The sequence below is a fragment of the Dendrobates tinctorius genome, unplaced genomic scaffold, assembly GCF_039654945.1.
Source record: "Dendrobates tinctorius isolate UK_male_01 unplaced genomic scaffold, ASM3965494v1 ptg000257l, whole genome shotgun sequence".
Taxonomy (NCBI): domain Eukaryota; kingdom Metazoa; phylum Chordata; class Amphibia; order Anura; family Dendrobatidae; genus Dendrobates; species Dendrobates tinctorius.
Window position 1 is genome coordinate 5915310 of NW_027361924.1, and position 124691 is coordinate 6040000.

Sequence of the window (124691 nt, forward strand, 5' to 3'; positions counted from 1 at the left end):
ATTTCTTGGATTAACAATTACAACTTTTTATTAAGTCATATCTCTTAGATTTGGCAAGACTTCTTGGAGAAATGTAGACTTCTTGGACTAGGGAAGATCATGTGGACCAGGCAATATCTCCTTGTCTAAGAAAGATTTTATAGACCTAAGCACTAGCAGAACACCTCTCTTGGAATAATAAAGATTACCTTGTCCAAAAGATATCTTTTAGCTGAGGGACCATTTTAGACTATGGAAGATCACATGGACCAGGGAAAGCCACTTAGACCAGAGATGTGTCCTAAACTCCTAGTCTCCTAAACTCCTAGACTCCTACTGTTGTTTTTGACAAGCAAATGTCTTAGATTAGTATCATAATCAGTGTATATTATCATGATATTCTAAAATTATGCCAGAAATGTTGACCTGTAGGGTAAAAGTATATATTTGATCTGCACCCTAGTTGCCTTTCTCTCTAATCTGCTAATAAAGTAACTGCCCTTGAAGGGGGATAACCAGTGTGTTTTTTTCCCAAAAGGCTTAGAAATGGTTGAAAAAAAATAAAAAAAATAATAAATAACCTATTTATTTCCCAGTGTTTCGTTTAGATAATAATACTTCCTTGGTCCCATCTTAACACAAATTGAAGCAGATAATTACATATAATTAAATGCTGGATGCTTGCATATGAGCCATTATGGCATCTGTTTCTGTTTGTATTGTATCTGGACATTGAGATGCATGTTAGAACTTTCGGCACATGTTGGATATAGTGCTTTACAAAAGGGACAGTAATGGGGTCAAAATCCACTCCATGGCAGTTCAGCAGTATAGCATTGCCCTGGTTATAGTAAAATACATTATTATAAAATACAGTGCCAAACACAAAGCTGTGGCACTAGCAATAAAGTTCCCTATGTGATTCACTATCCCTTATGTCAAATTTATGTCTAGTTGTTTATTATGTTTTTATCATCATTCGACACTATAGTAATGATCTACTCCTATAAATCTTTTTGTCTTATGTTACTATGGAAAGTCAGACTTGTCATAAGTACTTTTCTTATAGTGGGTTCAGCTCTCCTATTTATTATGTTGTGATCATATGTCATAATTGTTCAAAAAGAAAGAAGCACATTTGTTCCAAATACAGTATATCACCATTGTACAGTTGACGGCTCAGAGGTTGTTTTCACATTTCAGCAGAAATATCTATTTGACATTTGTTTAGGTTTAGTATAGCAGGTGTCAGTCCTTGGTGTTTTCATCCCTCATAGGTGTCATAATTAGGTGTGTCAACCTCTCTCAGCTATGTGAGCAAGACTGTATCATCAGAGATATCATGCCTTATCATCCATAAAGATCAAAGTTATAGCCTCTGCCTCAGTATGGTATTAGTAGCACTCAATGGGTGGAGACCTTTACATTTCTAGGATCAGATTGGAGAACATATGGCCATATGTTTGTAGAGAAAGTTTTCGCCTATAGACACACACAACCCTATTAGTGGGCACCCCTGCTCCAAGCCCAGCCTCCACCCCTCCATGCTCAGTTCACTTATCCTTGAATGTGTGATTAGACATTGAAGCTTCATCTGAGGAAGGAACATCTAAACATCATGTGCAACAATCCTGTAGTAAAATGTGTAGTAAAATAAATGGTGTCATTTAAAACTCTAACTTGTCCCGCCATAAACAAGAACTCATATGGCTTCATCCTATCTGTCATCATGTTAGGTTTAGGTTCCCAACAAAGAGGTACACCTTGTCGCTGGCTGTTGGGCTCACACAAATTGGCCAATTTGTGAGCTAAGTACCTTCATTTTTAACATGTTTTCTACATCAATTCGTATTTCATATATTCAGTGTTTACATTCTATAGCTTTTCAGAGTGCAGCTTTAGTTTTCAAAGTTTTAGTACCTGCGAAAAAACTTTAACAAGGAAGTAGTAATGTCAGTATTGCAATGTGTCTTATCTCAATATTCCACAGAAATTGCAGCTACAAAGCCATAAATACTCAGTAATCAGTAGCAAAGAACATCTGCGTATTCTTTATGAATTAAAAGTGTATGATTAACCCTTTCCCACTTAGAAGTAGATGACTTATGATAGTTGAATCTTTGCCCATTATCTGTAAACAACCCCCCACTACTCCTTCTCTTTGGATTCGCCATCATTGATCCTTTTTTACCTGGATTATCAGTTTCCATTACTTCCCCCAGTCATGTCCTTCTTTTATCCTACTTAATGCTATAGGTAAACTTAAAAAAGATATATAAATCTGTGTTTTATGGCTGCACCGTATAAGGTGGGATCAGAGGTGTCGTTCTCACCTTCTTCTCTACAGGGAGGTGTTTTGGCAATAAAAAGGGTGATGTTCCCATCACGAGGCTCATATCAGCATTAAGTGGTGTCTGAGGCCGTCCATCAGTAGGAACGGATGACACCTGAAGGCTCAAGGATCAAAAAATGAAGTTTCCATCATCCATGACATACTCCCGAAAAGCACGGAAGTTCTATGCCACCGGCCAAGTGAAAGACACCATCCGGATGTTGTAATCTGCTCAAGATGTTATCATCCTATAGAAAGACATTCAGTAAATGTAACCCCTTTTCCAAGACCCTGCTTCCTTTTATGCCAGTAAAGAGAACCATGTGAACCTACCCAGTGCACTGCACAACTTTACACTACGCGCTCCTGAGCCCGTAGGGTTTACTCCGCCTGTATAAGTATCATGAACTTAAAAGCGCAGGATGACCAAGGCCTATGCCAGTGTATTTTAATAGAGGTTGTTTTATCAGAAACATGTTGAACTAGTGGGCAACTCGCTGACATCATAGTCTGAAGGTCCATGGTTGTCCTCAGTTAGTCCTTAAAGAACTGGTGGCTACCACAATCTTTAGGAGCCTTGTCAGCCATTCCCATATGTCCCTCATATAACCCAAAGCAATGCTCATTGCCATATGGTAGGAGTATTGTCAACTCTCTCAAAACTTCTAGAAAAAGGGAAGACCTTCCTGATACATGGAACATATCTCCTTGGCACCCCTGAAACCCCTAGAAACCAGAGCTTCCACAAGGATTGTTGCACATGATGTTTAGATGTTCCTTCCTCAGATGAAGCTTCAATGTCTAATCACACATTCAAGGATAAGTGAACTGAGCATGGAGGGGTGGAGGCTGGGCTTGGAGCAGGGGTGCCCACTAATAGGGTTGTGTGTGTCTATAGGCGAAAACTGTCTCTACAAACATATGGCCATATGTTCTCCAATCTGATCCTAGAAATGTAAAGGTCTCCACCCATTGAGTGCTACTAATACCATACTGAGGCAGAGGCTATAACTTTGATCTTTATGGATGATAAGGCATGATATCTCTGATGATACAGTCTTGCTCACATAGCTGAGAGAGGTTGACACACGTAATTATGACACCTATGAGGGATGAAAACACCAAGGACTGACACCTGCTATACTAAACCTAAACAAATGTCAAATAGATATTTCTGCTGAAATGTGAAAACAACCTCTGAGCCGTCAACTGTACAATGGTGATATATTTGGAACAAATGTGCTTCTTTCTTTTTGAACAATTATGACATATGATCACAACATAATAAATAGGAGAGCTGAACCCCCTATAAGAAAAGTACTTATGACAAGTCTGACTTTCCATAGTAACATAAGACAAAAAGATTTATAGGAGTATCCACCAGACTTCTGCACAACACAACTGATGGTCCCAACCCCATTTATAAGGCAAGAAATCCCACTTATTAGACCTGACAGGGCACACCTGTGAAGTGAAAACCATTTCCGGTGACTACCTCTTTAAGCTCATCAAGAGAATGCCAAGAGTGTGCAAAGCAGTAATCAAAGCAAAAGGTGGCTACTTTGAAGAACCTGGAATATAAGACATATATCTTCAGTTGTTTCACACTTTTTTGTTAATTATATAATTCCACATGTGGTAATTCATAGTTTTGATGCCTTCAGAGTGAATCTACAATTTTCATAGTCATGAAAATAAAGAAAACTCTTTGAATGAGAAGGTCTGTACTGTATATATTGTGTATATATATATATATATAATTATTGTATTATAATTTTTTCTTTATTTTTTTCTCAACTTTTAGCATTCCTTTAACACAAAAATAGCACCACCTGCACTCAATAAAGTACAATTAGTAGCTTTCATTCAGACCCACATAGAAGACTAAAGGTACTGTCACACTTAGCGATGTACCAGCGATCCTGACCAGAGATATGACGCGGTCAGGATCGCTGGTACATCGCTAAGTGGTCGCTAGTGAGCTGCCACACAGGCAGATCTCACCAGCGACATCGCTGGGGACGGGGATCGCTACTTACCTGTCACACCAGGCGATCCTGCGTCCTCCCGCCCGCGTCCACGCGTCGCTCGTAGTCACAGCAGGAAGCGCCGCAGGAAGCTGACGACAAGAAACAGTCCAGAACGTTCTCGCGCGATCAGCGATAACCAGCGGGTAAGTATCAGACACAGAGATATTGCTATAACGTCACTAGTTATAGCGATATTGCTAGCGATATCTCTTAGTGTGACAGGCCCTTTAGTAAATGGACTTTGGAGACTTCACACTGAAGAATGACACATTTCATTCCGAGGAAAAGGCAGAGAATATATTGGGTACAAAGTTAAACCTTCACAAATGAATGTATGTCCGTGCGGCTTCATCGCTCCACCCTGTGAGTCAGAAGGCATCTTGTTAATCACAGCGGTAGTGAATGGGGGCACTGACAATCCAGGTAAGAAAAGGGTTAAAGAAAGTGAATATAAAGGGGGCGGGGGTGACAGATAATGAATGATGATTGAACAGATTATATGTCATTTAATTCTGAGCAGGAAAAGGTTAACTGATTCATTTCCAGCAGAACGTAATGAATTCTACCCAATATGGAGCTTTACTTAAAGGGGAAGTCCACTCTTACAAAATGTGGCTTTTCGGACTGAGCACTTTAATATTGTAAGGTCTTATCATTTGGGTCCTGTGAGATCAGGGGGCACAGTTATTACTTAGATGTGTGTCGTCCGGATCTCTCTATAGAGCTGAATGTATGGGAATAACACTATGTAACCAAACGGCGCAGAGGTGGCCCCTGGGATCCCCTTTATGCTGGTGAATTTGTAAGGCGAGGTCCATGAAGCGTCCTTCCCCTTTAACACTTAATTCTCCTGATCACTGGGCAGATGCAGGAGCTGCTCTATACAGAATACAGAGGGGCTGTTCGTTACTGCTTGTTGAGTATTTATGGTTTTGTAGTTGTAATTTCTATGGAATATTCAGATTAGATCCATCGTAACGATGACATCGCCTCCCGGTAATTTACCATTGCTGGTAGACTCTTGAACTCTGACATTTGCCATTTGTCTTTCTTGCCCAGGTTTTCTTACTAGTCACATTTGTAAACCCTTATTCGGAATAACACCAAAAAGGTATCCGAAAATTAAGAGATCCAGCAATATTACAAAAAATATTGGTTTTATTATTACAATATTTTAATACATGATAAACAGCAATGCCCAGTGGAAGACACAACAAAGCACTGATATCGCCACTCTAATCTATAGCATATAAATATACCAATTTATGCAAGATAGAAGTTTTATAACTTATATAAATATAATTATTAGAGAACAATGTCTGTAAAAAACTTTATTCATATGCCACATGTTCCCCAATGTAAGATGAAAAATATATCACTACCAAGGCAATGCCCATTATAATAAAAAAGCAATCACTATACCCATAGCAATATATAACGAAAAATCACGGCCATGAAGTTGAAAAGCGCTAGTAAAAATAGCCTGGGTAATTCCAATGTAAGTATTAGACATGGGACAATTGTAAAGTTACCTTAAAGTAGGTGGAACATTGGTGGCGCAGTGTGGCGTGTCCTCCCTCACCCCTACGCGCGTTTCGCATGGGCTTCTTCCGGGGGCGTGCCTTTTTGGTGTTATTCCGAATAAGGATTTGATTTATGTATTTAAGTGCCAGCTCTTGGGTTAGCATTTATAAGGACACCTTCTATTTAATATTAGTCACATTTGTAATCAGCAAAAGTCTGATTTTTGGGATCCCCCGACTCTCAGCAGAACTAACAAATATATGAAAATCGAGTACTTCATCTGTTCTCATCGATGGAACACATTTCTAGTGATAGAAATCAATCACATCCGGTATATTCCTGTAAATTATTCTATGATGATTGCTTTTTCCAGTCTTGTTGTTTTTTCACGTTCTGGAATCTAACATCTAACCAAGCTTTTGTGGAGTGGTGTCAGAGGAACCACCTTAGGATTAATTCTGGGAAGACCAAGGAATTGGTGGTAGACTTTCGCAAGGGAAAAAATCCACCAGTAGTGGTGAACATTCAGGGAAATGACATTGAGATAGTCGACACCTATAAGTACCTTGGGGTGATCCTCAGTAATAAGCTTGACTGGGCCCATCACTTGGATGCAGTGTACAGGAAGGGCCACAGTAGGCTTTATCTGCTCAGAAGGCTGAGAGCCTTCGGAGTTAGAGGGGCACTCCTTGCATCCTTCTTCAACTCTGTTGTGGCATCAGTCATCTTCTTTGGTGTGGGGTGCTGGGGTAGTGGCATATCAACCAGGGGCAGGAATAGGCTGGACAAACTGATTAGAAGGGCCAGCTCTGTCCTGGGATGCCCCCTTGATCCAGTTCAGGAAGTAGGCGACAGGAGGATACTGGCCAAGGTGAGCTACATGGTGCAGAATGATTCCCATCCCATGCATGAGACCGTGACAAAGATGTGCAGTACTGTCAGTGACCGGCTACTTCATCCTAAATGTGAGAGGGAGCGCTATCGGAAGTCCTTCCTTCCTGCTGCAGTTAGGCTGTATAACCAGCACTGTCCAAAACGGAGAACGACCCAAACAGTGAACTGATAGATCCAAAGTTGTGATAGTCTGGTTACATCTTTTTTTTTCCGTATATGTACCTACCTACTGTCAATGTAATGCCTTTATGCATCTGTATCTGTACTTGTTCCTGCCTTGCTGCTGTAATGCTCTGAATTTCCCCATGGTGGGACGATTAAAGGATTATCTTATCTTATCTAAAATAATAAAATTAGGCTTTTATTACATCCATTCGTGTTTTACTTTTTTAATTAGTGTGTTAATTCAGTAATTTATTTATGCATTATATCTTGCTTTATATGTTCATTAGTTAATTAATTAATTCATTCGTTGTTTCATCTATTTATTCATAAATTTGCACATGCCTTGACTCTCATCAATCCTTACGCTTCTGATTATTTTATGTATTTCTTTATTATTTCATGTATTTGTTTCCCTTTGATCCCTATTGATTCATACGTTCATTCATTCAATCATCAAGAAATTTCTTCCCACGTTAATTATTTTATAACTTAATTTATTCAATTTTTAAGTATTTCTTCTTTTGTTCTTTCTCATCTATTCATTTTTTTCTTTCATTCCATCCCAGTTTATTTTTTTGTAATTCTTTTTAAATCATTCAGTTTTTCATTGATTCTCTTAAATTCACACATTCTCTCGTTCATTCATTTATGGTTTCGTTTATTCACTCATTCATTTTTTTTATTGTTAATTCACCGTTTAATCCATCAATTAATTCATATTTTTCTATCCGTAGATCTATTTCTTTATTTATTCATTTGTTTGTGCGATCATTTTTATCTTTATATATTCATTAATTGTTTCATTCATTCTTATTTATTATTTATGAATCAATAATTTTTTCATCTATTTATTAAATAATTTGTTTATACATTCATTCCCACGGCCGCCGCTAAGCTCCGCCCTCGGCCGCGCCTCCTCCGGTCAGCTCCTCCTTTGATCGCATGACGCTGCATGTGATCCACGTACCCTATATTTAGCGATGGGTACGCTGGTCGCGCGCTGGCATGATTTTGCCGGCCCAAGCGCCGGCAAAATCATGCCAGCGCATGACCAGCGTACCCAATGCTAAATATAGGGTACACTGATCGCATGCAGCGTCATGCGATCAGAGGAGGAACTGACCGGAGGGGGCGCAGCCGGGGGTGGAGCTTAGCGGCGGTCGTGTGCTGCGCCTGAGAACGCTAGTCTGAAAGTAGCCTAACAAGGATAAATTTTCAAAAAGAGACTTCAAATTTGTTTTTTTTATTCCATAACATCTCATTTCCTTAAGATCCTCCAATATTTTCTAAGCTTTACCATATATATTTGGAGCAGAACTTGATCAGGGTCAGGACCAGCAGCTCGATGATCTCAGAGTGAACCTACCACCATGCGTTACCCATTGATCCCAATACTTCTCCTTGCCATAATATTTCTAAGCTTTGGTTGGTACCAGAACAATTTCCAGGTGAGACTTGTCTACCCACCTTCAAATTTTTGACTCAATTGTCTTTCTATAGTAACTTCTTCTTAGCCACAAAATCCGATTTTATTCCTTTGTGTGATGCAAATTTTCTGAATTTCAGAATTCTTTGAGACATTTTCTTCATACCTGCCTGACACCCAACACCAACCAAAGAAGACAACCTTTGCCGAAAGAGTCGACCCTTCCACCAAAAACTGAGCTCCAAGTAGAAGTAGACGCCATATTTGACAAAATAGAGAAGTTGATTCCCAATGTGTCATTTACTTTCTTTAACCAGACAACAAATGGAAAGAACAGTAAGATTTCCATTTCCAATCCCCGGGAGACGTACTGTGTGGGAGACGACTTTGTTGTCCAGGTCGATATGTTCGATCACTTGGGCAACAGAAAGAGGTATGGCGGAGACTTCTTAAGACCAAGACTAGTTTCTGCAGCTCTTGGAGCTTCTGTTTCAGGAACCGTGGAGGACTTCAACAATGGGTCCTACCATGTTCACTTTCCATTGTACTGGGCCGGTAAAGTCAATGTCAACATCCTGTTGTTCTACCCAAGTGAAGGAGTGGCCGCTCTCTGGAGGTCAAGACATTCCAGTCAAGGAGTTGTTGGCTTCGAAGGGAAATATGAAAAGTTTGGTGCAGAAGCCGTAACTAAATGTGCCTTTAGGCTCTCTGAGGAAGATGGGAAGGAGATCTGCGAATACAAGGACCCTCTATACGAGGAGGTCTTCCACTGCTACAAAGTTCCCAATTTTACTTGTGAAAGTCTGAACGAAATGAGAGGTTATGATCTTCAGATCTCATATCTTACCCTGGTGGAAAAGCAAATATTTCAGAGGTACAATTTTCATCATGGTTTTAACATTTCGTCATTGCAATTCTTATTTCATAAATTAGTAGTACGTATGAAAATAAGCAATTTTCTATTGTATCCTATCCGAGAAATCTGTTTTTTTCTCCTCCTGGATTGATCTTTTACTCTTGACTCAAGGGTAGAAGATGACAGTTGGTGCTTATAGATCTGCACTGGAGCTGTATACACAAAACGTAATGAAGTGGGTTAGGAAACTTACTTTCAAATCCTCCGTCAATGTACAGTAAGAGGGTCTCGTTGCACCACTCTAATTTTAGGATAGAGTGCTGAATGAGAGTAGAGTAGAGAGAGGCTATAATGAGCGTCTCTCACTCTAGAGGACCGAGCACATCTAAGTAGAGGACAATTATAAAGAGTCTAACTTGCTCTGGAGTACCCATCCGGTCCTGCAATACACAGGCAGGTCATTGATTTTAATGCACACAGTGTAATACCTCACTTCACCTTTAGGGGCACTGCAGGGAAACTACACACTTGTCGCCAGGTTCCTCTATAGATCACAGTGATAGTTGCAAGCAAAAAACATGCTGCCCACATTTATTTCAATATTCTATATTTTTGTAGACTTATTAGAAAAATATCATAATTATTTTTATCATTCCTGTTTTAAAGGTCAAATATTGGTGTACAACTCCCACAAATTTCGCCTATCATGGTGACCCAATGCTACAGTAAGTTTTTCGTAGGAGCGAAAAAAATTGATTTAAATTTTTTTTTTAAATCTACCATATATAATTTCTTGGATCTTTTCCAGCCACAGTAAATGACCCAAAGCCAAAGTGTCAGCCAGGAATGATCTCCCCTGTCCCGAGCGGTTACTACTACAATCAGATCTGGAATCCACTTTACTGTAACATGACGGTTTACACGACGGCCGACAACTTTACCAAATGTCTGCAGGGGAAGAAACTCTTTCTGATCGGAGACTCCACGTTACGTCAGTTCATCATGCACTTCACCGAGGGAATCCAGAGTAAGGATCACACCTGTTTTCTTTTGTATTTTTCTCTTGTATTTATCTATTGACAGCAACAGGAGCACTAAGGATCCAGCAGTATGAGGACCTTCAGAACAGCGCCCTCAAGCTCCAGAAAGAGCTTGTAAGTGCTACGCTTCTTGCCTAGAAGACTGGCCACCACTTATAGACTGCAGAGGTGGCTGATAACTGTGCTGAGGAGCAGTAAATAATAGAATTAAAAATACCCTCTGTTCTTGAAAATGGAGAAAAAAATTGCAAAGTTAATTATTTTTTTTCCAGCACTTTGCAATTTAAGCAAAGCCCCTCTAATATTGTTATTTCCATAAATTGCTCTCATTTTCCCTAAGTCACGTCTGCTCTAGGAATGAGCCACAAAAAGTGTCTAAACCATAGAATAAATAAGTCTAGAACTGCAAAGTTATGAGCCAAAATGCACCAAAATTTGCCTAATTTTTCACATAGATCTAGGCTTAACAATGTAAATCAAAAATCTCCTCCAAATTAGTTTTCTCATGATGATAGCCCATCTATAAGAGCAATGGGTCCAGGTTTTGGAATCCCCCAAGGATGTTCCTTTCAGCCACACATTTTCCCTCTGATGTTTCCAAATGCAGAAGAATTGTAGAATAACATGGTGGCTTTAAGATGACTGACCAAGCTTGTAGTACATGGATGGACTGGGACCACCAGAGAGGGAGACAGTCTAACTTAGAGGTCCTCTCTTGTTCACTGAGGGGGTTCTGTGGAACAGCCCTCCTTCTATGATGGCCATTTGTCCTAGTTGGATTTTTAGACAGTGGTCGTCTTCATTTATATCATACTTTTGTATGATCATCTTCCCTTACTGATATGTTTGTTTCCTTTAGTTGTGAAATATTTCCGATACCATAAAAAAGGATGGGCAGGTTGGTCTCTGACGCTGGAAGCCATGAATATGGAGAAGGATATATATGTTTCCTATAAAAGGCATGGCTTCCCACTGGAACACTCTGGCTTCTACTACATCAAGGAGGACCTCTACACCAGTTGTCAAATTGACCAGCGTGGAGGGGGGAAAGATACCATTTTTATGATCACGATGGGACAACATTTTAGACAGTTCCCTCTAAAAATTTTCATTCAGCGAGCTGTCAACATCCGCAGAGCTCTGCAGCGACTGTTCCTCAGGAGTCCTGCCACTAAGGTCATCATAAAAACTGAAAATACAAGAGAGACCTTTGCCCCGCCGGAAAGGCGAGGGGACTTCCATGGCTACACTCAGTATCTGGTCCTCAAGGAGGTTTTTCAGGGGATCAATGTTGGTTTTGTGGATGCATGGGACATGACGGTGGCATCGGCTACATCGTCTGTGCATCCTCCTGGGTATACATTTGCAAATATATTGAGCCTGTCATTCACCTTTGTCTGCTAATGAAGCAAAATAGGAAACAACTATTTTTTTTAGTAAGTTATTTGGACCACAAGGGTGTTTTATATCATGGGAAGGGTAATTCTCTTCTGTCAGGAAAAGTCTTGGAACAACATTAAGGTCCCAGTCTACAGAAGGCTTCTTGGACCAGATTGTCTTTTTTGGATTACTATTATTTTTTGGGGCACGTTATATGGACCAAGAGGGTATTTTAGATTGGGGGAAGGTCCTATCGACCAGGGCATTTCTATTCCATCAGATTCAGTCTGTTGGGGCAGCAACTACAGAGGGCTTCTTGGACAAGATTGTCTTTCTTGGTGATTGAAGGACACTTAGGCTAGGGCAGAACTGTTGGACTAGGGTGTAAATCCTAAATATGGGAAGATTTTTTGGCCAAAATAGATTCTAGGATTGGGGAAGATCATTTGAACCAGGACAGGTCTCTTACACTAATGAAGGCTTCATAGATATAAATACAATCAGGAGGTTTTTTGGGGCTACCAAAGATTACTTCAAAGATTACTTTGACAGAGGGGTATCTTTTCAAACAGGCTACTTGGATAACAGTAAGTTTTTTGGATTAGGGAAGACCACATAGACCAGGGAATGTCTCCTAGAGAAGGGAAAGCTTTGTAGACCTAAATATGATCAGAATATGTTTTTTGGAATACCAAAGATTAATTTGATCAAGGAATATCATTTAGATGAGGGAAGGCTTCTTGGTGCACAGAAGGTTTTTTTATGGATTAGAGAAGACCACGTGGACCAGGGAATGTCTCCTAGACTAGGGACAGCATCTTATCAGAGTAGGATTAACCATAGGATGTCTCCGGACTATGGGATGTCTCCTAGACTCGGTAAGATGTTTTGGACTAGGGAATGTCTCTTAAGCTAATATTATGGAAATTCTTTTTACAAAAAGATGATAGGATGTTGTGAGCCTGAGACGATGATTTCTTGAACCATGGATAGAAAGGTGCCTTCAAGATATGTCTCTTGAACCAGTTTTGGAGACCTCCTAGATTACAGTAGAGAACAATTCTAGCTCAATTAATAGAGGGATGGTAATTTGCATAATGTTATAATTTGTGCACTTATGAAATAATTTATTTGCATAGTATTATGAATTTAGTGTCAGTAAACCAGTGATTTTAGATATTTCTTATCCAATAAAGTTGAGTGCAAGATGATACATTCTCCAGACTTTCTACTGGTTATCAGATAGATCCCAGTAATTAGTCAACGTATTACCAGTGACCCCATATGTTATGCTCCAAATCTTCCTAAATGGCCCCTTAAAGTCTTTCTTATTTTCTTTAATATTATTTTATAGTGCAGCATAGGGCAGTGGACATAAGGAAAAATACCTTTTACAGATCCATCCGCTGCACTGTTGCACCAGAATTAATGTTTTACTGGTATGAAAATTAGGTCCAGAAGTCCATTGTTTAGTCCTCTCAGTGCACTTGCAGTCTATGGCTCCACATCAATTCTCCCTCCTAGTGCCGCCCCTACTTTTTGATTGACAAGAAGAAGAAAGGCGACATTGTGCAGCAGAGACTGTATCTCTGTACTCAATCAAAGTGGGCAGTGGTACGGGTGGAGAGAAAAAAAGAGGAGCCATAGACTACAAGTGCATTGTTACACAAACCAGGAGGTGAATATCCATTGTTTTTATTTTAAAGGGAACCTGTCACCAGTTTTTCCCATATAAAGTAAGGCCACTACCATTAGGGTCTTTATTACAGCATCCTGGTAGGCTGTAGAAAAGTCCCCAATCCCCTTCCCACAGCTTTAATTATACTCACCTGCGGCACAGTCCAGTCTAATGGGCGTCTCTGGTCTTGATCCTTTTTCCTTAGGATCGCCGTCCTCCCTTCCTGCTTAGTTTGGATGATCCATCCTACGTCATCCACACTGTTCCCATCGCGCTTCTGGGCAGACAAACGTCTCTCTGGCGTTCCCACAAAGCAAAGTGCTAAAGTACGCATGCGCATGAAAAGTCCAAAGAGCACTGATGACCTGACCTGGAAGTAAAGCCAGTGTATGTGCACTACATTCTTTTACTCTGCCCTCAGCAGGGCAGAGAGAAGTGCGCCAGTGCAGGAACGCGTTGGGAACACTGTGTGGATGACGTAGGACGCGTTTTCCACACAAAGCAAAGAAGACAGCGATTGCAAGAAGAGAGGAGATACCGGATCAAGACCAAAGTGTCACAAGGGTGTCAAGTCCCCCTGGAAGACTTGGAGCTGGACAGTCACGTTGGATAATGAATCACAGTCCTCTTTAGAGACGTGTGATTCATGTCCTAATGTAAATGGATTTCCCTTTCCTTCAGCATTGAGAGATTTAAGGACTCTTTCCATGCTGGTTGAGATTATACAGCCTGGTTGTTCTCAACTGCTTACCCTTTACTCCCTCTATATATACAGGCTCTGGGTGTTTAGTCCCTGCCGGTGAAAGATTCGTCTTCCTGTGCTGTGTGCTAAAGCTAAGTAGTTGAAGTTTGTAGTTGGAGTTGTTGTGTTCTGTAGTTTGCTGTAGTACATGTGTGTTTATCTCCTGGTACTTTTCCCATTTAGTTTATTTCTCCCAGTCCCTATCCTCCTCCCTATTGTTGGTTAGTGTTTTTGTATAATAGAGGTTTTCTGTTATCCCTGATTTGTTTTTGTGTCTGTTTTACCTTTCATTTCTGTCACATGCTTCATGTGGTGGTGGAGGGGACAGATTAGGGTTTTTACAGGATCATAGTAAGGTTGGAGACTCTGGCCTCTCCACCTTTAAGAGTAACCCCGGGGCAGTGAAAGCTAGGGTCCCAGCTCCAGGGCCAGTTTGAGACCCCTCATCCTTACTGAAGACTGTCACAGTGGGACACAAAGACACCTATCGTATCGGACTGCCCCATTTGTGATAATAAACCATAACTCCCAACAATAAACCATTCAGAAGGGATGAAGAGGCATGAACAGTAAAACATACCTCTTTATCCCTTCTGAATGGTATATTGTTGAGATTTATAGTCTATTATCGACAGTGGAGGCTACAGTAAACCAATTAGGATTTTGGATTTATAACTATGCCCCATTTGTGAGTATAATAAAAGTTCTTTTCTGGGATCTGTAGAGAGGATTGGGGACTTTTTACAACATTCCAGTATGATGTAAAAAAAAGGCCCTAATAGTGGTGGCTATACATTGTATGGGGAAAACCTGGTGACAGGTTAAGCAAGGCCTTCCAGTGTTTTTTTTTTTTTGCAGGGGTAATCCCATAGTGGACAACCCCTTTAAGTGAAATATAAGAAAATTTATGTGTTCCTTCTTCACACCTTTAATCTAATAAAGTAATTGCCTTTAAAAGAGCTGTCCATTGAGTAATCCCTCCAAATGGCTTAGAATTGAATTAAAAAAGTAGTATTCACCTCATCGATCCCAATGCTGCATCTGTTCTATATCTTCTTATGAGTCCCTTGTGTAGCCAGTGTGTTAGGGTTGGTGGATCACACTTTATTAGATACTTTATTTAGTGCGATCGCAACCCGGGGTCCACTGTGCAGAGATGATAACCTGCTGCTAGTGAGTAATGGCGGAGCAGTGTGGCGAGCAATCACCAAGAACACACGGGGTTAAACATCACCCTGTGTGGACTGACTGCAGATTACCCTACTCTGATAACTTCTCAGAGGGGTGATCACTGGCTGAGGAATACCAGCTCAGCTAGACGCCGAGTAGCAACGAAAATAAAACTATTTTAGCTCCACTGAGTGGCGCAAAAATAAGAGTACCAAGCTCAGCTAACGGCTGAGAGGTACCAAAAGAGGTGTGTGCTATTCCCCAAAACAAAAGGGTTAAAGCAAGTGGGTTTGACTGTGCTCTGTAAACAGCCCGTGCTAACAGCACATGCGGCCGAGAGGCGCTAGGCCAAGCCACGGAAAAACCTGCCTCTCTAAGGAAAACTGGACGTTCACACACGCCGACAGAGAGGCAGAGTCTCCACCCACACACACATGACCGCAAATGATCTTAGAGCACCTACAGGCGCCTCAAGGTTCCTTTTATAGACTGTACTTAAGTCCAGTCAGACAGGACCTTAGTCGTGGACCAATCCAGGACTGCCACATCACAGGAGCAGCTGATGACTGAACACCAATGAGAGGTCGCCACCTCTCACGTACATGCTCAGTATTGTAATTCCCGGACTTAGCCTCAGGAACGTCTAATTGCCACTGCCTATTGCTAGTTACTATAGCTGCAGCTGGAGAGCCAGCAGTAGCAAAGCGCACAGCACAAGTCTGAGCAAGATGCTGACTGATGTCTCTGCTGAGCAGGCTCCACTGCAGTCGAAGCAGAATGGGGCACCGCAGAGGGAGATAAGGCTTGGATCTACCTTGTACAGAGAGAGAATCCCGGTGCCTATCATTATTCACCCGGTGAGCCTCGCTCTGCTCAAAAGTCACAATAATCTGTGGGGCACGAATGTGCTCAACAGGCTCCCAGGTCCTATCTTCCGGTCCATGACCCTTCCAGTTGACAGCAAAAAAATTTTTGCCATGCACTACCTTGGACCCGACAATCGCGTTCACCTCAAACTTGTCCGAAGATGTACCAGTAGTCCCAGCAGAAGACTCAAGAAACCGAAACATGTGAACGAGTTTCAAGAGGGAGACGTGAAAGGTGTTGGTAATATTTAGGTGCGGTGGAAAGAGCAGGCGATACACTACAGAATTTGCCTGCTCAAGGACTTAAAAAGGACCTAAATAGCGAGGAGCAAATTTAGTGGAATCTACGTGAAGCTTGATACTATGAGCTGAGAGCCACACTAAATCCCCGGGTGCAAAGACAGGAGCGGAACAGTGATGCACATCAGCAGAGACCCTCATTCTCTCCTTAGAGGGCTTGATGGCATCCTACGTGCAGTCCCAGATGTCGCGAGCCTTCACAGCCCAATCCACCACACTCAGAAGACGAACGGGCAGGGGCACAGGAAAACGTGGATGCTGACCATAATTGAGGAGGAACGGTGTCTGCCCTGTCTATTGCTAGTTACTATAGCTGTAGCTGGAGAGTCAGCAGTAACAAAGCGCACAGCATGAGTCTGAGCAAGGTGCTGATACTGACATCTTTGCTGAGCAGCAGTTGAAGCCAAATGGGGGACCGCAGAGGGAGATAAGCCTTGGCATCTACTTTGTGCAGAGGGAGAATCCTGGTGCCTAACAATGATTGGCTGAGATGGCATTTCCAATATTAAAATGGAAATTGACAAGGTGGAAATTCTGTGCAATGAGAGAACAGGAGTAGCAGCAAATTGAGGAGGTGATCAATCCATTTTAATTTATTTTTTTTCACCCACTCTGAGCATTGGCAAATCCTGCAGACAACACATTATTGCTGGGGTGTGAGATTGTAAGCTTTGTTGGGGTTTTAACTGATTTGAATGGTTCAACCCTATGTATATCACTACGCAATATACTGGTGCTATAATATAAGTAAATAATTAATAATTAATAAAATGCTGGATGATTTGAATATAAGGCATCACGGTATCTGTATTGATTTGTATTGTCAATTATATAATTGTACTTGCTGTTCTTGTTTTATAAGGGCAGCAAGCTGCATGGTACATTTCCCCCCTTGCATGTTCACATATGAAGGGGACTGTAATGGGGTTAAAAAACACCCCTTGCAAGTTAATCAGTATCATGTTGTTCTGCCCATATTAGCATTTATTATGGTCTTGCCAAAGACGTGGCTGCAGCACGACCAATGAAGCTTTTTCTGTTATTCCTTATGACTTAGGTCAAAAGTACTTTTAGCTTAAAATGCTTTCTCATAGTTGGATACTATGGTAATCAGTGAAGTATGAAGCTTTTGTTCCACATTGAAAAATCTTCCTATATTGTGTTATTATGAAAATTCAGACTTGTCATAAGGACTTTGCATACATGCTAACCAATATTTATATCAGTTTCTACAAAAAATACCCATGACAAAAGTGACCTGAAACCGTTGCAACTCCAGTCCTGTAAAATTCAGGGGCCTTCAAAATTCCAAGTGTATATAAGAAATTTTGTAATATATCTTTATCAGAGAAATATTTTTTTTTATTAACTTCAGCTCTTCCCCCTTACTGCTGACCTCATCATTTATTCTGAAAAACATCTACAGTATAATAAATCATGGTCAAAAGAAGAACAACTTCCAGCTCATTGAGGGATCAAATTCTGCTGCTAGGCGTATGGAGAGTGGGAAAGGAGAAACAAAGTGAGAGTGAGATGGAGACACACCTAGATCCTGCTGTTGCTTTCTAATTAGTGTTTTATATCAGTGGTTCACGATTAGATCCTGTCACTATCACTGACAGGTGCAATACACTGAAATTCTGCAATTAAGGTGAGTGATCGTACAAGTGGGATTATAAAAAAAAAATAAAAGGTGAAAAAAAAAAAATTCAAAAATGATATTGCTACAAAAAAAGAAAAATGTTCCACTATATAAACTGCAATAAAAAGCGATTAAACCATTAACTATACCGCTAACTTGTACCAATAAAAACTGTAGCTCATCACTCAAAAGAAACAAGTCCTCAGACAGCTCCATCCATGAAAAAACAAAAACCGTTAATATGAAAAAATGTGTAATGCTCCAGCTCAGTACAGTAGATTCTGTTACCAGATCATTCTTTCCAGCACAATGAATGCCATAAAAATGAAACCCATAGCAGAATTAAATTTTTTTTTCATATTTGTTTTTTTTTTTAATCTTCCTATTAATTATATGGTAAAATAAATGGTGTGATCCCAAACAAGAGCTTGTCCAGCAAGAAAAAAAAAGCCACCCGCATTGATATCGGGATGGAAAAATGAGAGAAGTTATCGCTCTTGGGAAAAAGGGGGAAAAAATAAAATTTGAATTCAGTTTTTGTCGCCTTGCTGGTGAGCATAGCCGGTAACCTGAAGAATGTGACTGTATGTGTGTGACACATCCCTGGCCGGCGCCTACACATCTCCTACACGTCTCCTGGACTACCAATGAAAGAATACCTGAGAAAATCTAATAATAGACAGAGATGCTCTGATGGGGGTCACAGTGACACATTACTTGGCGAGTAAACCTTGCTATAAGGTGAGCAGTCTTATTAACTATTTGAAGACAATACATGGAGGCAGATGCCGAAGTTTTTATCAGTTGGGTCTGGAGGACTTTCTTCAGTTTTCTTCATGGCTGGTGACAGCCTGTACAGGGTTCCCCATCTCCAAACACACTGCAAGCAAGGAGTTCAATCAAACACCAGGTCCTCCTTAGGGTTTAGTAATGCAAGAAGGGCAGTCCCCACCATTATTTAATTTTTTTTAGTGTTCAAGATGTGATTTTTCCATTTTAGGATCAATTTTTTTCATCGGTGCATTCCACTGTAAGGAGGTAGACCGGACCTGCATGTCTGGTCCGGAACTGAAAGGGCTGCATCCTCTGTTTACGGGGGGGGGGAAGCCTGAGTGAGGCGGACCTTCCCCTGCGGCAGGAGGGAAGGAGGAGAGAGACGGGGATTCCTGTTGACAGGAGGGGGCGGGGAGAGCTTAGGGAGAGCACGCTGACACAGGGGTATAAGAAGGAAAAGTGCGCGCTGCAGCAGGAGTTGGCGCCAAGTAAGTGCAGCGCGCAGAGCAGAGAAGAGCGTGCTCTGCCCCCCCCTCCAGAGAGTGCTGGCCCTGTGACAGGCCATGCTGCTGCTGTCTAGAATAGGAGCTGTGGTGCTGGGGGGGGATTAGCTGTGCCAGCAGAACGTAGCCGTATCAGCAGAGCGGAGTGTGCGGAGCCGTGTGAAGCTAAGCCAGGTGCCGAACACTATGAGACAGTGAGTGCCACACCCGCTCTGCCCAAGAGTGACCGCATACTCGAAAGACCCCTCCGGCTGAGGACTGAGACAGACACAGTACGCGGTGAACGCCCTTTGTGTGAACATGTACCCACCAGCCTCCATGACCGGGGTAGACTCCCCTGACAAGCCTGAGACAGTCACTACTGCGTGCAGGTCTGGCGTGCGCAGAGACAGACCTAAGCTCCTGAGAGTAGTATCTGGACTGACCGAGGAGCGCTGCATCGATCCTGCGGTGACACATTCTGAGTGTGGACTTGTGACTATGAGGGGTGAGAGCAGGACCCCCTCTCACTGCCCAGCATCCTGTTGTTTTCCCCTGGAGGCCGTTTATTCATCGTGGTCAGAGACTTGAGAGACTGCATGTGCCGCTGTTGTTGGTGTCACCGTTGTATCCCCACCTATCAGAGACTGCGTCAAGACGACCAAGCCGCTGTTGCCGGTGCCAACGTTGGAACCCTGTACTTCCTCACAACAGAAGACTACAGTCTGATAAGTTTAACCTCTTTATTACTGAACTCTCGTTCATCCCTCACCTACCCTGCCAACCTTCCAGTTCTGCCCCATTCCTCTCCGTCACCCTGCAATCCCTCACTCCCTGCATGTCGCACATCCCCCTGTAAATAAACCTGTTTAACCCTTGCTCTGCCTCCCCGTGCGTGACTGCATCCCACATTCCTGCAGGTTATCACACCATCACTGATGACGTCTCATTGTCTATTGTCCCTCTTGTTTGTCAATGCTCAAGTTCTCGCCGCCCAGTTATCCCTACCCCACCTTGACATGACAGCTTGTTGTGATTCAGATAACTGCAAAGGGACAGAAAATATAACTAAACTCTTCTGCTCTTTGTGGGCAACAACTGATCCAAATCAAGAAGGGAAAGCACAGAGGATAAGGAAAGAGACGTAAAATCAAAACGGGACCCCAGGTAAGGGCCAGTGATGGGGGTGATGGGGGGAAGGAGAAGAGGGGACATCGTTAGCTGTAGCTAAATGTTTATATTTTTGAATTTTTCAAATATGTTTTTAGTGAAGTTGTTACAGAAAGTTACATGACGGAAAATAATGACAAAGGGCAGAAAAGAAGCAATTCCTGTATTTCTCTGTAATTTCTGCCATTATGTAATCTGGGAGCTGTGTAGATCGGGGATAAAAGTGAATTAAAGTACAAATCTGATATGAAAAGTCTTGATAAGGGGTCCTTGACGTTCAGGACCAAGTGCCCTATCATCTCATCTTTGTATTTGTGGTAGTTCTGAGTGTCTGTGTGTGTTTGGAAAAAGACCTACAACAATCAGAAAGTGAAGACCTAAAGGATACTAAAATCCAAGCCCCCTATAGCATATTTTCTGGTCAGCACCGGCCCACCCTGGAACTGTGCAGAAAAATGGCATTTCAGCTCTTTTCAGTAATCTAATTTGATCACATTTCAGACCCATGTACGGCAAAAAAGGACATTTTGTTTCCATTGTAATGTTAGATCAATGTACAAAAAATCCATAAAGTTCACTCCTTCATTCATCATATTTTCCTTTCTCATGGCTCCATTCACCGTACCACCATTACTTTATACCTCCATTCATATTTCAGCTCATCATGCCGGTATTATACCTTTCTTCATCATGCCACCATTTTTCAGAACGATATTCGCCGTCGAAAAAGCACCTCCACCGATCCGCCCAAGAATCGATGTCTCCATTAAGAAGCACATGTGAAACCTAAGAAACCTAATCAAATGCAACCAAATGTTAAGACCCCGAGCAAAATGCTTGGATGCCGCCGAGCTTTTATGTAGTGTCTTATTAACGACATCTCAGAGATGCCTTCTTCTATAATCTTTCAAGGGACGTCTCGGCAGCATCCAAGCATTCTGCTCAGACACATAATGGCAATGTTCAGAAATGTGTCTTAATGGGGACATCAATCCTAGTGCGGATTGGTGGAGGTGGATTTAGATCGGCCCACAGGAAATGCCGAGGAAACTTTTTCATTATCTATGCAATGAATAAGATCGTCTGATCGCGTCTGCCCTGGTTTTAATTTTTTATGAAGCCGCAACTTCTTTATTTCTCATGAATTTGTTACAATAAAAACGGACATTTAACAGAAGATTTGGATGCAGGACCTTTACTTATTTACTGCCTTTTGCCTTGCTGCACAGCAAGTGTCCATGCAATCAAATCCTAGAAGTGAGAGCTGACGTTCATTCTTTCATACAATCATCATACATTTACCTATCATACCTCCCTTCCTCGTGCCTCTATCTGTAATACCTTCCTTCTCTATTCCTTCCTTTAATATTCATTCATTCATTACACCTTTATCATCTTACCTCTATCTATCATACCTCCATATATCATACCTCCATCTATCATACCTCCATATATCATACCTCCATCTGTCATACCTCCATATATCATACCTCCATCTATCATAGCTCCATCTATCATAGCTCCATCTATCATAGCTTCATCTATCATAGCTCCATCCATCATACCTCCATCTATCATAGCGCCAGCTACCATAGCTTCATCTATCATAGCTCCATCTATCATAGCTCCATCTATCATAGCTCCATCTATCACAGCTCTATCTATCATAGCTCCATCATACCTCCATCCATCATACCTCCATCTATCATACCTTCAGCTATCATAGCTCCATCTATCATAGCTCCATCTATTATAGCTTCATCTATCATAGCTCCATCTATCATAGCTCCATCCATCATACCTCCATCTATCAAAGCGCCATTGACCATAGCTTCATCTTTCATAGCCCCATCTATCATAGCTCCATCTATCATACCTCCATCTATCATAGCTCCATCTATCACAGCTCCATCTATCATAGCTCCATCATACCTCCATCCATCATACCTCCATCTATCATACCTCCATCTATCATAGCTCTATCTATCATAGCTCCATCTATCACAGCTCCATCTATCACAGCTCCATTTATCATAGCTCCATCTATCATAGCTCCATCTATCATAGCTCCATCTATCATAGCTTCATCTATCATAGCTCCATCCATCATACCTCCATCTATCATAGTGCCATCGACCATAGCTTCATCTATCATAGCCCCATCTGTTATAAATGAATCACCTAGGAGGAAAAACAAAAACAAGCTAAGCCACAGAAAACCAGAGATGTTGGTAACTAAGTGGATTGCAGACCCCTGATCCTATCCACACAACTAGCAGTAGCCGTGGAGCGTCCTATGATGATCCTAGACACTTCGTCACAGCCGAAGAACTAAATAAGCCTAAAGCAAGAAAAGGGGAAATCTAAACTGCCCCGGAGCAGACCCCAAAGCAATAGACAGCCCCCAAAGATGTATTGACGGTGAGACAACATGAAAACACAAACACAGATAGAAAAATAGGCTGAGCAAACGATGGGGCCCACACTGACTAGAAAGGACAGGAAAGGAAAGACGCTGTCTGCAATCATGCACAAAACCCTGCCAAAAAAATGTCCAACACTTTCTGATAACAAAAACCCTGAAGTCGCTAGACTTCAATTCCCTATATCAGCACTCTGGTATATTCTGAAGACAGAGCAAAAAGAGACCAATCTGATCAGGGACAAAAAGCAAACTGGCATAAACAGAGACATAAGAATGGAAATTCAACACAGTCCCAGCAGGGGCTGGCTGACCACAAAAACTGAGTAAACTAGACCAAATCTCATGTGAAAAAATAGCAGAGCACACTTAGCTTGAGAAGGCAGGAACAGAACTGGAAACCAGAACCTCAGGGCAGGAAAAACTCACCAGCACAAAATTAGGGAGTCGGCTGTCTTAAATCCAGTCAGAGACTCCTGATGTCCACTCACAGTCCTCCTCCTCAGGTGACAGGTCTCTGCCATTTAGATCAGCTTCATTACCTACTGTCACCACTAGAGGGAGCCCGGATGAAGAACTCACGACTCCTTTGTCAATACAGCCAGCTCCAGCATCCTCACCAGAAGCCAGAGGTAAACCAGAAAATGAGTTCACAACACCCATCTATCATAGCTCCATCTATCATACCTCCATCTATCATAGCTCCATCATACCTCCATCCATCATACCTCCATCTATCATACCTTCAGCTATCTTTCCTCCATCTATCATAGCTCCAACTATCATAGCTCCATCTATTATAGCTTCATCTACCATAGCTCCATCTATCACAGCTCCATCTATCATACCTCCAGCTATCATAGCTCCATCTATGATAGCTCCATCTTACCTCTAGCTATCATACCTCCATCTATCATGGCTCCATCTATCATAGCTCCATCTATCACAGCTCCATCTATCATACCTCCATATATCATACCTCCATCTATCATAGCTCCATTTATCATACCTCCATCTATCATAGCTCCATCTATCATAGCTCCATTTATCATACCTCCATCTATCATAGCTCCATCTATCATAGCTCCATCTTACCTCTATCTATCATACCTCCATCTATCATGCCTCCATCTATCATAGCTCCATCTATCATAGCTCCATCTATCATAGCTCGATCTATCATAGCTCCATCTATCACAGCTCCATCTATCATACCTCCATATATCATACCTCCATCTATCATAGCTCCATTTATCATACCTCCATCTATCATAGCTCCATCAATCATAGCTTCATCTATCATAGCTCCATCTATCATAGCTCCATTTATCATACCTCCATCTATCATAGCTCCATCTATCATAGCTCAATCTATCATACCTCCATATATCATACCTCCATCTATCATAGCTCCATCTATCATAGCTCCATTTATCATACCTCCATCTATCACAGCTCCATCTATCATAGCTCCATCATACCTCCATCCATCATACCTTCAGCTATCATACCTCCATCTATCATACCTCCATCTATCATAGCTCCATCTATCATACCTCCATCTATCATAGCTCCATCTATCATACCTCCATCTATCATACCTACATCTATCACAGCTCCATTTATCATAGCTCCATCTATCAGACCTCCATCTATCATACCTCCATCTATCATACCTCCATCCACCATACCTCCATCTATTATAGCTCCATCATACCTCCATCCATCATACCTCCATCCATCGTACCTCCATCTATCATACCTCCACCTATCATACCTCCACCTATCATAGCTCCACCTATCATAGCTCCATCTATCATAGCTCTATCTATCAAACCTCCATCTATCATACCTCCATCTATCATAGCTCCATTTATCATACCTCCATCTATCATACCTCCATCATACCTCTATCCATCATACCGCCATCTATCATAGCTCCAGCTATCATACCTCCATTTATCATAACTCCATTTATCATACCTCATCTATCATGCCTCCATCATACCTCCATCCATCATACCTCCATCTATCATAGCTCCATCATACCTCCATCCATCATACCTCCATCCATCATACCTCCATCTCATACCTTCAGCTATCATGCCTCCATAATAATAATAATAATAATAATAATAATAATAATCTTTATTTATATAGCGCCATCATATTCCGCAGCGCTTTACAGTTTCAAAACACAAGTCATAAGTAACAACGTTAATAATACAATAATTAAGGCAAAATAAGACGAAATAAGACGACCCTGCTCGTGAGAGCTTACAATCTACCATGAGGTGAGGGAGATACAAAGTACAGGTGTGTATTTACAATTGTATATTTACAATGAAGGTCCAGCCATCTTGAGGGAGTGAAGGATGGATGGAGATAGTGAATGGGCTACACACGCACACTTACACATAGAATGACTTTGATTAGTGAATGTGATAGGCCGCTCTGAACAAATGTGTTTTGAGGGAGCGCCTAAAACTATGCAAATTGTGGTTAGTCCTAATTTCTTGGGGTAGAGCATTCCAGAGGATAGGAGCAGCACGGCAAAGTCTTGGAGTCGGGAGTTGGAGGTACGGATTAGTGCAGAGGTTAGTCGAAAGTTGTTTGCAGAGCGCAGCGATCGGCTAGGCCGATAGACAGAAATGAGGGAGGAGATGTAGGGGGTGCCGCACTGTGGAGAGCTTTGTGGGTGAGAACAAGTACTTTGAATTGGATCCTATAATGAATGGGCAGCCAATGTAAGGACTGACGAAGAGCGGACACGTTCGAGTACCGATTAGCCAGATGGACGACTCTGGCTGCTGCATTAAGTATGGACAGTTGAGGGGATAGTCGAGTGAGGGGGAGGCCAATTAATAGAGCGTTGCAGTAATCCAGGCGGGAGTGGATCAATGCTACAGTGAGGGTTTTTGTTGTTTCCATGGTGAGAAAAGGGCGGATTCTAGAGATGTTCTTTAGGTGTAAGCGGCTAGAGCGGGCAAGAGATTGTATATGGGATGTGAAGGAGAGATTGGTGTCAGACATAACACCCAGACAGCGCGCCTGCTGCCGGGGAGTTATTGTGGTACCACCCACAGAGAGGGAAATGTCAGATTTAGGGAGGTTAGTAGATGGTGGGAGCAGAAGATGTTCAGTTTTGGAGAGGTTGAGTTTCAGATAGAGAGTGGACATGATATTGGAGACTGCGAACAGACAGTCACTGGCGTTCTGTAGTACAGAGGGGGTAAGGTCGGGGGATGACGTATATAGTTGTGTGTCATCAGCATAAAGATGGTACCGAAAGCCAAATCTGCTGATGGTCTGTCCAATTGGGGCTGTGTAGAGAGAGAAGAGAAGGGGGCCAAGGACTGAGCCCTGAGGTACCCCGACAGCATGAGGAAGAGGAGATTACGTGGAGCCAGAGAACAAAACACTGAAGGAGCGGTCAGAGAGATAGGAAGAGAACCAGGAGAGTGCAGTGTCCTTAATGCCTAGTGACTGGAGCCTATGGAGTAGGAGATGGTGGTCAACAGTATCAAAAGCTGCAGGTAGGTCAGAAGAATGAGCAGAGAGTGGTCACCGTTACATTTTGCTGTCAGAAGGTCATTGGTCACTTTGATGAGTGCAGTTTTAGTCGAATGTAGGGGGCGGAAGCCGGACTGTGAAGGGTCTAGAAGGGAGTGAGTGGAGAGGTAACGGGTAAGGCGGGAGTAAACTAGGCGCTCCAAAAGTTTAGAGATGAAGGGGAGATTGGAGACTGGTCTGTAGTTGTTTGTGCAGGATGGGTCGAGAGCAGGTCTCTTTAGTAATGGAGTAACGATGGCGTGTTTGAAGGAGGATGGGAAAATGCCCGAGGAGAGGGAGAGATTAAAGATTGTAGTTAGGTGGGTTGTGACGACTGGAGACTGGAGGAGATGTGAGGGAATGGGGTCGGTAGTGCATGTAGTCGGACGAGAAGAAGAGAGGAGTCTGGAGACTTCTTCTTCTGTGATGGGATCAAATGTGGAAAGTGAGCCAGGGGAGATGCAGGAAGGGATGGGAGTCACAGCACTTGGTGGTTGGGAGCAGATTTCCTGACGGATATTTTCTATTTTTTCTGTAAAGTGGGAGGCCAGGTCATCAGCACAAATGTCTGTGATAGGGGCTTGTGCTTTTGGCCTGAGGAGGGAGTGAAAAGTGTCAAAAAGTTTCTTGGGGTTGTTGGCTAGTGAGGAGATCAGGGTGGTGATCCATCTATCATACCTCCTTCAATCATAGCTCCATCATACCTGCATCTATCATACCTCCATCTATCATACCTCCATCATATCTCCATCCATCATTAGTGTTGAGCATTCCGATACCGCAAGTATCGGGTATCGGCCGATACTTGCTGTATCGGAATTCCGATACCGACTTCCGATATTTTTTCAATATCGGAATTCGGCATCGGAATCGGAAGTTCAAAGTTGATTGACAGACTGACGTCATCATGATGCGCGGTGTGTGCGCATCATGATGCGCCGTCATTTCGGGCCTTCCGGGGGTCTCTGCCGGCCTGCCGGGGGGCTGTGCCGGCCTGCCGGGGGGCTGTGTGGACTGCCCGGGGTCTGTACCGGCCTGCCGGGGGGCTGTGCCGGCCTGCCGGTGGTCTGTGCACCCTGTGGGGGTCTGTACCGGCCTGCCAGGGGGCTGTGCCGGCCTGCCGGTGGTCTGTGCACCCTGTGGGGGTCTGTACCGGCCTGCCGGGGGGCTGTGCCGGCCTGCCGGGGGGCTGTGCTGATGTCCGGGGGTCTGTGCAAGCATCGTCCGATGGGACTACAAGTCCCATCGGGCGATGCCTGCTACCATGACAGTGATTGACACATTAGCCAATGATGGGACAGTAGTAGTCCCATCATCCGGCTAATGTGTTAAATGTTAAAAAAAAAAAAAAAAAATACTACATACATACTACATGCATGCTACATACATACTACATGCTACATACATACTACATACATACTACATATATACTACATACATACTACATACATGCTACATACATACTACATGCATGCTACATACATACTACATGCATGCTACATACATACTACATGCTACATACATACTACATGCTACATACATACTACATATATACTACATACATACTACATATATACTACATACATACTACATATATACTACATACATGCTACATACATGCTACATACATACTGCATGCTACATACATACTACATACATACTACATACATACTACATGCATGCTACATACATACTACATGCATGCTACATGCATGCTACATACTACATGCTACATACATACCACATACATACTACATACATACTACATACTACATATATACTACATGCATGCTACATACATACTACATGCTACATACATACCACATACATACTACATACATGCTACATACTACATACATACTACATGCATGCTACATACATACTACATGCATGCTACATACATACTACATGCCACATACATACTACATACATACTACATGCTACATACATACTACATATATACTACATGCATGCTACATACATACTACATGCTACATACATACCACATACATACTACATACATGCTACATACATACTACATATATACTACATGCATGCTACATACATACTACATATATACTACATGCATGCTACATACATACTACATGCTACATGCATGCTACATACATACTACATACATACTACATGCTACATACATACCACATATATACTACATACATACAATACATTCATACAATACATACATAGACATACAGTACATATAACATAGAGTAACATACTTACCAATACTTGTCACATTGTTCCCCGAAGCCATTGTCTTTTCCGGAATAAATATTAGAAATTCCCACACAGCAATGGCATAAAGTGAGACTAGGGACTTTTTTTTTTTTTAAGTGGCGGAGGAATACAGTGCGGAAGGATACCTACCTTCCGTCATTGGATTCCTGCAGCCCGTAGAGAACGGCAGCATCAGCTGATGCTGCAGTTCTCTACCCAAGATCGTCATGGGACACACTCGTGGACTGCTTCGGATCGTGGGTGAGTATTTTTGTGGTTTGTTATGTTAATATTTATTCCGGAAAAGACAATGGCTTCGGGGAACAATGTGACAAGTATTGGTAAGTATGTTACTCTATGTTATATGTACTGTATGTCTATGTATGTATTGTATGAATGTATTGTATGTATGTAGTATATATGTGGTATGTATGTAGCATGTAGTATGTATGTAGTATGTATGTAGCATGCATGTAGCATGCAGTATGTATGTAGCATGCATGTAGTATATATGTAGTATGCATGTGGTATGTATGTAGCATGTAGTATGTATGTAGCATGCATGTAGTATGTATGTAGCATGCATGTAGTATATATGTAGTATGTATGTAGCATGTAGTATGTAGCATGCATGTAGTATATATGTAGTATGTATGTAGCATGTAGTATGTATGTAGCATGCATGTAGTATATATGTAGTATGTATGTAGCATGTAGTATGTATGTAGCATGCATGTAGTATGTATGTAGCATGCATGTAGTATGTATATGGTATGTATGTAGCATGTAGTATGTATGTAGCATGCATGTAGTATATATGTGTTATGTATGTGGTATGTATGTAGCATGCATGTAGCATGCATGTAGTATGTATGTAGTATGTATGTAGTATATATGTAGTATGTATGTAGCATGTAGTATGTATGTAGCATGCATGTAGTATATATGTAGTATGTAGCATGTAGTATGTATGTAGCATGCATGTAGTATATATGTAGTATGTAGCATGTAGTATGTATGTAGCATGCATGTAGTATATATGTGTTATGTATGTAGCATGTAGCATGCATGTAGTATGTATGTAGTATATATGTGGTATGTATGTAGCATGCAGTATGTATGTAGCATGCATGTAGTATATATGTAGTATGTATGTTGCATGTAGTATTTATGTAGGTTGAATGTAGCATGTATGTAGTATGTAGTATGAATGTAGCATGTATGTAGTATGCATGTAGTATGTATGTAGTATTTTTTTTTTTTTTTTTTTACATTTAACACATTAGCCGGATGATGGGACTACTACTGTCCCATCATTGGCTAATGTGTCAATCACTGTCATGGTAGCAGGCATCGCCCGATGGGACTTGTAGTCCCATCGGACGATGCCTGCACAGACCCCCGGAGCCTGCACAGACCACCGGCAGGCCGGCACAGACCACCGGCAGGCCGGCACAGCCCCCCGGCAGGCCGGCACAGCCCCCCGGAGCCTGCACAGCCCCCCGGCAGGCCGGCACAGCCCCCCGGAGCCTGCACAGCCCCCCGGCAGGCCGGCACAGCCCCCCGGCAGGCCGGCACAGCCCCCCGGAGCCTGCACAGACCACCGGCAGGCCGGCACAGACCACCGGAGCCTGCACAGACCCCCTGGCAGGCCGGCACAGCCCCCCGAAAGGCCCGTACAGACCCCAGAGAGGCTGTACAAGGGCAGGAAAGGGTTTTTCTTATTCCGATACCGGAAGTCCCATAGACTTGAATGGGACTTCCGGTATCGGAATCGGCGATACCGATACTTTTTTTAAAGATCGGCCGATACCATCCGATACGATACTTTGAAGTATCGGACGGTATCGCTCAACTCTATCCATCATACTTCCATTTATAATTGCTCCATCTACCATACCTCCATTTAACATACCTCCATCTATCATAACGCCATCTATCATGCCTCCATCATACCTCCATCCATCATACCTCCATATATCACAGCTCCATCTATCATAGCTCCATCATACCTCCATCCATCATACATCCATTCATCATACCTCCATCTATCATACCTCCATCGATCATACCTCCATCGATCATACCTCCATCTATCATACCTCCATCATACCTCCATCTTTATAGCTCCATCTATCATACCTCCATTTATCATACCTCCATCTACCATACCTCCATCTATCATGCCTCCATCATACCTCCATCCATCATACCTCCATCTATCACAGCTCCATCTATCATAGCTCCATCATACCTCCATCCATCATACCTCCATCCATCATACCTTCAGCTATCATACCTCCATCTATCATACCTCCATCATACCTCCATCTTTATAGCTCCATCTATCATACCTCCATTTATCATACCTCCATCTATCATACCTCCATCTATCATGCCTCCATCATACCTCCATCCATCATACCTCCATCTATCACAGCTCCATCTATCATAGCTCCATCATACCTCCATCCATCATACCTCCATCCATCATACCTCATCTATCATACCTCCATCTATCATACCTCCATCTATCATACCTCATCTATCATGCCTCCATCATACCTCCATCCATCATACCTCCATCTATCACAGCTCCATCTATCATAGCTCCATCATACCTCCATCTATCATAGCTCCATCTATCAAAGCTCTATCTGTCATAGCTCCATCTATCATACCTCCATCTATCATACCTCTATCTATCATACCTCCATATATCATACCTCCATCTATCTTAGCTCCATCTATCATAGCTCCATCTATCATAGCTCCATCATACCTCCATCCATCATACCTCCATCTATCATAGCTCCATCTATCATACCTCCATTTATCATACCTCCATCTATCACAGCTCCATCTATCATAGCACCATCATACCTCCATCCATCATACCTCCATCCATCATACCTCCTTCTATCATACCTTCAGCTATCATACCTCCATCTATCATAATTCCATCTATCATGCCTCCATCTATCATACCTCCATCTATCATAGCTCCATCATACCTCCATCTATCATAGCTCCATCTATCATACCTCCTTCTATCATACCTCCATCTGTCATACCTCCATCTATCATACCTCTGTCTATCATACCTCTATCTATCATACCACCATCTATCATACCTCCATATATCATACCTCCATCTATCATACCTCCATCTATCATAGCTCCATCTATCATACCTCCATTTATCATACCTCCATCTATCATACCTCCATATATCATACCTCCATCCATCATAACGCCATCTATCATAGCTCAATCTATCATACCTCCATTTATCATACCTCCATCTATCATACCTCCATCTATCATACCTCCATCTATCATGCCTCCATCATACCTCCATCCATCATACCTCCATCTATCACATCTCCATCTATCATAGCTCCATCATACGTCCATCCATCATGCCTCCATTTATCGTACCTTCAGCTATCATACCTCCATCTATCATACCTCCATCTATCATAGCTCCATCTATCATACCTCCATCTATCATACCTCCACCTATCAAAGCTCCATCTATCATACCTCCATCTATCATAGCTCCATCTATCATACCTCCATCTATCACAGCTCCATTTATCATACCTCCATCTATCATACCTCCATGTATCATGCCTCCATCATACCTCCATCCATCATACCTCCATCTATCACAGCTCCATCTATCATAGCTCCATCATACCTCCATCCATCATACCTCCATCTATCATACCTCCATCTATCATAGCTCCATCTATCATACCTCCACCTATCATAGCTCCATCTATTATACCTCCATCTATCATTCCTCCATCTATCATACCTCCATCTATCATACCTCCATCTATCTTAGCTCCATCATACCTCCATCCATCATACCTCCATCATACCTCCATCCATCATACCTTCAGCTATCATACCTCCACCTATCATAGCTCCATGTATCATACCTCCATCTATCATAGCTCCATCTATCATACCTCCATCTATCAAAGCTCCATTTATCATACCTCCATCTATCATACCTCCTTTTATCATATCTCCATCTATCATACCTCCATTTATCATACCTCCATCTATCATACCTCCATCTATCATACCTCCATCTATCATACCTCTATCTATCATAGCTCCATCTGTCATACCTCCATCTATCATAGCTCCATCTATCATCCTTCCATCTATCATACCTCCATCTATCATAGCTCCATCATACCTCCATCTATCATACCTCCATCTATCATAGCTCCATCATACCTCCATCTATCATACCTCCATCTATCATATCTCTATCTATCATACCTCCATCTATCATATCTCCATCTATCATATCTCCATCTATCATAGCTCCATCTATCATCCCTCCATTCTTATCTCAATCTATCATAACTCCATCTATTTTACCTTTCTTTTCCATAACTCCCATCATCATATCTCCATTATAACCTCCTTTTTTCATACCTCCTTCATCATGTATCCCTATATCTTACCTCTATCTTTCATACCTCCCTCTATTATACCTTCCTTCTGCATACCTTGCTTCATCATCACCTCCATTCTTCATACCTCCCTCCATCATCATCTATATTCTTTATACCTCCTTCATCATACCTCATCATCACCTCCATTCTTCATACCTCCTTCATCATACCTGCCATCATCTTACCTCCATCTATCATACCAACCTTTATTATAGCTCCGTCCATCACTCCTCAACTCATCCATTCATAGCCAATATTTGCTGACATGTGGTGGATGCCTAATAGACTGACACATCCATCATACGCCATACGTTTGGACATGCATCATATGCCAACAGTAACACGTACTGTAAGGAATACGAGGTGACACCATCAAAGATATCCAAAATCTGCTCCCACCATCCAGGGTGTGACATGTGCATGGCAGGATCTGGGGTGAGAGGTGGGGTCCCTCCTGCCATAATCTGCACATGGAAAGGACTTCTCCAGTGTCAGAGTAACGTAACACTGTATGTGCCTGAAGCCTTATATGTAGATACAATATAGATTATCACACAGTCATTAATGCAGCTTCCTTGGCAAATATTTGGGAAAATTCTATTAAATCTTCACTTGCAATAAGTTGCTTGCATTAGTGCCAGGGTTGTCAGTTAATGGCGCCACCTGTACTAAATCTATCACCTCATTGTTCACAACCACCCGCCACTTATCAGATCCTGGAACACAAGGATATACATCTTACTGCGACACCGACCAGCATGGTGATGGGAAATATCAGGTAAGACCGAACCGTACAGGAGATTATATACATGAGAAAATGTGTAATAGCCTACCTGTATGTAAGTAGTCATATATAGAAGAAGCCCAGGTTATACCAGCTGTACATATATAATTATATACAGGAGATGCCCAGGTTATACCAGCTGTACATATATCATTATATACAGGAGATGCCCAGGTTATACCAGCTGTACATATATAATTATATACAGGAGATGCCCAGGTTATAACAGCTGTACATATATAATTATATACAGGAGATGCCCAGGTTATACCAGCTGTACATATATAATTATATATAGGAGATGCCCAGGTTATACCAGCTGTACCTATATAATTATATACAGGAGATGCCCAGGTTATACCAGCTGTACCTATATAATTATATACAGGAGAGGCCCAGGTTATAACAGCTGTACATATATAATTATATACAGGAGATGCCCAGGTTATAACAGCTGTACATATATAATTATATACAGGAGATGCCCAGGTTATACCAGCTGTACATATATAATTATATACAGGAGATGCCCAGGTTATACCAGCTGTACATATATCATTATATACAGGAGATGCCCAGGTTATACCAGCTGTACATATATAATTATATACAGGAGATGCCCAGGTTATACCAGCTGTACATATATAATTATATATAGGAGATGCCCAGGTTATACCAGCTGTACATATATAATTATATACAGGAGATGCCCAGGTTATACCAGCTGTACATATATAATTATATATAGGAGATGCCCAGGTTATACCAGCTGTACCTATATAATTATATACAGGAGATGCCCAGGTTATACCAGCTGTACATATATAATTATATACAGGAGAGGCCCAGGTTATAACAGCTGTACATATATAATTATATACAGGAGATGCCCAGGTTATACCAGCTGTACATATATAATTATATACAGGAGATGCCCAGGTTATACCAGCTGTACATATATAATTATATACAGGAGAGGCCCAGGTTATAACAGCTGTACATATATAATTATATACAGGAGATGCCCAGGTTATACCAGCTGTACCTATATAATTATATACAGGAGATGCCCAGGTTATACCAGCTGTACATATATAATTATACACAGGAGATGCCCAGGTTATACCAGCTGTGCATATATAATTATATACAGGAGATGCCCAGGTTATACCAGCTCTACATATATAATTATATACAGGAGATGCCCAGGTTATACCAGCTGTACATATATAATTATATACAGGAGATGCCCAGGTTATACCAGCTGTACATATATCTATAATATAACGCTGGGAGCGTCACTCTGTCCAAAGCTTTTATAGACAGCGCAAGCGCGACGCGCCTGCGCAGTCTGGTTCCAGACAGAATAAGGCACCGAAGCGTATGGCGTCGGAGATGGCATTACGCGTAGACACTGAATGCATACTGCTATCTACAGCGCCATACTTACTTACCTGACCGGGAGGAGCGTTGCCGCTGCACTTCTCTTCAGCCGGAGACTGGAGCAGGAGTTCGTTGTCGGTATCGCGCATGCGCATATCGCTATCCGATGCCATTTTAATGAAGACACATTTGCAGTGTGTCTTCAGCAATAAGGCGCCGGACAGCGCGGTATGGGCATGAGCGTACTCGGGCGCCACACTCCTCCCCCTGCTTATGGGAGAATGGGACTGCGCTGGAACACAGGAAAGAAGGGTAAGTATAAATGTTTTTTTGTATGTGTGCAGTTTAATAGGGGTGAGGAGGACCATACGTATCAGGATTGGGGGGTAAGGGGACAATACATATCAGGATAGGGGGGTAAGGGGACAATACATATCAGGATAGGGGGGTAAGGGGACCATACATATCAGGATAGGGGGGTAAGAGGACCATACATATCAGGATAGGGGGGTAAGGGGACCATACATATCAGGATAGGGGGGTGGGAGGACCATACTTATCAGGATAGGGGGGTGAGAGGACCATGCATACCAGGATAGTGGGGTGACGGGTAGCATGCATACCAGGATTGGGGGTGAGAGGACCATGCATATCAGGATAGGGGGGGTGAGAGGACCATGCATACCAGGATGAGGGGGTGAGAGGACCATGCATACCAGGATAGGGGGGTGAGAGGACCATGCATATCAGGATAGGGGGGTGAGAGGACCATGCATACCAGTATAGGGGGGTGAGAGGACCATGCATACCAGGATAGGGGGGTGAGAGGACCATGCATATCAGGATAGGGGGGTGAGAGGACCATGCATACCAGGATAGGGGGGTGAGAGGACCATGCATACCAGGATGAGGGGGTGAGAGGACCATGCATACCAGGATGAGGGGGTGAGAGGACCATGCATACCAGGATAGGGGGGTGAGAGGACCATGCATACCAGGATAGGGGGGTGAGAGGACCATGCATATCAGGATAGGGGGGTGAGAGGACCATGCATACCAGTATAGGGGGGTGAGAGGACCATGCATACCAGGATAGGGGGGTGAGAGGACCATGCATATCAGGATAGGGGGGTGAGAGGACCATGCATACCAGTATAGGGGGGTGAGAGGACCATGCATACCAGAATAGGGGGGTGAGAGAACCATGCATACCAGGATAGAGGGGTGAGGGGACCATGCATACCAGAATAGGGGGTGAGAGGACCATGTGTCAAGGGGCAGTAAGGGGAAAACAGGTGATGAGGAACCTGGGCGCCTGAACTGCCCCTCAGACTAAGGGGTTCCTGACTTTCCTTAACTTGGGGGTACACTTAATGGTAGTGAGGCCCAAGTCTCCGACCTGTCCCTGTCTCCTGTTTAGCCCTGAGCTAAACCCCCAACCCCCTCCCCTGGAGGTGAGACAGGGAATAAAGTGTACTGCACAAAAACCCAAAAGGAAAGGATTAAACAGAATACGGATTAACAAAACAACACTTAGCTTGCTCTGCAGCAATGCTCCAAGACAGCAGAGTTAGCCACTTGAAAACTGAAGCACCACAGAACTCTGTCAGCTCCTGAACGCCAGCTTGGTTGGTCTCCAAAGAGGAACAATATCACCAACAGTTAGCTGGTGCACCTGATGAGCTTATATAGCAAGGTGGGAGTGGTTTCCACCTGCCTGAACAGACAGACTGCCATGCAATAACACCAGCGGCCACCGGGGGCAAAACCCCACCAGCAGACTAACTAAACTTGTAGTAACACCAGCGGCCACCAGGGGCGAAAACTAATATTAACCCCCTATGGCCTGAAAGTAAAAAAGGTTATTTATGAGAGAATCTAGAATCTGACACAGATCCAAAAATGGATCGTGACAGTACCCCCGTTTAATGAGGGGCCTCTGGACCCTCAACACTGCACCTCACCAGAAATCCACCTAAGATGAGGATGCCTATATCCACCAGAGTTCACCTCGGCAATCATCTGACTCTCAGGCTTATGGCAAACATGGACTGATGGAGGTGACAACGTACTGTATGTTCCGAGTTGCCACAAATCTCCAGAGCGCCGACCTGGGGAATGAGTTGAGTATGGGCATTACTGGGGGCAGCTCCAGCTGGTAAGTCCCCGGGCCGATGATGGCCGACACCCGATGCGGCCCGATCACCCGAGGACTCCAGACCCCTGCAGCACACTTCCACTGGATGTTTTTGGTGGACACCCATACATACTCGTTCACACACAGGCCTGGACCTGAACGTTTATTGTCACTCACACGTTTGCCACAAAATGGTGAACTCTTAGTAGGACTGACATCAGAGGTATCCCCCTGTGTCACCACACTCACACCCCCCAAGATTTTCAGAGGAAACCACCACCCTCCGCTGATCCTTCCTCCTAAGAGGACTCCGATTAACAGGGTTGGCAAATGGTGAGGGTTGAGACTCCCTGGCAGCACCTCTGCTGCCCCCACTGGAGAAGAAGGGGATGGTTGTAGAATGACGGCAGAGACAGTAGCCCCCCGGGCAGCAGCCCTCACACGACTGACCCCAGCGGACTACTTCCCTGGACTGCCAATCTATCACTAGGTTGTGTTTTTCCAACTAAGAGAGGCCTAAAACGATAGGTGATGGCCTACACCCCAAGATGTAGCATGACAGGGACTCTTCATGCTGAGTCCCTATATGCAGATGTATCTTTTCTACGACTTGGGTCAATCTCCCCTGGCTCAGTAGGACAGAGTCAATGGCCTGGACGCTTAGGGGTTTGGATAGCGTCCTACACTTCAGGCCATGAGTCTGGACAAAGTGAGCGTCCACCAAATTGACTCCCGCTCCACTGTCCACAAACACGGGTATGCCTTCCGGTACTCCGTCAACCACCACTTCAGCTGCTAAAGTACACTGAGAGGGCAAAGTGGAGGAAATATACACTCCCTGGTCGCCTCCCACCACACGACCAGGGGGACCAGGCTTCTTAGTTTCTACCAAAGATTTGGCGCATGCTGGGCAGACTCCTATAAAATGGCCAGTCTTCCCACAGTAAAAACATGCCCCAGCCACGACGAATCGCAAGCAACCCCTCTTTGGAATCAACTACTCCGATCTGCATGGTTTCCTCCGACTGTTCAGGTGTGTCCTCCTCCCTAGCAAGGACTATAGGGGGCACATATGGTGTATGTCTCTCCCTGAGGCGTCTATCCACCCGGATGGCAAGGGACATGGCGGCCTCCATCGACCTGGGGGCGGCGTACTGCACAAGAGAATACTGCAACCTTGGGGACAGGCCCTGTACAAAATGGCTCTTAAGGGCAGGGTCATTCCACTGAGTATCCGTGGCCCCCCTCCTAAACTCATAGCAGTACTCCTCAACTGGCCGGCTCCCCTGCTTGATTTTACGGAGCCTGGTTTCCGCTAGAGAGGCACCATCTAGATCGCCATAGACAAGCGCCAGAGCAGCAAAAAACCCGTCTACTGACCATATGGAGGGTGAACCGGTCAGCAGGGAAAAAGCCCAGGCCTGAGAATCACCCCTGAGTAGGGAAAAAATAATCCCCACAAGCTGTTCCTCACTCCCAGAAGAACGGGGGTAGAGCCTGAAATATAATTCACAGGCTTCCTGAAACACTATGAATTTGTCTCTCCCTCCAGAACACTTGTCAGGGAGCGATATCTTAGGTTCTGGTTGAGCCTGAGCAGAGGCCCAGGTCCCCACCAACTGCTGCACCATCTCACCCAGCAGCACCCTGAGCTCATTGGTGAGAGACTGAAGCAGTTGGGTGAAGGACAGCATCTCAGCCATGGCTCACCAGGGGAAAAAAAGTGATGGATTGGTGATAATGTCACGGGCAGTAAGGGGAAAACAGATGACGAGGAACCAGGGCCCCTGAACTGCCCCTCAGACTAAGGGGGTCCTGACTTTCCTTAACTTGGGGGTACACTTAATGGTAGTGAGGCCCAAGTCTCCGACCTGTCCCTGTCTCCTGTTTAGCCCTGAGCTAAACCCCCAACCCTCTCCCCAGGAGGTGAGACAGGGAATAAAGTGTACTGCACAAAAACCCAAAAGGAAAGGATTAAACAGAATACGGATTAACAAAACAACACTTAGCTTGCTCTGCAGCAATGCTCCAAGACAGCAGAGTTAGCCACTTGAAAACTGAAGCACCACAGAACTCTGTCAGCTCCTGAACTCCAGCTTGGTTGGTCTATAAAGAGGAACAATATCACCAACAGTTAGCTGGTGCACCTGATGAGCTTATATAGCAAGGTGAGAGTGGTTTCCACCTGCCTGAACAGACAGACTGCCATGCACTAACACCAGCGGCCACCAGGGGCAAAACCCCACCAGCAGACTAACTAAACTTGTAGCAACACCAGCGGCCACTGGGGGCGAAAACTAATATTAACCCCCGATGGCCTGAAAGGAAAAAAGGTTATATATGAGAGAATCCAGAATCTGACACAGATCCAAAAATGGATCGTGACACCATGCATATCAGGATAGGGGGGGTGAGGGGACCATGCATACCAGGAAAGGGGGGGTGAGAGGACCATGCATACCAGGAAAGGGGGGTGAGAGGACCATGCATATCAGGAAAGGGGGGTGAGGGGATCATGCATATCAGGATTGGGGGTGAGAGGACCATGCATACCAGGAAAGGGGGGTGAGTGGACCATGCATATCAAGATAGGGGGGTGAAAGGTACCATGTATACCAGGATTGGGGGGTGAGGGGACCATGCATACCAGGATTGGGGTGTTGAGGGGACCATGCATTTCAGGATTGGGGGTGAGGGGACCATACATACCAGGATAGGGATGAGGGGACTGTGCATACCATGATGAGTAATGGGGTGCCATGCATACCAGGATTGGGGGGTGAGGGGACCATTCATACCATTATAGGAATAAGGGGGCCATGCATACCAGGTTAGGGATGAGGGGACCATGCATAGCAGGATAGGAGGGAGGCAGCACATACCAGGATGGGAGACCATATACCAATAAAATGCTCGCCACCCGGGCGTAGAACGGGTTCATAGCTAGTAATTATATACAGGAGATACCCAGGTTATTCCTGCTGTACATATATAATTATATACAGGAGATTCCCAGGTTATACCAGCTGTACATATATAATTATATACAGAAGATACCCAGGTTATACCAGCTGTACATATATAATTATATACAGGAGATACCCAGGTTATACTAGCTGTACACATATAGTTATATACAGGAGATGCCCAGGTTGTATCAGCTGTACATATATAATTGTATACAGGAGATTCCCAGGTTATACCAGCTGTACATATATAATTATATACAGAAGATACCCAGGTTATACCAGCTGTACATATATAATTATATACAGGAGATACCCAGGTTATACCAGCTGTACATATATAATTATATACAGAAGATACCCAGGTTATACCAGCTGTACATATATAATTATATACAGGAGATACCCAGGTTATACTAGCTGTACACATATAGTTATATACAGGAGATGCCCAGGTTGTATCAGCTGTACATATATAATTGTATACAGGAGATTCCCAGGTTATACCAGCTGTACATATATAATTATATACAGAAGATACCCAGGTTATACCAGCTGTACATATATAATTATATACAGGAGATACCCAGGTTATACTAGCTGTACACATATAGTTATATACAGGAGATGCTCAGGTTATACCAGCTGTACATATATAATTATATACAGGAAATGCCCAGGTTATACCAGCTGTACATATATAATTGTATACAGGAGATCCCCAGGTTATACCAGCTGTACATATATAATTATATACAGGAGATACTCAGGTTATACCAGCTGTACATATATAATTATATACAGGAGATACCCAGGTTATACCAGCTGTACATATATAATTATATACAGGAGATACTCAGGTTATACTAGCTGTACACATATAGTTATATACAGGAGATGCCCAGGTTGTATCAGCTGTACATATATAATTATATACAGGAAATACCCAGGTTATACCAGCTGTACATATATAATTATATACAGGAGATGCCCAGGTTATACCATCTGTACATATATAATTTTATGCAGGAGATGCCCAGGTTATACCACCTACACATACATAATTATAAACAGGAGATACCCAGGTCATACCAGCTGTACATATATAATTATACACAAGCAATGCCCAGGTTATACCAGCTGTACATATATAATTATATGCAGGAGATGCCCAGGTTATACCAGCTGTACATATATAATTATGTACAGGAGATACCCAGGTTATACAGTGGGGCAAAAAAAGTATTTAGTCAGTCAGCAATAGTGCAAGTTCCACCACTTAAAAAGATGAGAGGCGTCTGTAATTTACATCATAGGTAGACCTCAACTATGGGAGACAAACTGAGAAAAAAAAATCCAGAAAATCACATTGTCTGTTTTGTTTTCATTTTATTTGCATATTATGGTGGAAAATAAGTATTTGGTCAGAAACAAAATTTCATCTCAATACTTTGTGATATATCCTTTGTTGGCAATGACAGAGGTCAAACGTTTTCTGTAAATCTTCACAAGGTTGCCACACACTGTTGTTGGTATGTTGGCCCATTTCTCCATGCAGATCTCCTCTAGAGCAGTGATGTTTTTGGCTTTTCGCTTGGCAACACGGACTTTCAACTCCCTCCAAAGGTTTTCTATAGGGTTGAGATCTGGAGACTGGCTAGGCCACTCCAGGACCTTGAAATGCTTCTTACGAAGCCACTCCTTCGTTGCCCTGGCGGTGTGCTTTGGATCATTGTCATGTTGAAAGACCCAGCCACGTTTCATCTTCAATGCCCTTGCTGATGGAAGGAGGTTTGCACTCAAAATCTCACGATACATGGCCCCATTCATTCTTTCATGTACCCGGATCAGTCGTCCTGGCCCCTTTGCAGAGAAACAGCCCCAAAGCATGATGTTTCCACCACCATGCTTTACAGTAGGTATGGTGTTTGATGGATGCAACTCAGTATTCTTTTTCCTCCAAACACGACAAGTTGTGTTTCTACCAAACAGTTCCAGTTTGGTTTCATCAGACCATAGGACATTCTCCCAAAACTCCTCTGGATCATCCAAATGCTCTCTAGCAAACTTCAGACGGGCCCGGACATGTACAGGCTTAAGCATTGGGACACGTCTGGCACTGCAGGATCTGAGTCCATGGTGGCGTAGTGTGTTACTTATGGTAGGCCTTTTTACATTGGTCCCAGCTCTCTGCAGTTCATTCACTAGGTCCCCCCGCGTGGTTCTGGGATTTTTGCTCACCGTTCTTGTGATCATTCTGACCCCACGGGGTGGGATTTTGCGTGGAGCACCAGATCGAGGGAGATTATCAGTGGTCTTGTATGTCTTCCATTTTCTAATTATTGCTCCCACAGTTGATTTCTTCACTCCAAGCTGGTTGGCTATTGCAGATTCAGTCTTCCCAGCCTGGTGCAGGGCTACAATTTTGTTTCTGGTGTCCTTTGACAGCTCTTTGGTCTTCACCATAGTGGAGTTTGGAGTCAGACTGTTTGAGGGTGTGCACAGGTGTCTTTTTATACTGATAACAAGTTTAAACAGGTGCCATTACTACAGGTAATGAGTGGAGGAAAGAGGAGACTCTTAAAGAAGAAGTTACAGGTCTGTGAGAGCCAGAAATCTTGATTGCTTGTTTCTGACCAAATACTTATTTTCCACCATAATATGCAAATAAAATGAAAAAAAAACAGACAATGTGATTTTCTGGATTTTTTTTTCTCAGTTTGTCTCCCATAGTTGAGGTCTACCTATGATGTAAATTACAGACGCCTCTCATCTTTTTAAGTGGTGGAACTTGCACTATTGCTGACTGACTAAATACTTTTTTGCCCCACTGTACCAGCTGTACATATATAATTATATACAGGAGATGCCCAGGTTGTACCAGCTGTACATATATAATTATATGCAGGAGATGCCCATGTTATACCACCTACACATACATAATTATATACAGGAGATACCCAGGTCATACCAGCTGTACATATACAGTCATATGTTAAAGTTTGGGCACCCCTATTAATGTTAACCTTTTTTCTTTATAACAATTTTGGTTTTTGCAACAGCTATTTCAGTTTCATAGATCTAATAACTGATGGACTCAGTTATATTTCTGGATTCAAATGAGGTTTATTGTAATAACAGAAAATGTGCAATCTGCATTTAAACAAAATTTGACCGGCGCAAAAGTATGGGCACCTCAACATAAAAGTGACATTAATATTTCGTAGATCCTCCTTTTGCAAAAATAACAGCCTCTAGTCGCTTCCTGTAGCTATTAATGAGTTCCTGGATCCTGGATGAAGGTATTTGTGACCATTCCTGTTTACAAAACAATTCCAGTTCAGTTAAGTTTGATGGTCACCGAGCATGGACAGCCCGCTTCAAATCATCCCACAGATGTTCAATGATATTCAGGTCTGGGGACTGGGATGGCCATTCCAGAACATTGTAATTGTTCCTCTGCATGAATGCCTGAGTAGATTTGGAGCAGTGTTTTGGATCATTGTCTTGCTGAAATATCCATCCCCTGCGTAACTTCAACTTCGTCACTGATTCTTGCACATTATTGTCAAGAATCTGCTGATACTGAGTTGAATCCATGCGACCCTCAACTTTAACAAGATTCCCGGTGCCGGCATTGGCCACACAGCCCCAAAGCATGATGGAACCTCCACCAAATTTTACTGTGGGTAGCAAGTGTTTTTCTTGGAATGCTGTGTTTTTTAGCCTCCATGCATAACACCTTTTTGTATGACCAAACAACTCAATCTTTGTTTCATCAGTCCACAGGACCTTCTTCCAAAATGTAACTGGCTTGTCCAAATGTGCTTTTACATACCTCAGGTGACTCTGTTTGTGGCGTGCTTGCAGAAGCGGCTTGTTTCGCATCACTCTCCCATACAGCTTCTCCTTGTGCAAAGTGCGCTGTATTGTTGACCGATGCACAGTGACACCATCTGCAGCAAGATGATGCTGCAGGTCTTTGGAGGTGGTCTGTGGATTGTCCTTGACTGTTCTCACCATTCTTCTTCTCTGCCTCTCTGATATTTTTCTTGGCCTGCCACTTCTGGGCTTAACAAGAACTGTACCTATGTTCTTCCATTTCCTTACTATGTTCCTCACAGTGGAAACTGACAGGTTAAATCTCTGAGACAACTTTTCGTATCCTTCCCCTGAAAAGCTATGTTGAATAATCTTTGTTTTCAGATCATTTGAGAGTTGTTTTGAGGAGCCCATGATGCCACTCTTCATAGGAGAATCAAATAGGAGAACTACTTGCAAGTGGCCACCTTAAATACCTTTTCTCATGATTTGATACACCTGGCTATGAAGTTCAAAGCTCAATGAGGTTACAAAACCAATTTAGTGCTTCAGGAAGTCAGTAAAAAGTAGTTAGGAGTGTTCAAATCAAGAAAATGATAAGGGTGCCCATACTTTTGCACCAGTCAAATTTTGTTTAAATGCAGATTGCACATTTTCTGTTAGTACAATAAACCTCATTTGAATCCAGAAATATAACTGAGTCCATCAGTTATTAGATATATGAAACTGAAACAGCTCTTGCAAAAACCAAAATTGTTATAAAGAAAAAAGGTTAACATTAATAGGGGTGCCCAAACTTTAACATATGACTGTATAATTATACACAAGAGATGCCCAGGTTATACCAGCTGTACATATATAATTATATACAGGAGATGCCCAGGTTATACCAGCTGTACATATATAATTATATACAGGAGATGCCCAGGTTATACCAGCTGTACATATATAATTATATACAGGAGATACCCAGGTAATACCAGCTGTACATATATAATTATATACAGGAGATACCTAGGTTATACCAGCTGTACATATATAATTATATACAGGAGATGCCCAGGTTATACCAGCTGTACATATATAATTATATACAGGAGATGCCCAGGTTATACCAGCTGTACATATATAATTATATACAGGAGATACCCAGGTTATACCAGCTGTACATATATAATTATATACAGGAGATGCCCAGGTTATACCAGCTGTACATATATAATTATATACCGGAGATGCCCAGGTTATACCAGCTGTACATATATAATTATATACCGGAGATGCCCAGGTTATACCGGCTGTACATATATAATTATATACCGGAGATGCCCAGGTTATAACAGCTGTACATATACTGTATAATTATATACCGGAGATGCCCAGGTTATAACAGCTGTACATATATAATTATATACCGGAGATGCCCAGGTTATAACAGCTGTACATATATAATTAGTTATGGCAGGTTATGTAATGGCCGTGAACATGCTGCTCTGTACACTTGGAATGTGTTTGGTACATCCGTAAATCCAGGTATGGAACTGTGGGATTCCATAGCGGCTCCCAGTTAGAATGGTTCACACCTCAGCAGGAGGTGCAGATGGCCATCAAGTGGTGCCAAGCTGATATGCAGTTGGCTTGTGAAGATTAAGTAGGGATGGGGCTTGAACATTGGAAAGCCTTGGTCAAGTAAAGACACCAAGGGGGTTGGTTCGCTAAGGTGGACCTATATGGTGGGGTGGTGAATTGGTGGTTACAAGCAGTAGGTTGAAAACCGGCAAGTTTGATAAAGTGCATCTCCTGTACCAAGTCAAGAGCTGACATTCCAATTCTGCCAAACTGGTCATAGAGAGCCATGAGCAGACCTGGAAGAAGTCGTTACTGCTTTGCAGCAGAAGAGTGAGGCTTTCGGCATAGCTGAGAGCTTTAGTCAGTTCACAAGTGGCCAATAGTTCTGAGAAACATGAGTCTGAAAGGTGGCCAGAGCTGGATGAGTAGTGCTAGACTTAACCTTGGGAGCAGCTATAGCTGAAGTTGCAGAGGGAAGGTGTGGAGACAATGACCTGGGAAGGACCACTGACAACTTGTAATGGGCAGTTCCCGTGGCCAGTGGTGGTGTGGCCTGACTGGTTAAGTCTGGTGAAGTGGGCTGACCAGGGTGGGATAGATGGGGAAGTCAGCCCTGTCCAAGAAACACTAACATAAAGACCTATAGAAAATCTACAGCGGTCGAAAAGAGTTCTAAATATCTGTTAGAACGTTCATGGTGTAAGGTGGACTGCAACCATGAAGGTTCTTTGCCTCTTTTGAGGACTGTAACCATCAAGACAAAATATAAATTTATTGTTTTAACCAAAATGGATGGTGAATGTTTTTCCAAGCGAGAACCACTTGAGCCCCGGAGGCTTCTAAGTGTCATGTCTAGACAATCTAAAGCTTTATGCACAGCACTAAAACCCATCTAACTAATCACCTAAATCCAAAATGATGAGTTTCCGCCTTCCTAATTCTTAGATATTCATTCTTTATGTGAGAGACTTGGGCGGAGGGCTTATCACAGCCTTTGCTACAGGGAACTCCTGGATACTTTAGGGACCGTAAAGAAACCCTTTTAAGACCCACCTAACGTATCTTCGGCACACTGTTCTTGTGTTTAAGCCCATGAACTTTGTGCAACACAAAAACAAGAAAAAAATAAATAGACGGTATATAATATTCCGATCTGACACTGAATTGACGTCGTCTTGTTGTGGAATCCTCTCGTTCTGTGAGAATAGCCTCTCTGTAACCCTAAGAAGCACATACTCATGATTTCACGCCATTCATGTTTTCCACAGGGGGATGTTTAAATATAAAGCTATGACCCTGTGTAGAAAGTACCTTCTTTTCGTCAGTATGGTCTTATTTGTTGTCAGCTTCTTCTGGTACCGCAACTTATATCAGGTAAGAAATGATGCTTTGCATTTATCATTTTAATGGGTATAGAATGAATTAATTTCTTACTATATTTTTATTGTGGTTCTAGTCTCATTTTTGTAATTCAGAACTCTAAATCCTCTGCTGTGGACATAGCATGAATTATTTAAATATCTGCTTCCAGCAGCCACCACTAGGTGGAGCTCACTACAGTCCTGTATGCAGCAAACACAGTAATAATGCGGTATGGACCCAAGTTCCCACTAGTGGCTTTTGGAGCAGGCTTATGCTGTGGAGGGACTATATTGATTGCGTTGTGTTATTTGTTATAGTTTGGTTAAGTGCATGCTGTTCCTCTCTGTATTATATGACCTCTCTGCTTTGTTTCATGCTTTCTGTATTCCTCCTCCATATTGTTATCAGGAAGATAACAATTGCTGTATAGCTGTAATAATACTATTAATTTTCCCATAGTATTGTTTGGCTCCTTCTGATTCTGCTGAAAGCTGAAAATCTGCAACAGGTTATGGGCCCAGATACCCTGATGATAAGCACAGGGCAGCTTGGTGCACAGACTGACACAAGGACATTTTCAGAGGTTCTTATCTTATGTGTTCAAAAAAGAAAATCAGTATATACATCACAGGAGAGAAAGAAAACGGCCAACGGCCAAGAGCTTACATGTAGAGTATAGAGGCCAAACTGAATAATCACAATTGGCAAGAAAAACAGATGAGCAAGTGCCACCAATAGATTCTTTGTGGTGGATTTCCAAATGATCCACTTAAAGGGGTTGTCCGGTCCAAATTGATAAGTCTGCAGTTATTCCGTGGACTTATGAATCAATGGTTTCTAAGACAGGACCGGAAGGTATGTATACGTTACTCCCAGCCTTGCACCACACACACGGTTGTACACTGGGCGTGGCCTCGCTTCAGACAAGTGTATGGAGTGAGGCCACGCCCACTCTATGGGTTCTAGTCGAGAGTATGTATAATGCATACGTACCCGCTGGTCCTGGCTCAGAATCGCCGCAGTGCAGTGTGTGCACTGGGGAGGATTCATAAGTCTGCAGTTGTGGCACCCCAGGAGTTTGGTTGCCACAATGGCCTTGCTTCCCTCCAGGGGGGAGCGATATCATGCCTGGAAGCAAAGAAGGAATTCCCTTATCAGGTAGTTCCAGCATACTACACAGTTACAGCTCCAGGCCAGCATGGGGAGCTCCAAAACTGACTTCAGGGGAGCTGCTCTCTCTGGTCAGGAGGAGGAAGTTAGAGAGAGTTAGTGCTTGAACAGGGTAGAGACAGGATGTGTGGAAAGGAGCTGGGGACAGGAGCTATAGCTGAGATCACCCCCAGGCTTGAGCGCCAGAGACTGGACCCCGGAGTCCGAGGCTGTGTGGGTACTAAAACCCCAGCAGCAGAATCCGGAGGACAGAAGACTGCAGATCCTTTGTCCCCAACTGATACTTGATGACTGTGTGAGCCGGAGACGCCAGATAGGAGCGATCCCTGAAGTAGGCTACGCCTGCCTGTCATGCGAGTGGAGTTCTACCTAAGTAGCAGACAGAGAGAAGAACTTGAATAGAGTTTACAGCAGCAAGTACCTCAGAGAATAGTGCTAGAAAGGAGGTCTCACAACCCACCTGAATAAGGAGATTCTCAAATTGCTTTCAGGCTGTCCGACTCGAGAACCATCTGTAACCTGAACCCTGAACTGTACCTGCACAGCTCAGTAAAAGGTAGAGGAAACTTCACTCTGTTGTGTCCTCTAATTATTCCTGCATCACCTATCCAACTCTGCTACATCTATCATCATCAAATGCAACATCTTCTCTATCACAACTGCCCTAGGACAAAGCTCTGCCTGTGGAGAGCTGTACCAACTCTGCTGCTGACGTATTGTTTTGTAATTTACCTGACACGTACAGTGCACTGATTTACGCACTACAGACAAGGCATCAAAGAGACCTGAGTGTAGAATTTGTAAAGACCGGGATAGTAGATGAATACCAGAGAGAAAAAAAAGGAAATCATACAGGACCCAAAGAAGGTGACTGTGGAATAGTCCTTACGTTACTGTGCATGAAGTTCCTCTCTGTATTATATGATCTCTTTGGTTTGTTTGCATTATTTTCTTCCTGTAATTCTTCATCCATGCTGTGATGATGTCCAGAATAAAACAGTTCATTCATTATTCTGCTGAAAGCTGAAATCCGCAACATGGGTGCCTGCAAGAAGCCAAACTTTTAATATTCAGAGAAACAAAGCTCTGACTTCTGAAGAGATTAGAGAGAAGTGAGTCTAATTTACCAACTATGAAGAAATTTGCCAGGAAATTAATTTCGGGGCTAATCGATTTTCCACCACACATCAAAAGTACTTCAGCTGAGGTGTTCTGGGACTGTATCCAACCTCTCCCCAGCTCTTTAGTGCAAATTACTGACTTAGTAATGTCAAAGTGACCTCAACATATATGGCAGTGGATAAATTGATGGTAACTTATTGTAACCAGATGAATTTTCTCCGCACACTATTCCTCTTCACTGCTGTGCTGTCACACACTATCTCTACAGTTTCTTCAGTGGTTCTATCATTCTCTCCCTATATCTATGTATTGCTACATTTTGTATTATGATGTTCTATCACTATCCAGATTCATCACAAATTGGCTGCTACATTCCCTGCCTCTGCTTTTATACTGCCTATGATCACTCTTTATTGGCTGTGCTGAACAAAGTGATGATATGATAGCTACAAGGCTTTATTGGGAAACCCACCCTCCCACCTTTGCCCGAGTTCATGTGATTCTTCTCTGGTGGATGCAATCTTTTACAATATGAGAAATTATAGCATAATTAGAAGTGATGAGTGAATGTACTCAGATTAGGTGTAATCCGCGCGTGCTCATGTGCTAGCCGAGTGTCTTTGGCATGCTCGAAAAATATGTTAGAGTCCTCGCAGCTGCAGGTTTCACACCTGTTCAACAGTAGGAACTCATGCAGGGATAACCTAGCAAATAGGCAATCCCTGCAGGTGCTGAGGATGTCGAACAGGTGCGAAACATGCAGCTGTGGGATCTGGGACATATTTTTTGAGCACGCCGAAGACACTCGGTTAGCACATGAGGATGCAAGATTATTCTTCTCTCTCACTTTGGCTTGCAGGCCGTTATATTTGCCACTCATTGCAGATGCATTGTCATAACTTTGACCACAGCAATTTCCGAGGTCTAGGTCATGTCTCTTCAAAATTTCCAACAAGGCATTGAACATGTCTTGAACGCCATGGCCTTTGTTTGCCATGAATGTTACAAAGTATTCCACAGGGCCATCTTTCTCCATATACCTCAATACAAGGGTTAGTTGGTCAACGTGAGCTGCATCGGGTGTGGAGTCCAAAGAGATGGAGTAGTATTTTGATTTGTTAACTTGAGAAATAATTTCTCTGAGGACTTGTTTGCCCATTACAGTGATAATTTCTTCCATAATTGTAGATGACAGGTAACTTGCCGCGATTGGCTTGAGTTTTGATATGTTGCGCAAGAAAGTTGTCGTACTGGGTGATGAGTTCAAGAATGTCCATAAAGTTTCCATTTCTAGGTGATCCATCCAATTCGTTATCTCCTATAAATGCTAAGCCACGCTCGGCAATAAACTGAATAACATTTACTACTTGTTTCAATACAGACCTCCAGTAATGCTCCATAGCCTCGACCTATTGTGTTAGCTCCGTATCAATTTGCCCAATCGCTTTTAACCTCATATTGAAAGCAAATGAAGAGTTCACATGTTCCGCTGACTGCTCATGACTTTTTATACGTTCTTGTGAATGTTTCCAATCACAGAATCCATTAAATGAAAGCTGAGAAGACTCAGATGCTGTAATAAAGCACATCAGTCTGCACGTGAAGCAATAAATGCATCCTTTAGACGGAGAGAAGCATAACCAATTCCTCGTTATGACTTCTCCATTATGATTTAGACAATGGAAAAGCCCAAGTGTGCACATTCTTGGAATATTGCGGTCCTTTCTAGGTTGCTGAGCCGAGTGTGCAATGAACAAACTTTCATCACAGTGCTGGATTGTTGATACACCCCTTTTCAGCCAGTAATCTTGCATCTGTTCCAAAATAATGGATGGCCAAAGTCCAATGTCATCGCCTCCTGGTGGGCCCTCAATTTCACCTTCTTCATAAGATGTGCCACTATCAGTCTCCTTTTCTTTGTGTTCTTCAGTTGTACATGTTACTACCTCAGCCTTTTCTTTGCCAGGATCAACAACCATTTCCACTGAAGCATTGTCAAGTTGATCAGATTCTACAAGGTCATTGCTGCTTTCCGACACTTGCCTTGAATTAACAGTGAAGAACTCGTCCAATTGTCTTGTCTTTGCTATCTCTTCTGTTGATTTCATTGTTGCTTTTTTGCCTTACATCTTTTAGAAGCCCCAGACTCCCAAATTCTTGTACGATGTCTGTGCCTATCTCCTTCACGATTGTCCATGATGGTAATCTAAAAGTAACAAAATGACCTTGTCAACCCTAGAAGTCCTGAAAGGGAATTAAAGATTAAAATATGTACATATGTATGTATGTACAGTTAGGTCCATATATATTTGGACAGAGACTACGTTTTTCTAATTTTGGTTCTAGACATTACCACAATAATAATAATAATAATAATTTTTATTTATATAGCGCCAACATATTCCGCAGCACTTTACAATTAAGCGGGGACATGTACAGACAATAAATTCAATACAAGTTAAGACAATTCAAACAATGACATTAGGAGTGAGGTCCCTGCTCGCAAGCTCACAATGAATTTTAAACAAAACAATTCAGATGCAGTTGAAGTTCAGACGTTCATCTTTCATTTGAGGGAATCAACATTAAAATTGGATGAAGGGTTTAGGAGTTTCAGCTCCTTAACATGTGCCACCCTGGTTTTAAAGGGACCAAAAGTAATTGGACAATTGACTCCAAGGCTATTTCATGGACAGGTGTGGGCAATCCCTTCGTTATGTCATTCTCAATTAAGCAGATAAAAGGCCTGGAGTTGATTTGAGGTGTGGTGCTTGCATTTGGAAGGTTTTGCTGTGAAGGAAACATGCGGTCAAAGGAGCTCTCCATGCAGGTGAAATAAGCCATCCTTAAGGTGCAAAAACAGAAAAAACCCATCCGAGAAATTGCTACAACATTAGGAGTGGCAAAATCTACAGTTTGGTACATCCTGAGAAAGAAAGAAAGCACTGGTGAACTCATCAATGCAAAAAGACCTGGGCGCCCACGGAAGACAACAGTGGTGGATGATCGCAGAATAATCTCCATGGTGAAGAGAAACCCCTTCACAACAGCCAACCAAGTGACCAACACTCTCCAGGAGGTCGGCGTATCAATATCCAAATCTACCATAAAGAGAAGACTGCATGAAGGTAAATACAGAGGGGTCACTGCACGGTGCAAGCCACTCATAAGCATCAAGAATCAAAAGGCTAGACTGGACTTTGCTAAAAAACATCTAAAAAAGCCAGCACAGTTCTGGAAGAACATTCTTTGGACAGAAGAAACCAAGATCAACCTCTACCAGAATGATGGAAAGAGAAAAGTATGGCGAAGGCTTGGTACAGCGCATGATCCAAAGCATACCACATCATCTGTAAAATACGGCGGAGGCAGTGTGATGGCTTGGGCATGCATGGCTGCCAGTGGCACTGGGTCACTAGTGTTTATTGATGATGTGACACAGGACAGAAGCAGCCGAATGAATTCTGAGGTATTCAGAGCCATACTGTGTGCTCAGATCCAGCCAAATGCCGCCAAACTGATTGGTCGTCGTTTCCTACTACAGATGGACAATGACCCAAAACATAAAGCCAAAGCGACCCAGGAGTTTATTAAAGCAAAGAAGTGGAATATTCTTGAATGGCCAAGTCAGTCACCTGATCTCAACCCAAGTGAGCAGGCATTTCACTTGTTAGAGACTAAACTTCAGACAGAAAGGCCCACAAACAAACAGCAACTGAAAACCACCGCAGTGAAGGCCTGGCAGAGCATCAAAAAGGAGGAAACAGCGTCTGGTGATGTCCATGAGTTCAAGACTTCAGGCAGTCATTGCCAACAAAGGGTTTTCAACCAAGTACTAGAAATGAACATTTTAGTTACAATTATTTAATCTGTCCAATTACTTTTGGTCCCTTTAAAACCAGGTTGGCCCATGTTAAGGAGCTGAAACTCCTAAACCCTTCATCCAATTTTAATGTGGAGACCCTCAAATGAAAGCTGAAAGTCTGAACTTCAACTGCATCTGAATTGTTTTGTTTAAAATTAATTGTGGTAATGTCTAGAACCAAAATTAGAAAAATGATGTCTCTATCCAAATACATATGGACCTAACTGTATATTGTAGAAATTTGGGCAGTCTATATCAAAGACTGCTGCTGGGCTTTATATGTCAGAGGCTGCTGCTGGGCTGTATATGTATGAGAGGCTTCTGCTGGGCTGTATATGTATGAGAGGCTTCTGCTGGGCTGTATATGTATGAGAGGCTTCTGCTGGGCTGTATATGTATGAGAGGCTTCTGCTGGGCTGTATATGTATGAGGGGCTTCTGCTGGGCTGTATATGTATGAGAGGCTTCTGCTGGACTGTATATATATGAGGGGCTGCTGCTGGGCTGTATATGTATGAGAGGCTTCTGCTGGACTGTATATATATGAGGGGCTGCTGCTGGGCTGTATATGTATGAGAGGCTTCTGCTGGGCTGTATATGTATGAGAGGCTTCTGCTGGGCTGTATATGTATGAGAGGCTTCTGCTGGGCTGTATATGTATGAGGGGCTTCTGCTGGACTGTATATATATGAGGGGCTTCTGCTGGGCTGTATATGTATGAGAGGCTTCTGCTGGACTGTATATATGTAGGGTTCGAGCAGGCTCACAGGATGCAGTGACGAGACACGAGACTGAATGTGGGGTGAAATAAACTTTTATAAGTTTAAAGCCGCAAGGGCTAAACTGCTTCAATCAAATAAAGAAGAAACACCTATTTGTCCTCGCAGGGACTCGTAAAACAACATTCAAACAGAAAGGGTCCTTATTTTTCTATAGTGCACTTAGCCTTCTGGGCGTCGCTCGAGTTCACGACCACTCATGGGTTGCAGATGTAGCTGTCTTGCAATCCACGATTTCCCGGAAGGACTCGTGCTCGTCCGGCCCTGAAGAAACCGGAACGGTGGGGTGCAGCAGGCCCTGAAGGAACCAGAACGATGGGGCGCAGCAGGCCCTGAAGAGACTGGAATGATGGGGCGCAACAGGCCCTGAAGAAATGGAGCCGGTGGGGCACAACGGGCCCTGAAGAAGCTGGAACGGTGGGGCACAACAGGCCCTGAAGAAACTGGAACGGTGTGGCGCAACAGGCCCTGAAGAAATGGGGTCGGTGGGACACAACGGGCCCTGGAGAAGCTGGAACGGTGGGGCACAACAGGCCCTGAAGAAATGGGAACGGTGGGGCACAACAGGCCCTGAAGAGACTGTTCGGGGGGGTAAATCTCCCAGGTGTCCGTTTAGAGGCGCTCGTTCCCCAGCCAGGTCATGACGCAGTTCCAAAAATATAAACGTTAACAAACTCTGCTCAGTGTCCCCTCAGTAACCGGGATGGGGCTCTGCGGCCGCCTATAGCGAGGTGGCGTCCCCTGAGGTCGGTGATGACGGGGCCGTAGCTGTGGGAGAAGACAGGGGGGCAGTGTCCTGACCACTGTACCGGATTTCTGTCTCGTCGCAGCGGTCACCTGAGATCCCGGTCCTGTCACACCACGGAGGGAATCAGCGGCCGTCACTTTATCTGAATGTTTGCGGGGAGGGACTCCCGGGGAGAGTCTCTTACGCGTCACTCTTCGGTCAGTCTCAAATTTTCCTTTTACAGTCTCCTGCCTGTCTCACTTTCCCACACCGTCAGTTGCCACAGACCTCCCTCTGCCGCACGGCTCTCTCTCTCCTGTCAGGCTCTCTTCCAACTGCCACCTTAGCGCGCCCCCTGCTCCTTTTACCCTCGCCCCGCCCCCTGTTGCCCTGACAACTTCAATCGCATGTCTCCCTTTGTAATCCCCCTGATGTGGTTTCTTCAATAACCCTGATGGCGGTCCCCCTGGTTCCGGCCCAATCACTATATAGGGGTCCTCCTCCCCACATTCCCCCACCCTGTAAGCTCGCCAGTCCTCGGGCGAGGGTGTTAGTCTATTGAGATTGGTCTGTAAAGGTGTCAATATTTGTTGCCATACGAACTGGTCTTGTTCATACCGTTCGGGGGGTTTGCCGGCTGTTGTCCGCTCGGAGCGTCTAAGTTCGACTGGGGTGGAATCTTCTGGGGTGGTGGACGTCGGTGTGCTGCAAGATGCCGGTGGGTTAATTGTGTCAACTGGCTCATTATTGGGTGGAGGGCCCTTGGGAACTGGAGGGAAATCCTCGTCGTCTGAGTCCCAGTGTTACGGTTCTAAGTAGGAACCGGAGAGTGGACCCTCTGGGTCGTGGCTCCAGAGCCCCCGAGGGCGAGCGGCCCAGGTGATGACCACCCCCTATACAGGGAGTGTTAGGGGCAGGCCCAAGGGGGGTGAGACCACGACAGCCGGAACCAAAGGGACGACCCAGGGAGTGCACTGAGGGAAAGGCCAAAGGATACTGACTAGAGTAGAACCGGAGCAGGGGGAACAGAACGTAGGGAACCAGGACCGATCAGGATGGAGCCAGGACAGGAACGCTGGAAGAAAGAAGGGAGAAAGGTTAGGGGGAACTGACCTAGGGGAAAGGGCGGAACCCTAGCTAAGGATCAGCCGATGACAGCAGCAGGGAAGGACCAGGCGAGGTACAGGCACGGAGGCAGCAGAGGAAACAGAGCGGGGGTCTAGTCGGAGCTATGGAGCGGAGAGCAGAGCGCAGACCAGAGAGAGGGGGGACCTGAGAGTCGGGGCGACGCTGCGCAGGAACGCTAGCGCCACAGAGGAAGACAAACAGGCGTCTTACCTTTCGAGACGCCAGACAGAAATACCCGGTGGGCGCCGCCATGTTGGGGGCGGAGCCACCGGGTCACGTGCTCCCAGGATGCCCCGCGGTGAGAAACGAGCGAGTGCGCATGTGCGTGCCTCTGACGCGGCGTGACCCTGCAAAGCCAGACAGGGCACGGCGCGAGGATGAAGGAGGGACGCACCGGGAGGAGGAGGACCCCAGGTGAGCATCGGGGCACGTAATAGTACCCCCTCTCTTACTCCCCTCCTTCTTCAGGCGGGATAGAAACTTTCTCATGATATGAGGAGCATTGATGTTCTCCCGGGGCTCCCATGACCTTTCCTCAGGACCGAATCCCTCCCAATCTACCAGAAAGAAGGTTTTACCTCGGACGGTCTTCTTTGCCAGGATGTCCCTGACATCAAAGACGTCCCCAGCGGAGCTAGGTTGCGGAGCGTGGGACGAGGCTGGCTGAAAGCGATTAAACACTGTGGGTTTGAGAAGCGAGACATGGAAAGTGTTGGGGATCCGCAGGGAGGCAGGCAATTTTAGTTTATAGGTTACATCATTGATGCGAGTCAAAACCTCAAAGGGGCCAACGTAACGTGGACCTAACTTATAAGAGGGGATTTTTAGTCGAAGGAAGCGTGAGGACAGCCAGACCCTATCGCCTGGATGATAAGGAGGGGTGTCCAGGCGCCTCCTGTCGGCGTATCTTTTCATCCGATCGCTAGCTCTCTCAAGGGACGTTTTAGTCTCCTCCCAAATTTTAGAGAATTCTGAGGACAAGGAGTCCGCCGCCGGCACGCCCGAGGTGGGGGACACGGGGAGAGGAATGCCCGGATGCTGCCCAAAAACTACAAAAAAGGGAGACTTGGAAGAGGACTCGTTGGGGTGATTGTTGTGAGCAAATTCCGCCCAGGGTAGCAGTGAGACCCAGTTACTTTGGTGTGCATTAGAAAAATGTCGAAGATAAGTGGTTAACACCTGATTGATCCGCTCCACTTGGCCGTTGGATTGTGGATGATAGGCGGAGGAGAAGTCCAGGACTACTCCCATTGAGCTAGAGAGAGCTCTCCAGAAACGAGAGGTGAATTGAACACCACGGTCAGACACGATGTGCTGGGGAAAACCATGAAGTCGGAAAACATGGTGCACGAAGATCTTCGCCAACTCGGGCGCAGAAGGCAGACCAGGTAGCGGGATGAAATGAGCCATTTTGGAAAAACGGTCTACCACCACCAAAATGACAGAGCAGCCGGAAGATGGAGGTAGATCCGTGACGAAATCCATGGCGATGTGGCTCCAGGGAACCGATGGAACCGGCAAAGGATGTAAGAGACCAGAGGGTAGCCGTCGTGGAATCTTATTCCGGGCGCAGGATGAGCAAGAAGCGGTAAATTCCAGGACATCCTGGCGGAGTGAAGGCCACCAATAATGGCGGGAGATGAGGGATAGAGTCCTCTTGGCTCCAACATGCCCGGCGATCTTAGAAGAGTGTCCCCAGTGCAGAACCCTTACTCTGTCATGGTCCAATACCAAGGTCTTGCCTGGTGGTGGGTTGACCAAACTTAGAGGGGCTAGGGTGACGATCTTTGCTGGATCGATGATGTGAGCGGGGCTCTCCTCTTCATCGGTCGGGAGAAATGATCTTGATAAGGCATCAGCTCTGATGTTCTTATTACCTGGACGAAAGCGGAGCTCGAAATCAAAGCGTCCAAAAAATAGGGACCATCGGGCTTGCCGGGGATTGAGCCTTTGGGCAGACTGAACATAGGCCAAATTCTTGTGGTCGGTAAATATCGTAAAGGGATGGACAGCTCCTTCGAGAAGGTAACGCCATTCCTCTAAAGCCAGTTTGATTGCTAGTAGTTCTTTGTCCCCAATGGAGTAGTTGCGTTCGGGGGGAGAAAAGGCTTTAGAAAAGAACCCACAGGTGACAGTCCGGCCAGAGGAGGTTCTTTGCAGGAGAACCGCCCCCGCTCCCACGGAGGATGCGTCGACCTCGAGAATGAAGGGTCTCTCGGCATCAGGACGGTGGAGAACGGGCGCTGTAGCGAATTCTCTCTTCAGAGCTTGAAAGGCGTCTTCTGCCTCGGGAGGCCAGAGGCGGGGATTAGCTCCTTTGCGCACAAGAGCAGAGATGGGCTTGGTTATGGTGGAAAAATGAGGAACGAATTGCCTATAATAGTTTGCGAAGCCGAGAAAGCGTTGAATGGCTTTGAGACCAAGGGGACGGGGCCAGGCCAGGATCGTGGACACTTTCTCGGGATCCATCCTCAATCCAGACTTCGAAACGATATACCCAAGGAACGGCAGGGACGGTTGTTCGAAGGCGCATTTCTCCAACTTGGCAAATAGGTGGTTCTCCCTTAGACGCTGCAACACTTGCCGTACATCTCGTCGATGGGTGGAGAGATCTGGAGAGAAGACAAGAATGTCGTCGAGATAAACCACGACACAGGAGTAAAGGAGATCCCGAAAAATATCATTAACGAGCTCCTGGAATACCGCTGGTGCGTTACAGAGGCCAAACGGCATCACCAGGTATTCATAGTGACCGTCACGGGTGTTGAATGCGGTCTTCCACTCATCCCCAGCGCGAATTCGGACCAAGTTATAGGCTCCTCGAAGATCAAGTTTGGTAAATATTTGCGCCCCTCTCAGGCGATCAAAGAGTTCGGGGATGAGGGGTAACGGGTACTTGTTCTTAATCGTGATGCTGTTCAGACCTCTGTAATCAATGCACGGGCGGAGCGACCCGTCCTTCTTCTTGACAAAAAAGAAGCCTGCGCCCGCAGGAGAGGAAGACTTCCGTATGAAACCCTTGGCTAAGTTCTCTTGAACGTATTCCGACATGGCTTGCGTCTCTGCCGGCGAGAGCGGATAAATCCTACCCCGCGGAGGGGTGGCTCCAGGGACGAGCTCGATGGGGCAATCATAGGGTCGGTGAGGCGGAAGGTTCTCGGCCTCCCTCTTGTCAAAAACATCCGAAAAAGAGCTGTAAGCAATGGGCAACCCGGGGGGTAAGAAAGGGGAAGGAGAACCACCCACGGGACGCACCGGCAGCAGACACCCAGACCCACAGGACTCCCCCCAGCGCAGGATATTACCCTTATGCCAGTCTAAGGTAGGGCTGTGGGCTCGTAACCAGGGAAGGCCTAGAAGGATAGGGTGAGAGATGCTCGCTAGGACATAAAAAGCGATCCTCTCCTTGTGTAGGGCCCCTACCTGGAGTTCTACCTCATGGGTGACCAAGGTAATGGTCTCTTGGAGAGGTTTACCATCCACGGAAGCAAGGATCCGTGGAGTTTCTAAGGTCTTGACCGGGACCGAAAATTTAAGAACCTCTTTGAGCCTAATAAAATTTCCCGCTGCGCCGGAATCCACATAGGCTGCCAGAGAAAAACGTTTTCCACCAGCGTGCAACAAGACAGACAGAGTGAGGGGTAGAGAGGTATCATACACACCTAGGGAGGCCTCTCTTACCTGACCTAGGCGGAGGAGTTTTCCGGACGTTCCGGGCAGGTACGGACCAGATGGGAGTCACTACCACAGTAGAAGCAGAGACCGTGAGTGCGTCTTTCCTCCCGGCGTTGTGCAGATACCTTAAGCCGGTCTACTTGCATGGGTTCAGGCATGGAAGCAGAAGCGGATATTCCGGGTCGAAGACAGGGTAGAGCGCGGATAGTTGGGGAAGCACGGGGAAGTCTCCTCTCGCGAGCACGTTCCTGGAACCGAAGGTCGATACGTGTGGCTAGCGAAATGAGATCTTCTAAGGCAGTGGGAGTATCCCGCCCAGCTAACTCATCCTTAATTCGACCCGCGAGGCCTCGCCAAAAGGCCCCTACCAAGGCCTCGTTATTCCATCCCAAATCAGAAGATAAGGTTCGGAATCGGATGGCATACTGACCCACGGTTTGGGACCCTTGGTGGAGGTTAAATAGAGATTCCGTAGTAGAGGCCAGGCGACCCGGCTCGTCGAACACTCGACGAAACGTCTCGAAGAAGGTACCTAGCTGGGAGACTACCGGATCATCACGTTCCCAGAGGGGGTTAACCCACGCTAAAGCGTCTCCCTCAAGATGGGAGACAATAAAAGCCACCTTAGCGCGCTCAGTGGGATATTGCAGGGGCAGGAGTTCGAAATGGAGGCGGCATTGATTCAGGAAACCTCGGCACAGCTTGGGATCCCCATTATAGCGGGGCGGCTTAGCTAAACGGGGTGGCGGGTGAGGCGCCTGGGCTGGAACGGGAGCTGCCGCAGCCGACTGTAAGGAGAGTAAGCGGTCATCTATGGAGGCCATATAACTGAGGATATGGGTCTGGGTATCCCTTTGCTGGGCCAGTTCCTGCTGCAGTCCAGCCAGTTGTGAGGCATTCCCAGGGTCAGAGGACTGGAGCCCGGAAAGACGAGAATCCATGGATTTCATGAAAGCCATGATACGAGTTTGATTCTCTCGCAAAAACAGCAACTCCTTTTGAGCCGCAGCGGCTCCAGCGGGGTCCATGGCCTGTTTGTTCTGTTACGGTTCTAAGTAGGAACCGGAGAGTGGACCCTCTGGGTCGTGGCTCCAGAGCCCCCGAGGGCGAGCGGCCCAGGTGATGACCACCCCCTATACAGGGAGTGTTAGGGGCAGGCCCAAGGGGGGTGAGACCACGACAGCCGGAACCAAAGGGACGACCCAGGGAGTGCACTGAGGGAAAGGCCAAAGGATACTGACTAGAGTAGAACCGGAGCAGGGGGAACAGAACGTAGGGAACCAGGACCGATCAGGATGGAGCCAGGACAGGAACGCTGGAAGAAAGAAGGGAGAAAGGTTAGGGGGAACTGACCTAGGGGAAAGGGCGGAACCCTAGCTAAGGATCAGCCGATGACAGCAGCAGGGAAGGACCAGGCGAGGTACAGGCACGGAGGCAGCAGAGGAAACAGAGCGGGGGTCTAGTCGGAGCTATGGAGCGGAGAGCAGAGCGCAGACCAGAGAGAGGGGGGACCTGAGAGTCGGGGCGACGCTGCGCAGGAACGCTAGCGCCACAGAGGAAGACAAACAGGCGTCTTACCTTTCGAGACGCCAGACAGAAATACCCGGTGGGCGCCGCCATGTTGGGGGCGGAGCCACCGGGTCACGTGCTCCCAGGATGCCCCGCGGTGAGAAACGAGCGAGTGCGCATGTGCGTGCCTCTGACGCGGCGTGACCCTGCAAAGCCAGACAGGGCACGGCGCGAGGATGAAGGAGGGACGCACCGGGAGGAGGAGGACCCCAAGTGAGCATCGGGGCACGTAATACCCAGCATATGGACTCCGGTTCGGATGTCTTCGGGACGGGTTCCAGTTGCTTCGGGTAGGTAGAAATACACAGGCGTAACATATTACGATGCACAATGCGAGTGGGCAGTGTTTCATCCTGCTCGGGCCGTATTTCGTACACAGGTCCTTCTGAATGGATACGGCGTAGTACCCGATAAGGACTCTCTTCCCAACGTGACTCCAGTTTATTCTGGGGGCGTTGATCTAGTACAAGCACACGGTCCCCGCTTTGGAGATGGGGAGGGGAGGTTGTATTCTTCCCTGGGTGTTCCCAGTCTTGAAGTTTGGTATGTACAATTCGGTGAAGAGTTTGCAACCTGTGGCGATGATTTCGGACCCAAGACGACACTCCGGGCCAGGGCCGAGGCTCTTCGGGGTCCAACTCTACCTCCGTGATCCCTTTACCCTCTCGTCCGAACAGCAGGAAATAAGGAGTATAGCCCGTTACTCGATGTACCCGATTATTATAAACCCACACTAATTCAGAAACATATTCAGGCCAACGAGCTTTCTTGTCACTCTCCAGAGTGCGTAGCATTTGAATCAATGTCCGATTAAATCGCTCACAAGCCCCATTCCCTTGCGGGTGATATGGTGTGGTCCGGGATTTATCAATCCCATAAAGATGATGTAGTTCCTCTATAACTTTCCCCAAAAAACATGCTCCCTGGTCGGAATGTATGCGTTGAGGACAGCCGTACACTTGTATAAAGTTTCTGCAAATTGCGGAGGCGGCTGACTCCGCGGTCTGGTCTCGAGTAGGGGTGACCACAGCGAATTTGGTGAAATGATCCACCATGACGAGGCAGTGTTCGTATCCCTGGAATACGGGACCAATGTGCAGATAATCCACCGTCAGGAGCTCAAAGGGTTCTGAAGTCACAATCGTCCGTGTTGCGGCCCTCTGAGCAGGCGGTTTGGCCAATTCACATAAGCGGCAGGTACGGCAAACTTCGTCCACAACAGCCGACAAGCGTGGGTGATAAACTTTCTGTTGTAACCATTGCAAAGTCTTTTTGACTCCAAAGTGGGCCCCTTTTTCGTGAGCCTCTCGAGCCAGTTCGTGTAGTTGTGCTCCGGGCGTAACCACCTGCCAAACAGTCGTTGAGGTTGTTTGCGAAGTGATTTTACGGTACAGTAGTCCCTTTCGGATAATCAGTCTCTGCCATTGTCGCAGCATCAGCGACAGGTCTTGGGTCAAAGCTTGTCGTTGAGTATCAGTGGGTAATTGACCAGCGGCGACCCATGTCCGGAGAAGTCCAACTTCTTCATCTTCTTGTTGCTGTTGTATCCACTTATCACAAGATTGTTCCAGGATGCCCCTATGGGCCTCTGGGGAAGATACTTTTGCATCAACGTTGGTGAGCACGGCAGCGGTAAGAGCAAACGGTATTTCCTCTCCTTCTAATTCTTCGTCTCGATTCTTTCCGGGAGTTGTATGTCGAATCCTAGAGAGAGCATCTGCATGAACATTTTCGGCCCCCCTTTTGTAAATAATCTTGTAATTGTACTTCGCCATTCGGGCCACCCATCGCTGCTCCAAAGCCCCCAACTTGGCGTTTTCCAAATGAGCCAGTGGGTTGTTGTCAGTTCGCACTACCACCTCGGAGCCCGCTAGGTACTCTGCGAATCTCTCCGTCATAGCCCACACCACTGCGAGGAGCTCGAGCTTAAAAGAGCTGTAATTGTCAGGGTTACGCTCGGAGTCATGGAGTGAACGGCTTCCATATGCGATCACCCTCCCCCGGCAATCTTGAACCTGTGACAATACAGCTCCTAGCCCGTGAAGACTCCCGTCAGTGTGCAGGATGAACGGCTGAGAGAAATCCGCATAAGCCAACACTGGGGCACCCGAGAGTGCAGCCTTGAGATCTTGGAAGGCCTCTTCCTGAGGGTGTTGCCACTGGATTTTTCACCCATTGGCCCCAGCGGGAGCCCCCTTCAGCAGGTCATGCAGGGCTTGAGCTCGACATGCAAAATTCTTTACGAAACGACGGTAATATCCAGCTAACCCCAGAAAAGCCCGCACGTCTTTCACCGTCTCGGGGGTAGGCCATTCTTGGATAGCAGCAATCTTCTCCCGGGATGGCCTCACACCCTCTGCCGAAACGACATGACCCAGATACTCAATCTGAAAGCGAAATAGGTGGCATTTCTGAGGCTTCACCTTCAACCCGTACTTTTGCAGCCGGCTGAGTACCTGTCCCAACCGCTTCAGGTGGTCCTCGAAGGAGGCGGCATAGACAATGATGTCGTCCAGGTAGATCAACGTGGCCTCAAAATTGAGATCCCCTAGACATCGCTCCATCAATCGCTGAAATGTCCCGGGGGCATTGGCCAGCCCGAATGGCATTCGATTAAACTCAAACAGTCCCATGGGCATTATGAACGCCGTCTTAGCTCTGTCCTCTTCTGACATGGGCACCTGCCAGTACCCACTGGCCAAGTCCAGGGTCGAAAAATATGTTGCTTTGCCCAATGCAGACAGAGATTCTTCTATGCGGGGCAGTGGGTATGAGTCTTTAATAGTGCAAGCATTCAATTTACGATAATCCACACAGAATCGTAGTGTACCATCTTTCTTCCGGACCAACACGATGGGGGCCACCCAAGGGCTTTGACTTTCCCGTATCACCCCTTTTTGTAGCATCTGAGCCAGCAAAGTTTTCACCTCTTGATAGAGTTGTGGCGGAATCTGTCGATATCGTTCTCGGATAGGGGCCGCTCCTGCTGTGGGGATCTCATGAGTGATGGCGGTGGTACACCCAAAGTCGTCCTCATGACTAGCAAATATTTCATGGTACTGTCCCAGCAATGCTTTTACTTGTGAAAGTTGGGCCGCAGTTAGTCCAGAAAGCTCGGCCCGCATCTGCTCCAAAATATTTCGGCCCTTCTCTTGTGTCGAGACTTCGTGGGCCTGTAGGGTTCGTACTGTTACCTCCCAAGGATCCTCGGGGTGTACTCGTAGTTGAACCGCAGGAGCGGGCAGCACTTCTTCTAAAGGCTTTACTAGTTTGGCCAGTACAGTCCGTGCTTTCAGAATGGTATCTTGGTCTTCAAGGTTAATGCAGCGGACCAGGACGGTTCCTTTTCGAACCATAGCGAGGGAACGAGCCACCAGTATGCCAGGAGGTAAGTGCTTTGAGTGACACGGCTCCACCTGCACCTCTACGCCTTCCAAAGGTATCGGGGCCCGAATCGGCAGGGCCACCACTTTCTGTCCAGGAGGCAGCACAAGCAGGGGTGCCGCTGTCGCGATGACCTTGCCCAAAGCCTCACCCTCCTGGCAGTCCCGATGCACCCGTGCACCTCGCACCAGTTGCTGGAATACCTGTCCCTGAGCTGTGCGAGAACCCCACTGCTTCAGTGTCCTTTGTGTGGGATCATTAAGCATCAGGTTACCAAACTCTTTTAAAATATTCATGCCTAGGGTGACGGGGTGTCGTTGATCAGCTTCTCCTTGAGTCAGCACCACCCCTCTGCGGCCGAGGGGTTTACCGCACAACGTCACCTGCACCCACACTACCCCGGCAACCGGGACCGGCAGTTGGTTGGCAGCTACTAGTCTAATCATGGGCCCCCACTGAGGCCTTGCTGCCTCCGGAAAGTTTTGTTGAAAGTACACTGCGGGCATAGTGGTTACTTGTGACCCCGTGTCCACCAGACACCGGACGGCCCGGCCCTCTACTTCTGCCCAAACTACTGGACACTTTGCTACCAAATCTTCGGGACTTCCACCACCCCTAGTTGTGGTTTTCGGCTCCGAGCGGCGTCCCCCCAGCCCGGAGCCCTTTAGTTTAATGGCCGCCGGGGTGGGTATCTCCCACGCCGCGGACACTCTCGGGCGAAGTGGCCTGGTTCTCCACACTCATAACACCGGGCCGGTAGAGATTGACCACCCCGTGGAGAGCGTGAACCCCAGGGACCGGGATTAACACTGGGTCGCCCAGTCTCCGGTTCGGTTCTTCTCTTTATTTCAGCCAACTCACTCTTAATATTTTTCAATTCTCGCTTCATCTCCTCCACCCATTGAGGTTCCTCAACTGTGTTCGATGAGGCCTCCACACCTCGGACCTTCCCCACGGGGACCGCCATCCCCTGCTCTTGCTCCCGAACTCGTGCCTGACTTCCCACTTCTGAAAAGTCTATTTGGGGATTCATTCTGATCCGTTCCCGTAATGCCTGCTTTATCAGTGGATCTCGCAGTCCAGTCACCAGTAGGTCACGTAGGGTAATGTCAACAGGTCCTACCCCTACCCCGTCTTTTCTTTCAATAGCCGTGTGCAACTTTTGGAGTACATTCATATACTGAGTAATCGTCTCCCCCTCTGCCTGCATCCGGCTAAACAGAGGGGTCCTTAACTCTCCCACATTAGTGGGATCCCCGTGGGTCTGTTCCACTATCTGCAACACCTTTTCAAAAGTGTTGCGGTGCCCCGGAGGTTTCAACATCACTGACCTCCGCACCTCCCCGTCTAGGGCCATGAGTGCTACTTCAGCTTCCAGGTCAGGGGTCATTGGATGCATCCGAAAAAGCCCCCGCATCCGCTCTGTCCAGCTCCATAGCATAGTATTTGAGCCAGAGAATCTAGGCAGGTTGTTCAGCATGGCCCCCAATGAAATGCTGGTACGGGGACCCTCATTATTTACAGAGCTTACAGCTCCCCCATGTTCGGGGCCACCACAGTCCGCGCTCGGAGACTGCATCCTGCCGACTACGCCAAATGTAGGGTTCGAGCAGGCTCACAGGATGACGAGGGACTCCCGGGGAGAGTCTCTTACGCGTCACTCTTCGGTCAGTCTCAAATTTTCCTTTTACAGTCTCCTGCCTGTCTCTCTTTCCCACACCGTCAGTTGCCGCAGACCTCCCTCTGCCGCACGGCTCTCTCTCTCCTGTCAGGCTCTTTTCCAACTGCCACCTTAGCGCGCCCCCTGCTCCTTTTACCCTCGCCCCACCCCCTGTTGCCCTGACAACTTCAATCGCATGTCTCCCTTTGTAATCCCCCTGATGTGGTTTCTTCAATAACCCTGATGGCGGTCCCCCTGGTTCCGGCCTAATCACTATATAGGGGTCCTCCTCCCCACATATATATGAGGGGCTGCTGCTGGGCTGTATATGAATGAGAGGCTTCTGCTGGGCTGTATATGTATGAGGGGCTTCTGCTGGGCTGTATATGTATGAGGGGCTTCTGCTGGGCTGTATATGTATGAGAGGCTTCTGCTGGGCTGTATATGTATGAGAGGCTTCTGCTGGGCTGTATATGTATGAGAGGCTTCTGCTGGGCTGTATATGTATGAGGGGCTTCTGCTGGGCTGTATATGTATGAGAGGCTTCTGCTGGGCTGTATATGTATGAGAGGCTTCTGCTGGGCTGTATATGTATGAGGGGCTTCTGCTGGGCTGTATATGTATGAGAGGCTTCTGCTGGGCTGTATATGTATGAGAGGCTTCTGCTGGGCTGTATATGTATGAGAGGCTTCTGCTGGGCTGTATATGTATGAGGGGCTTCTGCTGGGCTGTATATGTATGAGGGGCTTCTGCTGGGCTGTATATGTATGAGAGGCTTCTGCTGGGCTGTATATGTATGAGGGGCTTCTGCTGGGCTGTATATGTATGAGAGGCTTCTGCTGGGCTGTATATGTATGAGAGGCTTCTGCTGGGCTGTATATGTATGAGGGGCTTCTGCTGGGCTGTATATGTATGAGAGGCTTCTGCTGGGCTGTATATGTATGAGAGGCTTCTGCTGGGCTGTATATGTATGAGAGGCTTCTGCTGGGCTGTATATGTATGAGAGGCTTCTGCTGGGCTGTATATGTATGAGAGGCTTCTGCTGGGCTGTATATGTATGAGAGGCTTCTGCTGGGCTGTATATGTATGAGGGGCTTCTGCTGGGCTGTATATGTATGAGGGGCTTCTGCTGGGCTGTATATGTATGAGGGGCTTCTGCTGGACTGTATATGTATGAGGGGCTTCAGCTGGGCTGTATATGTATGAGAGGCTTCTGCTGGGCTGTATATGTATGAGGGGCTTCTGCTGGGCTGTATATGTATGAGGGGCTTCTGCTGGGCTGTATATGTATGAGAGGCTTCTGCTGGACTGTATATATATGAGGGGCTTCTGCTGGGCTGTATATGTATGAGAGGCTTCTGCTGGGCTGTATATGTATGAGGGGCTTCTGCTGGGCTGTATATGTATGAGAGGCTTCTGCTGGGCTGTATATGTATGAGGGGCTTCTGCTGGGCTGTATATGTATGAGGGGCTTCTGCTGGGCTGTATATGTATGAGGGGCTTCTGCTGGGCTGTATATGTATGAGGGGCTTCTGCTGGACTGTATATGTATGAGGGGCTTCTGCTGGGCTGTATATGTATGAGAGGCTTCTGCTGGGCTGTATATGTATGAGGGGCTTCTGCTGTGCTGTATATGTATGAGGGGCTTCTGCTGGGCTGTATATGTATGAGAGGCTTCTGCTGGACTGTATATATATGAGGGGCTGCTGCTGGGCTGTATATGTATGAGAGGCTTCTGCTGGGCTGTATATGTATGAGGGGCTTCTGCTGGGCTGTATATGTATGAGGAGCTTCTGCTGGACTGTATATGTATGAGGGGCTTCTGCTGGGCTGTATATGTATGAGAGGCTTCTGCTGGACTGTATATATATGAGGGGCTGCTGCTGGGCTGTATATGTATGAGGGGCTTCTGCTGGGCTGTATATGTATGAGAGGCTTCTGCTGGGCTGTATATGTATGAGGGGCTTCTGCTGGGCTGTATATGTATGAGGGGCTTCTGCTGGACTGTATATGTATGAGAGGCTTCTGCTGGGCTGTATATGTATGAGAGGCTTCTGCTGGACTGTATATATATGAGGGGCTGCTGCTGGGCTGTATATGTATGAGAGGCTTCTGCTGGGCTGTATATGTATGAGGGGCTTCTGCTGGGCTGTATATGTATGAGGGGCTTCTGCTGGACTGTATATGTATGAGGGGCTTCAGCTGGGCTGTATATGTATGAGGGGCTTCTGCTGGGCTGTATATGTATGAGAGGCTTCTGCTGGACTGTATATATATGAGGGGCTGCTGCTGGGCTGTATATGTATGAGAGGCTTCTGCTGGGCTGTATATGTATGAGGGGCTTCTGCTGGGCTGTATATGTATGAGGGGCTTCTGCTGGACTGTATATGTATGAGGGGCTTCTGCTGGGCTGTATATGTATGAGAGGCTTCTGCTGGGCTGTATATGTATGAGGGGCTTCTGCTGGGCTGTATATGTATGAGAGGCTTCTGCTGGACTGTATATATATGAGGGGCTGCTGCTGGGCTGTATATGTATGAGAGGCTTCTGCTGGACTGTATATGTATGAGGGGCTTCTGCTGGGCTGTATATGTATGAGGGGCTTCTGCTGGGCTGTATATGTATGAGAGGCTTCTGCTGGGCTGTATATGTATGAGGGGCTTCTGCTGGGCTGTATATGTATGAGAGGCTTCTGCTGGGCTGTATATGTATGAGAGGCTTCTGCTGGGCTGTATATATATGAGGGGCTGCTGGTGGGCTGTATATGTATGAGAGGCTTCTGCTGGGCTGTATATATTAGAAGATGCTGCTGGTTTGTATGGGTTGTATATATAAGAGGGGCTGCTGCCGGGCTGTATATGTCAGAGGCTGCTTGGCTGTATATGTTAGAGGCTGCTGCTGGGCTGTATATGTATGAGAGGCTGCTGCTGGGCTGTATATGTATGAGAGGCTGCTGCTGGGCTGCATATATTAGAAGATGCTGCTGGGTTATATATATATGAGGGGCTGCTGCTGGGCTGTATATGTATGAGAGGCTGCTGCTGGGCTGTATATGTATGAGAGGCTGCTGCTGGGCTGTATATGTATGAGGGGCTTCTGCTGGACTGTATATGTATGAGGGGCTTCAGCTGGGCTGTATATGTATGAGGGGCTTCTGCTGGGCTGTATATGTATGAGAGGCTTCTGCTGGACTGTATATATATGAGGGGCTGCTGCTGGGCTGTATATGTATGAGAGGCTTCTGCTGGGCTGTATATGTATGAGGGGCTTCTGCTGGGCTGTATATGTATGAGGGGCTTCTGCTGGACTGTATATGTATGAGGGGCTTCTGCTGGGCTGTATATGTATGAGAGGCTTCTGCTGGGCTGTATATGTATGAGGGGCTGCTGCTGGGCTGTATATGTATGAGAGGCTTCTGCTGGACTGTATATATATGAGGGGCTGCTGCTGGGCTGTATATGTATGAGAGGCTTCTGCTGGACTGTATATGTATGAGGGGCTTCTGCTGGGCTGTATATGTATGAGGGGCTTCTGCTGGGCTGTATATGTATGAGAGGCTTCTGCTGGGCTGTATATGTATGAGGGGCTTCTGCTGGGCTGTATATGTATGAGAGGCTTCTGCTGGGCTGTATATGTATGAGAGGCTTCTGCTGGGCTGTATATATATGAGGGGCTGCTGGTGGGCTGTATATGTATGAGAGGCTTCTGCTGGGCTGTATATATTAGAAGATGCTGCTGGTTTGTATGGGTTGTATATATAAGAGGGGCTGCTGCCGGGCTGTATATGTCAGAGGCTGCTTGGCTGTATATGTTAGAGGCTGCTGCTGGGCTGTATATGTATGAGAGGCTGCTGCTGGGCTGTATATGTATGAGAGGCTGCTGCTGGGCTGCATATATTAGAAGATGCTGCTGGGTTATATATATATGAGGGGCTGCTGCTGGGCTGTATATGTATGAGGGGCTGCTGCTGGGCTGTATATGTATGAGAGGCTGCTGCTGGGCTGTATATGTATGAGAGGCTGCTGCTGGGCTGTATATGTATGAGAGGCTGCTGCTGGGCTGTATATGCATGAGAGGCTGCTGCTGGGCTGCATATATTAGAAGATGCTGCTGGGTTATATATATATGAGGGGCTGCTGCCGGGCTGTATGTATCAGAAGCTGTTGCTGTGCTGGCTGTACATAGAATAGAGGCTGAGGGGCTGTATAAAGTGTATACACAGCACTACACTGTACTGTAAACAGGTCCACACTATATACATACAGTATACACAGACACACTGTAATGCAGGATATAGTGTGGACCTGTATATACAGTATGGTACTGTGTAGGACAGGAGCCGCAAGAAAGATACACAGACAGACAGAGATTATACTCACCCACCGTGACACTTTAAAGACTGAACCACTTCACCTCTGGATCTTCAGTGACTGAGAAGATCCATTCCAGAGTGAAGTCCTGCCACGCTCCGCGGTGGAGAATCCTATTCTCGCGCCGACATCTTGGCTCCGCCTCCTTCCTCGAAGGTATCTGAGCAAACTCTCATGCGATCTAATCCGAGAGAGCGATCATATAGCTGAATAGGTAGCGCCTAGAAGATTCTGTTGGGATCGGAGAAGGCTGCCGCATGCCATAAGCTAAGCATTAGGTACAGGGTACTAAGGAAGTCTGGCTAGCCAGGTCAGTGGATGCTGACGCAGGTCAGGTGCCATGACTCTGCCGATCTGTGCCAGCCCCTGAGATGTAGGACCGTAGCTAGGTCCCTACACTTTCAATAGTTTCTCTTTTGTTAAATGTTCCTTATTATTAGAAACGGTTCACAGCAAAGAGACGTGTATTTGACATGTTTTTAGATATTTATCCCTATATTGGTGGGAGGCCCCCGCATGGTGGGTGGCCCAGGGCCCGGGCCCCTTGGGCCCCCCCTATTTCCGGGCCTGGGGAGGTGCCTGATTATTGTTGTGCTTCTTTGCTAGGCCTGCTTGGTCCCTGCTTGGCTGCCCTCTGTACTCAGGTCCCCTGCCTTTTGCTCTGCCGTTCTTCTCAGCACACGCTCTGCTCCTGCCTTGTGCCCTGTCGTGCTTCTCAGCACACGCTCTGCTTCTGCCTTGTGCCCTGTCGTGCTTCTCAGCACACGCTCTGCTCCTGCCTTGTGCTCTGTCGTGCTTCTCAGCACACGCTCTGCTTCTGCCTTGTACCCTGTCGTACTTCTTAGCACACGCTCTGCTCCTGCCTTGTGCCCTGTCGTGCTTCTTAGCACACGCTCTGCTCCTGCCTTGTGCCCTGTCGTGCTTCTTAGCACACGCTCTGCTCCTGCCTTGTGCCCTGTCGTGCTTCTCAGCACACGCTCTGCTTCTGCCTTGTGCCCTGTCGTGCTTCTTAGCACACACTCTGCTCCTGCCTTGTGCTCTGTCGTGCTTCTTAGCACACGCTCTGCTTCTGCCTTGTGCTCTGTCGTGCTTCTTAGCACACGCTCTGCTTCTGCCTTGTGCCCTGTCGTGCTTCTTAGCACACGCTCTGCTCCTGCCTTGTGCTCTGTCGTGCTTCTTAGCACACGCTCTGCTCCTGCCTTGTGCCCTGTCGTGCTTCTTAGCACACGCTCTGCTTCTGCCTTGTGCTCTGTCGTGCTTCTTAGCACACGCTCTGCTCCTGCCTTGTGCTCTGTCGTGCTTCTTAGCACACGCTCTGCTTCTGCCTTGTGCCCTGTCGTGCTTCATAGCACACGCTCTGCTTCTGCCTTGTGCTCTGTCGTGCTTCTTAGCACACGCTCTGCTCCTGCCTTGTGCCCTGACGTGCTTCTTAGCACACGCTCTGCTTCTGCCTTGTGCCCTGTCGTGCTTCTTAGCACACGCTCTGCTTCTGCCTTGTGCTCTGTCGTGCTTCTTAGCACACGCTCTGCTCCTGCCTTGTGCCCTGTCGTGCTTCTTAGCACACGCTCTGCTCCTGCCTTGTGCTCTATCGTGCTTCTTAGCACACGCTCTGCTTCTGCCTTGTGCTCTGTCGTGCTTCTTAGCACACGCTCTGCTTCTGCCTTGTGCTCTGTCGTGCTTCTTAGCACATGCTCTGCTCCTGCCTTGTGCCCTGTCGTGCTTCTTAGCACACGCTCTGCTTCTGCCTTGTGCCCTGTCGTGCTTCTTAGCACACGCTCTGCTCCTGCCTTGTGCCCTGTCGTGCTTCTTAGCACACGCTCTGCTCCTGCCTTGTGCCCTGTCGTGCTTCTCAGCACACGCTCTGCTTCTGCCTTGTGCCCTGTCGTGCTTCTTAGCACACGCTCTGCTCCTGCCTTGTGCTCTGTCGTGCTTCTTAGCACACGCTCTGCTTCTGCCTTGTGCCCTGTCGTGCTTCTTAGCACACGCTCTGCTCCTGACTTGTGCCCTGTCGTGCTTCTTAGCACACGCTCTGCTTCTGCCTTGTGCTCTGTCGTGCTTCTTAGCACACGCTCTGCTTCTGCCTTGTGCTCTGTCGTGCTTCTTAGCACACGCTCTGCTCCTGCCTTGTGCCCTGTCGTGCTTCTTAGCACACGCTCTGCTTCTGCCTTGTGCCCTGTCGTGCTTCTTAGCACACGCTCTGCTCCTGCCTTGTGCCCTGTCGTGCTTCTTAGCACACGCTCTGCTCCTGCCTTGTGCTCTGTCGTGCTTCTTAGCACACGCTCTGCTCCTGCCTTGTGCTCTGTCGTGCTTCTTAGCACACGCTCTGCTCCTGCCTTGTGCCCTGTCGTGCTTCTTAGCACACGCTCTGCTCCTGCCTTGTGCACTGTCGTGCTTCTTAGCACACGCTCTGCTCCTGCCTTGTGCTCTGTCGTGCTTCTTAGCACACGCTCTGCTCCTGCCTTGTGCTCTGTCGTGCTTCTTAGCACACGCTCTGCTTCTGCCTTGTGCCCTGTCGTGCTTCTTAGCACACGCTCTGCTTCTGCCTTGTGCCCTGTCGTGCTTCTTACCACACGCTCTGCTCCTGCCTTGTGCCCTGTCGTGCTTCTTAGCACACGCTCTGCTTCTGCCTTGTGCTCTGTCGTGCTTCTTAGCACACGCTCTGCTCCTGCCTTGTGCCCTGTCGTGCTTCTTAGCACACGCTCTGCTTCTGCCTTGTGCCCTGTCGTGCTTCTTAGCACACGCTCTGCTTCTGCCTTGTGCTCTGTCGTGCTTCTTAGCACACGCTCTGCTCGTGCCTGGTGCCCTGTCGTGCTTCTTAGCACACGCTCTGCTTCTGCCTTGTGCTCTGTCGTGCTTCTTAGCACACACTCTGCTCCTGCCTTGTGCCCTGTCGTGCTTCTTAGCACACGCTCTGCTTCTGCCTTGTGCCCTGTCGTGCTTCTTAGCACACGCTCTGCTCCTGCCTTGTGCCCTGTCGTGCTTCTTAGCACACGCTCTGCTTCTGCCTTGTGCCCTGTCGTGCTTCTTAGCACACGCTCTGCTTCTGCCTTGTGCTCTGTCGTGCTTCTTAGCACACGCTCTGCTCCTGCCTTGTGCCCTGTCGTGCTTCTTAGCACACGCTCTGCTTCTGCCTTGTGCCCTGTCGTGCTTCTTAGCACACGCTCTGCTCCTGCCTTGTGCCCTGTCGTGCTTCTTAGCACACGCTCTGCTCCTGCCTTGTGCCCTGTCGTGCTTCTTAGCACACGCTCTGCTTCTGCCTTGTGCCCTGTCGTGCTTCTTAGCACACGCTCTGCTTCTGCCTTGTGCTCTGTCGTGCTTCTTAGCACACGCTCTGCTCCTGCCTTGTGCCCTGTCGTGCTTCTTAGCACACGCTCTGCTTCTGCCTTGTGCCCTGTCGTGCTTCTTAGCACACGCTCTGCTCCTGCCTTGTGCCCTGTCGTGCTTCTCAGCACACGATCTGCTTCTGCCCTGTGCCCTGTCGTGCTTCTTAGCACACGCTCTGCTCCTGCCTTGTGCTCTGTCGTGCTTCTTAGCACACGCTCTGCTCCTGCCTTGTGCTCTATCGTGCTTCTTAGCACACGCTCTGCTTCTGCCTTGTGCGCTGTCGTGCTTCTTAGCACACGCTCTGCTTCTGCCTTGTGCCCTGTCGTGCTTCTTAGCACACGCTCTGCTCCTGCCTTGTGCTCTGTCGTGCTTCTTAGCACACGCTCTGCTCCTGCCTTATTCCCTGTCGTGCTTCTTAGCACACGCTCTGCTTCTGCCTTGTGCTCTGTCGTGCTTCTTAGCACACGCTCTGCTCCTGCCTTGTGCTCTGTCGTGCTTCTTAGCACACGCTCTGCTTCTGCCTTGTGCCCTGTCGTGCTTCTTAGCACACGCTCTGCTTCTGCCTTGTGCTCTGTCGTGCTTCTTAGCACACGCTCTGCTCCTGCCTTGTGCCCTGTCGTGCTTCTTAGCACACGCTCTGCTCCTGCCTTGTGCCCTGTCGTGCTTCTTAGCACACGCTCTGCTTCTGCCTTGTGCCCTGTCGTGCTTCTTAGCACACGCTCTGCTCCTGCCTTGTGCTCTGTCGTGCTTCTTAGCACACGCTCTGCTCCTGCCTTGTGCCCTGTCGAGCTTCTAAGCACACGCTCTGCTCCTGCCTTGTGCCCTGTCGTGCTTCTTAGCACACGCTCTGCTTCTGCCTTGTGCTCTGTCGTGCTTCTTAGCACACGCTCTGCTCCTGCCTTGTGCCCTGTCGTGCTTCTTAGCACACGCTCTGCTCCTGCCTTGTGCCCTGTCGTGCTTCTTAGCACACGCTCTGCTTCTGCCTTGTGCTCTGTCGTGCTTCTTAGCACACGCTCTGCTCCTGCATTGTGCCCTGTCGTGCTTCTTAGCACACGCTCTGCTTCTGCCTTGTGCCCTGTCGTGCTTCTTAGCAAACGCTCTGCTTCTGCCTTGTGCTCTGTCGTGCTTCTTAGCACACGCTCTGCTCCTGCCTTGTGCCCTGTCGTGCTTCTTAGCACACGCTCTGCTTCTGCCTTGTGCTCTGTCGGGCTTCTTAGCACACGCTCTGCTTCTGCCTTGTACCCTGTCGTGCTTCTTAGCACACGCTCTGCTCCTGCCTTGTGCTCTGTCGTGCTTCTTAGCACACGCTCTGCTCCTGCCTTGTGCTCTGTCGTGCTTCTTAGCACACGCTCTGCTCCTGCCTTGTGCTCTGTTGTGCTTCTTAGCACACGCTCTGCTCCTGCCTTGGGCCCTGTCGTGCTTCTTAGCACACGCTCTGCTCCTGCCTTGTGCCCTGTCGTGCTTCTTAGCACACGCTCTGCTTCTGCCTGTGCTCTGTCGTGCTTCTTAGCACACGCTCTGCTTCTGCCTTGTGCTCTGTCGTGCTTCTTAGCACACGCTCCGCTTCTGCCTTGTGCCCTGTCGTGCTTCTTAGCACACGCTCTGCTCCTGCCTTGTGCCCTGTCATGCTTCTTAGCACACGCTCTGCTTCTGCCTTGTGCTCTGTCGAGCTTCTTAGCACACGCTCTGCTCCTGCCTTGTGCCCTGTCGTGCTTCTTAGCACACGCTCTGCTTCTGCCTTGTGCCCTGTCGTGCTTCTTAGCACACGCTCTGCTTCTGCCTTGTGCTCTGTCGTGCTTCTTAGCACACGCTTTGCTTCTGCCTTGTGCTCTGTCGTGCTTCTTAGCACACGCTCTGCTTCTGCCTTGTGCCCTGTCGTGCTTCTTAGCACACGCTCTGCTCCTGCCTTGTGCCCTGTCGTGCTTCTTAGCACACGCTCTGCTTCTGCCTTGTGCTCTTTCGTGCTTCTTAGCACACGCTCTGCTCCTGCCTTGTGCCCTGTCGTGCTTCTTAGCACACGCTCTGCTTCTGCCTTGTGCCCTGTCGTGCTTCTTAGCACACGCTCTGCTCCTGCCTTGTGCCCTGTCGTGCTTCTTAGCACACGCTCTGCTCCTGCCGTGTGCCCTGTCGTGCTTCTTAGCACACGCTCTGCTCCTGCCTTGTGCTCTGTCGTGCTTCTTAGCACACGCTCTGCTCCTGCCTTGTGCCCTGTCGTGCTTCTTAGCACACGCTCTGCTTCTGCCTTGTGCCCTGTCGTGCTTCTTAGCACACGCTCTGCTTCTGCCTTGTGCTCTGTCGTGCTTCTTAGCACACGCTCTGCTCCTGCCTTGTGCCCTGTCGTGCTTCTTAGCACACGCTCTGCTTCTGCCTTGTGCCCTGTCGTGCTTCTTAGCACACGCTCTGCTTCTGCCTTGTGCTCTGTCGTGCTTCTTAGCACACGCTCTGCTCCTGACTTGTGCCCTGTCGTGCTTCTTAGCACACGCTCTGCTTCAGCCTTGTGCCCTGTCGTGCTTCTTAGCACACGCTCTGCTTCTGCCTTGTGCTCTGTCGTGCTTCTTAGCACACGCTCTGCTCCTGCCTTGTGCCCTGTCGTGCTTCTTAGCACAAGCTCTGCTTCTGCCTTGTGCTCTGTCGTGCTTCTTAGCACACGCTCTGCTTCTGCCTTGTGCCCTGTCGTGCTTCTTAGCACACGCTCTGCTCCTGCCTTGTGCCCTGTCGTGCTTCTTAGCACACGCTCTGCTTCTGCCTTGTGCCCTGTCGTGCTTCTTAGCACACGCTCTGCTTCTGCCTTGTGCTCTGTCGTGCTTCTTAGCACACGCTCTGCTCCTGCCTTGTGCCCTGTCGTGCTTCTTAGCACACGCTCTGCTCCTGCCTTGTGCCCTGTCGTGCTTCTTAGCACATGCTCTGCTCCTGCCTTGTGCCCTGTCGTGCTTCTTAGCACACGCTCTGCTTCTGCCTTGTGCTCTGTCGTGCTTCTTAGCACACGCTCTGCTCCTGCCTTGTGCCCTGTCGTGCTTCTTAGCACACGCTCTGCTCCTGCCTTGTGCCCTGTCGTGCTTCTTAGCACACGCTCTGCTCCTGCCTTGTGCTCTGTTGTGTTTCTTAGCACACGCTCTGCTCCTGCCTTGTGCTCTGTCGTGCTTCTTAGCACACGCTCTGCTTCTGCCTTGTGCTCTGTCGTGCTTCTTAGCACACGCTCTGCTCCTGCCTTCTGCTCTGTCGTGCTTCTTAGCACACGCTCTGCTCCTGCCTTGTACCCTGTCGTGCTTCTTAGCACACGCTCTGCTCCTGCCTTGTGCTCTGTCGTGCTTATTAGCACACGCTCTGCTCCTGCCTTCTGCTCTGTCGTGCTTCTTAGCACACGCTCTGCTCCTGCCTTGTGCCCTGTCGTGCTTCTTAGCACACGCTCTGCTTCTGCCTTGTGCTCTGTCGTGCTTCTTAGCACACGCTCTGCTCCTGCCTTGTGCCCTGTCGTGCTTCTTAGCACACGCTCTGCTTCTGCCTTGTGCTCTGTCGTGCTTCTTAGCACACGCTCTGCTCCTGCCTTCTGCTCTGTCGTGCTTCTTAGCACACGCTCTGCTCCTGCCTTGTGCCCTGTCGTGCTTCTTAGCACACGCTCTGCTCCTGCCTTGTGCCCTGTCGTGCTTCTTAGCACACGCTCTGCTTCTGCCTTGTGCCCTGTCGTGCTTCTTAGCACACGCTCTGCTTCTGCCTTGTGCTCTGTCGTGCTTCTTAGCACACGCTCTGCTCCTGCCTTGTGCCCTGTCGTGCTTCTTAGCACACGCTCTGCTTCTGCCTTGTGCCCTGTCGTGCTTCTTAGCACACGCTCTGCTCCTGCCTTGTGCCCTGTCGTGCTTCTTAGCACACGCTCTGCTCCTGCCTTGTGCCCTGTCGTGCTTCTTAGCACACGCTCTGCTTCTGCCTTGTGCCCTGTCGTGCTTCTTAGCACACGCTCTGCTTCTGCCTTGTGCTCTGTCGTGCTTCTTAGCACACGCTCTGCTCCTGCCTTGTGCCCTGTCGTGCTTCTTAGCACACGCTCTGCTTCTGCCTTGTGCCCTGTCGTGCTTCTTAGCACACGCTCTGCTCCTGCCTTGTGCCCTGTCGTGCTTCTCAGCACACGATCTGCTTCTGCCTTTTGCCCTGTCGTGCTTCTTAGCACACGCTCTGCTCCTGCCTTGTGCTCTGTCGTGCTTCTTAGCACACGCTCTGCTCCTGCCTTGTGCTCTATCGTGCTTCTTAGCACACGCTCTGCTTCTGCCTTGTGCGCTGTCGTGCTTCTTAGCACACGCTCTGCTTCTGCCTTGTGCCCTGTCGTGCTTCTTAGCACACGCTCTGCTCCTGCCTTGTGCTCTGTCGTGCTTCTTAGCACACGCTCTGCTCCTGCCTTGTTCCCTGTCGTGCTTCTTAGCACACGCTCTGCTTCTGCCTTGTGCTCTGTCGTGCTTCTTAGCACACGCTCTGCTCCTGCCTTGTGCTCTGTCGTGCTTCTTAGCACACGCTCTGCTTCTGCCTTGTGCCCTGTCGTGCTTCTTAGCACACGCTCTGCTTCTGCCTTGTGCTCTGTCGTGCTTCTTAGCACACGCTCTGCTCCTGCCTTGTGCCCTGTCGTGCTTCTTAGCACACGCTCTGCTCCTGCCTTGTGCCCTGTCGTGCTTCTTAGCACACGCTCTGCTTCTGCCTTGTGCCCTGTCGTGCTTCTTAGCACACGCTCTGCTCCTGCCTTGTGCTCTGTCGTGCTTCTTAGCACACGCTCTGCTCCTGCCTTGTGCCCTGTCGTGCTTCTAAGCACACGCTCTGCTCCTGCCTTGTGCCCTGTCGTGCTTCTTAGCACACGCTCTGCTTCTGCCTTGTGCTCTGTCGTGCTTCTTAGCACACGCTCTGCTCCTGCCTTGTGCCCTGTCGTGCTTCTTAGCACACGCTCTGCTCCTGCCTTGTGCCCTGTCGTGCTTCTTAGCACACGCTCTGCTTCTGCCTTGTGCTCTGTCGTGCTTCTTAGCACACGCTCTGCTCCTGCATTGTGCCCTGTCGTGCTTCTTAGCACACGCTCTGCTTCTGCCTTGTGCCCTGTCGTGCTTCTTAGCACACGCTCTGCTTCTGCCTTGTGCCCTGTCGTGCTTCTTAGCACACGCTCTGCTCCTGCCTTGTGCCCTGTCGTGCTTCTTAGCACACGCTCTGCTTCTGCCTTGTGCTCTGTCGGGCTTCTTAGCACACGCTCTGCTTCTGCCTTGTACCCTGTCGTGCTTCTTAGCACACGCTCTGCTCCTGCCTTGTGCTCTGTCGTGCTTCTTAGCACACGCTCTGCTCCTGCCTTGTGCTCTGTCGTGCTTCTTAGCACACGCTCTGCTCCTGCCTTGTGCTCTGTTGTGCTTCTTAGCACATGCTCTGCTCCTGCCTTGGGCCCTGTCGTGCTTCTTAGCACACGCTCTGCTCCTGCCTTGTGCCCTGTCGTGCTTCTTAGCACACGCTCTGCTTCTGCCTTGTGCTCTGTCGTGCTTCTTAGCACACGCTCTGCTTCTGCCTTGTGCTCTGTCGTGCTTCTTAGCACACGCTCCGCTTCTGCCTTGTGCCCTGTCGTGCTTCTTAGCACACGCTCTGCTCCTGCCTTGTGCCCTGTCGTGCTTCTTAGCACACGCTCTGCTTCTGCCTTGTGCTCTGTCGTGCTTCTTAGCACACGCTCTGCTCCTGCCTTGTGCCCTGTCGTGCTTCTTAGCACACGCTCTGCTTCTGCCTTGTGCCCTGTCGTGCTTCTTAGCACACGCTCTGCTTCTGCCTTGTGCTCTGTCGTGCTTCTTAGCACACGCTCTGCTTCTGCCTTGTGCTCTGTCGTGCTTCTTAGCACACGCTCTGCTTCTGCCTTTTGCCCTGTCGTGCTTCTTAGCACACGCTCTGCTCCTGCCTTGTGCCCTGTCGTGCTTCTTAGCACACGCTCTGCTTCTGCCTTGTGCTCTGTCGTGCTTCTTAGCACACGCTCTGCTCCTGCCTTGTGCCCTGTCGTGCTTCTTAGCACACGCTCTGCTTCTGCCTTGTGCCCTGTCGTGCTTCTTAGCACACGCTCTGCTCCTGCCTTGTGCCCTGTCGTGCTTCTTAGCACACGCTCTGCTCCTGCCGTGTGCCCTGTCGTGCTTCTTAGCACACGCTCTGCTCCTGCCTTGTGCTCTGTCGTGCTTCTTAGCACACGCTCTGCTCCTGCCTTGTGCCCTGTCGTGCTTCTTAGCACACGCTCTGCTTCTGCCTTGTGCCCTGTCGTGCTTCTTAGCACACGCTCTGCTTCTGCCTTGTGCTCTGTCGTGCTTCTTAGCACACGCTCTGCTCCTGCCTTGTGCCCTGTCGTGCTTCTTAGCACACGCTCTGCTTCAGCCTTGTGCCCTGTCGTGCTTCTTAGCACACGCTCTGCTTCTGCCTTGTGCTCTGTCGTGCTTCTTAGCACACGCTCTGCTCCTGCCTTGTGCCCTGTCGTGCTTCTTAGCACAAGCTCTGCTTCTGCCTTGTGCTCTGTCGTGCTTCTTAGCACACGCTCTGCTTCTGCCTTGTGCCCTGTCGTGCTTCTTAGCACACGCTCTGCTCCTGCCTTGTGCCCTGTCGTGCTTCTTAGCACACGCTCTGCTTCTGCCTTGTGCCCTGTCGTGCTTCTTAGCACACGCTCTGCTTCTGCCTTGTGCTCTGTCGTGCTTCTTAGCACACGCTCTGCTCCTGCCTTGTGCCCTGTCGTGCTTCTTAGCACACGCTCTGCTCCTGCCTTGTGCCCTGTCGTGCTTCTTAGCACATGCTCTGCTCCTGCCTTGTGCCCTGTCGTGCTTCTTAGCACACGCTCTGCTTCTGCCTTGTGCTCTGTCGTGCTTCTTAGCACACGCTCTGCTCCTGCCTTGTGCCCTGTCGTGCTTCTTAGCACACGCTCTGCTCCTGCCTTGTGCCCTGTCGTGCTTCTTAGCACACGCTCTGCTCCTGCCTTGTGCTCTGTTGTGTTTCTTAGCACACGCTCTGCTCCTGCCTTGTGCTCTGTCGTGCTTCTTAGCACACGCTCTGCTCCTGCCTTGTGCCCTGTCGTGCTTCTTAGCACACGCTCTGCTTCTGCCTTGTGCTCTGTCGTGCTTCTTAGCACACGCTCTGCTCCTGCCTTGTGCCCTGTCGTGCTTCTTAGCACACGCTCTGCTCCTGCCTTGTGCCCTGTCGTGCTTCTTAGCACACGCTCTGCTCCTGCCTTGTGCCCTGTCGTGCTTCTTAGCACACGCTCTGCTTCTGCCTTGTGCCCTGTCGTGCTTCTTAGCACACGCTCTGCTTCTGCCTTGTGCTCTGTCATGCTTCTTAGCACACGCTCTGCTCCTGCCTTGTGCCCTGTCGTGCTTCTTAGCACACGCTCTGCTTCTGCCTTGTGCCCTGTCGTGCTTCTTAGCACACGCTCTGCTTCTGCCTTGTGCTCTGTCGTGCTTCTTAGCACACGCTCTGCTTCTGCCTTGTACCCTGTCGTGCTTCTTAGCACACGCTCTGCTCCTGCCTTGTGCTCTGTCGTGCTTCTTAGCACACGCTCTGCTCCTGCCTTCTGCTCTGTCGTGCTTCTTAGCACACGCTCTGCTCCTGCCTTGGCCCCTGTCGTGCTTCTTAGCACACGCTCTGCTCCTGCCTTGTGTTCTGTCGTGCTTCTTAGCACACGCTCTGCTTCTGCCTTGTGCCCTGTTGTGCTTCTTAGCACACGCTCTGCTCCTGCCTTGTGCCCTGTCGTGCTTCTTAGCACACGCTCTGCTCCTGCCTTGTGCCCTGTCGTGCTTCTTAGCACACGCTCTGCTTCTGCCTTGTGTCCTGTCGTGCTTCTTAGCACACGCTCTGCTTCTGCCTTGTGCCCTGTCGTGCTTCTTAGCACACGCTCTGCTTCTGCCTTGTGCTCTGTCGTGCTTCTTAGCACACGCTCTGCTCCTGCCTTGTGCTCTGTCGTGCTTCTTAGCACACGCTCTGCTCCTGCCTTGTGCCCTGTCGTGCTTCTTAGCACACGCTCTGCTTCTGCCTTGTGCCCTGTCGTGCTTCTTAGCACACGCTCTGCTTCTGCCTTGTACTCTGTCGTGCTTCTTAGCACACGCTCTGCTCCTACCTTGTGCCCTGTCGTGCTTCTTAGCACACGCTCTGCTTCTGCCTTGTGCTCTGTCGTGCTTCTTAGCACACGCTCTGCTTCTGCCTTGTGCTCTGTCGGGCTTCTTAGCACACGCTCTGCTTCTGCCTTGTACCCTGTCGTGCTTCTTAGCACACGCTCTGCTCCTGCCTTGTGCTCTGTCGTGCTTCTTAGCACACGCTCTGATCCTGCCTTGTGCTCTGTCGTGCTTCTTAGCACACGCTCTGCTCCTGCCTTGGGCCCTGTCGTGCTTCTTAGCACACGATCTGCTCCTGCCTTGTGCCCTGTCGTACTTCTTAGCACACGCTCTGCTCCTGCCTTGTGCCCTGTCGTGCTTCTTAGCACACGCTCTGCTTCTGCCTTGTGCTCTGTCGTGCTTCTTAGCACACGCTCTGCTTCTGCCTTGTGCTCTGTCGTGCTTCTTAGCACACGCTCTGCTCCTGCCTTGTGCCCTGTCGTGCTTCTTAGCACACGCTCTGCTTCAGCCTTGTGCCCTGTCGTGCTTCGTAGCACACGCTCTGCTCCTGCCTTGTGCCCTGTCGTGCTTCTTAGCACACGCTCTGCTCCTGCCTTGTGCTCTGTCGTGCTTCTTAGCACACGCTCTGCTCCTGCCTTGTGCTCTGTCGTGCTTCTTAGCACACGCTCTGCTTCTGCCTTGTGCCCTGTCGTGCTTCTTAGCACACGCTCTGCTTCTGCCTTGTGCTCTGTCGTGCTTCTTAGCACACGCTCTGCTCCTGCCTTGTGCCCTGTCGTGCTTCTTAGCACACGCTCTGCTCCTGCCTTGTGCTCTGTCTTGCTTCTTAGCACACGCTCTGCTTCTGCCTTGTGCTCTGTCGTGCTTCTTAGCACACGCTCTGCTCCTGCCTTGTGCTCTGTCGTGCTTCTTAGCACATGCTCTGCTTCTGCCTTGTGCCCTGTCATGCTTCTTAGCACACGCTCTGCTCCTGCCTTGTGCTCTGTCGTGCTTCTTAGCACACACTCTGCTCCTGCCTTGGGCCCTGTCGTGCTTCTTAGCACACGCTCTGCTCCTGCCTTGTGCCCTGTCGTGCTTCTTAGCACATGCTCTGCTTCTGCCTTGTGCCCTGTCGTGCTTCTTAGCACACGCTCTGCTCCTGCCTTGTGCTCTGTCGTGCTTCTTAGCACACACTCTGCTCCTGCCTTGGGCCCTGTCGTGCTTCTTAGCACACGCTCTGCTCCTGCCTTGTGCTCTGTCGTGCTTCTTAGCACATGCTCTGCTTCTGCCTTGTGCCCTGTCGTGCTTCTTAGCACACGCTCTGCTCCTGCCTTGTGCCCTGTCGTGCTTCTTAGCACACGCTCTGCTCCTGCCTTGTGCCCTGTCGTGCTTCTTAGCACACGCTCTGCTCCTGCCTTGTGCCATGTCGTGCTTCTTAGCACACGCTCTGCTCCTGCCTTGTGCCCTGTCGTGCTTCTTAGCACACGCTCTGCTCCTGCCTTGTGCTCTGTCGTGATTCTTGGCACACGCTCTGCTCCTGCCTTGTGCTCTGTCGTGCTTCTTAGCACACGCTCTGCTTCTGCCTTGTGCTCTGTCGTGCTTCTTAGCACACGCTCTGCTCCTGCCTTGTGCCCTGTCGTGCTTCTTACCACACGCTCTGCTCCTGCCTTGTGCTCTGTCGTGCTTCTTAGCACACGCTCTGCTCCTGCCTTGTGCTCTGTCGTGCTTCTTAGCACACGCTCTGCTTCTGCCTTGTGCCCTGTCGTGCTTCTTAGCACACGATCTGCTTCTGCCTTGTGCCCTGTCGTGCTTCTTAGCACACGCTCTGCTTCTGCCTTGTGCTCTGTCGTGCTTCTTAGCACACGCTCTGCTTCTGTCTTGTGCTCTGTCGTGCTTCTTAGCACACGCTCTGCTCCTGCCTTGTGCCCTTTCGTGCTTCTTAGCACACGCTCTGCTTCTGCCTTGTGCTCTGACGTGCTTCTTAGCACACGCTCTGCTCCTGCCTTGTGCTCTGTCGTGCTTCTTAGCACACGCTCCGCTTCTGCCTTGTGCCCTGTCGTGCTTCTTAGCACACGCTCTGCTTCTGCTTTGTGCCCTGTCGTGCTTCTTAGCACACGCTCTGCTCCTGCCTTGTGCTCTGTGTGCTTCTTAGCACACGCTCTGCTCCTGCCTTGTGCCCTGTCGTGCTTCTTAGCACACGCTCTGCTTCTGCCTTGTGCTCTGTCGTGCTTCTTAGCACACACTCTGCTCCTGCCTTGTGCCCTGTCGTGCTTCTTAGCACGCGCTCTGCTCCTGCCTTGTGCCCTGTCGTGCTTCTTAGCACACGCTCTGCTCCTGCCTTGTGCTCTGTCGTGCTTCTTAGCACACGCTCCGCTTCTGCCTTGTGCCCTGTCGTGCTTCTTAGCACACGCTCTGCTCCTGCCTTGTGCTCTGTCGTGCTTCTTAGCACACGCTCTGCTTCTGCCTTGTGCTCTGACGTGCTTCTTAGCACACGCTCTGCTCCTTCCTTGTGCCCTGTCGTGCTTCTTAGCACACGCTCTGCTCCTGCCTTGTGCTCTGTCGTGCTTCTTAGCACACGCTCCGCTTCTGCCTTGTGCCCTGTCGTGCTTCTTAGCACACGCTCTGCTTCTGCCTTGTGCCCTGTCGTGCTTCTTAGCACACGCTCTGCTCCTGCCTTGTGCTCTGTGTGCTTCTTAGCACACGCTCTGCTCCTGCCTTGTGCCCTGTCGTGCTTCTTAGCACGCGCTCTGCTCCTGCCTTGTGCCCTGTCGTGCTTCTTAGCACACGCTCTGCTACTGCCTTGTGCTCTGTCGTGCTTCTTAGCACACGCTCCGCTTCTGCCTTGTGCTCTGTCGTGCTTCTTAGCACATGCTCTGCTCCTGCCTTGTGCCCTGTCGTGCTTCTTAGCACACGCTCCGCTTCTGCCTTGTGCCCTGTCGTGCTTCTTAGCACACGCTCTGCTCCTGCCTTGTGCTCTGTCGTGCTTCTTAGCCCACACTCTGCTCCTGCTTTGTGCCCTGTCGTGCTTCTTAGCACACGCTCTGCTCCTGCCTTGTGCCCTGTCGTGCTTCTTAGCACACGCTCTGCTCCTGCCTTGTGCCCTGTCGTGCTTCTTAGCACACGCTCTGCTCCTGCTTTGTGCCCTGTCGTGCTTCTTAGCACACGCTCTGCTCCTGCCTTGTGCCCTGTCGTGCTTCTTAGCACACGCTCTGCTCCTGCCTTGTGCCCTGTCGTGCTTCTTAGCACACGCTCTGCTCCTGCCTTGTGCCCTGTCGTGCTTCTTAGCACACGCTCTGCTCCTGCCTTGTGCTCTGTCGTGCTTCTTAGCACACGCTCCGCTTCTGCCTTGTGCCCTGTCGTGCTTCTTAGCACACGCTCTGCTCCTGCCTTGTGCTCTGTCGTGCTTCTTAGCACACGCTCTGCTTCTGCCTTGTGCTCTGACGTGCTTCTTAGCACACGCTCTGCTCCTGCCTTGTGCCCTGTCGTGCTTCTTAGCACACGCTCTGCTCCTGCCTTGTGCTCTGTCGTGCTTCTTAGCACACGCTCCGCTTCTGCCTTGTGCCCTGTCGTGCTTCTTAGCACACGCTCTGCTTCTGCCTTGTGCCCTGTCGTGCTTCTTAGCACACGCTCTGCTCCTGCCTTGTGCTCTGTGTGCTTCTTAGCACACGCTCTGCTCCTGCCTTGTGCCCTGTCGTGCTTCTTAGCACACGCTCTGCTCCTGCCTTGTGCCCTGTCGTGCTTCTTAGCACGCGCTCTGCTCCTGCCTTGTGCCCTGTCGTGCTTCTTAGCACACGCTCTGCTCCTGCCTTGTGCTCTGTCGTGCTTCTTAGCACACGCTCTGCTTCTGCCTTGTGCTCTGTCGTGCTTCTTAGCACACGCTCTGCTACTGCCTTGTGCTCTGTCGTGCTTCTTAGCACACGCTCCGCTTCTGCCTTGTGCTCTGTCGTGCTTCTTAGCACATGCTCTGCTCCTGCCTTGTGCCCTGTCGTGCTTCTTAGCACACGCTCCGCTTCTGCCTTGTGCCCTGTCGTGCTTCTTAGCACACGCTCTGCTCCTGCCTTGTGCTCTGTCGTGCTTCTTAGCACACGCTCTGCTCCTGCTTTGTGCCCTGTCGTGCTTCTTAGCACACGCTCTGCTCCTGCCTTGTGCCCTGTCGTGCTTCTTAGCACACGCTCTGCTCCTGCCTTGTGCCCTGTCGTGCTTCTTAGCACACGCTCTGCTCCTGCTTTGTGCCCTGTCGTGCTTCTTAGCACACGCTCTGCTCCTGCCTTGTGCCCTGTCGTGCTTCTTAGCACACGCTCTGCTCCTGCCTTGTGCCCTGTCGTGCTTCTTAGCACACGCTCTGCTCCTGCCTTGTGCTCTGTCGTGCTTCTTAGCACACGCTCCGCTTCTGCCTTGTGCTCTGTCGTGCTTCTTAGCACATGCTCTGCTCCTGCCTTGTGCCCTGTCGTGCTTCTTAGCACACGCTCTGCTTCTGCCTTGTGCCCTATCGTGCTTCTTAGCACACACTCTGCTCCTGCCTTGTGCCCTGTCTTGCTTCTTAGCACACGCTCTGCTCCTGCCTTGTGCTCTGTCGTGCTTCTTAGCACACACTCTGCTCCTGCCTTGTGCCCTGTCGTGCTTCTTAGCACACGCTCTGCTCCTGCCTTGGGCCCTGTCGTGCTTCTTAGCACACCCTCTGCTCCTGCCTTGTGCCCTGTCGTGCTTCTTAGCACACGCTCTGCTCCTGCCTTGTGCCCTGTCGTGCTTCTTAGCACACGCTCTGCTCCTGCCTTGTGCTCTGTCGTGCTTCTTAGCACACGCTCTGCTCCTGCCTTGTGCCCTGTCGTGCTTCTTAGCACATGCTCTGCTCCTGCCTTGTGCCCTGTCGTGTTTCTTAGCACACGCTCTGCTCCTGCCTTGGGCCCTGTCGTGTTTCTTAGCACACGCTCTGCTCCTGCCTTGGGCCCTGTCGTGCTTCTTAGCACACGCTCTGCTCCTGCCTTGTGCCCTGTCGTGCTTCTTAGCACACGCTCTGCTCCTGCCTTGGGCCCTGTCGTGCTTCTTAGCACACGCTCTGCTCCTGCCTTGTGCCCTGTCGTGCTTCTTAGCACATGCTCTGCTCCTGCCTTGTGCCCTGTCGTGTTTCTTAGCACACGCTCTGCTCCTGCCTTGTGCCCTGTCGTGTTTCTTAGCACACGCTCTGCTCCTGCCTTGTGCCCTGTCGTGTTTCTTAGCACACGCTCTGCTCCTGCCTTGTGCCCTGTCGTGTTTCTTAGCACACGCTCTGCTCCTGCCTTGTGCCCTGTCTTGCTTCTTAGCACACACTCTGCTCCTGCCTTGAGCTCTGCCGTGCTGCCTAGCACACGCTCTGCATTACCTAGTACTCAGGCGTGCTTACCAGCATGCGCCTTGCTTTGCCTCATACCCGGGTGTGCTTTTCAGTGCACGCTATACGCACTCCTGTACCTAGCGTGCCCCCGCATACACACCCTTTACTGTCCAGAACCCTGCGTACCTCCGTGTCCGCGCCCTGCTCTATCCAGTATCCTGCATGATCCCGTATACACTCCCTGTACAGTCCTGAACCCTGCGTGCCTCCGTGTACTCGCTCTGCACGATGCTATACCCAGCGTGCCCCTGTGTACACGCTTTACACACCCCTGTATCCTGCGTGTTCCCTACTGCACCTTGCTAGATACACTCTCTCGCGCCTCCTTCGAGCCGGCCACCTGGTTCCAGCGGTCGTGGTACTTTACCCCCCCTGGGTCTGCCCCTGACACTCCCTGTATAGGGGGTGGTCCTCACTAGGTCAGCTCGCCCTGGGTGGGTTGGTGTCAGGGCCCAGAGGGTCCACTCCAGGAGTCGTCACACTATGGAAATCATATTCGCATTGAAATTACAACACCAAGAAGGAAAATTGGTGGAATGCTGGAAAGCACAGGATGGATTTCCTCCTTGGTGTTGTCATTTCTTATATTGAGGAGTATAATTAGGTTGACGTGTCTGTTGGAAGCCTTGGATTATCTCAATTTTTTTTGCAAATTTTATTTTAAATTAAAAATTGTTTTTTTAATTCTTTCTTGCAATTCTATATTGGCATATAGATAATAGATATTTTTGTTGTTTTTTTTTTTTTTTACCAGCATAAACTACTGGATTCATTCAAGCCACGTAAGACAGATCTGCAATCCAATATTGATGCAATGAATCAGAAACTTGAAAAACTTATCCCCGATGTGACATTTACCTACTTTAACACCACCACAAGTGGGAAACACAGTAAGGTTGTCCTTGTAAACCCCCGGGAGACGTATTGTGTCGGAGACGACCTTGTGGTGCAGGTCGATATGTTCGACCACTTGGGCAACAGGAAGACGTATGGAGGAGACTTTGTAAGACCAAGACTCTTTTCTGCAGGACTTGGAGCTGCCGTATCGGGAATTATTACAGATTTTAACAATGGGTCCTACCATATCCGCTTTCCCTTGTACTGGGCCGGCAAAGCCAAAGTCAACGTCCTCTTATTCCACCCCAGTGAGGGGGTCGCCGCTTTGTGGAGAGCCAGGCATTCCAGCTTAGGCGTTATTGGGTTTGAGGGCAAATATGAAAAATTTGGTAAAGAAGCTGCCAGTAAATGTGGTTTTGAACTCCCCGTTGCTGATGGTAAGGAGATCTGTGAGTACGAGGACACCCTATACGAGGAGGCTTACTTCTGCTACAAAGTTCCAAACTTCAATTGTGAAAGTCTGAGAGAAATGAGGGGCTACGAGCTTCATGTCTCATATCTTACGCCTGAGGAAAGAGAAATGTTTAAGAGGTATAGTGTCCATTCTGTAATAACGGGATCAACAGAAAAATCCCCAAAAATTCTAAAAAGACTCAAAAATATACAACTTTTTTCTAATAAAAAATATAGCATTCAGAGCTTTTTTTCTTCTTCTACATGGCTCCAATCCCCTCTACATAAAGATACAGTTTAGTAATAAACTCTTTCAATCTTCAGCCACCACTAGAGGGAGCTCATGAGCTTACTGAATACTAGTTCCACATTGAAGTCAATGATAAATCTGTATACAGCAAGTTTCTAAGCTCCCCCTAGTGGTCACTGTAGGTTGGCAGTATTTATTTGCTTATGTTATAAATGTACAAGTTGTAAAATGTCCCTTTAAGCTTCCCCTTAATTGAAATGTTAAGTCTGTCTCCATTTTAGTGACTTCATCATACCTGTAAGGCCATAGTGACTTAGATTTAGTTCTTTAATGCTCTGTCCAGAGTAAAAATAAAAGGATTCTGATTGTTTATTGGAACCTGGAAACTGTCAACAAGAAGGCATTTTGCGGTAACGGAATCTGATTTTACTATTTGTCCTTAGCTAGTGCATTTATTTTGTAATGTTGCCCTGTTATGAATTTGCACTTGATCTGATGACACATTAACTGTTTAATATTCTTGTGGTCTGATGCATTAACACATGAACACCCAATGCAAGTTTTATTTATGTAATATTCAGACAAGTTGATGTCTGAGTCTTAAAATATTTGGGTATTTCTGTGTTAACAAGCTGGGTTGTCCTACACTCATAATTAACACGTAAAAAAAAAAGCCAACGGCAGCTAGCCTGCTGGTGATGGTTTCCTTTTAAGAAGATATTTTATGTTACACAGTGCAGAACTGGATTTTACATGTATTTTATGTCTCTGTCAAAATGTAAACTGTTTCTATTTTTTTATTATTCTTTTTTAAGACCAAATGTCGCCGTTGAAATTCCCACAACTTTTGATGACATAGCAGTCACCAGATGTAAAAGTAAGTTTATGCAATACAAGATGGCTCCTAGGTATTAACTCAATAAGCCAAAGAGGTGTCGGGACAGGTCACAGGATTTGCATATCAAATTGTTGTTTTATTTTCTTTACCACAGTCCATAGTCCTCCATTCCCTGTCGGCAAGATCTAGAAATCTCCACAATTACCCAAAAAAATCCATCTAATGTAAAGAGTATACTCAGTGTGTAAAGTGTTCCTTTAAGGGGGAACTGTCACCAGGTCAAAAATGTCCCTATATTATTCCCACTTATCCCCTGAGTATTCTGCCTTTTGTTTTTTTTAAATCCGTCCTATGGTTCCAGAGCTATGGGACATTTTATTTAGCACCACATTTTATGGTCTTTCCCAAAAGGGGCGTGGCTCACAGGGTAATAATGCAGAGTGGCTTAAAGGCACGCCCCCAGAGAATCTTGTGAGCCACGCCCCCTTGATAAAGTCCATTACAACTAGCACTGAATAAAAAGGGTCATATCTCTGGAACCGTATTACGGATTTTAAAAATACAAAAAAAGGAATACTCAGCGGAACAGTGGGAAAAAAGTAAAATCAAAAGCTGCCCACTTATGACCTGAGGATAACTCCCCTTTAAGGTAGAATGCATGAAAAGAGGTGAAAAATGTAGGGAAGATGCTGTTCTTAATGCCTCTACAAAGTGATATCCAAACACTATTCGCTGACATTTTTACACACACATAAATCCATGTTTTCCCCTTCCCTCCTGAAGGCACTGGGTTATTAGGACATCTTATTAATGAGTATAAAGTTTTAAAAACTGCAGGCTCTGACTACACAGGGTTTGTTTGTAGTCTGTAACCACGGAGACACATACAGATTGTATTTACCAAACGGTAAGGCTTTTTTCTCTACTGAGACTAACCATAAAGTTGCTTAGTTTTCCTTTTTATTCTCAAAGCACTAAAACAAACCATGGTTGCAAAAACTATGCATACCCTTTAAGATTTATTTTATACCAATACCATAGGGTTAGATCAACTGTTTATTGAAATAAAGGGGTTGTCTGGTTTTAGAAGCCCTTTTCCGTTATCATATGTCTTGGTCCCTTTGTTCAGTGAAGAGATCCAGGTCATGTGTAAGGATATTTTTTTCCTCCGTGGGGAAAGTAGCTCTCCTGGAGGAAGAAAATTATCGCAACTTCCAATTCTAGGAAGCTACCCTTTAAGTCAACGTTAGGACCCATAAAAATCCAATGAAACATCGCTAGGAATTATCATCCTATCTGTAGACATCTGTTTGAGGGTTTTTGCCCCTTGTAGTCAACGATCCCTGTGGGGTAACTATATTCGTCCAGCTAGAGGAGCCCACAAAGATGATCTCTGAAGTACTTGGCTTCTGTGTACATCACATAGACATCATGAAATACTGTATTTCGTCACTAGGAGCGCTGTAGGAAAATTGTATATTTATTGATGGCAACGTATTTCTGAGTGTTCTAGAACAGTCAGGGTAAAGGTGTAACGATAATGTAAAGTGTCATGTATTTTTCCCTATTATCACTACTTCCGGACCATTCCAAAATCTTCTCTTCACATACTGAACTCTGCTATGTCAGTGATGAGGGTTTGACCCCCCCTGTTCTTTTCCCTTTTGCCTGTCATGCCTGCTAATTTCTGCTTACTCACAGCCTGACACTGTCCACCCCCCTTTGCTTCCCCTTCCCCCAGCCTGCACACACACTCAGTGTAATCTGAGACACCAGTGAGTGATTTCCCTCCTCACAGCAGTGAGCTTCTTTGTCTCTCCACCATGTGAGGATTTCCTATAGACAATAATGGGAATCTAATCATTTGGTCATAAATAGTGTTGAGCGATACCATCCGATATCGTGAAGTATCGGATCGGATTGAATCGGACCGATACCCAAAAAGTATCGGGTATCGCCGATTCCGATACCGGAAACCCATGCAAGTCAATGGGGCACAAATATCGGAATTAAAATAAACCCTTTCTTTACTTGCACATCCAGTTCGGGAGGGGGGAAGAGTGTGGGCGATGCGTGGGCGGACACTGTGCGTGTCTGTGTGTGCAGGTGGGGTCTGTGCGGGCCTGCCGGGGGTCTGTGCGGGCCTGCCGGGGGTCTGTGCGGGCCTGCCGGGGGTCTGTGCGGACCTGCCGAGGGTCTGTGCGGGCCTGCCAGGGGTCTGTACGGCCTGCCGTGGGTCTGTGCGGGCTGCCGGGGGTCTGTATGGGCTGCTGGGGGTCTGTGCGGGCCTGCCGGGGGTCTGTACGGGCCTGCCAGGGGTCTGTGCGGGCTGCCGGGGGTCTGTACGGGCCTGCCGTGGGTCTGTGCGGGCTGCCGGGGGTCTGTGCGGGCTGCCGGGGGTCTGTTCAGCAGCCAATCACAGCCATGCCATTAGTTAACATGGCTAACACAACTGGCTGATAGCATTATGAGAACTTCCGATTCCGGTATTCGATATTGTAAAAATATTGGTACTCGGTATCGGAATTCCGATACTGCGAATATCGGCCGATACCCGATATTTGTGGTATCGGAATGCTCAACACTAGTCATAAAGCGATGTGAGGTTGTGATAGAAAAATAAAACTACATATCTGGGACATGCGTCGACTAAGCTTCATAGCCCATGTTTTTCCCGGTTCCAGCGCTAACAGAACGGGAGACATGGATTTCTCCTGAACCGAGTAGAATAACTAGTCCGAATTTGGAATCATTGGAAAGCTAATTTCAATATAAGACGAATGAGGGTTCTGCAGATATTCTGCTAGGTTCTTAACTCCAGTTATGATCGTTATAAGTTTTCAGAACCAGATCTGTAACTCTGAGAGAGGGGAGGACTGTCACAAGTCAGCCCCTTTAGTGTTGTCACAAGCCCAGGCGTATAAGTCACTTTCACACAGGACAGCCCTCATCCTAGCCTGGGAAACTGCTGCATACAGACCCCTCAATGCATTGTGATGTTTGGCTCCTCCCACCAGCATGGTTTTGGGTTTTGCCTGAAATGATCTAAGTAACATGTGAGTGCCTCTTTTCTTCTGTTAATCCTCTTTTTTATTTGTATTCGCTTTGTACTTATTTTAATTGTCTCATATTGTAAAATCTTTTTATATCTCTGTAAACACTGCCTATCTTTTGGGAGTAAAATATAAAATTATTAGTTCAGTCTCCGTGCTCTATACCAAACTTTGACATGCCTGAAGTGATTGCGCTACTAATTTGGGTTGACTTCGTACCCCTTCATTAATTTTAAATATTAATAGAGAGATCAGAAGCTGGTGGCAGCGAAGTGTGTTTTGGCTAGGTGGGCTAGCTGGCAGTGACGGAAGGGGTTTTATAAGCTGATTGTGTGGCTGCGGCCAAAGCATTTATAATTCCCTCACTTCAAAGTGCCTAATAGCCAGTGAACATCACGTGGCCTGTCCGGCAGCTAATTATCCTAGGTGCAGTTCTCTGACTGACCTGAGGGTAAGGGGGGCGCTGTAGAGCTGCAAGTTCCAAAGTGGAACTGAAAAGTGGGATATACATAAATCCCTGCAGTTTGTGACATATAGCGGAGAGCAGTGGGATAAGTTCAATAAGCTCCTGCGGTAAATTGTTAGGGCAAGACTAGCTTGCTGTTTTCCATCACATTGTGACAGTGGTGGGATAACTAAGATAAGCCCCCCTGCACATGTGATAGCCGTGTGCGGCCAAAGGTCAACATACCCCTATCCCTGACAAAAGGTCTAACCTAAAAGAATTGGCTGAAGTATGCAACTCCTTAAAGGGGTTAGAGTTAGGGACATTTTTTTTTCTCTTACTTAAATGTAGGCATTTGAGGCTAAAAATATTTTTTTGCAATTGGGTCTCATTCAAATTACTTTAAGGGAATTTTCTGTTAATGCTTTTGATTGTATCTTCCCTTCAGATGAAACAAAAGCCCAAAAGCCAAAATGTGAGACGGGAATGAGCTCACCGCTCCCGAGCGGATACTTCTACAACCAAGTCTGGAATCCCATCTACTGTAACATGACTTTATATAAGACAGATGAGAACTTTTTGAAGTGTCTACAAGGGAAGAAGCTCTTCCTCATTGGAGACTCCACGTTACGCCAGTTCATGATGTATTTCACAGAAGAGATCAGGAGTAAGATTTTTTTTTTTTTTTTTACATTTCACAGCCTGTATTAAAAATAATAATGATAAATCATGAACTTTTCACATCAGCCACTGGGGCTTTTCTAGATTCTAACTTCCTGTTGATGGAGGAAGTAACACATGAATATTAGCTGCAATGGTCACACTCTGACCCTATCTTTTGTACTGAAGCGTCTAATGAGCGTGTGCAAAGATCATACACAGGCTCCATCAACCACCATAGGTGATGTCACACCTCACCCCCTCCCTCTTCCTTCCCAATGAGCGGGTGCAATGATCATTGGGAAGGAAGAGGGAGGGGGTGAGCTGTGACATCACCTATGGTAGTTGATGGACCTTATGTATTCAGCTGTATATACAGGTGTTATCAGTCAGTGTAATCCTACCTCTGATGATAAGGAGCCTGCTAAAAAATCTTCCTGAAAGGACAGAGAGCATGAGTCTAAAAAACTTCAGTTGCCATTGTAGTTAAAAAAAAATTCAAAACTTAGTAAAATAATAAAAGTTTTTTTTTTGCCACCATTTCATGATACCCGTAACTTTATTTTATTTTTATTATATTTATTTTTCATTTCTGTTTTTTGCTTTTCTGACCATAGAGCTGGGTGAGGGCTTACTTTTGCTTAGCGGGCGAACATTTTTATTGATACCATTTTGGCAGATATTTCACATTTGCATTTTTGGGAGAGGGGCAGAGATCGAAAAACAGCAATTCTTCTATTTTGTTTTTTTTTTCCCCCCTCTTTACAGTGTTTACCGAAGGGTTTAAATATTTTTATAATTTGATAGATCGGACTTTTCTAAATTCGGCAAATTACTTTCTTTTTAAACTGGGCGTAATTCAACATTTTTATGCTTTTGTTTGCATTTTTTAAACCCTTTTTTAAAAAAAAAAAAAAAAAAAAAAAAGTTACTTTATTTTTCAGTGCCCTCAAGGGGCTTGAATCTGCAATTGTTTTATTGAGTGGTCTATACACTGCTATACAATTATATTGCGGTAAACAGTATGAATGATGATCTGTGAAGCCTAGTCTGTGGCTGGGCTTCACAGGAGCACCAAAATGGCAGCAATGAAGCAGTGGGGGGCCTTCAACACCCATAGACACCCTGATCACTGTCAATGATTGACATCAACATCTTAACGATTAAACCACAGCGATCAGAACTAACTCCGGTCACTGCTGCCACCGGCAGATGTCAGCTGTGTAACACAGCTCTTGCGCCTGCTTCAAACATGCCGAGCCTGGTATGGCGACACAGTTACTGTACATCCATCTGGGCTGAGAGATTAAGGTCCAATATCCAGTGACCCAGTAGGGCGAACTCATCATCATACTGTCATGTCGGACGCTGTTCACACCACAGCATCCGGCAGGCAGCGGTAGTTCCATCTCAGTCCACTATAGCCTCAGTGGCGCCGGCTTGATTTTACTCAGGTTATCTGGGGTTAATCTAGCTGGAAATCAGGTGGGATGTTTGGTCACGCCCACGGTCTTTAAATAGTCGTGCTGGCCTGTGGGCGTCGCCGATTATAGCTTGTGTTTTGTGCCAAGTGGTTCCGGTCTGGAGTGGAGGTGTTGGAGAGAGAAATTCATATCTGGTGGCGTATGATCCGTTGTTACCTTTTCGCCTTCCTATATTTGTGCTTTGTTTTGCCCTGTTCACATTACGGTATTGTCCTGTGTGTGTGCGGCGCGGTGCAGTTTGAGTTCTCCCTGTCTGTCATTACTGTGTGGGCTTTGGTGGTTTGACAACTCACTGGGTGGAGTGTGGAGGGTTCAGCTTAGGGCTGAGCAGGAGATAAGGAGAGGCTGGAGGCTCAGGCATTTGCACCATCAGCAAAAACCCTGGGTTGAGGGTCAGACAGGGTTTTCCCTAGTTTGAGGGACTCCGCAGGGGCCCGGGTTTTGTCAGCCTCCTTCAACCTAAGCCTCGCATAACATTATAATCGGCCTAACATTTTTCCATGGATTCCATGACTTCCATAAACCGCCAGTTGGCGGTGCTGTCCGTACAGGTCACCGAGTTGAAGGGGGCAGTTCAGCAGCAGGGCCTGGTTGTAGCTAATGTACAAGCGGCTTCTGCAGGTGCAGGTGCAGAGCCTAAGATTCCGCTGCCTGAACGATTTTCTGGGGAACGCAGCAAATTTGTCATCTTTCGGGAGGCCTGCAAGTTATACTTCCGCATGCGCCCGGTCTCCTCAGGTAATGAGGCTCAGCGGGTGGGTCTGGTGTTATCATTACTGAGTGGGGACCCCCAAGCATGGGCGTTTTCCTTACCAGCCGACTCTGCTACGTTTCATTCGGTTGAGAATGTTTTTTCAGCACTCGGGCTCATTTATGATGAACCCCGACAGATTGGCTCTAGCGGAATCTAAGATCCGCGCCCTCCGTCATGGGGAACGTATGGCGGAAGACTATTGCTCCGAATTTTGCCGTTGGGCGGTAGACACACAGTGGAACGACCCAGCGCTGCGGAGTCAGTTTATTCATGGGGTCTCAGAAAGAGTTAAACAGGCCCTCCTGATGTATGAGACTCCTGCTTCGTTAGAGTCTGCCATGAGTTTGGTTATTCGTATTGATTGCCGTTTGCGTCAGGGGGCGCAGGAGACGCTAACCCTGGGGGAAAGCAGAGGTGCAAGTGTGGTTGCTGCAGGTGAGCCCACTGAACCTATGCAAATCGCTGGGGTATCACATGTGCAGCGTCGCGTTCCTGGGTTCAGGAAGCATGGAGCATGTTTTTACTGTGGTAAAAGAGATCATTATGTAAATGCTTGTCCTGTGCTACCGAAGAGGGTCACACCGGCGGAAAACTGGTAAGCTCAGAGGGTATGGAGGAGACCCAACTGAGCGTATGCATATCCTCCATGATGGTATCTCAATGTATGCTCCCTGCCAGGGTTATTATTGCGGGCAGAGAGCTACCTATATCAGTGTTTGTGGATAGCGGATCAGCCACCAATCTCATGGATGAGGAGTTTGCACGCATGGCAGGTTTCAAGATCGAAAAACTCCCTCATCCTATTCGCGTGGTTACCATTAATGCCGCTCCCCTCCCACAGGGGGAGATTACTGAGTTTGTAGCTGAGGTGAAACTCCACATTGGGGTCCTACATTCTGAGTGGGTTACATGTAAGGTACTCAATAATCTCCCAGCACAAATAGTCCTGGGTTTCCCATGGTAGTCTAAGCACAACCCGGTGATTGACTGGAGAACCCAGGACATAGTCCAGTGGAGCAGTTTCTGCCAGGACAATTGCTTGGCCACATGTGTGTCCGCCGTGAAGTCCAGCCTTCCGGAGGCATTGCTGGATTTTGCGGACGTATTCTCTGAGAGGGGTTGCTCAGAACTACCTCCACATCGAGCCTATGACTGTCAAATTAGGTTAAAACCCGGGGCTAAATTGCCAAAGGCGAGGATGTTTAATATTTCTGGTCCGGAGAGACAAGCTCTTAAAGACTACATCGCGGAGAGTCTAAGTAAAGGGCACATCCGGCCTTCATCCTCGCCTGTAGCAGCGGGGTTTTTCTTCATTAAGAAGAAAGATGGGGGGTTACACCCGTGTCTGGATTTCCGGCAGTTAAACCAGATTACGGTCCGTGATCCCTACCCGATGCCTCTGATCCCTGATTTGTTCAACCAGGTGGCTGGTGCGAAGTGGTTTTCCAAGCTTGACCTCAGGGGGGCGTATAACCTCATAAGGGTCCGTCAGGGGGATGAGTGGAAGACGGCGTTTAACACTCCTGAGGGTCATTTTGAGAGCCTGGTTATACCATTTGGGTTGACAACCGCGCCTGCTGTTTTCCAACATTTCATAAATGATGTATTTGCTCATGTGCTGGGGAAATTTGTGATTGTGTACCTGGATGATATCCTTATTTATTCGAGCGACCAGGACACTCATTTAGAGCATGTCAGGCAGGTGTTAAAGCTGCTCCGTGAGAATAAGCTCTATGCTAAGCTTGAAAAATGCGTGTTTTTTGTTCAAGAGTTGCCTTTTCTGGGATATATTGTGTCCGCCGCAGGGTTTAAAATGGATGCCGCGAAGGTGCAAGCGGTGCTGCGATGGGAACGGCCTGGTAATCTAAAAGCGCTCCATCGGTTCCTTGGGTTTGCCAACTATTATAGGAAGTTTATTAAGAATTTCTCTACTATAGCCAAACCGCTCACGGACATGACGAAAAAAGGTACCAATCTCGCTATCTGGTCTGAGGATGCGGTGCGTGCATTTGAGCTTCTGAAGAACCGTTTTGCTTCAGCCCCCATTCTGGTGCAACCGGACGTATCTAAACCTTTTACGGTGGAGGTCGATGCGTCTGAGGTGGGAGTGGGGGCAGTACTGTCACAGGGCTCGTCCTTGAGCAATTTGCGTCCATGCGCCTACTTCTCCAAGAAGCTGTCGCCGGCCGAACGGAATTACGACATCGGCAACAGGGAGTTGTTGGCCATCAAATTGGCTTTTGAGGAATGGCGACACTTCTTAGAGGGGGCGGCCCACCAGGTCACAGTCATCACCGACCATAAAAACCTGCTCTATCTGGAGTCGGCCAAGCGTCTGTCTCCCAGGCAGGCTCGCTGGGCATTGTTTTTTACACGTTTTAACTTTCTGGTGACTTACCGTCCTGGGGCGAAAAACACCAAGGCGGTTGCCTTGTCCAGGTGTTTTCCGGGGGGAGAACCTCGGGAAGAGCCGGTACCCATCCTCCAGGAAGGTGTAGTGGTTTCGGCTCTCACGACTGAGGTAGAGGCAGAGATTGCCGAGGCCCAGGAGGAGGTACCACCAGGACTTCCCGCTAATAAGTCGTTCGTACCCCTTCATCTTCGTCTTAAAGTGTTTGGGGAACACCACGACTCGGTCCTGGCCGGTCATCCAGGGGTTAGGGGCACCTTGGAACTGGTATCGCGCCGCTTCTGGTGGCCAAAAATCCGGCAGGATGTGGTTTCCTACGTGACAGCTTGCATCACGTGCGCCAGGGCCAAGTCGCCCAGAACCCGTCCTGCTGGCACTCTACAGCCTCTGGGGATACCTAGTAGGCCATGGACAGAAATCTCCATGGACTTTATCACAGACTTGCCTGCCTCGGCGGGGAACACGGTCATCCTGGTGGTGGTTGATCGATTTTCGAAGATGGCGCATTTTGTGTCGTTGCCTTCCTTGCCCAACGCTAAGACGTTGGCTCAGGTCTTTGTGCAGGAGGTGGTCAGACTGCACGGAGTTCCGTCGGACATAGTGTCTGATAGGGGTACCCAGTTTGTGGCGAAGTTTTGGAAAGCTTTTTGCTCACGATTGGGGATCAAGTTGTCTCATTCATCGGCGTTTCATCCGCAGTCAAATGGTCAAACTGAGCGCATGAACCAAAATCTGGAGCAGTATTTGCAATGTTTTGTGTCTGACAACCAAGAGGAGTGGTCGACGTTCCTTCCCTTGGCCGAGTTCGCATTAAATAATCACCGCCAAGAATCATCGGGAGAGTCTCCGTTCTTTTGTGTTTATGGGCACCATCCTCAATTTTGTACCTTGCGTCAGGGGGGCTCTGGGGGCGTCCCAGAGGAGAACCGGTTAGGAGTTCAACTATCATCGGTCTGGAGGAGTGTGAAACAGCGATTGCTGAGCATGAGTGCAAGATACAAACGTGTGGCTGACTCTAGACGCGTGCCAGGTCCGGACCTGTGTGTGGGTGATTGGGTGTGGTTAGCTACTAAAAACATAAAACTCAAAATTCCATAATTGAAATTGGGTCCAAGGTTTATTGGTCCTTTTAAGATTGCTGCCATCATAAACCCGGTTGCTTATCGGTTGGAGCTTCCTGCGGTATACAAGATACACAACGTGTTTCACAGGTCTTTATTGAAAAAGGTGGTAGGCTCTGTGGACACGACGCCGATGCCACCTCCAGTCATGGTGGATGGCGATTTAGAGTTTGAAGTCTCCAAGGTGGTGGACTCTCGAGTACTGCGCCGTACTCTTCAGTATTTGGTACACTGGCGGGGGTATGGTCCGGAGGAGAGGTCTTGGGTACCAGCCTCGGACATACATGCGGATCGGCAGGTCAGTTCCTTTCACCGCCGTCATCCGGACAAGCCGGGTCCTATGAGTCTTGAGGGCCCTGGGGTCCCTCGTAGAAGACGGGGTACTGTCATGTCGGACGCTGTTCACACCACAGTGTCCGGCAGGCAGCGGTAGTTCCATCTCCGTCCACTATAGCCTCAGTGGCGCCGGCTTGATTTTACTCAGGTTATCTGGGGTTAATCTAGCTGGAAATCAGGTGGGATGTTTGGTCACGCCCACGGTCTTTAAATAGTCGTGCTGGCCTGTGGGCGTCGGCGATTATAGCTTGTGTTTTGTGCCAAGTGGTTCCGGTCTGGAGTGGAGGTGTTGGAGAGAGAAATTCATATCTGGTGTCGTATGATCCGTTGTTACCTTTTCGCCTTCCTATATTTGTGCTTTGTTTTGCCCTGTTCACATTATAGTATTGTCCTGTGTGGTTGCGGCGCGGTGCAGTTTGAGTTCTCCCTGTCTGTCATTACTGTGTGGGTTTTGGTGGTTTGACAACTCACTGGGTGGAGGGTGGAGGGTTCAGCTTAGGGCTGAGCAGGAGATAAGGAGAGGCTGGAGGCTCAGGCATTTGCACCTTTAGCAAAAACCCTGGGTTGAGGGTCAGACAGGGTTTTCCCTAGTTTGAGGGACTCCGCAGGGGCCCGGGTTTGTCAGTCTCCTTCGACCTATATAACCATATTAATCAGATTATTTTTTGTCTATCTCCTACAGTAGTGAAGTATTTCCGCTACCATGAAGGTGGGTGGTCGTCGTGGCACAAAGCACTGGAAGCCATAAATTTGGAGAAAGATTTGTACGTCTCCTATAAGAGACATGGATTCCCCTTAGAACATCCCTCATTCTACTACTTCAAGGAGGACATGTACACCAGCCGTCAGATTGACCAGATGGCCGGGGGAAAGGACACCATCATTGTTATTACAATGGGACAACACTTCAGACATTTCCCGGTTACGGTTTTTATTAAACGGGCTTTCAATATCCGGAGAGCGGTGGAACGTCTGTTCATCAGAAGCCCCGACACCAAGGTCATCATCAAGTCTGAGAATACCAGGGAAGTCTATTCTCCGGTGGAGATGCAAGGAGACTTCCATGGCTATACTCAATATCTGGTCTTAAGGGAGGTTTTCCAAGGAATCAACGTTGGTTTTATAGATGCGTGGGACATGACGGTGGCATCGGCCACTGTGGTGGTCCATCCTCCGGGATATACGTTCCAAAGTATCATTAGTATGGCTTTCAGTTTTGCCTGTTCGTAAAAAAACATTAAGAAAGGTAACCCATTGGGCATGTCCTTTTTAACTTAAAGGGAATGTATAGTCAGAAAATGGCCTATCTTTGAAATCAGGTTTTAGTGAAAGATGTATTTTTCAAACATCTTAATTACAGGAAGAGTTTTCAGCAGGCTCCTTATCAGAGACAATTGAATACAATGGACGTACGAATCACAATGTTACACCCCTGTTCCTGGTCTGGTCTCTGCTCCATCTGCCCCAGTCAGTTGAACTCTCTGGTGCTCCATATCGGGCTGGGCAGATGACCTGGCGTGCTTCCATGTAATGAAATGCCGGGGTATAATTAAGGGCTTCTAGGACCAACACCCGGACCGTGGTATTGAGTCTGTGACTGATGTGCCGTTTCTGCTTGCACAGCTGCCAGGCTGTGGACTGCAGGTCGTCTCCTGTAGACCAGCAGCTTCTATTGCTTCTTACTACTTGTCTGCGGCTTCTAGTAACTCCAGAGTTCTGTCGCTACCTACACTGGGGTCTTCTGGACCTGCTTTCTGGGCCTATCTGCGGTTTTCAGGATGTCTTCCTGGCTGTGTGTGGCTTCTTTGAATGCTGAATTTCGCGTTACTCAGGAGTGCTACCTGTCTGCGGTTTACTACACTCCACCTGATTGCCTGTGGTTTCCTGACTTCCTTCACCTGCCTGCGATTTCCTACACTCCCCCTGCTTGCCTGTGGTTTCTTGACATCCTCCACCTGCCTGCGGTTTCCTGCACTCCAACTGATTGCTTGTGGTTTCCTGACTTCCTTCACCTGCCTGCAATTTCCTACACTCCACCTGCTTGCCTGTGGTTTCTTGATGTCCTCTGCCTGCCTGCGGTTTCCTGCACTCCACCTGCTTTCCTGTGGTTTCCTGATGTCCTCCGCCTGCCTGTGGTTTCCTTCACTCCACCTGATTATCTACGGTTTCCAGTCACTCTACCCACCAGCCTGCTGCACCAATGCCCTGTGGTCCATGTGCCCACCTCCTGCACCTTGTCCTTAAAGGATCCTCCTCACCCCAGTGAGCCCCTAAAACTTCTCGTAAAACACAATAGGTGATATCACAGCTGACGCTTCACAATGACCTTTGCACATGCTCATTAGATGCTTCTATGCAAAAGATAGGGTCAGAATGTATATGTGGATTTCCTGAAACAGGAAGTTTAACCCCTTCCTTACCAATGACGGAATAGTACGTCATCGGTAAGGATCCGCTGCTTTGAGGTGGGCTCCGCCGGTGAGCCCACCTCAAAGCCGCGACATGTCAGCTGTTATGAACAGCTGACATGTGCCCGCAATAGGCGCAAGCGGAATCGCCATCCGCCCGCGCCTATTAACTAGTTAAATCCCGCTGTCAAAGCTGACAGCGGGCATTTAAATAGCAATTCCGTCCGCCGGGCCAGAAATGACCTCATCGCCAACCCCCGTCACGTGATCGGGGTCGGCGACGCGTTGCCCTGACAAGCAGAGGTCCCATAGAGACCTCTATGGTTGTTCCACGGTGGCCGGCGCTCAAAGCACTGCAGTAAATCTGCTACATATGGGCGATCTGCTCATCACCCATATGTAGCAGAGCCGATCTAGTTGTGCATGCTTCAAGCCTCCTATGGAGGCTATTGAAGCATGCAAAAAGTAAAAAAAAAATTGTTTAAAAACCCCCCAAAAAACTAAAAGTTCAAATCACCCCCCTTTCGCCTCAATCAAAATAAAACAATAAAAAAAATCACACATACACATATTAGGTATCGCCGTGTTCAGAATCGCCCAATCTGTCAATAAAAAAAAGCATTAACCCGATCACTAAACGGCGTAGCGAGAAAAAAATTCAAAACGCTAGAATTACGTATTTTTGGTCGTCGCCACATTGCATTAAAATGCAATAACGGGCGATAATAAAAACGTATTTTCGCAAAAGTGGTATCATTAAAAATGTCAGCCCGGCACAGAAAAAATAAGCCCTCACTTGACCCCAGATCATGAAAAATGGAGTTGATACGGGTGTCAGAAAATTGCGCAATTTTTTTATTTTTAAGCAAACTTTGGAATTTTTTTTCACCACTTAGATAAAAGAGAACCTAGACATGTTTGGTGTCTATGAACTCGTAATGACCTGGAGAATCATATTGGCAGGTTAGATTTAGCATTTAGTAAACCTAGCAAAAAAACCAAGTGTGGGATGGCACTTTTTTTTGCAATTTCACCGCTCTGGGAATTTTTTTCCCATTTTCGAGTACACGATATGGTAAAACCAATGGTGTCGTTTAAAAGTACAACTCGTCCCGCAAAAAATAAGCCCTCACGTGGCCATATTGATGGAAAAATAAAAAAAGTTATTTATTGGACATGTCATAGGATGGGTTCTCTTTATGGGATCTGTATGACGTCATGTTGCTAAGCTAAGAGCTGCCCTCTTGACCACTTAGAGCCATCAATATGAACCATCCAAAAGCTCCGGGGTACGAAGGTAAAAGTTGTGCCAAGATTATGGTGCATGAGGCAAAATCAGGGCATCGTGTAGCCTAAAAAATGCACAATAGGTTGTATGCTGGGCAGCAATGGAATCCACTGCAAGTGATTCATAATTCTCCTTGCAAAATAGCTTTTTCATAGCAGTAATAAAAACTCCGCAGGGGTGGAGCTAGAACCATGAAGATCCATCCCCTGCTTTTCTAGCAGGACTTTGGATAAGCTAAAAATGACTGGTTGGTAGGGGTCTAGCCTCAGGAACCATTGATGATCAGGAGAATGAAGAGAGCCCGTAATTTATCACATACTCTTCTCTGAGGACCTTTTTTTCTGTTAATTGGTCCCAGGAATGATTCTAAGTATAGGCCATCAACTTTTTAAGTTCTAAAAAACTTTCTCATGCCCATACAGAACTTTTTTTTTTGCCTTTTCATGTCATTTGTAGCCGGGTATATAGATGAGGTAACCGACTGCCGTTAGGTTCGACAGTTATCAATGGAGCTCATATTCGATAACCTATAGATATATCAAGCTAGAGATGAGAGTGGAAGAACCTGGAGACAATTGTTGCCTCTCTAATTATTTGCCTGGACTTTAACCTGCTTAAAAACATATAAAATCTTTGTGTGACAGCTCCACGTAGCAAGGCAAAAATAGTAAGACATGTATAAGGTCTCGTCAAGATATTCTTGAGTTTAAATAAAGAAGTTCTGGAGGCCATGATGTAGAAGCAATAAAAATACAGTTTATGACAGCAATACAGAATATTGATGTCTTTGTGGCTGCACGTACATAGATTTTCATGTACAGCTTCCTCATCACAACTGTTTCTAAAAAGAAGGGTATCAATGATACCATGAACGTCATGGCTGATTACATCAAGCCTAGAGATGGCCATCAACCCAGTAAATCCCACCATTAGTTGACTATAACTAAGTTACTTTTCTTTTGTTATCTTGCACTATTTATTGACTTTTTTCTAATCAAATTTATTGAAACGATACACACGGTAAACATTTTTATTTATTTTTTACCCCCTGCCTTTATCCATTTTTGCAACTTTTCAGTCTGACGCTTTGCAAAATTGCTCAAAAATTTCTGGTGGGTATAAAATTGCTCCAACAATGGGTTGCCTTTGTGACAAATTTTGGGATTCTTTAAAAAAGTTGCAAATGATGAATCCGGTGGAAAAATATCTGGAAACCCTAAACCCCGTCCACAGCAGCGAAAGAAAAAACAAAAACAAAAAACAGTCGAATACAAATAAAATGGACTTAAAAAAAAAAACACAAATGGAAAAATAAATTTGAGACAGACAAAAAAAAATAGAAAGGCGGAAAAAAATTGACAAAAAACAGGTGCAAATGTAATAATGAATCGGGGCCATAGACTCTTATTTTGGTTTACAAATATGGGTGCAAAATATCGACGAGAATATTTTAAAACAAAGCTCATTGCTGTTTTATTGTTTGATTTTTACAAATGTTTTAGTGTAAAAAAAAATAAAACTGGATGAGAGCACTCGCCCTGCAATCCAAACAGTGCAAACACAGCCAAGGACAGGTTAGTTCATTTATTATTATTCTACTCAGCAGGAAGAAGATGTCGGGTACTGAGAGCTTCAATGTTCAAGTGACGTTATCAGATGGTTCTCACTGATAAATTTAGAGGTTCATCAGGCGGCCCTCACTCAAAACTTTTAGAGGGTTAAAGGGAACCTGTCATCTGTTTTGGCCGCTGCCTTTCAGGGCTTATCTACAGCATTATATAATGCTGTAGATAAGCCCCCGATCCAACTTGAAAGATAACAAATTAAGTTTTATTATACTCACCCAGGGGGGTGGTCCGGTCCGATTGGTGTCACAGGTCCGGCTCCTCCCATCTTTTTGCGACGCCACCCTCCAACTTGCTTTCTTGCTCCCGGTGTCGCAATTCTCCGCAGGCGTACAAGGGAATGGTCAGAGAGGCCTAGCACCTGCACACTGCAGTACTTAGCTCTGCCCTCAACAGGGCAGATAAGTACGCCTGCGCAGAAGTGTAATGCCGGGGAGCGATGAAGCAAGAAGGAGGACTACGTCACAAGAAGATGGGAGGCACTGGATCCGGACCTGCAACACCCATCGGACCGGACCGCATTGGACTGCCCCCGGGTGAGTATAATAAAACATATTTTTCTTATCTTGCAGGTCGGACCGGTGGCTTATCGACAGCATTATAGAATGCTATAGATAAGCCCTGAAAGGCAGCGTGTTGTGAGTTCATTTTCCCCTTCACTATTGAGGCCCGATGAACTCCCTCTTCTGGTAAAGAAAGGTGGTGAGCCTGATTATCAAGCACCTGAGCCTAATGATGATGACTGGCTGAGTGGAGTGACTGACTGGATATAAGGCCGTCGACGCCCTTCTGCCCTGCGGGTGATTTCTCTGTGGGATCCTTGGAGACCAGTCTGAATTCCTGCTCTTCTAAAGCTAAGTTTTCTGCTCTGCCTTTTGCATTTGTGCTTTGACTTTGTTTTGCTTTGTTTTTCTGGATTTCTGCCATTCCCTGCTGGGGTGAGCTGAATTCCTTTAGCTCTGTCTTCAGAAAGTACCTGAGTGCTGATATAGCTTTTGAAGCCTAGCTGCTTCAGGGTCTTTTTCCATATCAGCCTGTTGGGTTATGTCTTTGATAGGGTTTTGGCAGATTGCAGACAGCAACCTTCCTTTCCTGTCCTGTTTAGTTAGTTTGGGCCCCATCGTTTGCTCAGCCTATCTTTCTGTCTGTGTGAGTGTTTTTTCATCTTGCTTCACCGTCATTATATGTTGGGGGCTGCCTTTTACTTTGGGGTCTGCTCTGGGGCAGTTTAGATTTCCTTTTCTGTCTTTAGGCTATTTAGCTCTCCGGCTGTGATCGAGGGGTCTAGGGCACCGTAGGAACCCCCCACGGCTACTGCTAGTTGTGTTGATAGGTTCAGGGGTCTGCAATCTGATAGTTGCCAACTTCTCTGGTTTTCTGGACGTAGCTTCTATTTTTGTGTCTGCCTCCTACGGTGACTCTTTCATAACAGAATCACCCGCCATACCGCAGATCCTAGGGTACTCAATAGCAGGAAAGAATTGTTTTAAAAAAAAAAAAAAGTGTGTATATTTTTTCCTCTATATCTCTGAGGCCGTAGGGGGAATTTTTTTTCCTCTCAATGGAGATAAAGCAATTGTCTGATCGTGTGGAGCAGCTTGCTGCGGAAGTGCGGGGAATTTCCGACTACCTTGCTCATTCACATGCTGCTGAACCAAAGATTCCTACACCTGATGTATTTTTTGGGGATCGGTCTAAATTTTTGAATTTCAAAAATAATTGTAAATTATTTTTTGCCTTGAAGCCTAACTCGTCAGGGAGCTCCGCGCAGCAGGTTAAAATTGTCATCTCTTTGCTGCGTGGCGATCCCCAGGATTGGGCGTTTTCTTTGAAACCAGATGATCCTATTCTGACTAATGTGAAAGCATTTTTTCAAGCCTTAGGGTTGTTGTATGACGAACCTAATGCTATTGATCAGGATGAAAAGACCCTGCTGGCATTGAACCGGGGTCGAGATTCTGCAGAATTGTACTGTCAAAAATTCCAAAAGTGGGCGGTACTTACTACCTGGAATGATAATGCCTTGGCTGCTCTCTTTCGGAAGGGTTTGTCAGAAGCCGTAAAAGATACTATGGTGGGATTTCCTGTTCCCTTTGGTCTTGACGATTCTATGTCATTAGCCATTCAGGTTGATCGGCGTTTGCGAGAACGCAAAACTGAACGAGAGGTGTTGCCACCTGTTGAACAAATGTCTGAACCTATGCAATGTGATAGAATTTTGTCCAGAGAGCAGCGTCAGGAGTTCAGAAGGCGTAATAAGTTGTGTTTTTTCTGTGGAGATGCCTCGCATATTATTTCTGTCTGTCCTAAACGAGAGAAACGCTTTGCACACACGTTTTCTGTTGGTGGTGTTCAACCTAAGTTTCTTCTGGCTATTTCTCTGATCTGCTCCCTGTCCACATTTTCCGCCAAGGCTTTTGTGGATTCGGGAGCAGCCCTAAACCTAATGGACTTGGATTTTGCTAAACGTTGTGGATTTCCGATGACACCTCTGCAGACGCCTATCCCTTTGAGGGGGATTGATGCTACTCCTTTGGCGAAAAATAAACCTCAGTTTTGGACCCAGGTGGTAATGCGGGTCGCCCCAGACCATCTAGAAAATTGCAGATTTTTGGTGTTGCATAATCTGCATGATACCATTGTTCTGGGGTTTCCCTGGTTACAAATTCATAATCCAGTTTTGGATTGGAAATCTGTGTCTGTGGTGAGTTGGGGTTGTCGGTGTGCCCTTAGTGAGGCTCTGGTTTTTTTCCACCTCTCCTCAGTCGCATGATGTTCCTGATTATTTGGCGGACTTTTATGATGTATTTAGTGAGAATGAGTCTGTGTCTCTGCCTCCTCATAGGAGTTATGACTGTGCAATTGAACTGAGCCCGGGGTGTAAATTTCCCAAGGGTCGGCTCTTCAATTTATCTGTACCTGAGCACGAGGCTATGCGATCCTATATTAAGGAGGCGTTGGAGAAGGGTCACATTAGACCATCCTCGTCACCCTTAGGTGCCGGGTTTTTTTTGTAGCCAAAAAGGATGGATCATTAAGACCTTGTATTGATTATCGTGCCCTCAACAAAATTACTGTTAAATATCAGTATCCGTTACCCCTGATTTCAGATCTATTTTCTAGAGTTAAAGGTGCTTGCTGGTTTACCAAGCTTGACCTCAGGGGGGCGTATAATCTTATTCGCATTAAGCATGGGGATGAATGGAAGACGGCGTTTTATACTCCGGAGGGACATTTTGAGTACCTGGTGATGCCTTTTGGGCTCACTAATGCCCCTTCTGTCTTCCAGTGCTTCATGAACGATATTTTCCGAGATTTTGTCGATAAATTTTTGATTATCTATCTGGATGATATTTTGATCTTCTCCAAGGATTGGGATTCTCATGTGGAACATATTCGGACTGTGTTCCGGATCTTGAGGGAGAATTCCCTTTATGTCAAAGGATCTAAATGCCTTTTTGGAGTACAGAGGATTTCTTTTTTGGGATTTATTTTGTCTCCGTCAACTATTGAAATGGACCCGGCCAAGGTACAAGCCATTTACGATTGGGTTCAGCTCACTTCTTTGAAGGCCCTCCAGAAGTTTTTGGGTTTTGCTAAGTTTTATCGGAAATTTATAGCAAAATATTCTAGTATTGCCAAGCCATTGACTGATTTGACTAAGAAGGGTGCTGATGTGTTAAATTGGTCTCCGGAGGCTGTTTCTTCCTTTCAGGAGCTGAAGCGAAGATTCACCTCCGCCCCGGTTTTGCGGCAACCTGATGTCTCACTTCCGTTCCAGGTAGAGGTGGATGCTTCTGAGATTGGTGCAGGAGCTGTTTTGTCCCAAAAGGATCCTGTAACATCTAAAATGAATCCCTGTGCCTTCTTTTCCCGAAAGTTCTCTCCATCTGAACGTAACTATGATGTGGGGAATCGGGAACTGTTGGCCATGAAATGGGCATTTGAGGAGTGGAGACATTGGTTGGAGGGAGCTAAACATCAAGTCGTGGTCCTCACTGACCACAAGAATTTGATTTACCTAGAGTCGGCTAAGCGCTTGAACCCTAGACAGGCTAGGTGGGCCTTGTTTTTTACACGTTTTGATTTTGTGGTTTCTTTTCTTCCTGGAACTAAGAATGTCAAGGCAGACGCCCTCTCTAGGAGCGTCTTTGCTGATTCTCCTGTGGTGACCAAGCCTGCTACCATCTTAGGCGAATGGGTAGTTCTTTCTGCCATCTCGCCCGATTTGAAACATGCTCTGGAGGAGTTCCAGGAGGACAAACCTGAGCGTTGTCCCAGTGGAAAGTTGTATGTTCCTGACCAGTGGAAGAAGAGAGTGATGTCTGAAGTTCATTGCTCTGCTTTGGCTGGTCATCCAGGTATTTTTGGTACTAGAGATCTGGTAAGTTGGTCTTTTTGGTGGCCCTCCTTGTCTCGTGATGTCAGGAATTTTGTGCAGTCCAGTGGGACTTGCTCCCGGTCTAAATCGTGTTCTCGCTCTAGTGGGTTGTTGATGCCTTTGCCTGTCCCCAAGAGGCCATGGACCCATATTTCAATGGATTTCATCTCTGATATGCCTGTCTCTCAAAGGATGACTGTTATTTGGGTGATTTGTGATAGGTTCTCTAAGATGGTTCATCTTGTACCACTCCCTAAGTTGCCGTCTTCCTCTGAGTTGGTGCCCCTGTTTTTGCAACAGGTGGTTCGCTTGCACGGGATTCCTGAGAACATTGTATCTGACAGAGGAGTTCAGTTTGTGTCTAGATTTTGGAGAACTTTCTGTTCCAAGCTGGGAATTCAGTTGTCCTTCTCCTCTGCTTTTCACCCTCAGACCAATGGGCAGACAGAGAGAACAAACCAGACCTTGGAGTCATATTTGAGATGTTTTATTTCCGCTGATCAGGATGATTGGGTTTCATTTTTGCCCTTGGCCGAATTTGCTTTAAATAATAGAGCTAGTTCTGCCACTTTGATGTCACCTTTTTTTTGTAACTTTGGGTTTCATCCTCGATTTTCTTCAGGGCAGGTGGAGCCCTCTGCCTGCCCAGGTGTTGACACTGTGGTGGAGAGAATGCACCAGATCTGGGACCAAGTGGTGGATAAGTTATCTCTCTCCCAGGAAAAGGCCCAGCGGTTTTCCAACCGACATAGGACCATCGGTCCCCAGTTTAAGGTTGGTGATATGGTGTGGTTATCATCAAAAAATATTGCTATGAAGGTGGCTTCTCCTAAGTTTAAGCCTAGATATATTGGACCTTACAAGATTTTGGAGATTATTAATCCGGTCTCTTTTTGTTTGGCTCTTCCTGTCACTTTTAAAATCCATAATGTGTTCCATAAGTCTTTGTTGAAGAGGTTTGTTGAACCTGTTGTTTCGGGGGTGGCACCTCCAGACCCTGTATTGGTCGAAGGTAACATGGAATATGAGGTAGAGAAAATACTGGATTCCCGTCTGGCTAGACGGAGACTCCAGTATTTGGTTAAGTGGAAGGGTTATGGTCAGGAGGATAATTCCTGGGTCTCTGCCTCTGATATTCATGCCAAAAGATTGGTGCGTGCCTTTCATCGGGCTCACCCTGATCGCCCTGGTGGCGTGGTTGAGGGTTCGGTGACCCCTCCTCAAGGGGGAGGTACTGTTGTGAGTTCATTTTCCCCTTCACTACTGAGGCCCGATGAACTCCCTCTTCTGGTAAAGAAAGGTAGTGAGCCTGATTATCAAGCACCTGAGCCTAATGATGATGACTGGCTGAGTGGCGTGACTGACTGGATATAAGGCCGCCGACGCCCTTCTGCCCTGCGGGTGATTTTTCTGTGGGATCCTTGGAGACAAGTCTGAATTCCTGCTCTTCTAAAGCTAAGTTTTCTGCTCTGTCTTTTGCATTTGTGCTTTGACTTTGTTTTGCTTTGTTTTTCTGGATTTCTGCCATTCCCTGCTGGGGTGAGCTGAATTCCTTTAGCTCTGATTTCAGAAAGTACCTGAGTGCTGATATAGCTTTTGAAGCCTAGCTGCTTCAGGGTCTTTTTGCATATCAGCCTGTTGGCTTATGTCTTTGATAGGGTTTTGGCAGATTGCAGACAGCAGCCTTCCTATCCTGTCCTGTGTAGTTAGCTTGGGCCCCATTGTTTGCTCAGCCTATCTTTCTAGCTGTGTGAGTGTTTTTTCATCTTGCTTCACCGTCATTATATGTTGGGGGCTGCCTTTTACTTTGGGGTCTGCTCTGGGGCAGTTTAGATTTCCTTTTCTGTCTTTAGGCTATTTAGCTCTCCGGCTGTGATCGAGGGGTCTAGGGCACCGTAGGAACCTCCCACGGCTACTGCTAGTTGTGTTGATAGGTTCAGGGGTCTGCAATCTGATAGTTGCCAACTTCTCTGGTTTTCTGGACGTAGCTTCTATTTTTGTGTCTGCCTCCTACGGTGACTCTTTCATAACAGCAGCGGCTGCATCTTATGGCAGCCAAAACAGGTGACAGGTGCACTTTAAGGGTTATCAGGCGGCCCTCACTCATAATTTTTAGAGGATTAAGGGTTATCAGGCGGCCCTCACTTATAATTTTTAGAGGGTCATCATGCGGCCTTCACTCATAATTGTTAGAAGGGCATCACGCTGCCCTTGCTCAAAATTTTTTTGAGGATCATCAGGCATCCCTTGCTCATACTTTTTAGAGGGTCATCAGGCGGCCCTCACTCATAATTTTTAGAGGGTAAACAGGGGCCACCACTCATAATTGTTAGTAGGGCATAATACGTCCCTCACTCATAATTTTTAGAGGGTCATAAGGCGGCTCTCGCTCATAATTTTTAGAGTGTCATCAGGTGGCCCTCACTCATAATTTTTGAGGGTCATCAGGTGGCCCCTGCTCATAATTTTTGATGGTCATCAGACGGCTTTCGCTCATAATTTTTGAGGGTCATCTGTTGGCTCTCACTCATAATTTTTAGAGGGTCCTCAAGAGACCCTCACTCATAATTTTTGAGGGTCAACAGGCGGCCCTCGCTCGTAATTTTTGAGTGTCATCAGGTAGCTCTTGCTCAATTTTTAGAAGGTCATCTAGCAGCTCTCGCTCAATTTTTAGAAGGTCATCTAGCAGCTCTCGCTCATAATTTTTAGATGGTCATCTAGCGGCTCTCGCTCATAATTTTTAGATGGTCATCTAGCGGCTCTCACTCATAATTTTTAGAGGGTCATTAGGTGGCCCTCGCTCATAATTTTTAGAGGGTAAACAGGTGGCCCATGGCTGGTGTTTTTTTGGCAAAAGGTTAGAGAAGGCTGGGTTTTTATAAATCTGGGAAATCTGCTTCATCTGGCCTTTCGTAACGATAATAGTGAACAAGCCATAATCCTAACAGGATAATTAAGGTCTGAAACCTTGGTCAAAGTTATCAGAGCACACAAATCTCCAAGGGTGCCCAACTGATGCAATGGCCCATTTTCTGTCACAACTCCCAGGTTTTACTGCTGTGGGGAGAATTGCACAAAGCAGCAAGAGAGTATATAGGCAGCTTTTTCAGAGAGCATTTTGACATTTGACATATGTCTATTTTAAATGATCTAATAAAGGAGTAAAAGTTTTTAACGCAGCTGGAACTACAAACTTCTTTTTCCTCAAGCAAGGGAGCTGAGCAAAGTGCCAGGTAACTAACCAGGTAACAACCAGGACCTGAACCATGTGACAGAGTAGGAGGTGGTCGGGAGCGGAGCCAGATGCCGGGGTGCAGTGGAGACAATAAACACAGGAGAGTAGTCAAGCAAGCTAAGATCAGCACTTGGAGATCAATGGGGTAAGATAGAGGATTGTCAAAAGGGAAGCCAGAGGTCAAAAAGCCAGAACGAGCAATGCGGTACAATAGGGACAAACTGTAACGGAGTAACGATAGCCAAGCCAGGAGGTCAGAACCGGAGAAGACAATAGTACCGAAACGAGAGACGGAGAACAGAGTGAGCGGACAGACCTGGTCATACGCGGGAGGCAATCAAGCAATTCAGTATATAAGCACACCAGGGGGTCAGACACACTGTCAGAACAACAGTATAGCTGACAGGGAATCCTAGTCTGGAGAGAGTATAAATACCCCTCCCAGATCCAAAGGGAGGCCAGCAAAAGTAAACCCTGTGAGAGCAGGACATTAACCATGTCCTAACCATGACATTTTCCTTTTTAGAATTTTTAAAATGTAAGAAATGACTATATATATATATATACCCATCAATAGATGGGTGTAAGGATGTGGTCATGTTGCCCACGTGTTATATGGTGTAATGTGAAATCTCATGTGTGATGTAATAAGTGTTAATGTTATGTAATGTGAATAGTGTGATGCGTTAGATATGTGGTTTGACAATAGGAACAGTTAAGAGTTAGTAGTTGAGACTAGCCCATAGTAGGAGGGGATATTGTAAGGGAATGGAACTGCTTCCTTTTGGGAAGTCAGATAGGGACTGAAGTACACAGTGATAGGATGTAAGGTTCAAAGGTAAACAGTGCCACATTCTGGGGTTACCATAAATGAGAAGAGACTGAAAAGGAGGAATAGGAAAATAGTTGAGTATAAGTGACCTAGAAACAAAGTGGCCGTCCGGATAAAGGTCCTAAGAGAAGACACCTAGTCACGAGACCCCGTGTTTATAACAATGGAAGGTAACGGGCCTAAGAGGGCCAGAATATATGGGACTAGTGAAGGGTCCAGGGCGTCAGTAGTGGGAAAGAGGAAATGGAACCACTGAACAAGTAAACGACACCCGTAGATCAGGACTGTAGCATGAAAGCTGGGTGGTGGTGAATTGGGGAACAACAGTGGACATAGAGAGCCCTGGCGTATACTACTAAGGCCGCATGTGCTTCTCAATGACAAAAAAAACGCATCCGGCGGTAAAAAAAAACGGATCCATTTATTGACACACATGCCGGATTGTGCCTGAAGGCACAAACCGGATGTGTGAAAGAGGCCTAAGCAAAGAGCCCATCAAGAGTGATGGCTACGTAAACTCTTCAGAAAATTATCACTGTATAAACAGGAGAGCATCAATAAAACCTTTTAATGGCTAAGGTTAAAAAAATCAAACAACTCAGGAGACCTTCAATCATTCTCTCAACAAAGAGATCAGCAGACAATAAAACCATAATGCTACAGAAATAAAGTGATAATGAAAACTGTGCCAGAAAAAACAGGTTTGATCTCAGCCAATTCTTTTAGTAAAGCCAAATCACAGACAAAGGCCGGAGTATACAGTCTACAATGTAAACTGTTGACCTATTACCCCCTGTAGTGCCCTGTATGGCTCCCGCCCTAACAAGGGCAGTACCCAAGTACCCAAGTGTATTTTTCAAAACCACGGATAGCACACGTCTGACTTTTACAGCTGTGTGCATGAGCCCTTACAAGGATCCATGTAGAACGGTATAAGTGGAAATGACCTTTAAGATTAAATGCACAGTGGCTGGGTCAACAAAAATCCCCAGGGAAATCCTCAGCTCGAAATTCAAATTTTGTTGATTTTTTCCTGCACATTTTATATGCAAGAGAAAAACCTGAGACTTCTATTACAATCCATGACAACTTTTGGAGTAAACTATAGTACGGTAAATTTGTTTTGACAAAGCTGGCCAGCGCCTCCTCTAAGTCCAACACTTGGCCAACCCCTACTTTAAGCCAGGACCTAGTCTACTGCTGCTCCCCTAAGCCCAATACCTGACCAGCACCTCCTCTAAGCTCAGCACCATGACTGTCCATCCACAAGGCCTAGAACCTAGCTTGTCCCTCCTCTAAGCCGAGCACATAGCTAGCCCCTCCTCTAAACCCAGCACCTAGCTAGCCCCTTCTCTAAGCTCAGCACCTAGATAGCCCCTCCTCTAAGTCCAGCACCTAGCTAGCCCCTTTTCTAAGCCCAGCACCTAGTAGCCCCTCCTCTAAGCCCAGCACCTAGCCTGTCCTTCTTCTAAGCTCAGCACCTAGCTAGCCCCTCCTTTAAGCCCAGCACCTTGCCTGTCCGTCCACTAGACCTTGAACCTAGCTTGTCCCTCCTCTAAGCCTAGCACCTAGCCAGACCCTCCTCTAAGCCCAGCACCTTGCCTGTCCATTCACTAGACCTAGAACCTAGCTTGTCCCTCCTCTAAGCCCAGCACCTAGCCAGACCCTCCTCTAAGCCCAGCACCTAGCTTGTCCCTTCTCTAAGCCCACCACCTAGCCAGAACCTCCTCTAAGCCCAGCACCTTGCCTCTCAGTCCACTAGACCTAGAACCTAGCTTGTCCCTCCTCTAAGCCCAGCACCTAGCCAGACCCTCCTCTAAGTCCAGCACCTTGCCTGTCCGTCCACTAGACCTTGAACCAAGCTTGTCCCTCCTCTAAACCCATCACCTAGCCAGACCTTCCTCTAAGCCCAGCACCTTGCCTGTCCGTTCACTAGACCTAGAACCTAGCTTGTCCCTCCTCTAAGCCCAGCACCTAGCCAGACCCTCCTCTAAGCCTAGCACCTAGCCTGTCCCTCGTCTATGCCCAGCACCTAGCCAGACCCTCCTCTAAGCCCAGCACCTAGCATGTCCCTAGCACGGAAGGGTTTGTCAGTTCCAAAATGATAAGTCTCCAGTTACTCTGTGTGACTGCAGACTTAAAGGCATGTTGAACAGCCACGAGACATGCAGCCGCGGGGACTCGAACGTAGTACTAGAGCACACCGAAGACACTCGGTAAGCACCCGAGCATGCTCAGATTATAGCACCTTATCCAAGCACATTCATTCATTGCTAGTAATGAACGTCCCATTAACGAGTGTACGGGCGACCGGCGGATGTGCGAGCACAGTCTTCGAACCTTATGGAGCAGGGGTGTTAACTCCGGATAATTGTTGAGGAAGCACTGCACCACCAGGTTCAAGGTGTGAGCCAGGCAAGGTATGTGTCTGAGTTTTGAAAGGGCTATGGCTGCCACAAAATTCCGGCCGTTATCACTAACTACCTTGCCTGCCTCAAGATGTAGACTGCCCAGCCATGACTCAGTTTGTCGCTGCAAGTAGTCGGCCAGTACCTCCGCGGTGTGTCTGTTGTCGCCCAAACACATCATCTTCAACACAGCCTGCTGACGCTTACCACTAGCTGTTCGATAGTGGGACATCTCGTGTGCAACACTGGCAGCTGCGGATGGAGTGCTCGTGCGACTGCGCTCTGTGGATGAGCTTTCGCTTCTGGAGGAGGAGGGTCGAACGCCTACAGCCAACTGTTTCCTATACCGTGGGCTAGGCAGCACCGTCCCACCGCCGCTGTCCCCTGTGGACCCTGCATCCACGACATTAACCCAGTGCGCAGTGATGGACACGTAACGGCCATGGCCATGCCTACTGGACCATGCATCTGTTGTGAGGTGCACCTTTCTACTCACTGATTGCTTGAGTGCATGGACAATGCGGTCTTTCACATGCACGTGGAGGGCTGGGATGGCTTTTCGAGAAAAGAAGTGCCGACTGGGTAGGTCATAGCGTGGTACTGCGTAGGCCATGAGCTCGCAGAAAGCTTTGCCTTCAAACAACCGGTAGGGCATCATCTCTAACGAGATTAGTTTGGCAATGTGGGCGTTCAAAGCCAGTGTACGCGGATGAGAGGATGAGTACTTTCTTGTCCTACTCAGAGTCTCTGGTAGGGTGAGCTGGACTTGAGAGCTGCATATGGTGTAACTAGCGGTGGACATGGTGGACTGAGAGAGGGTTGTTGATGGTGATGGTGTTGGTGGTGTTGCTGATCGCCTAGATTCAGTCTTTCGTAGCAATAACATTGTGATTCCCTGACTGCTTTGCCCTTGCGACGACACCTCGACATTTGCTGCTGGTGGTGTGCTAACCGGTGGGCTTACAGTGGGGGAAGCGATGTAGCATTGCTGACTACCTTCATTCGGAGCAGGTGCACATGTGGTACGTGAGGTTTGGTAGTCCGTCCACGCTTGCAAGTGCATGGTGGTTAAATGTCTAAGTATGCAACTGGTATTCAAATTTCTCAGATTTTTCCCTCGGCTAAAGGTCTTTGCGCACTTCTTACAGATAACTTTTGCCTGATCATTAGGATTTTGTTCAAAAAAGTGCCACACTGCACTCTTCCTACTATGGAAGACATTTTGAGACCTTGCACGCTGTGCTAATTTGACCGTCTGGCCAAGCTGTCCTGCAACTCTTTTGGTTTTTGTAACACGTTTTTGGACTGCTATAGTCCTGCCAGATAACAGCTGTTGCGATGTCATTGCCTGCTGCGGATGCTCCTCCTCCTCTTCTGAGTTATTGGCAGCGGCACCCTCTTCCCCCAATGGATGCCAATCTGGGTCAACAACTGGGTCATCCATCACCTCCTCTTCAATTTCATGTGCACCTTCCTCTGCATCACCGGGTAAGGTGGTATAATATGCGGGAAGGGGCACCTGAGTTTCATCAGGGTCTGATTCTGCCTCAGTACACTGCGAGGACAATGTAGTGCTCTGAGTGAATGTACTAGCAGAAAAATCTAGCAGTGGCTGTGCATCAGTGCACTCCATGTCAGATTCATCTTGGACTGGGGAATTCACGATTTGACTTGCTAACCCAGGCATGGTATGTGAAAAGAGCTCCATGGAGTAATCGGTAGTGTGGCCTGCCACATCCTTCACTTTTGGTAGGGGTGAAGGACACAAGGAAAGGTGTTGTTCCTGACCAGAAACCTCCAATGACGACTCAGTGCTTTTATTTTTTGAAACTTGAGAAGAGGAGGCGAGAGAGCTGGAGGCTGTGTCAGCAATGTAAGCCAAAACTTGTTCCTGAAGCTCCGGCTTTAAAAGTGGTTTACCTACTCCCAGAAAAGAGAGCCTTCGAGGCCTTGTGGAGCCAGATGATGACGCAGGCTCAACACCTCCTGCCTTAGGTGCTATTGTGCTTTTGCCACTACCAACAGATGAAACACCACCACCACCATCGGGACCAGCTGGCAACCCCCTTCCACTTCCATGGCGTCTTCCACCATACTTGCTCATTTTTGTGAAAATGTACCCAAAATACCACCAGCTATATGGTACTGTAAAAGAAGGTAGAAGGTGTATCTACTACTGGTGAGAATTTGAATCTCACTAGAGATTTGAGGACGCAGAACTATTGTCTCTGGCCCAGTAGAGATTATGGGCCACCCTCCCAGGGCTGTGGGGTACTCGGTACCGGGCCGGTGTCAGTGGGATGTGTCACAGCAGCGGCGACCCGGTCCATGGCCCTGGGCGACCAAGCAATGAGGGAATATAGTTAATGAAATGGAATAGTTCTTGACGCCACCTGTGGTGCTCAGCAAGGGAAGTGTTAAGCCGGCGCTGCATGCAGATCCGCTGTGACTGATGGTAGGGTGCAGCAAGGGTGTAAAAGCTCCCCACAGGTGAAGCTATAGTCCCAGGGCAGTGTAGAGGTGGATGGCACGGTGATGTAGCAGTGCCGTAAGGGTAGGAAGCAGACAAGACACAGCGGGGTGCAATTTCTGTACCTTTACTTGATAACTGCAGTCCAGGGTCCTGATTACAGATGGTAACGGAGCAGGCTAGCCTGGAAGCAACTCAGGGATTCTCTCTCAGCAGACGGGCTGTGCAGTCCCCTTCCTAGCGCTTGTTTGAATGAAGTACTCCAGTACTAAGTTACTCTGAAGTTCCTCCTGTCAGATGTTCCCAAGAACCTTACTTGCACGGCAGACAGCTGTAGCCTCTCTCGGGGACTCCTCGCTTGAGTCCTGGCTCTCTATCCAAGCTGCTGTGGTGCCTCAAGTCTTAGACGGGAGTAGGGCATTTACAGCCTCCTACTCCTCTGGTATCTGCTGTAGGACCGTTAGTATCCGTACAGCCGTGGAGACCAGGCTCCAGTTCTTGCGCTCTCACTGCGAGGGAGCTCTCTTTCCTCAGCTTAACCTCCAGCTTCTCTCCACACGTCTGCACACTTCACCCTCCTCACACTGACTGACCACTACTTCCTTTTGACCCTCAGAGAGCACTCCTCCCCTTAATCCTGGTTCAGAGTTCCCCCCTACTGGCCTGGAGTGGAACTGTGTTGCATGTATGGATTGACTGCGGGAGAGACCCATCGTTGCTTCCAAGCCTTGCATTACCCTCCCCTGGAGGAAGGCAAAGCCACTGTGGCGACCATACTCCTGGGGGCACCACAATTACACCTCAATGTAACAGGCTGAAATTGAATGGTGTATGACAAGGTGGAGGGTGTATATAGTATTGGTGAGAATTTGGATCTCACTAGAGATTTGAGGACGCAGAACTATTGTCTCTGGCCCAGTAGAGACTACACCTCAATGTAACAGGCTGAAATTGGATGTTGAATGACAAGGTGGAGGGTGTCTATAGGATTGGTGAGATTTTGAATCTCACTATAGATTTGAGGACGCAGAACTATTGTCTCAGGCCCAGGAGAGATTACACCTCAATGTAACAGGCTGAAATTGGATGGTGTATGACAAGCTGGAGGGTGTCTATAGGATTGGTGAGAATTTGGATCTCACTATAGATTTGAGGACGCTGAACTATTGTCTCTGGCCCAGTAGAGATTACACCTCAATGTAACAGGCTGAAATTGGATGTTGAATGACAAGGTGGAGGGTGTCTATAGGATTGGTGAGATTTTGAATCTCACTATAGATTTGAGGACGCAGAACTATTGTCTCAGGCCCAGGAGAGATTACACCTCAATGTAACAGGCTGAAATTGGGTGGTGTATGACAAGCTGGAGGGTGTCTATAGGATTGGTGAGAATTTGGATCTCACTATAGATTTGAGGACGCTGAACTATTGTCTCTGGCCCAAGAGAGATTACACTGTTACGGCCCCCGATTCCCCTGCCACGCTCCCAGCCCTGCGCCTCCGTGCGCGCAGCTCTACTTACCTCGCCCGGCAGCCGCGCTCCCTCCAGCAGCCTCGCTTCCTCCAGCCCCGGCGTCGGCCTCTCTCTTCCTCCGGCCCGCGGCTGGTGACGTCACCGCGGGTCCCGCGCATGCGCGGTAGGTCGCGGCCGGTCCTCCACCGCTAAGCTGGTCTCCGGCGGTGCCCTGCCCCGATTGCACCGCCGGACCAATGGGGGCACAGCGGCAGCCATATCAGGCCGCCCTCCCCTAGTGGAGGCGCCTGACCGTGGTTGTTTCTTCCGCACCTCAGGCCCTGTGTACTCGCCTGGAATCCGGCTCTCTGCCTAATCTCTGTGCTTGCTTCCAGCCTGCTCCAGCCCTGTCTCCGTGCCCGTTCCAGTCCTGTCTCCGTGCCCGCTCCAGTCCTGTCTCCGTGCCTGTTCCAGTCCTGTGTCCGTGCCTGCTCCAGCCCTGTCTCCGTGCCCGTTCCAGTCCTGTCTCCGTGCCTGTTCCAGTCCTGTCTCCGTGCCTGTTCCAGTCCTGTGTCCGTGCCTGCTCCAGACCTGTATCCGTGCGTTCCAGTCCTGTCTCCGTGCCCGTTCCAGTCCTGTGTCTGTGCCCGTTCCAGTCCTGTGTCCGTGCGTTCCAGTCCTGTCTCCGTGCCTGTTCCAGTCCTGTGTCCATGCCTGCTCCAGTCCTGTCTCCGTGCCTGTTCCAGTCCAGTCTCCGTGCCTGCTCCAGTCCTGTGTCCGTGCCTGTTCCAGCCCTGTGTCCGTGCCTGCTCCAGTCCGGTGTCCGTGCCTGCTCCAGTCCGGTGTCCGTGCCTGCTCCAGTCCGGTGTCCGTGCCTGCTCCAGTCCGGTATCCGTGCCTGTTCAAGTCCTGTGTCTGTTCCTGCTCACGCCCTGTGATCCATTCCGAGCCACCCCTCTTGGTTCCGGCTGCCGTGGCATTCGAGTCTCTGGTCTTGCGCCTAACGATCCCTGTATAGGGGTCGGTCACACCAGGTTGCTCGTCCGGGGTCCCTCGGTGCCACGGTCCAGAGGGTCCACTCCTGGGTATTTCCGCCTCACAGTCTGCGGTGCTAAAAGTACGGTCAGGCCATGGATCCCGCCGGTGTTTCCGCTCCCGGTCAAAAGGAGCTCCTCTTTTTACGGGAGAACCAGGGGCGCATTATGTCGGTCATGAAGGCCATGGAGTCCCGCCTGTCCGCTCTTCAGGCGGCCGATCCGGGGAATGCCGCTCAGCTGGCCGGCCTCTAGCAGGAGTTGAGCCAGCAGCGGGACGCTCGGTCCCATATTTTGTCGTATATGGCCTCGGTAGATAGCCGTCTGGGAGATCTCCAGTCCGCCGCTGCGGCCTCGGCCGCCATCCCCAGTCCCGCTCTGTTCCCCTCTCCTCGCCTTGCCAAACCACCCCAATACGGTGGGGACCCCAAACAGTGTAGAGGGTTCCTAAACCAGTGTGGCTTGCATTTTGAGCTTCAACCTCATCAGTATCCCTCCGATAGGGCCAAGGTGGCCTTTATCATGTCCCATCTGGAGGGAGAGGCCTTATCTTGGTTAAATCCGCTCTGGGAGAGGGACGATCCTATAGTTTCTAACATCCCGCTCTTCTTGGACACCTTTCGTAAGGTGTTCGACGAGCCTGGACGGGTAGCCTCGCTTACCGAATCACTTTTCAACCTTCACCAGGGCACCCTGACTGTTGGTCAATACGCCATTCGGTTCTGCACCATGTCCTCCGAATTGGGTTGGAATAACGCGGCATTGGTCGGGGCCTTTTGGCGTGGGTTGTCGGGCAGAATTAAGGATGAGTTGACAGGGCGCGATACTCCCACCACCCTTGAGGACCTCATCTCCCTGGCCACTCGAATTGACCTCCGGTTCCAGGAGCGCGCCCGGGAGACGGCGAGGGATAGGAGGCCCATTAGGCCGACCCTGATCGCTAGCCGGTCCTTTAATCCTCGCCCGCCTGGTCCTGTACATACTCCGCCCCCTGAGCCCATGCAGGTAGATCGGGTCCGGATGGCTGAGAGACGTCAGAGGGAGAGACGGGAGCAAGGGCTTTGTCTTTATTGTGGAGGGGCATCCCACTTCATCCGCTCTTGTCCTGAGAGACCGGGAAACTCTTCCACCTAGGCCAGGTAAGAGAGGCCTTCCTAGGTGATTATGATTCCTCTCAGGCCCTCACACTTTCTGTTCTTCTACTTTCAGGGGAGAGGCGTGGGTCCGAGGTGGCCTATGTGGATTCGGGCTCAGCAGGCAACTTCATCCGGCGTGAAGTTGTGGACAAATATCGGATTCCCGTGGTCACCCTGAAGAACCCCCGGATTATCGCTTCCGTTGATGGCCGACCGTTATTGGAATCCATCACCGCGGTCACAGAAGAGGTAATCTTGCAAGTCGGCGCCCTCCACCGTGAAAAAGTAGCCTTCTATGTGTTGCCCGACTTGTCTCATGCCATTCTCCTCGGTCTCCCGTGGTTACGGACACACCAGCCGGTACTCAACTGGTCGACCGGGGAGGTCTTGCGCTGGGGAGACCCGTGTCATGGTCGCTGTCTGAACCCCATTCAGCCAGTGGTTCCCGTTCGCCCACCTCAGGATCTCTCTGGGCTTCCTTCAGCCTATTGGGCTTATGCAGACGTTTTCGACAAGAAGGAGTCGGAGGTTCTCCCTCCGCATCGGTCCTTCGACTGCCCGATTGAGCTTTTCCCCGGTTCTACTCCTCCCAGGGGCAGGATCTACCCGCTGTCCCCTGCAGAATCCGCAGCCATGTCCGAATACGTCACGGAGAACCTTGCCAAAGGATTCATTCGGAAGTCTTCATCTCCTGCCGGCGCCGGGTTCTTTTTCGTTAAAAAGAAAGACGGTTCGCTGGATTGAACAACATCACTATCAGAAACCGGTACCCACTCCCACTTATCCCGGAGTTGTTTGACCGTCTCAGGGGGGCACGCATCTTCTCCAAATTGGACCTCAGGGGGGCATACAACCTCATCCGCATCCGTGCCGGCGATGAATGGAAGACCGCCTTTAACACCCGTGACGGTCATTATGAGTACTTGGTGATGCCATTCGGTCTGTGCAATGCCCCGGCGGTGTTCCAGGAGTTCGTCAATGAAATCTTCCGGGACCTCCTGTACTCCTGTGTCGTAGTCTACCTGGATGACATCCTGGTCTTCTCCCCAGATCTTCCATCCCACAGGAGGACTGTCCGCCTTGTTCTTCGGCGTCTTCGAGAGAATCGTCTATATGCCAAGATGGAGAAGTGCCTGTTCGAACAGACCTCACTGCCTTTTCTGGGCTACATCATCTCCGATGCCGGGCTACAGATGGATCCCGAGAAACTGTCCGCCATTCTCAAGTGGCCTCGCCCTGTTGGCTTAAGAGCCATTCAACGTTTCTTGGGCTTCGCAAACTACTATCGGCAGTTCATTCCGCACTTCTCCTCGCTCTCCAGGCCGATCTCGGCCCTTACCCGAAAGGGGATCTCTGCCAACTCCTGGACACCCGAAGCCGAAGAGGCCTTCCAGTTGCTAAAACAAGCTTTTTCCACGGCTCCCGTATTGATCCGTCCTGAGAGCGGCAAGCCTTTTGTGCTGGAGGTGGACGCTTCCTCGACTGGCGCCGGGGCTGTCTTATCCCAGAGGACCGGTTCGGGCCGCCTACGCCCTTGTGGGTTCTTCTCCAGAGCCTTTTCGCCGGCTGAGTGTAACTATTCGATTGGCGACCGTGAGCTTCTGACCATGAAATTGGCATTGGAGGAGTGGCGTCACCTTCTGGAAGGAGCAGTTCACCCTTTTGTTGTTTACTCTGACCACAAAAATCTAGCCTACCTCCAGACCGCCCAAAGACTCAATCCTCGACAGGCTAGATGGTCCCTGTTTTTTGCCCGCTTTGATTTCGAGCTGCACTTCCGCCCTGGAGAAAAGAACGCTAAAGCCGATGCTCTATCCAGAGTCTTTCAACCAACTGAATCTGGGGAGGAGCCTTCCCATGTTATCGAGCCTACGAGGTTAATCACAGTGGCTCCGTTGTCTCTGCTTTCTCCACCTCCGGGCAAGACTCTCGTACCAGAGGACATCAAGAGAAGAGTTCTTCTGTGGGGGCATTCCTCCAAACTGGCTGGTCATGCCGGAATTGGGAAGACCCTGGCCCTCATTACGCGGTATTATTGGTGGCCCACTCTTCGTCAAGATGTGGCAGACTTCGTCGCCTCCTGTTCCTCCTGTGCTAGGAATAAGACACCCCGTCGTCCTCCATTTGGCCTGCTACTTCCCTTGCCGGTACCGAAGTCGCCTTGGGAGAATATCGCCATGGACTTTATCACGGATCTGCCCCGCTCGTCTGGCGGTACGGTGATTCTTGTGGTAGTGGACCGCTTTTCTAAAATGGCGCATTTCATTCCGTTAAGCGGCCTCCCTTCCGCACCCGGATTGGCCAAGATCTTCGTCCATCAGATTTTCAGACTACATGGTCTACCTGAACGAATTGTCTCTGATCGTGGGGTACAGTTTACGGCTAAATTTTGGAGAGCGCTTTGCAAACTTCTGGATATT

At 47.6% G+C, this 124691-nt stretch overlaps 2 protein-coding genes across 4 annotated transcripts; both read left to right on the forward strand.

Moving 5' to 3' along the window:
- The first annotated feature begins 4504 nt into the window (after positions 1-4504).
- On the forward strand, positions 4505-12837 carry LOC141069163 (NXPE family member 4-like). Of its 3 annotated transcripts, none has more exons than XM_073558545.1 (6): positions 4505-4764; positions 8196-8372; positions 8491-9224; positions 9873-9931; positions 10015-10233; positions 11106-12837. In XM_073558545.1, exons 2-6 carry the CDS (start codon positions 8295-8297, stop codon positions 11648-11650), a joined length of 1635 nt encoding a protein of 544 aa, XP_073414646.1. In that variant the 5' UTR covers positions 4505-4764; positions 8196-8294; the 3' UTR covers positions 11651-12837. The 3 variants fall into 3 exon arrangements, with proteins under 3 accessions (XP_073414646.1, XP_073414647.1, XP_073414648.1); XM_073558546.1 differs by having other exon boundaries at positions 8240-8372; XM_073558547.1 differs by lacking the exon at positions 8196-8372.
- Positions 12838-33796: 20959 nt separating this feature from the next.
- Positions 33797-101231, forward strand: LOC141069252 (NXPE family member 4-like). Its single transcript, XM_073558705.1, has 6 exons — positions 33797-33921; positions 47073-47178; positions 88115-88788; positions 89716-89777; positions 93685-93903; positions 100684-101231. The coding sequence occupies exons 1-6, from the start codon at positions 33797-33799 to the stop codon at positions 101229-101231; spliced, it is 1734 nt and encodes a 577-aa protein (XP_073414806.1).
- The last annotated feature ends 23460 nt before the right edge of the window (positions 101232-124691 follow it).

Coding starts and splice junctions, on each gene's coding strand:
- LOC141069163 (XM_073558545.1), top strand. CDS start 8,295: ATGCGTTACCCATTGATCCCAATACTTCTCCTTGCCATAATATTTCTA. Junction 8,373..8,490: donor GGTACCAGAACAATTTCCAG/GTGAGACTTGTC, acceptor TCTGAATTTCAG/AATTCTTTGAGACATTTTCT. Junction 9,932..10,014: donor CATGGTGACCCAATGCTACA/GTAAGTTTTTCG, acceptor GATCTTTTCCAG/CCACAGTAAATGACCCAAAG.
- LOC141069252 (XM_073558705.1), top strand. CDS start 33,797: ATGGCGCCACCTGTACTAAATCTATCACCTCATTGTTCACAACCACCC. Junction 33,922..47,072: donor ATGGTGATGGGAAATATCAG/GTAAGACCGAAC, acceptor TGTTTTCCACAG/GGGGATGTTTAAATATAAAG. Junction 93,904..100,683: donor TTTCACAGAAGAGATCAGGA/GTAAGATTTTTT, acceptor TATCTCCTACAG/TAGTGAAGTATTTCCGCTAC.